Source organism: Schistocerca serialis, unplaced genomic scaffold (assembly GCF_023864345.2).
Source record: "Schistocerca serialis cubense isolate TAMUIC-IGC-003099 unplaced genomic scaffold, iqSchSeri2.2 HiC_scaffold_849, whole genome shotgun sequence".
NCBI lineage: Eukaryota > Metazoa > Arthropoda > Insecta > Orthoptera > Acrididae > Schistocerca > Schistocerca serialis.
In genome coordinates, this window is record NW_026048462.1 from 2,040,758 (window position 1) to 2,184,936 (window position 144,179).

The window sequence follows — 144,179 nt, forward strand, 5'->3', positions numbered from 1 at the left end:
CCTTTTGTATTTAATTCAGGTGCAATTTCTGTGTTACATCGTCAATTTGACGGTCCAAGGGATACAGTAAACGTGCAGTTGTGCATTGGAATCTAAATCTGGTGACAGAGGGAAGGCTCAAAACATGGACACGAAGATAAGTCAGTCTATTTGCACTTAAGTCGGCATTGTGCCTTTTTGTTTTTAATTCCGATTCAATTTCTGTGTTTCATCGACAACGTAAAGGTCCAAAGGATACAGTAAACCAGCAGTTGTGCATTGGCATCTTAAACTGGTGACAGAGGAGAGGATCACAACATAGACACTTAGGAAAGTCAGTCTTTTTGTGCTTTTGTCGGCATTGTGACTTTTGTATTTAATTCCGATATAATATCTGTGTTTCATCGTCAAAGTGAAGGTCCAAGGGATACAGTGAATCTGAAGTGAAGCATCGGAATCTAAAACTAGTCTGACAGGAAACGTTCGAAACATAGACCCTAAGAAAAGTCAGTCTTCTTGTACTTGAGTCGGCATTGTTAGTTTTGTATTTAATTCCGATGTAATTTTTGTGTTTCATCGTCAATGTGAGGGTCCCTGGGATACGGTAGACCAGTAGTTGTGCATCAGAAACCAAACTTTGTAACACAGGAAGGGCACAAATCATAGACTGGACTAAGACTCAGTCTCTCTTGTACGTAGGTCGGCATTGTGCCTTTTGTATTTAATTCATATACAATATCTGTGTTTCATTAACAATGTGTAGATCCAAGGGATACAGTGAACATAGAATTGTGCATCGTAATCTAAAACTGGGGACACAGGAAAGGCCCAAAACGTAGACACTAAGAAAGTCAGTCTTCTTGTACTTCAGTCGGCATTGTGCCTTTTGTATTTAATTCCGATGCTATTTTTGTGTTTCATCGTCAAGGTGATGGTCCAAGGGATACAATAAACCTGAAGTGAAGCATCGGAATCTGAAACTTGTCTCACAGGAGAGGCTCAAAACATTGACTCTAAGAATACTCAGTCCTCTTGTACTTAAGTTCGCATTGTGCTGTTTGTATTTAATTCCGATGCATTTTTTGTGTTTCGTCGTCCAAGTGTAGGTCCAAGGGATACAATAAATCTGAAGTGAAGCATCGGAATCTGAAACTGGTCTCATAGGAAAGGATCAAAGCATGGATGGTTAGAAGACTCAGTCTTCTTCTACTGAAGACGGCATTGTGCATTTTGTATTTAATTCCGAAGCTATTTCTGTGTTTCATCGTCAATGTGAAGGTCTAAGTGATACAGTAAACCTGCAGTTGTGCAGCGGAGACTAAACCTGATGACACAGGAAAGGCTCAAAACATATACGGTATGAAGAATCTATCTACTTGTACTTAAGTCGGCATTGTGCCTTTTGTATTTAATTCATATGAAATATCTGTGTTTCATCGTCAATGTGAAGGTCCAAGGGATACAGTAAACCTACAGTTGTGCATCGTAATCTAAAACTGGGGACACAGGAAAGGCCTAAAACGTAGACACTAAGAAGGTCAGTATTCTTGTACTTAAGTTGGCATTGTGCCTTTTGTATTTAATTCCGATGCATTTTTTGTGTTTCATCGTCAATGTGAAGGTCCAAGGGATACAGTAAACCTGCAGTTGTGCGTCGGAATCTAAAACTGGTGACACAGGAAAGGCTCAAAACATAGACACTAAGAAAAGTCAGTCTTTTTGTAGTTAAGTCGGCATTGTTCCTTTTGTGTTTAATTCCGATGCAATTTTCGTGTTTCGTCGACAAAGTGAAGGTGCAGGGCATACAGTATACCTGACGTGAAGCTAGGGAAGCTTAAACTGGTGCCACAGGATAGGCTCAAATCATAGACACTAATGAAAGTCAGTCTTCTTGTGCTTCAGTCGGCATTGTGCATTTTTTACTTAATTCCGATGCAATTTCTGTGTTTCATCGTCAAAGTGAAGGTCCAAGGAATACAGTAAACCTGAAGTGAAGCAGCGGAATCTAAAACTGGTCTCACAGGAAAGGCTCAAAACATCGACGTTAAGAAGACTCTGTCTTCTTGTGCTTAAGTCTGCATTGCGCCTTTCGTATTTAATTCCGATGCAATTTCGTGTTTCATCGTCAAAGTGATGGTCCAAGAGATACGGTAAACCTGAAGTAAAGCATCGGAAGCTAAAACTGGTCACACAGGAAAGGCTCAAAACATAGACAGTAAGAAGACTCAGTCTTCTTGTACTTAAGTCGGCCTTGTGACTTTTGTATTTAATTCCGATGCAATTTATGTGTTTCATGGTCAATGTGAAGGTCCAAGGGATACAGTAAACCAGCAGTTGTGCGTCGAATCTAAAACTGGTAACACAGGAAAGGCTCAAAACATAGACACTAAGAAAAGTCAGTCTTCTTGTTCCTATGTCGGCATTGCACCTTATGTATTTAATTCCGATGCAATTTCTGTGTTTCATCGTCAATGTAAAGGTCCAAGGAATACAGTAAAACTTAAGTGAGGCATCGGAATCTAAAACTAGTCTGACAGGAAAGGTTCAAAACATAGACCCTAAGAAAATTCAGTCTTCATGTACTTAAGTCGACATTGTGAGTTTTGTATTTAATTCCGATGCATCTTTTGTGTTTCATCGCCAATGGGATACAATATACCTGCAGTTTTGCATCGGAATCTAAAACTGGTGACACAGGAAAGGTTCAAAACATGGACGGTAAGAAGACTCAGTCTTCTTGTACTTAAGTCGGCATTGTGCCTTTTGTATTTAATTCCGATAGAATTTCTGTGTTTCATCGCCAAAGTGAAGATCCAAGGGATTCTGTAAACCTGAGGTGAAGCATCGGAATCTAAAACTGATCTCACAGGAAAGATTCAAAACATAGACACTAAGAAAAGTCAGTCTTTTTGTACTTAAGTCGGCATTGTGCGGTTTGTATTTAATTCCGGTGCAACTTTTGTGTTTCTTCGTCAAAGTGAAGGTCCAAGGGACTAAGTAAATCTGAAGTGAAGCATCGGAATCCAAAACTGGTCTCACAGGAAGGGCTCAAACCATAGAAAGGATAAGGCTCAGCCTCCATCAATTTAAGACGGCATTGTGCATTTTGTATTTAATTCCGATGCAATTTCAGTGTTTCAACGTCAATGAGAAGGTCCAAGTGAAACAGTAAACCTGCAGTTGTGCGTCGGAATCCAAACCTGGTAACACAGGAAATGCACAAATGACAGGCAGTAGGAGGACTCTGTCTTCTTGTACTTAAGTCGGCATTGTGCCTTTTGTATTTAATTCCAATGCAATTTCTGTGCTTGATCGTCAAAGTGAATGTCCAAAGGATACGGTAATCCTGAAGAGTAGCATCGGAATCAAAAGCTGGTCTTACAGGAAAGGCTCAAACATAGACGTTAAGAAGACTCAGTCTTCTTGTACTTATGTCGGCATTGTGCCCTTTGAGTTTAATTCCGAAGCCATTTCTGTGTTTCATCGTCAATGTGAAGGTCCATGTGATGTAGTAAAGCTGGAGTGGGTCATCGGAAACTAAACCAGGTGACACAGGAAAGGCTCAAAACAAAGACGGTAAGAAGACTCTGTCTTCTTGTCCTTAAGTCGGCATTGTGCCGTTTGTGTTTAATTCCGATGAAATATCTGTGTTTCATCGTCAATGTAAAGGTCCAACGGATACAGTAAACCTGAAGTGAAGCATCGGAATCTAAAACTGGGCTCACAAGAAAGACGCGAAACATAGACACTTAGAAGACTCAGTGTTCTTGTACTTTTGTTGCATTGTTCCTTTTGTATTTAATTCAGATGCAATTTCTGTGTTTCATCGTCAATTTGAAGGTCCAAGATATACAGCAAACCTGCAGTTGTGCATTTGAATCTAAATCTGGTGACACAGGAAAAGCTCAAAACACAGACACCAAGAGAAGTCAGTCTTTTTGAACTTAAGGCGGCGTAGTGCCTTATGTATCTATGTCCGATGCAATTTCTGTGTTTCATCGTGAAAGCTAAGGTCTAAGGGATACAGTAAAACTGAAATGAATCATCGGAATCTATAACTGGTCTCACAGGAAGGGGTCTAAACATAGTCGGTAAGAGGACTCAGTCTTCTTGTACTTAAGTCGGCATTGTGCCTTTTGTATTTAATTCCGACGCAATTTTTGTTTTTCATCGTCAACGTGACGGTCCATGGGATACAGTAAACCTGAAGTAAAGCATCGGAAGCTAAAACTGCTCACACAGGAAAGGCTCAAAACATAGACAGTAAGAAGACTCATTCTTCTTGTACTTAAGTCGGCCTTGTGACTTTTGTATTTAATTCCGTTGCAATCTTTGTGTTTCATCGTCAAAGTGAAGGTCCAAGGGATACAGTAAACCTGCAGTTGTGCGTCGAATCTAAAACTGGTGACACAGGAAAGGCTCAAAACATAGACACTAAGACAAGTCAGTCTGCTTGTACTTAAGTCGGCATTGTGAGTTTTGTATTTAATTCCGATGCAACTTCTGTGTGTCATCGCCAATGGGATACAGCAAACCTGCAGTTTTACATCGGAATCTAAAACTGGTGACTCAGGAAAGGCTCAAAACATGGACACGAAGATAAATCAGTCTATTTGCACTTATGTCGACATTGTGCCTTTTGTTTTTAATTCTGATTCAATTTCTGTGTTTCATCGTCAATGTAAAGGTCCAAAGGATACAGTAAACCAGCAGTTGTGCATTGGAATCTTAAACTGGTGACACAGGAGAGGATCACAACATAGACACTTAGGAAAGGCAGTGTTTTTGTGCTTATGTCGGCATTGTGCCTTTTGTATTTAATTCCGATATAATTTCTGTGTTTCATCGTCAAAGTGAAGGTCCAAGGGATACAGTAAATGAGCAGTTCTGAATCGGAATCTAAAACTGGTCTGACAGGATAGGTTCAAAGCATAGACACTAAGAAAAGTCAGTCTTCTTGTACTTAAGTCGGCCTTGTGCCTTTTGTATTTAATTCCGTTGCAATTTCTGTGATTAATCGTCAATTTAAAGGTCCGAAGGATACAGTAAATCAGCAATTGTGCAATGGACTCTAAAACTGGTGACACAGGAAAGGCTAAAAACATAGACACTAAGGAAAGTCAGTCTTCTTGTGCTTGAGTCGGCATTGTGCCTTTTGTATTTAATTCCAATGAAATTTCTGTGTTTCATCGTCAAAGAGAAGGTCCAAGGAATACAGTAAAACTGAAGTGAAGCATTGGAATCTAAAACTAGTCTGCAGGAAAGTTTCGAAACATAGACTCTAAGAAAAGTCAGTCTTCTTCTACTTAAGTCGGCAATGTGGCTTTTGTATTTAATTCCGATGCAATTTTTGTGTTTCATCGTCAATGTGAGGGTCCAAGGGATACGGTATAGCTGCAGTTGTGCATCGGAATCTAAAACTGGTGACACAAGAATAGCTAACAACATATAAGGTAAGAAGACTCAGTCTCCAGCTACTTAAGAAGGCATTGTGAATTTTGTATTTAATTCCGATGCAATTTCTGTGTTTCATCGTCAATGTGAAGGTCCAAGTGATACAGTAAACTAGTAGTTGTGCATCAGAAACCAAACTTTATGACACAGGAAAGGCACAAATCATAGACAGGACTAAGACTCAGTCGTCTTGTACGTAGGTCGGCATTGTGCCTTTTGTATTTAATTCATATACAATATCTGTGTTTCATTATCAATGTGTAGGTCCAAGGGATACAGTAAACCTGAAATGAAGCGTCGGAATCTAAAACTATTCTCACAGTTGAGCTTCAAAACATAGACTCCAAGAATAGTCAGTCATCTTGTACTAAAGTCGGCATTGTCCGTTTTGTATTTACTTTCGATGCAATTTTTGTGTTTCACCGTCAATATGAAGGTCCAAGGGATTAAGTAAACCTGAAGTGAAGCATCGGAATATAAAAATGGGCTTACAGGAAAGGCTCAAAACGTAGACGTTAAGAAGACTCAGTCTACTTGTACATAAGTCGGCATTGTGCCATTTGTAATTAATTCCGATGCAATTTCTGTGTTTCATCATCTATGTAAAGGTCCGAGGGATACAGTAAATCTGCAGTTGTTCATTGGAATCTAAAACTGGTTTAACGGGAAAGGCTCAAAACCTAGACGGTAAGAAGACTCAGTTTCCTTGTACTTAGGTCGACTTTGTGCCATTTAATTCCGAAGCAATTTCTGTGTTTCATCGTCAACGTGAAGGTCCAGGGGATACAGTAAACCTGAAGTGAAGCGTCGGAATCTGAAACTCGTCTCACAGGAAGGCTCAAAACATAAACACTAAGAACACTCAGTCTTCTTGTACTTAAGTGGGCATTGTGGCTTTTGTATTTAATTCTGATGCAATTTTTGTGTTTCATCGTCAAAGTGAAGGTCCAAGGGATACAGTAATCCTGAAGTAAAGCATCGGAAACTAAAACTGGGCTCAAAGTAAAGGCTCGAAACGTAGACACTAAGAAGACTAATTCTTCTTGTACTTAAATCAGCATTGTGCCTTTTGTATTTAATTCAGATGCAATATCTGTGTTTCATTGTGAATGTAAAGGTCCAAGGGATACAGTAAACCTGCAATTGTGCATCGGAATCTAAAACTGTTGACACAGGAAAGGCACAGAAAATAGACACTAAGAAATGTCAGCCTTTTTGTTCTTATGTCGGCATTTTGCCTTTTGTATTTAATTCCGATGAAATTTCTGTGTTTCATCGTCAAAGCTAAGGTCCAAAGGATGCAGTAAACCTGAAGTGAAGCATCGGAATCTAAAACTGATCTCACAGGAAAGTCTCAAAACACAGACACTAAGAAAGTCATTCTTGTTGTGCTTCCGTCGGCATTGTGCCTTTTGTATTTAATTCCGATGCAATTGTTGTGTTTCATCGTCAAAGTGAAGATCCAAGGGACACAGTAAACCTGAAGTGAAGCATCGGAATCTAAAACTGGTTTCACAGGGGAGGCTCAAAGCATAGATGGTAAGAAGAGTCAGTCTACTTCTACTTAAGACGGCATTGTGCATTTTGTATTTAACTCCGAAACTATTTCTATGTTTCATCGTCAATGTGAAGGTCCAAGTGATACACTAAACCTGCAATTGTGCATCGGAAACAAAACCAGGTGATACAGGAAATGCTAAAAACATAGACGGTAAGAAGACCCAGTCTTCTTGTACTTAAGTCGGCAATGTGCCTTTTGTATTTAATTCCGATGCCAATTCTGAGTTTCATCGTCTACGTGAATGTCCAACGGATACAGTAAACCTGCAGTTGTGCATCGTAATCTAAGTCAGGGGACACAGGAAAGGCTCAAAGCTGAGACATGAAGATAAGTCAGTCTTTTTGTACCTAAGTCGGCATTGTGCATTTTGTATTTTTAATTCGATGCAATTTTTGTGATTCATTATAAAAGTAAAGGTCCAAGGTATACAGTAAACCAGAAGTGAAGCATCGGAATCAAAAACAGGTCTCACATGAAGGGCTCAAACCTTAGACAGTAAGAGGACTCAGTCTTCTTGTACTTAAGTGGGCTTTGTAACTTTTGTATTTAATTCCGATGCAATTTTTGTGTTCCATCGTCAAGGTGAAGGTCCATGGGATACAGTAAACCGGAAGTGAAGTATCGGAATCAAAAACTGGTCTCACTGGAAAGGCCCAAAACATAGACGGGAAGAAGCCTCAGTCTTCCTGTACTTAAGCGTGCATTGTGAATTTTGTATCGAATACTGATGCAATTTTTGTGATTCATCGTCAAGGTGAAGGTCCAAGGGATACAGTAAACCTGAAGTGAAGCATCGGAATCTAAAGCTGGACTCACAGGAAAGGCTCAAAACATAGACGGTGAGAAGACTCAGTCTTCTTGTACTTATGTCGGCATTGTGTCTTTTCAATTTAATTCCGATGCAATTTCTGTGTTTCATCGTCAAAGTGAAGATCCAAGGGATTCAGTAAACTTGAGGTGAAGCATCGGAATCTAAAACTGATCTTACAGGAAAGGTTCAATACACAGACACTAAGAAAAGTCAGTCTAGTTGTAGTTAAGTCGGCATTGTGCGGTTTTTATTTAATTCCGGTGCAATTTTTGAGTTTCTTCGTCAAAGTGAAGGTCCAAGGGACTACGTAAACCTGAAGTGAAGCATCGGATTCCAAATCTGGTCTCACAGGAATGGCTCAAACCATAGAAAGGATAAGACGCAGTCTCCTTCAATTTAAGACGGCATTGTGCATTTTGTATTTAATTCCGATGCAATTTCACTGTTTCAACGTCAATGTGAAGGTCCAGGTGAAACACTAAATCTGCAGTTGTGCATCGGAAACCAAACCTGGTAACACAGGAAATGCACAAATCACAGGCTGTAAGAAGACTCTGTCTTCTTGTACTTAAGTCGGCATTGTGCCTTTTGTATTTAATTCCAATGCAATATCTGTGTTTCATCGTCAAAGTGAATGTCCAAGGGATACGGTAAACCTGAAGTGAAGCATCGGAATCTAAAACTAGTCTTACAGAAAAGGCTCAAACATAGACGTTAAGAAGACTCAGTCTTCTTGTACTTAAGTCGGCATTGTGCCCTTTGTATTTAATTCCGAAACTATTTCTGTGTTTCATCGTCAATGTGAAGGTCCATGTGATACAGAAAACCTGCAGCTTTTCATCGGAAACTAAACCAGGTGACACAGAAAAGGCTCAAAACAAAGACAGTAAGATGACTAACTCTACTTGTCCTTAAGTCGGGATTGTGCCCTTTGTATTTATTTCCGTTGCAATATCTGTGTTTCATCGTCAATCTGAAGGACCAACGGATACAGTGAACCAGAAGTGAAGCATCGGAATTTAAAACTGGGCTCACAGGAAAGACTCGAAACATAGACACTAAGAAGACTCAGTGTTCTTGTACTTGAGTAGCATTGTTCCTTTTGTATTTAATTCAGGTGCAATTTCTGTGTTTCATCGTCAATTTGACGGTCCAAGGGATACAGTAAACCTGCAGTCGTGCATCGGAATCTAAAAGTGGTGACACAGGAAAGGCTCAAAACGTAGACACCAAAAAAAGTCAGCTTTTTGCACTTAAGTCGGCGTTGTGCCTGATGTATCTATGTCCGATGCAAATTCTGTGTTTCATCGTCAAAGGTAAGGTCCAAGGGATACAGTAAACCTGAAATGAAGCATCGGAATCTAAATCTGGTCCCACAGGCAGGGGTCAAAATATAGACGGTAAGAGGACTCAGTCTTCTTGTACTTAAGTCAGCATTGGGCCTCTTGTATTTAATTCCGTTGAAACTTCTGTGTTTCATCGTCAATGTGAAGGTCCAAGAGATACAGTAAACCCGCAGTTGTGCATCACAATCTAAGACTGGGGACAAAGGAGAGGCTCAAAACATAGACACTAAGAAAAACCAGTCTTCTTGTACTTAAGTCAGCATTGTGACTTTTGGATTTAATTCCGACGCAATGTTTGTGTTTCTTCGTCAAAGTGATGGTCCAAGGGATACCGTAAACCTGAAGTGAAGCATCGGAAGCTACAACTGGTCACACAGGAAAGGCTCAAAACATAGACAGTAAGAAGACTTAGTCTTCTTGTACTTAAGTCGGCCTTGTGACATTTGTATTTAATTCCGTTGCAATCTTTGTACTTCATTGTCAATGTGAAGGTTCAAGGGATACAGTAAACCAGCAGTTGTGTGTCGAATGTAAAACTGGTGACACAGGAAAGGCTCAAAACATAGACACTGAGAGAAGTCAGTCTTCTTGTTCCTATATCGGCATTGTGCCTTTTGTATTTAATTCATATGCATTTACTGTGTTTCATCTTTAATGTGATGGTTCAAGGGATACAGTAAACCTGCAGTTGTGCATCATTATCTAAAACTGGGGACACAGGAAATTCTCAAAACATAGTCTCTAAGGAAAATCAGTCTTCTTGTGCTTGAGTCGGCATTGTGCCTTTTGTATCTATTTCCGATGCTATTTCTGTGATTCATCGTCAAAGAGAAGGTCCAAGGAATACAGTAAAACAGAAGTGAGGCATCGTAATCTAAAACTGGTCTGACAGGAAAGTTTCAAAACATAGACCCAAAGAAAAGTCAGTCTCCTTCTACTTAAGACTTCATTGTGCATTTTGTATTTAATTCCGATGCTATTCCTGTGTTTCATCGTCAAAGTGAAGGTCCAAGGGATACAGTAAACCGGAAGTGAAGCATCGGAATCTAAAACTGGTCTCACAGGAAAGGCTCAAAGCATAGAGTCTAAGAAGAGTTAGTCTTCTTGTAGTTAAGTCAGCATTGTGAATTTAGTATTTAATTCCGACGCAATTACTGTGCTTGATCGTCAATGTGGGGGTCCAAGTGATACAGTAAACCAGCAGTTGTGCATCGTAATCTAAACCTTTTGTATTGAATTCCAATGCAATTTCTGTGTTTCATCGTCAAAGTGAAGGTCCAGTGTGAAGCACAGTGTGATACAGTAATCCTGCGGTGGCGCATCGGAAACTAAACCTGGTGAAACAGCAAAGGCTCATAACATAGACGGTAAGAGGACTCAGTCTTCTTGTACTTAAGTCGGCATTGTGCCTTTTATATTTAAATCCGATGCTATTTTTGTGTTTGATCGTCTAAGTGAAGGTCCAAGGGATACAGTAAACACGAAGTGAAGAATCGGAATCTGAAACTGGTCTCACAAGAAATGCTCTAAACATAGGCACTAAGAAGAATAAGTCATCTTGTACTTGAGTCGGCTTTGTGCCTATTGTATTTAATTACGATGCAATTTCTGAATTTCATCGTCAATGTGAAGTATAAGGGATACAGTAAAACTGCAGTTGTGCATCGGAATCTAAAACTGGTGACACAGGAAAGGCTCAAAACATAGACACTAATGAAAGTCAGTCTTTTTGTACTTAAGTTGGCATTGTGACTTTTGTATTTAAGTACGATGCAATTTTTGTGTTTCATCGTCAAAGTGAAGGGCCAAGTGATACAGTAAACCTGAAGTGAAGCAACGGAATCTAGATCTGGTTTCACTGGAAAGGCCCAAAACATTGACGGTAAGAAGACTCAGTCTTGTTGTACGTAAGTCGTCATTGTGCCTTTTGTATCTAATTCCGATGCAATTTCTGTGTTCCACCGTCAAATTGAAGGTCCAAGGGATACAGTAAACTTGAAGTGAAGCATCGGAATCTAAAACTGGTCTCACAGGAAAGGTTCAAAACATAGACACTACGAAAAGTCAGTCTTCTTGTCCTTAAGTCGGCATTGTGCCTTTTGCATTTATTTCATATGCGATTTCTGTGTTTCATCGTCAATGTGAAGGTCCAAGGGATATAATAAACCTGCAGTTGTGCATCGTAATCTAAACCTGGTGACACAGGAAAGGCTCAAAACATAGACACTAAGGGAAGTCAGTCTTTTTGTACTTAAGTCGGCATTGTGACTTTTGTATTTAATTCCGATGCAATTTTGGTGTTTCATCGTCAAAGTGAAGGTCCAAGGAATACAGTAAACCTGAACTGAAGCAACGGAATCTAAAGCTAAACTCACAGGATGGGCTCAAAGCAAAGACAGTAAGGAGACTCTGTCTTCCTGCACTTAAGTGGGCATTTTGCCTTTTGTATTGAATTCCGATGCAATTTTTGTGATTCATCGTCAAAGTGAAGGTCCAAGGTATACAGTAAACCTAAAGTGAAGCATCGGAATCTATACTTGTCTCACAGGAAATGCTCTAAACATAGGCACTAAGAAGACTCAGTCATCTTGCACTTGAGTCGGCATTGTGCCTATTGTATTTAATTCCGATGCAACTTCTGCATTTCATCGTCAATGTGAAGTATAAGGGATACAGTGAACCTGCAGTTGTGCATCGGAATCTAAAACTGGTGACACAGGAAAGGCTCAAAACATAGACACTAAGGAAAGTCAGTCTTTTTGTACTTAAGTCGGCATTGTGACTTTTGTATTCAATCCGATGCAATTTTTTTGTTTCATCGTGAATGTAAATGTCCAAGGGATACAGTAAATCTGCATTGTGCATTGGAATCTAAAGTTAGTGACACAGGAATGGCTCAAATCATAGACATTAAGGAAAGTCAGTCTTCTTGTACTTAAGTCGGCACTGTGCTTTTTTTATTTAATTCCGATGCAATATCTGTGTTTCATCGTCGAAGTGAAGGTCCAAGGAATGCAGTAAACATGAAGCCAAGCAACGGAATCTAGATGATGTCTCACTGGAAAGGCTCCAATCATAGACGATAAGAAGACTCAGTCTTCTTGTACTTAAGTCGACATTGTGGATTTTGTATTGAATTCCGATGCAAGTTTTGTCTTCCATCGTCAAAGTGAAGGGCCAAGTGATACAGTAAACCTGAAGTGAAGCTGCGGAATCGAAATCTGGTTTCACTGGAAAGGCCCATAACATAGACAGTAAGAAGACTCAGTCTTCTTGTACTTAAGTCGACATTGTGCCTTTTGTATCTAATTCCGATGCAATTTCTGTGTTTCATCGTCAATGTAAAGGTCCAAGGGATACAGTAAACCTGAAGTGCAGCATCGGAATCTAAAACTGGTCTCACAGGAAAGGTTCAAAACATAGACACTACGAAAAGTCAGTCTTCTTGTCCTTAAGTCGGCATTGTGCCTTTTATATTTAATTCCGATGCAATTTTTGTGTTTCATCGTCAAAGTGAAGGTCCAAGGGATACAGTAAACCTGAAATGAAGCAACGGAATCTAAAACTAATCTCACAGGAAGGGCTCAAAACATAGACAGTAAGGAGACTCAGTCTTGTTGTGCTTAAGTCGGCACGGTGCATTTGTATTATTTTCCGATTCAACTTCTGCGTCTCATCGTCAAAGTGATGGTCCAAGGAATACAGTAAACCTGAATTGAAGCATCGGAATCTAAAACTGGTCTCACTTGCAGTTGTGCATCGGAATCTAAAACTGGTGACACAGGAAAGGCTCAAAACATAGACACTAAGGAAAGTCAGTCTTTTTGTACTTAAGTCGGCATTGTGACTTTTGTATTCAATTCCGATGCAATTTTTTTGTTTCATCGTCAATGTAAAGGTCCAAGGGATACAGTAAATCTGCAGGTGTGCATTGGAATCTAAAGTTAGTGATACAGGAATGGCTCAAATCATAGACACTAAGGAAAGTCAGTCTTCATGTACTCAAGTCGGCACTGTGCCTTTTTTATTTAATTCCTTAGCAATATCTGTGTTTCATAATCAAAGTGAAGGTCCAAGGAATACAGTAAACATGAAGCGAAGCAACGGAATCTAGATCAGGTCTCACTGGAAAGGCTCAAATCATAGACGATAAGAAGACTCAGTCTTCTTGTACTTAAGCCGACATTGTGGATTTTGTATTGAATTCCGATGCAAGTTTTGTCTTCCGTCGTCAAAGTGAAGGGCCAAGTGATACAGTAAACCTGAAGTGAAGCTGCGGAATCTAAATCTGGTTTCACCGGAAAGGCCCATAACATAGACGGTAAGAAGACTCAGTCTTCTTGTACTTAAGTAGACATTGTGCCTTTTGTATCTAATTCCGATGCAATATCTGTGTCTCATCGTCAAAGTAAAGGTCCAAGGGATACAGTACACCTGAAGTGCAGCATCGGAATATAAAACTGGTCTCACAGGAAAGGTTCAAAACATAGACACTACGAAAAGGCAGTCTTCATGTCCTTATGTCGGCATTGTGCCTTTTATATTTAACTCCGATGCAATTTTTGTGTTTCATCGTCAAAGTGAAGGTCCAAGGGATACATTAAACCTGAAATGAAGCAACGGAATGTAAAACTAATCTCACAGGAAGGGCTCAAAACATAGACAGTAAGGAGACTCAATCTTGTTGTGCTTAAGTCGGCACGGTGCATTTGTATTATTTTCCGATGCAACTTCTGCGTTTCATCGTCAAAGTGATGGTCCAAGGAATACAGTAAACTTGAATTGAAGCATCGGAATCTAAAACTGGTCTCATTTGAAAGACTCAAAACATAGACAGTAAGAAGACTCAGTCTTCCTGCTCCTAAGGGGGCATTGTGCCTTTGGTATTTAATTCCGATGCTATTTCTGTGTCTCATTGTCAAAGTGAAGGTCCAAGGGATACTGTAAACCTGAAGTGAAGCATCGGAATCTAAAACTGGTCTCACTGGAAATGCTCAAAGCATAGACGGTAAGAAGACTCAGTTTTCTTCTACTTAAGACGGCATTGTGCATTTTGTAGTTAATTCCGAAGCAATTTCTGTGTTTCATCGTCAATGTGAAGGTCTAAGTGATACAGTAAACCTGGGGTTGCGCATCGGAAAGTAAACCAGGTGATACAGGAAGGGCTCAAAAATAAGACGGTAAGAAGACTCAGTCTTCTTGTACTTAAGTCGGCATTGTGCCTTTTGTACATAATTCCTATGATATTTCTGTGTTTCATCGTCAATGTGAAGGTCCAAGGGATACTGTAAACCTGAAGTGAAGCATCGGAGTCTAAAACTGGTCTCACAGGAAAGGCTCAAAGCGTAGATGGTAAGAAGACTCAGTCTTATTCTACTTAAGACGGCATTGTGTATTTTGTAATTAATTCCGAAGCAATTTCTGTGTTTCATCGTCAATGTGAAGGTCCACGTGATACAGTAAACCTGGCGTTGCGCATCGGAAACTAAACCTGGTGATACAGGAAAGGCTCAAACCATAGACGCTAAGAAGACTCAGTCTTCTTGTACCTAAGTCGGCATTGTTCCATTTGTATTTAATTCAGATGCAATTTTAGTGTTTGATCGTCAAAGTGAAGGTCCAAGGGATACAGTAAACCTCAAGTGAAGCATCGGATTCTAAAACTGGACTCTCACGAAAGGTTCATATAATAGACGGTAAGAAGACCAGTCTTCTTGTACTTAAGGCGGCATCGTGCCATTTGAATTTAATTCATATGCAATTTATGTGTTTCATCGTCAATGCGAAGGTCCAAGGGATACAGTAAACCTGCAGTAGTGCATCGTAATCTAAAACTGTAGACACAGGAATGGCTCAAAGCATAGGCACTAAGAAAAGTCAGTCTTCTTGTACTTAAGTCGGCATTGTGCCTTTTATATTTAATTCCGATGCAATTATTGTGTTTGATCGTCAAAGTGAAGGTCCAAGGGAAACAGTATACCTCGAGTGAAGCATCGGAATCTAAAACTGGTCTCACAGGGAATGCTCTGAACATAGACACTAATAAGAATCAGTCGTCTTGTACTTGAGTTGGCTTTATGCCTTTTGTATTCAATTCCGATTCAATTTCCGTGTTTCATCGTCAATGTGATGTCCATAGGATACAGTAAACCTGCAGTTGTGCATTGGAATCTAAAACAGGTGACACAGGAAAGGCTGAAAACATAGACGCTAGAGGAAGGCAGTCTTCTTGTACTTAGGTCGGCATTGTGTCTTTTGTATTTAATTCCGCTGCAATATCTATGTTTCATCGTCAAAGTGAAAGTCCAAGGAATACAGTAGACCTGAATTGAAGCATCGGAATCTAAAACTGGTCTCACTGGAAAGGCTCAAATTATAGACAATAAGAAGACTCAGTCTTCTTTTACTTAAGTCGACATTGTGAGTTTTTTTTTTAATTTCGATGCAAGTTTTGTGTTTCATCGTCGAAGTGAAGGGCCACGTGATCCAGTAAACCTGAAGTATAGCAACGGAATCTAAATCTGGCCTCACTGGAAAGGCGCAAAACATAGACGGTAAGATGATTCAGTCTTCCTGTACTTAAGTGGGCATTGTGCCTTTTGTATTTAATTCCGATGCAATTTTTGTGATCCATCGTCAAAGTGAAGGTCCAAGGGATCCATTAAACCTAAAGTTAAGCATCGGAATCTAAAACTGGACTCTCAGGAAAGGTTCAAAAGATAGACACTAAGAAAGCACAGTCTTCTTGTACTTAAGTGGGCATTGTGCCTTTTGTATTGAATTCCGATGCCATTTCTGTGTTTCATCGTCAAAGTGAAGGTCCAAATGATACAGTAAACATGCAGTGAAGCATCGGAATCTAAAACTGGTCTCACAGGAAAGGCTCAAAACATAGATGGTAAGAAGACTTAGTCTTCTTCTAATTAAGACGGCATTGTGCATTTTGTAATTAATTCCGAAGCAATAACTGTGTTTCATCGTCAATGTGAAGGTCCAAGTTATACTTTAAACCTGCAGTTGCGCATCGGAAACTAAACCTGGTGATACAGGAAAGGCTCAAAACATAGACAGTAAGAAGACTCAGTCTTCTTGTAATTAAGTCGGCAATATGCCTTTTGTATTTAATTCAAATGCAATTTCTGTGTTTCATCGTCAATGAGATGGTCCAAGGGATACAGTAAACCTGCAGTTGTGCATCGTATTCTAAAACTGGGGACTCAGGAATAGCTCAAATCATAGACACTAAGATTGGTCAGTCTTCTTGTACTTAAGTCGGCATTGTGCCTTTTATATTTAATTCCGATGTAATTTTTGTGTTTGTTTGTCAAATTGAACGTCCAAGGGATACAGTAAACCTAAAGTGAAGCATCGGAATCTATAACTGGTCTCACAGGAAATACTCTATACATAGACACTAAGAAGAATCAGTCACCTTCTTCTTGAGTCGGTTTTGTGACTTTTGTATTTAATACCGATGCACTTTCTGTGTTTCATCGTCAATGTGAATTCCAAGGGAAACAGTAAACCTGCAGTTGTGCATCGGAATCTAAAACTAGTGACTTAGGAAAGCCTCAAAACATAGACACTAAGAGAAGGCAGTCTTCTTGTACTTAAGTCGGCATTGTGCCTTTTGTATTTATTTCCGATGCAATTTCTGTGTTTCATCGTGAAAGTGAAGGACCAAGGAATACAGTAAACCTGAAGTGAAGCAACGGAATCTAAATCTGCTCTCACTGGAAAGGCTCTAATCATAGACTGTAAGAAGACTCAGTCTTCTTGTACTCAAGTCGGCATTGTGCCTTTTGTAATTAATTCCGAAACAATTTCTGTGTTTCATCGTCAATGTGAAGGTCCAAATGATGCAGTAAACCTGCGGTTGTGCATCGGAAACTAAACCTGGTGACACAGGAAAGGCTCAAAACATAGACACTAAGAAAAGTCAGTCTTCTCGTACCTAAGTCGGCATTTTGCCTTTTGTATTTAATTCCGATGCAATTTCTGTATTTAATCGTCAATGTAAAAGTCCAAGGGATACAGTTAATCAGCAGTTGTGCATTGGAATTTAAAACTGCTGACACAGGAAAGGCTCAAATCATAGACAGTAAGGAAAGTCAGCCTGCTTGTACCTAAGTCGGCATTGTGCCTTTTGTATTTCATTCCGATGCATTTTTTGTGTTTCATCGTCAAAGTGTAGGTCAAAGGAAAACAGTAAACCGGAAGTGGAATCTAAAACTGGTCTCATAGGAAATGCATTAAACATAGACACTAAGAAGACTCAGTCATCTTCTACTTGAGTCGGCTTTGTGCCTTTTGTATATATTTTCGGATGCAATTTCTGTGTGACATCGTCAATGTGAAATCCAAGGGATACAGTAAACCTGCAGTTGTGCATCGGAATCTAAAACTGGTGACACAGGAAAGGCTCAAAACATAGAAACTAAGGAAAGTCAGTCTTTCATTACTTATGTCGGCATTGTGACTTTTTTATTATATCCGATGCAAGTTTTGTGTTTCGTCGTCAAAGTGAAGTGCCAAGTGATACAGTACACCTGAAGTGAAGCAACGGAATCTAAATCTGGTCTCACTGGAGAGGGCCAAATCATAGACGGTATGAAGGCTCAGTCCTCTTGTACTTAAGTCGAGATTGTGCCTTTTGTATTTCATTCCGATGCAATATCTGTGTTTCATCGTCAAAGTGAAGGTCCAAGGAATACAGGAAAACTGAAGGGATGCATCGGAATCAAAAACTGGCCGCACAGGAAAGGTTCAAAACATAGACACTAAGAAAAGTCAGTCTACTTGTATTTGAGTCGGCATTGTCCTTTTGTATCTAATTCCGATGCATTTTCTGTGTTTCATCGTCAAAGTGAAGGTCCAAGGGGTACAGTAAACCTGAATTGAAGCACCGGAATCTAAAACTGGTTTCACTGGAAAGAATCAAAACATAGACAGTAAGAAGACTCAGTCTTCCTGTACTTATGTGGGCATTGTGCCTTTTGTATTGAATTCATATGTTTGTGATTCATCGTCAGTATGTAGGTAGGTTCAAGTGATACAGTAAACCTGAATTGAAGCATCGGAATCTATAACTGGTTTAACAGGAAAATTCAAAACATAGAGGGTAAGAAGACTAAGTCCTCTTGTACTTAAATCGGCATTGTGCCTTTTATATTTAATTCCGATGCAATTTCTGTGTTTCATAGACAATGTGAATTCCAATGGATACAATAAACCTGCAGTTGTGCATTGGAATCTGAAACTGGTGACACAGGAAAGGCTCAAAAGATAGACACTAAGGTAAGTCAGTCTTCTTGTACTTATGTCGGCATTGTGACTTTTGTATTTAATTCCGATGCAAGTTTTGTGTTTCATCGTCAAAGTGAAGGTCCAAGAGATACAGTGGACCTGAATCGAAGCGTCGGATTCTAAATCTGGTCTCACAGCAAAGGCTCAAAACATAGACACTAAGAAGAGTCAGGCTTATTGTACTTAAAGTGGCATTGTGGCTTTTGTATTTAATTCCGATGCATTTTTTTGCGTTTCATCGTCAAAGTGAAGGTCCAAGGGATGCAGTAAACCTGATGTGAAGCATCGAAATCTAAAACTGGTCTCACTGGAAAAGCTAAATCCTGGACGGAAAGAAGAATCAGTCTTCTTGTACTTATTTCGGCATTCTGTCTTGTGTACTGAATTCCGATGCAATTTTTGTAATTCATCGTCAGTATGAAGGTCCAAGTGATACTGAGTACCTGAAGTGAAGCATCGGAATCTAAAACTGGTCTCACAGAAAAGGCTCAAAGCTTAGACGGTAAGAAGACTCAGTCTTCTTGTACTTAAGTCGGCATTGTGCCTTTTATATTTAGTTACGATCCAATTTCTGTGTTTCATCGTCAAAGTGAAGGTCCAAGGGATGCAGTGCACCGGAAATTAAGCATCGAAATCTAAAACTGGTCCCACAGGAAAGGCTCAATGCATAGAATTTAAGAAGACTTAGTCTCCTTCTACTTAAGACGGCATTGTGCATTTTGTATTTAATTCCGTTGTAATTTCTGTGTTTCACGTCAATGTCAAGGTCCTAGTGATACAGTTAACCTTCAGTTGTGCATCAGATACCAAACCTGGTGACACAGGAAAGGCACAAATCATAGACAGTAAGAAGACTATGTCTTCTTTTACTTAAGTCGGCATTGTGCCATTTGTATTTAATTCAAAAGCAATTTCTGAGTTTCATCGTCAATGTGAAGGTATTAGTGATACAGTAATCCTTCAGCTGTGCATCGGAAACCAAACCTGGTGACACAGGAATGGCACAAATCATAGACAGTAAGAGGACTATGTCTTCTTTTACTTAAGTCGGCATTGTGCCTTTTGTATTTAATTCATATGCAATTTCTGAGTTTCATCGCCAATGTGAAGGTCCAAGGGATACAGTAAACCTGCAGTTGTGCGTCGGAATCTAAAACTGGAGACACAGTTAAGGCTCAAATCATAGACACTAAGAAAAGTCAGTCATTTTGTGCTTAAGTCGGCATTGTACCTTTTGTATTTAATTCCGATGCAATATCTGTGTTTCATCGACAAAGTGAAGGTCCAAGGGATACATTAAACCTGAAGTGAAGCATCGGATTCTAAAACTAGTCTCACCGGAAGGGCTCAAAGCATGGACGGTAAGAAGACTCAGTCTTCTTCTACCTAGGACGGTATTGTGCATTTTGTATTTGATTCCGGACTAATTTCTGTGTTTAATCGACAATGTGAAGGTCCAAGTGATACAGTAATGCTGCAGTTGTGCGTCGGAAACGAAACCTGGTGACACAGGAATGGCTCAAAACATAGACGGTAGGAAGTCTCAGTCTTCTTGTACTTAAGTCGGCATTGTGGCTTTTGTAGTTAATTCATATGCAATTTCTGTTTTTCATCGTCAATGAGGAGGTCCAAGGGATACAGTAAACCTGATGTGATGTATCGGAATCTAAAACTGGACTCACAGGGAGGGCTCAAAACATAGGCGGTAAGAAGACTGAGTCTTCTTGTACTTAATTCGGCATTGTGCTTTTGTATTTAATTCCCATGCAACTTTTGTGTTTCATCGTCAAAGTGAAAGGCCAAGGGATTACGTAAACCTGATATGAAGCATCGAAATCTAAAACTGGTCTCACAGGAAAGGCTCAATGCCTAGAAGGTAAGAAGACTCCGTCTCCTTCTACTTAAGACGGCGTTGTGCTTTTTTGTATTCCATTCCGATTCAATTTCTGTGTTTCATCGTCAAACTGAAGGTCCTAGTGATACAGTAAACCTTCAGTTGTGCATCCGAAACGAAACCTGGTGACACAGGAAAGGCACAAATCATAGACAGGAAGAAGACTATTTCATCTTGTACTTAAGTGGGCATTGTGCCTTTTGTATTTAATTCATATACAATTTCTGTGCTTCATCGTCAATGTGAAGGTCCAAGGGATACAGTAAACCTGCAGTTGTGCATCGGAATCTATAACCGCTGACACAGGAAAGGCTCAAAACATAGACGGTAGGAAGTCTCAGACTTCTTTTACTTAAGTCGGCATTTTGGCTTTTGTAATTACTTCATATGCAATTTTTGTGTTTCATCGACAACGTGAAGATCCTAGGGATACAGTAATTCAGAAGTGAAGCGTCGGAATCTAAAACTGGTCTCACGGGAAAAGTTCAAAACATAGACACTAAGAAGACTCAGTCTTCTTGTACTTAAGTCTGCATTGTGCCTTTTGTATTTGATTCTGTAGCAATTTCGGTGTTTCATCGTCAAAGTTAAGGTCCCAGGAATAGAGTAAACCTGAAGTGAAGCATCGGAATCTGAAACTGGTCTCACAGGAGAGGCTCAAAACATAGACACTAAGAAGACTCAGGCTTATTGTACTTAATTCGGCATTGTGTCTTTTGTATTGAATTCCGATGCAATTTTTCCGATTCATCGTCAGTATGAAGGTCCAAGTGATACAGAGTACCTGAAGTGAAGCATCGGAATCTAAAACTGGTCTCAAAGGAAAGGCTCAAAGCATAGACAGTAAAAAGACAATCTTCTTGTACTAGAGTCGGCATTGTGCATTTTGCATTTCATTCCGATGCAATTTTTGTGTTTCATCGTCAATGTCACTATCCAATGGATACAGTAATCCTGCAGTTGTGTATCGTAATGTAAAGCTGGGGACACAGGAAAGGCTCAAAACATAGACACTAAGAAATGTCGGTGTTCTTGTACTTAAGTCGGCATTGTGTCTTTTGGATTTATTTCCGTTGCAATTTTTGTGATTCATTGTCAGTATGTAGGTAAAAGTGATACAGTAAACCTGAAGTGAAGCCTCGGAATCTAAAACTGGTCCCACTGGAAAGGCTCAAAACATAGACGCTAAGAAGGCTCCGTCTTCTTGTACTTAAGTCGGCATTGTGCCGTATGTATTTATTTCCGAAGCAATTTCGGTGTTTCATCGTCAACGTGAAGGTCCAAGGGATACAGTCAACCTGAATCGAAGCGTCGGAATCTAAAACTGGTCTCACAGCAAAGGCTCATAACATAGACACTAAGAAGAGTCAGGCTTATTGTACTTAAGTTGGCATTGTGGCTTTTGTATTTAATTCCGATGCATTTTTTGCGTTTCATCGTCAAAGTGATGGTCCAAGGTATGCAGTAAACCTGATGTGCAGCATCGAAATCTAAAACTGGTCCCACTGGAAAAGCTAAATCGTAGATGGAAAGAAGAATCAGTCTTCTTGTACTTAATTCGGCATTTTGTATTGTGTATTGAATTCCGATGCAATTTTTGTGATTCATCGTCAGTATGAAGGTCCAAGTAATACTGAGTACCTGAAGTGAAGCATCGGAATCTAAAACTGGTCTCACAGGAAAGGCCCAAAGCTTAGACGGTGAGAAGACTCAGTCTTCTGGTACTTAAGTCGGCATCGTTCCTTTTATATTTAGTTACGATGCTATTTCTGTGTTTCATCGTGAAAGTGAAGGTCCAATGGATACAGTACACCTGAAATTAAGAATCGAAATCTAAAACTGGTCCCACAGGAAAGGCTCAATGCATTGACGGTAAGAAGACTCAGTCTCCCTCTACGTAAGACGGCATTGTGCATTTTGTATTTATTTCCGATGCAATTTCTGTGTTTCACGACAATCTCAAGGTCCTAGTGATACAGTAAACCTTCAGTTGTGCATCGGAAACCACGCCTGAGGAAACACAGGAAAGGCACAATACATAGACAGTAAGAAGACTATGTCTTCTTTTACTTAAGTCGGCATTGTGCCTTTTGTATTTAATTAATATGCAATTTCTCGTTTCATCGTCAAAGGGAAGGTCCAAGTGATACAGTAAACCTGAAGTGAAGTATCGGAAAATAAAACTGGCCTCACAGGGAAGGTTCAAAACATAGACACTAAGAAAAGTCAGTCTTCTTGTACTTAAGTCTGCATTGTGCCTTTTGTATTTAATTCCGAAGCAATTTCGGTGTTTCATCCTTAGCGTGAAGGTCCAAGGGATACAGTGAACCTGAAGTGAAGCGTCGGAATCTAAAACTGGTCTCACAGCAAAGGCTCAAAACATAGGCACTAATAAGACTGAGTCTTCTTGTACTTAAGTCGGCATTGTGTCTTGTGTATTGAATTCCGATGCAATTTTTGGGATTCATCGTCAGTATGAAGGTACAAGTGATACTGAGTAACTGAAGGGAAGCATCGGAATCTAAAACTGGTCTCACAGGAAATTCTCAAAGCATAGACGGTAAGAAGACTCAGTCTTCTTGTACTTAAGTCGGCATTGTGCCTTTTATTTTTAGTTACGATGCAATTTCTGTGTTACATCGACAAAGTGAAGGTCCAAAGTATACAGTACTCCTGAAATCAAGCATCGAAATCTAAAACTGGTCCCACAGGAAAGGCTCAATGCATAGAAGGTAAGATGACTCAGTCTCCTTCTAGTTAAGACGGCATTGTGCATTTTGTATTTAATTCCGATGGAATTTCTGTGTTTCACGTCAATGTCAAGGTCCTAGTGATACAGTAAACCTTCAGTTGTGCATCGGAAACCAAACCTTATGACACAGGAAAGGCACGAATCATATACAGTAAGAAGACTATGTCTTCTTTTACTTAAGTCGGCATTGTGCCTTTTGTATTTAATTCATATGCAATTTCTGAGTTCCCATCGTCAATGTGAAGGTCCTAGTGATACAGTAAACCTGCAGTTGTGCATCGGAATCTATAACTGCTGACACAGGAAAGGCTCAAAACATAGACGGTAGTAAGTCTCAGTCTTCTTCTACTTAAGTCGGCATTGTGGCTTTTGTAATTAATTCATATGCCATTTTTGTGTTTCATCGACAACGTGAAGGTCTAAGGGATACAGTAATTCAGAAGTGAAGCGTCGGAATCAAAAACTAGTCTCACAGGGAAGTTTCAAAACATAGACACTAAGAAGACTCAGTCTTCTGGTACTTAAGTCGGCATTGTGCCGTTTGTACTTAATTCCGATGCAATTTTTCGTTTCATCGTCAAAGGGAAGGTCCAAGGGAAACAGTTCTCCTGAAGTGATGCATCGGAATCTAATACTGGTCTCACAGGAAAGGCTCAAAACATAGACGGTAAGAAGACTCAGTCTTCTTGTTCTTAAGTCGGCATTGTGCCTCTGTATTTAATTCCGAAGCAATTTCTGTGTTTCATCGTCAATGTGAAGCTCCAAGGGATACATAAACCTGCAGTTGTGCGTCGGAATCTAAAACTGGAGACACAGTTAACCCTCATATCATAGACGCTAAGAAAAGTCAGTCTTTTTGTGCTGAAGTCGGCATTGTACCTTTTGTATTTAATTCCGATGCAATATCTGTGTTTCATCGACAAAGTGAAGGTCCAAGGGATACAGTAAACCTGAAGTGAAGCATCGGATTCTAAAACTAGTCTCACCGGAAAGGCTCAAAGCATGGACGGAAAGAAGACTCAGTCTTCTTCTACTTAAGACGGTATTGTGCATTTTGTATTTGATTCCGAACTAATTTCTGTGTTTAATCGTCAATTTGAAGGTCCAAGTGATACAGTAAACCTGCAGTTGTGCATCGGAAACTAAACCTGGTGACACAGCTAAGGCTTAAACCATAGACGGTAGGAGTCTCAGTCTTCTTGTCCTTAAGTCGGCATTGTGGCTTTTGTAATTAATTCATATGCAATTTCTGTTTTTCATCGTCAATGTGGAGGTTCAAGGGATACAGTAAACCTGACGTGATGTATCGGAATCTAAAACTGGCTCACAGTGAGGGCTCAAAACATAGGTCACAGTCTTCATGTACTTAGGACGACAATGTGCCTTTGGGATAAAACTCCGATGCAAATTTTGTGTTTCATCGTCAATCTGAAGGTCCTAGTGATACAGTGAACCTTCAGTTGTCCATCGGAAACCAAACCTGGTAACACAGGAAAGGCACAAATCATAGGCAGTATGAAGACTATGTCTTCTTGTACTTAAGTAGGCACTGTGCCTTTTGTATTTATTTCATATGCAATTTCTGTGTTTCATCGTCATGTGAAGGTCCAAGGGATACAGTAAACCTGCAGTCGTGCATCAGAATCTATAACTGCTGACACAGGAAAGGCTCAAAACAATTACACTAAGAAATGTCAGTGTTCTTGTACATAAGACGGCATTGCGTCTTTTGGATTTATTTCCGTTGCAATTTTTGTGATTCATCGTCAGTATGTAGGTCCAAGTGATACAGTAAACCTGAAGTGAAGCTTCGGAATCTAAAACTGGTCTCACTGGAAAGGCTCAAAACATAGACGGTAAGAAGACTCACTCTTCTTGTACTTAAGTCGGCATTGTACCTATTGTATTTAATTCCGAAGTAATTTCGGTGTTTCATCGTCAACGTGAAGGTCCAAGGGATACAGTGAACCTGAAGTGAAGCGTCGGAATCTAAAACTGGTCTCACAGCAAAGGCTCAAATCATAGACACTAAGAAGACTCAGTCTTTTTGTATTTAAGTTGGCATTGTGTCGTTTGTATTTAATTCCGGAGCAGTTTATGTGTTTCATCGTCAAAGTTCAGGTCCAAGGAATAGGGTAAACCTGAAGTGAAGCATCGGAATCTGAAACTGGTCTCACAGGAGAGGCTCAAAACATAGACACTAAGAAGAGTCAGTCTTCTTGTACTTAATTCGGCATTGTGTCTTTTGTATTAAATTCCGATGCAATTTTTCTGATTCATCGTCAGTATGAAGGTCCAAGTGATACAAAGCACCTGAAGTGAAGCATCGGAATCTAAAACTGGTCTCACAGGAAAGGCTCAAAGCATAGACGGTAAGAAGACTCAGTCTTCTTGTACTTAAGTCGGCATTGTGCCGTTTGTATTTAATTACGATGCAATTTCTGTGTTTCATCGTCAAAGTGAAGGTCCAAGGGATACAGTAAACCTGAAGTGAAGCATCGGAATCTAAAACTGGCTTCACAGGATAAGTTCATAACATGGACACTAAGAAAAAGTCAGTTTTCTTGTACTTAAGTCGGCATTGTGCCGTTTGTATTTAATAACGATGCAATTTCTGTGTTTCATCGTCAAAGTGAAGGTCCAAGGGATACAGTGAACCTGAATCGAAGCGTCGGAATCTAAAACTGGTCTCACAGCAAAAGCTCATAACATAGACACTAAGAACTGTCAGGTTGATTGTACTTAAGTTGGCATTGTGGCTTTTGTATTTAATGCCGATGCAATTTCTGTGTTTCACGATAATGTCAAAGACCTAGTGATACAGTAAACCTTCAGTTGTGTATCGGAAACCAAACCTGGTGACACAGGAAAGGCACAAATCATAGACAGTAAGAAGACTATGTCTTCTTTTACTTAAGTCGGCATTGTGCCTTTTGTATTTAATTCATATGCAATTTCTGAGTTTCATCGACAATTTGTAGGTCCTAGTGATACAGTAAACCTTCAGTTGTGCATCGGAAACCAAACCTGGTGACACAGGAAAGGCACAAAACATAGGCAGTAAGAAGACTATGTCTTCTTTGACTTAAGTCGGCATTGTGCCTTTTGTACTTAATTCCGATGCAATTTTTCGTTTCATCGTCAAAGGGAAGGTCCAAGGGATACAGTTATCCTGAAGTGAAGCATTGGAATCTAATACTGGTCTCACTGGAAAGGCTCAAAACATAGACGGTAAGAAGACTCAGTCTTCTTGTACTTAAGTCGGCATTGTACCTTTTGTATTCAATTCCGAAGTAATTTAGGTGTTTCATCGTCAACGTGAAGGTCCAAGGGAGACAGTGAACCTGAAGTGAAGCGTCGGAATCTAAAACTGGTCTCACAGCAAAGGCTCAAAACATAGACACTAAGAAGACTCAGTCTTTTTGTATTTAAGTTGGCATTGTGTCGTTTGTATTTAATTCCGGAGCAGTTTATGTGTTTCATCGTCAAAGTTAAGGTCCAAGGAATAGGGTAACCCTGAAGTGAAGCATCGGAATCTGAAACTGGTCTCACAGGAGACGCTCAAAACATAGACACTAAGAAGAGTCAGGCTTATTGTACTTAAGTCGGCATTGTGGCTTTTGTGTGTATTTCCGATGCAATTTTTGCGTTTCATCGTCAAAGTGAACGTCCAAGGGATGCAGTAAACCTGATGAGAAGCATCGGAATCTAAAACTGGTCGCACTGGAAACACTAAATCATAGACGGAAAGAAGAATCAGCCTTCTTGTACTTAATTCGGCAATGTGTATTTGTATTAAATTCCGATGCAATTTTTCTGATTCATCGTCAGTATGCAGGTCCAAGTGATACAGAGTACCTGAAGTGAAGCATCGGAATCTAAAACTGGTCTCACAGGAAAGGCTCAAAGCATAGACGGTAAGAAGACTCAGTCTTCTTGTACTTAAGTTGGCATTGTGCCGTTTGTATTTAATTACGATGAGATTTCTGTGTTTCATCGTAAAAGTGAAGATCCAAGGGATACAGTGAACCTGAAGTGAAGCATCGGAATCTAAAACTGGCTTCACAGGAAAGGTTCATAACATAGACACTAAGAAAAAGTCAGTCTTCTTGTACTTAAGACTGCATTGTGCCTTTTGTATTTAATTCCGAAGCAATTTCTGTGTTACATCGTCAACGTGAAGGTCCAAGGGATACAGTGAACCTGAATCGAAGCGTCGGAATCTAAAACTGGTCTCACAGCAAGGGCTCAAAACATAGACACTAAGAAGGGCCAGGCTTATTGTACTTGTGTTGGCATTGTGGCTTTTGTATTTAATTCCGATGCATCTTTTGCGTTACATCGTCAAAGTGAAGGTCCAAGGGATGCAGTAAACCTGATGTGAAGCATCGAAATCTAAAACTGGTCTCACTGGAAAAGCTAAATCATAGACGGAAAGAAGAATCAGTCTTCTTGTCCTTAATCCGGCATTGTGTCTTGTGTATTGAATTCCGATGCAATTTTTGTGATTCATCGTCAGTATGAAGGTCCAAGTGATACTGAGTACCTGAAGTGAAGCATCGGAATCTAAAACTGGTCTCACAGGAAAGGCTCACAGCTTAGAGGGTAAGAAGACTCAGTCTTCTTGTACTTAAGTCGGCATTGTGCCTTTTATATTTAGTTACGATGCAATTTCTGTGTTTCATCGTCAAAGTGAAGGTCCAAGGGATACAGTACACCTGAAATTAAGCATCGAAATCTAAAACTGGTCTCACAGGAAAGGCTCAATGCATAGAAGGTAAGAAGACTCAGTCTCCTTCTACTTAAGACGGCATTGTGCATTTTGTATTTAATTCCATTGCAATTTCTGTGTTTCACGTCATTATCAAGGTATTAGTGATACAGTAAACCTTCAGTTGTGCATCGGAAACCAATCCTGGTGACACAGGAAAGGAACAAATCATAGACAGTAAGAACACTATGTCTTCTTGTACTTAAGTCGGCACTGTGCCTTTGGTATTTAATTCATATGCAATGTCTGAGTTTCATCGTCAATGTGAAGGTCGAAGGGATACAGTAAACCTGCAGTTGTGCATCGGAATCTATAACTGCTCACACAGGAAAGGCTCAAAACATAGACACTAAGAAATGTCAGTGTTCTTGTACTTAAGTCGGCATTGTGTCTTTGGATTTATTTCCGTTGCAATTTTTGGGATTCATCGTCAGTATGTAGGTCCAAGTGATACAGTAAACCTGAAATGAAGCTTCGGAATCTAAAACTGGTCTCACTGGAAAGGCTCAAAACATAGACGGTAAGAAGACTCAGACTTCTTGTACTTAAGTCGGCATTGTGCCTTTTGTATTTAATTACGATGCAATTTCTGTGTTTCATCGTCAAGGGGAAGGTCCAAGAGATACAGTAAACCTGAAATGAAGCATCGGAATCTAAAACTGGCCCCACAGGAAATGTTCGAATCATAGACACTAAGACAAGTCAGTCTTCTTGTACTTAAGTGTTGCATACTGCCTCTTGTATTTAATTCCGAAGCAATTTCGGTGTTTCATCGTCAACGTGAAGGTCCAAGGGATGCAGTGAACCTGAAGTGAAGCGTCGGAATCTAAAACTGGTCTCACAGCAAAGGCTCAAAACAAGACACTAAGAAATCTCAGTCTTTTTGTATTTAAGTCGGCATTGTGCCGTTTGTATTTTATTCCGAAGCAGTTTTTGTGTTTCATCGTCAAAGTTAAGGTCCAAGGAATACAGTAAACCTGAAGTGAAGCATCGGAATCTAAAACTGGCCCCACAGGAAAGGTTCAAATCATAGACACTAAGACAAGTCAGTCTTCTTGTACTTAAGTGTTGCATTCTGCCTCTTGTATTTAATTCCGAAGCAATTTCGGTGTTTCATCGTCAACGTGAAGGTCCAAGGGATGCAGTGAACCTGAAGTGAAGCGTCGGAATCTAAAACTGGTCTCACAGCAAAGGCTCAAAACAAAGACTCTAAGAAATCTCAGTCTATCTGTACTTAAGTCGGCATTGTGCCGTTTGTACTTAATTCCAATGCTATTTTTCGATTCATCGTCAAAGGGAAGGTCCAAGGGATACAGTAAATCTGAAGTGAAGCATCGGAATCTAAAACTGGTCTCACAGAAAAGGATCAATACATAGACGGTAAGAAGACTCAGTCTTCTTGTACTTAAGGCGGCATTGTGCCTTGTATATTTAGTTACGATGCAATTTCTGTGTTTCATCGTCAAAGTGAAGGTCCAAGGGATACAGTACACCTGAAATTAAGCATCGAAATCTAAAACTGGTCTCACAGGAAAGGCTCAATGCATAGAAGGTAAGAAGACTCAGTCTCCTTCGACTTAAGACGGCATTTTTCATTTTGTATTTAATTCCGATGCAATTTCTGTGTTTCATCATCAAAGTGAAATTCGAAGGCATACAGTAAACCTGAAGTGAACCATCGGAACCTGGAACTAGTCTCACAGGCAAGGCTCAAATCATAGACAGTATGGGGACTCAGTGATCCTGTACTTAAGTCGGCATTGTGCCTTTTACATTTAATTCCAATGCTATTTTTGTGTTTCGTCGTCAAAGTGAAGGTCCAAGGGATACAGTAATCCTGAAGTGAAGCATCGAGTCTAAATCTGGTCTCACAGGAAAGGCTCAAAACATAGACGATAAGGAGAATCAGTCTTCTTGTACTTAAGTCGGCATTGTGCCTTTTGTATTTAATTCCATTGCAATTTCTGTGTTTCATCGTCAAAGTGAAGGTCGAAGGCATACAGTAAACCGTAAGTGAAGCATCGGAATCTATAACTGGTCTCTCAGGAATGGTTCGAAACATAGACACTAAGAAAAGTCAGTCTTCTTGTACTTAGGTCGGCATTGTGAATTTTGCATTTACCTACCATTCAATTTTTGTGTTTCATCGTCAAAGTGAAGTTCCAAGGGATACAGTAATCCTGGAGTTGTGCATCGGAAAGTAAACCTGGTGACACAGGAATGGCTCAAAGCATAGACAGTAAGAATACTCAGTCCTCTTGTCCTTAAGTCGGCATTGTGGCTTTTTATTTAAGTCATATGCAATTTCTCTGTTTAATCGTCGATGTGAAGGTCCAAGGGATATAGTAAACCTGAAACGAAGCATCGGAATCAAACCTTGGTCTCACAGGAAGGGGATAAAAACATAGACGGTAAGAACAGTCTGTCTTCTTGTACTTAAGTCGGCATTGTGCATTTTGTATTTATTTACGATGCAGTTGTTGTCTTTCATCGTCAATGTGATGGTCCATGGAATAGAGTAAACCTGAAGTGAAACATCGGAATCCAAAACTGGTCTTACTGGAAAGGCTCAAACATTAGACGGTATGAACACTCAGTATTCTGGTACTTAAGTCGGTATTGTGCATTTAGTATTGAATTCCGATGCAATTTTTGTGTTTCTTCGTCAAAGTGAAGGTCCAAGTGATACAGTAAACCTGAAGTAAAGCATCGGAATCGAAAAGTGGACTCACAGTAAAGGCTCAAAAAATAGACGGAAAGAAGTCTCTGACTGCTTGTACTTAAGTCGGCATTGTGCCTTTGGTATTTAATTCCGATGTAATTTCTGTGTTTCATCGTCAAAGTGAAGGACGAAGGCATACAGTAAACCTGAAGTGAAACTTCGGAATATAAACCTTATCTCACAGGAATGGTTCAATACATAGACACTAAGAAAGGTCATACTTCTTAAACTTCCGTCGGCATTGTGAATTTTGTATTTACTTCCCATTCAAATTTGGTGTTTCATCGGCAAAGCGAAGGTCCAAGGGATTCAGTAATCCTCCAGTTGTGCATCGGAAACTAAACCTGGTGACACAGGAAGGGCTCAAATCATAGTCTGTAAGAATACTCAGTCCTCTTGTACTTAAGTCGGCATTGTGCCCTTTGTATTTAATTCATATGCAATTTCTGTGTCTCATCGTCAATGTGAAGGTCCAAGGGATACAGTAAACCTGCAGTAGTGGATCGTAATCTGAAACTGGGATACAGGAAAGACTCAAAACATAGACACTAAGAAAAGTCCGTCTTCTTGTCCTTAAGTCGGCATTGTCCCTTTTGTATTTAATTCCTATGCAATATTTGTGTTTCATCGTCAAATTAAAGGTCCAAGGGATACAGTAAACCTGAAGTGAAGCGTCGGAACCTAAAACTGGTCTCACAGGAGAGGCTCAAAGCATAGACACTAAGAAGACTCAGTTTTCTTGTACTTAGGTCGGCATTGTGCCGTTTGTATTTAATTCCGAATCAATTTTTGAGTTGCATCGTCAAAGTGAAGGTCCAAGGGATACAGTACACCTGAAGTGAAGCATCGGAATCTAAAACTGGTCTCACAGGAGAGGCTCAAATCATAGACGGTAAGAAGGCTCAGATTCTTGTACTTAAGTCGGCATTGTGCCGTTTGTATTTAACTCCGAATAAATTTTTGTGTTGATCGTCAAAGTGAAGGTCCAAGGGATACAGTGTACCTGAAGTGATGCATCGGAATCTAAGATTGGTGACCCAGGAAATGCTCAAAACATAGACACTAAGAAAAGTCAGCTTTTTTTACTTAAGTCGGCAATGTTCCTTTAGAATTTAATTCCGATGCAATTTCGGTTTTTCATCGTCAATGTGAAGGTCAAAGGGATACAGTAAACCTGGAGAGAAGCATCGTAATCTAAAACTAGTCTCACTGGGAAGGCTGAAAACATAGATGGCAAAAAGACTCTGTCTTCTTGTACTTAAGTCGGCATTGAGCTTTTTGTATTGAATACCGATGCATTTTTTGTGTTTCATCGTCAGTATGTAGATCCAAGTCATTCAGTAATCCTGAAGTGAAGCATTGGAATCTAAACCTGGTCTCACAGGAGAGGCTCAAAACATAGACCCAAGAAGACTCAGTCTTCTTGTACTTATGTCGGCATTGTGCCTTTTGTATTTCATTCACAGACAATTTCTGGGTTTCATGGTCAATGTGAAGGTCCAAGGGATACAGTAAACCTGCAGTTGTGCATCGGAATCTAAAACTGGTCTCACAGGAAAGGTTCTAATCATAGACACTAAGAAACGTCAGTCTTCTTGTACTAAAGTCGTCATTGTGACTTTTATTTTAAATTCCGATGCAATTTTTGTGTTTCAACGTCAAAGTGAAGGTCCAAGGGTTACAGTAAACCAGTAGTGAAGCATCGGAATCTAAAACCGGTGTCATGGGGAAGGCTCAACTCATAGACAGTAAGATGGCTCAGTATTCTTGTACTTAAGTCGGCATGGTGCATTTGTATTTAATTCCGATCCAACTTCTTGGTTTCATCGTCAATGGGACAAAGTAAACCTGCAGTTTTGCATCGGAATCTAAAACAGGTGACACAGGAAAGGCTCAAAACGTAGACACTAAAAAAAGTCAGTTTTCTTGTACTTAAGTCTTCTTTTTGCCTTTTGTATTTATTCCGAGCAAATATTTGTGTTTCATCATCAAACCGAAGGACCAAGGGATACAGTAAACCTTAAGTGAAGCATTGGAATCTAAAACTGGTCTCACAGAAATGGCCCAAACCGTAGACGGTAAGAGGACTCAGTTTTCTTGTACTGAAGTCGGCATAGCGGCTTGCGTATTTAATTCCGATGCAATTTCTGTGTTTCATCGTCTAAGTGAAGGTCCAAGGGATACAGTAAAGCTGCAGTTGTACATCGGAATCTAAAACTGGTCTCACAGGAAAGGTTCAAAACATAGACACTAAGAAAAGTCAGTCTTCTTGTACTAAAATCGTCACTGTGCCATTTATTTTCAATTCCGATGCAATTTTTGTGTTTCATCGTCAAAAAGAAGGTCGAAGGGATACAGTAAACCTAAAGTGAAGCATCGGAATCCAAAACAGGCCTTACAGGAAAGGCTCAAAACATTGACAGTAAGAAGTCTTAGTCTTCTTGTACTTAAGTCGGCATTGCGCCTTTTGTATTGAATTCCGATGCAATTTTTGTGATCCATCGTCAGAATGTAGGTCCAAGTGATACACAAAACCCGAAGTGAAGCATCGGAATCTCAAACTGCTCTCGCAGGATAGGCTCAAATCATGAATGGTAAGAAGCCTCAGCCTTCTTGTACTAAAGTCGGCATTGTGCCTTTTGTATTTAATTCCGTTAAAATTTCTGTGATTCAACGTCAATGTGAAGGTCCAAGGGATACATTAAACCTGAAGTGATGCATCGGAATCTAAAACTGGTCTCACAGGGAAGGCTCAAAACATAGACAGTAAGAAGACTCAGTCTTCTTGTACTTAAGTAGGCAATGTGCCATTTGTATTTAATTCCGATGCAACTTCTTTGTTTCATCGTCAATGGGACAAAGTAAACCTGCAGTTTTGCATCAGAATCTAAAACAGGTGACACAGGGAAGGCTCAAAACATAAACACTAAGAAGAGTCAGTCTTCTTGTACTTAAGTCGGTATTGTGCCTTTGTATTTAATTCCGATGCAAAATTTGTGTTTCTCGTCAACGTGAAGGACCAAGGGATACAGTACAGCCGAAGTGAAGCATCGGAATCTAAAACCGGTCTCACTGGCAAGGCTGAAAGCATAGACGATAAGAAGACTCAGTTTTCTTGTACTTGCGTTGGCATTGGGCCTTTTGTATTGAATTCCGATGCAAGTTCTGTGATTCATCGTCAGTATGTAGGTCCAAGTGATACAGTAAACCTGAAGTGAAGCATCGGAATCTAAAACTGGTCTCACAGGAAAGGCTCAAAACATAGACGGTAAGAAGGCTCAGTCTGCTTGTACCTATGACGGCATTGTGCCTTTTGTATTTATCTCCGATGCAATTTTTGTGGTTTATCATCAAACTGAAGATCCAAGGGATACAGTAAACCTGAAGTGAAGCACTGGAAACTAAAACTGGTCTCACAGGGAAGGATCAAAACATAGATAGTAAGAAGACATAGTCTTCTTTTACCAAAGCCGCCATTGTGGCTTTTGTATTTAATTCCGAAGCAATTTCTGTGTTTCATCGTCAGTGTGAAGGTCCAAGGGATACAGTAAACCTGAAGTGAAGCATCGGAATCTAAAACTGGTTCCACAGGTAAAGCTCAAATCATAGACACTAAGAAAAGTCTTTCTTCTAGTACTTAAGTCGGCATTGTGGCTTTTGTATTTAATTCCGATGCAGTTTCTGTGGTTCATCGTCAAACTGATGATCTAAGTGTTGTGTCTAGACAAGAAAGCCTAGACACAATGAGAGGAAGGCGAAGGGCACGCTCTAAGTTAAAGGAGGATGGCGTGAGGTCTGAAACAGTATACGTAATGAATGCCATAATGAAAAGTACGTAGCTTCTGGACTACTTAACCTTAATCCATCCTCTTGGTACATCTGAGGATTGTGGCTATACAAGTGAGACTCTCTAGATACATGCAATGTTACTAATGGCGCCTTGCTAGGTCGTAGCCATTGACATAGCTGAAGGCTATTCTAACTATCTGCTCAGCAAATGAGCGATGCCTCGTCCGTGTAGTCGCTAGCAAAGTCGTCCGTACAACTGGGGCGAGTGCTATTCCGTATGTTGAGAAATGCCTTGTGGTGGGGCTCGGTCTGCGATCCCCGACAGTGGCGACACGCGGGTCCGACATGTACTAATGGACCGTGGCCGATTTAAAGCTACCACCTAGCAAGTGTGGTGTCTGGCGGTGACACCACACCAAGAGATACAGTAAACCTGAAGTGAAGCATCGGAATCTAAAACTGGTCTCACAGGAATGGCTCAAAACATAGGTGGTTAGAAGACTCAGTCTTCTTGTACTTAGGTCGGCATTGTACCTTTTGTATTTAATTCCGATGCAATTTCTGCGTTTCATCGTCAATGTGAAGCTGCAACGGATACAGTAATGCCGAAGTGGAGCAACGGAATCTAAAACTGGTCTCACAGGAAAGGCTCAAATCATAGACACTAAGAAAAGTCAGTCTTCTTAAACTTAAGTTTGCATTGTGCCTTTTGTATTTAATTCCGATGCAATTTTTGTGTTTCATCGTCAAAGTGAAGGACCAAGGGATACTGTAAACCTGAAGTGAAGCATCGGAATCTAAAACTGGTCTTACAGGAAGGGCTCAAAACATAGACGGTAAGAGGACTCAGTCTTCTTGTACTTGGATAAGCAGCTGCAACAGCAAGTCGTATAGTCCTAGCTCACTCATTTGTTACATAGTTTAGTTCTTAATTTCTTTGCGTGTTTTTGGTACTTGCTTTGTTTAATTCATAAATTTCGGGCGTATTATAGTATTTGAGAGTGTAGCATCGCGTTTTAGTACCTGAATAGTGTACATTCGCGTAGTCTCCTTCTGCCGCCGAGCAGTGTCAGCAGTGCGCAAGTAGCAGCATTACTGCATTTACTAGGCAATCTTGTATTTTAATAACCGTTTAAATTTTGTCGATTTGTTTGCGCTCTCTGTAGATTAGTTCAGACGTTTTTTGCAAAACAGTTTTTAGCATGGATAGGGACTGCAACTGCTGTGTTCGGATGCAGGCTGAGTTGGCATCCCTTCGCTCCCAGCTTCAGGCAGTGTTGGCTTCGGTCACACAGCTTGAGGCTGTTGCCAATGGGCATCAGTGTGGGGGTCCGGATGGGGGTTTGTCAGGGACGGCCAGCTCGTCCCACGCATCCCCTGATCGGACTACGACTGTGGTTGCCCGGGATACTGCCCGCATTGAGGCTGATCCCTCACCTGTGGTATAGTGGGAGGTCGTCTCAAGGTGTTGCAGAGGGCGAAAGACATTCCGGAGGGCTGAACGGAAAGCCTCTCCAGTTTGTCTGACGAACCGGTTTCAGGCTCTGTCTCAGGCTGATACTGATCTTTGGCCTGACATGGCTGCTTGTCCTGTTCCAGAGGTTGCCCCTCAGTCTGGAAGATCCGGGCAGTCGCAGAGGGTGGGCTTACTGGTAGTTGGGAGCTCCAACGTCAGGCGTGTAATGGGGCCCATTAGGGAAATGGCAGCAAGAGAGGGGAAGAAAACCAATGTGCACTCCGTGTGCATACCGGGGGGAGTCATTCCAGATGTGGAAAGGGTCCTTCCGGATGCCATGAAGGGTACGGGGTGCACCCATCTGCAGGTGGTCGCTCATGTCGGCACCAATGATGTGTGTCGCTAGGGATCGGAGGAAATCCTCTCTGGCTTCCGGCATCTATCTGATTTGGTGAAGACTGCCAGTCTCGCTAGCGGGATGAAAGCAGAGCTCACGATCTGCAGCATCGTCGACAGGACTGAATGTGGACCTTTGGTACAGAGCCGAGTGGAGGGCCTGAATCAGAGGCTGAGACGGTTCTGCGACCGTGTGGGCTGCAGATTCCTCGACTTGCGCCATAGGGTGGTGGGGTTTCGGGTTCCGCTGGATAGGTCAGGAGTCCACTACACGCAACAAGCGGCTACACGGGTAGCAGGGGTTGTGTGGCGTGGGCTGGGCGGTTTTTTAGGTTAGATGGCCTTGGGCAAGTACAGAAAGGGCAACAGCATCAACAGGTGCGGGGCAAAGTCTGGACATGCGGGGACCAAGCAGCAATCGGTATTGTAATTGTCAACTGTCGAAGCTGCGTTGGTAAAGTACCAGAACTTCAAGCGCTGATAGAAAGCACCGAAGCTGAAATCGTTATAGGTACAGGAAGCTGGCTTAAGCCAGAGATAAATTCTGCCGAAATTTTTACAAAGGTACAGACGGTGTTTAGAAAGGATAGATTGCAAGCAACCGGTGGTGGAGTGTTCGTCGCTGTTAGTAGTAGTTTATCCTCTAGTGAAGTAGAAGTGGATAGTTCCTGTGAATTATTATGGGTGGAGGTTACACTCAACAACCGAACTAGGTTAATAATTGGCTCCTTTTACCGACCTCCCGACTCAGCAGCATTAGTGGCAGAACAACTGAGAGAAAATTTGGAATACATTTCATATAAATTTTCTCAGCATGTTATAGTCTTAGGTGGAGATTTCAATTTACCAGATATAGACTGGGACACTCAGATGTTTAGAACGGGTGGTAGGGACAATGCATCGAGTGACATTATACTGAGTGCACTATCCGAAAATTACCTCGAGCAATTAAACAGAGAACCGACTCGTGGAGATAACATCTTGGACCTACTGATAACAAACAGACCCGAACTTTTCGACTCTGTATGTACAGAACAGGGAATCAGTGATCATAAGGCCGTTGCAGCATCCCTGAATATGGAAGTTAATAGGAATATAAAAAAAGGGAGGAAGGTTTATCTGTTTAGCAAGAGTAATAGAAGGCAGATTTCAGACTACCTAACAGATCAAAACGAAAATTTCTGTTCCGACACTGACAATGTTGAGTGTTTATGGAAAAAGTTCAAGGCAACCGTAAAATGCGTTTTAGACAGGTACGTGCCGAGTAAAACTATCAGGGACGGGAAAAACCCACCGTGGTACAACAACAAAGTTAGGAAACTACTGCGAAAGCAAAGAGAGCTCCACTCCAAGTTTAAACGCAGCCAAAACCTCTCAGACAAACAGAAGCTAAACGATGTCAAAGTTAGCCTAAGGAGGGCTATGCGTGAAGCGTTCAGTGAATTCAAAAGTAAAATTCTATGTTCCGACTTGACAGAAAATCCTAGGAAGTTCTGGTCTTACGTTAAATCAGTAAGTAGCTCGAAACAGCATATCCAGACACTACCGGATGATGATGGCATTGAAACAGAGGATGACACGCGTAAAGCTGAAATACTAAACACCTTTTTCCAAAGCTGTTTCACAGAGGAAGACCGCACTGCAGTTCCTTCTCTAAATCCTCACACAAACGAAAAAATGGCTGACATCGAAATAGGTGTCCAAGGCATAGAAAAGCAACTGGAATCACTCAATAGAGGAATGTCCACTGGACCTGACGGGATACCAATTTGATTCTACACAGAGTACGCGAAAGAACTTGCCCCCCTTCCAACAGCCGTGTACCGCAAGTCTCTAGAGGAACGGAGGGTTCCAAATGATTGGAAAAGAGCACAGATAGTCCCAGTCGTCAAGAAGGGTCGTCGAGCAGATGCGCAAGACTATAGACCTATATATCTGACGTCGATCTGTTGTAGAATTTTAGAACATGTTTTTTGCTCGAGTATCATGTCGTTTTGGGAAACTCAGAATCTGTTATGTAGGAATCAACATGGATTCCGGAAACAGTGATCGTGTGAGACCCAACTCGCTTTATTTGTTCATGAGACCCGGAAAATAATAGATACAGGCTCTCAGGTAGATGCTATTTTTCTTGACTTCCGGAAGGCGTTCGATACAGTTCCGCACTGTCACCTGATAAACAAAGTAAGAGCCTACGGAATATCTGACCAGCTGTGTGGCTGGATTGAAGAGTTTTTAGCAAACAGAACACAGCATGTTGTTATCAATGGAGAGACGTCTACAGACGTTAAAGTAACCTCTGGCGTGCCACAGGGGAGTGTTATGGGACCATTGCTTTTCACAATATATATATAAATGACCTGGTAGATAGTGTCGGAAGTTCCATGCGGCTTTTCCCGGATGATGCTGTAGAATACAGAGAAGTTGCAGCATTAGAAAATTGTAGCGAAATGCAGGAAGATCTGCAGCGGATAGGCACTTGGTGCAGGGAGTGGCCACTGTCCCTTAACATAGACAAATGTAATGTATTGCGAATACATAGAAAGAAGGATCCTTTATTGTATGATTATATGATAGCGGAAAAAACACTGGTAGCAGTTACTTCTGTAAAATATCTGGGGGTATGCGTGTGGAACGATTTGAAGTGGAATGATCATATAAAATTAATTGTTGGTAAGGCGGGTTCCAGGTTGAGGTTCATTGGGAGAGTGCTTAGAAAATGTAGTTCATTTACAAAGGAGGTGGCTAACAAAACACTCGTTCGACATATACTTGAGTATTGCTCATGAGTGTGGGATCCATACCAGATCGGTTTGATGGAGGAGATAGAGAAGATCCAAAGAAGAGCGGCGCGATTCGTCACAGGATTATTTGGTAACCGTGATAGCGTTACGGAGACGTTTAATAAACTCAACAGGGTGCGTTTCCGAATGAGGTATCGAATATATTGCTTCCACCTACTTATACCTCCAGAGGAGATCACGAATGTAAAATTAGAGAGATTAGAGCGCGCACGGAGGCTTTCAGACAGTCGTTCTTCCCGCGAACCAAGCGCGACTGGAACAGGAAAGGGAGGTAATGACAGTTGCTCGTAAAGTGCCCTCCGCCACACACCGTTGGGTGGCTTGCGGAGTATAAATGTAGATGTAGATGTAGAAGTAGGCATGGTGCATTTGTATTTAATTCCGATGCAACTTCTTTGTTTCATCATCAATGGGATACAGTAAACCTGCAGTTAGGCATCGGAAACTAAAACTGGTGACACAGCAAAGGCTCAAAACATACACACAAAGAAAAGTCAGTCTTCTCGTACTTAAGTCGGCATTGTGCCTTTTGATTTACATTCCGATGCATTTCTTGTGTTTTAACGGCAAAGTGAAGGTCCAAGGGATACAGTAAAACCTGAAGTGAAGCATCGGAATCTAAAACTGGATTCAGAGGATGGGCTCATAACATAGACGGTAAGAAGACTCAGTCTTCTTGTACGTTAGTCGGCTTGTGCCTTTTGTAAATAGCTCCGAAGCAATTTCTGTGTTTCATCGTCAATGTGAAGGTCGAAGGAATACAGTAAACCTGAGGTGAAGCGTCGGAATCTAAACTGGTTTCACAGGAAAGGCTCAAAGCATACAAGGTAAGAATACTCAGACTTCTTCTAATTAAATGGGCACTGTACCGTTTGTATTTAATTCCGAAGCAATATTTGTGTTTCACCGACAAAGTGAAGGTCCAAGGGATACAGTAAACCTGAAGTGAAGCATCGGAATCTGAAGCTGGTCTCACAGGAAAGGCTCAAAACATAGACGGTAAGAGGACTCAGTCTTCTTGTACTTAAGTCGGCATTGTGTCTTTTGTATTTAATGCCGATGCAATATCTGTGTTTCATCGTCAAAGTGACGGTCCAAGGGACGCAGTAAACCTGAGGTGAAGCATCGGAATCTGAAACTTGTCTCACAGGAAAGGCTCAAAACATAGACACTAAGAAGAGTCAGTCTTCTTCTACTTAAGTCGGCATTGTTTCATTTGCATTTAATTCCAATGCAATTTTTGTGTTTCATCGTCAATGTGAAGAGCCAAGGGATACAGTAAACCTGAAGTGAAGCATCAGAATCTAAAACTGGTCTCACAAGGAAGGCTCAAAACATAGACAGTAAGAAGACTCAGTCTTCCTGTACGTCGGCATCTGGCCTTTGTATTGATTTCCGATGCAATTACTGTGTTTCATCGTCAAAGTGAAGGTCCAAGGGATACAGTAAACCTGAAGTGAAACATCGGAATCTAAAACTGGTCTCACAGAAAAAGCTCAAAACATAGATGGTAAGAAGACTCAGTCTTCTTGGACTTATGTCGGCATCGTGCCTTTTGTATTTAATTCCGATGCAATTTCTGTGCTTCATCGTCAATGTGATAATCCAAGGGATACAGTAAACCTGAAGTGAAGCATCGGAATCTAAAACTGGTCTCACAGGGAAGGCTCAAAACATAGACAGTAAGACGACTTAGTCTTCTTGTACTTAAGTCAGCAGTGTGCCATTAGTATTTAATTCCGATGCAATTTCTGTGTTTCATCGTCAAAGTGACGGTCCAAGGGATACAGTAAACCTGAAGTGAAGCATCGTAATCTAAAACTGGTCTCACAGGAAAGGTTCAAATATAGACCCTCAGAAAAGTCAGCATTCTTGTACTTAAGTCGCTATTGTGCCTTTTGTATTTTATTCCGATGCAATTTTTGTGTATCCCGTCAACGTTAAGGTCCAAGGGATACAGTGAACTCGAAGTGAAGCATCGGAATCTAAAACTAGTCTCACAGGTAAGGCTCAAAACATAGACACAAAGAAGAGTCAGCCTTCTCGTACTTAAGTCGGCATTGTGCCTTTCGTATTTAATTCCGATGCAATTGATGTGTTTCATCGTCAAAGTGAAGGTCCACGGGATGCAGTAAACCTGAAGTGAAGCATCGGAATCTAAAACTGGTCTCACAGGAGAGGCTCAAAACATGGACGGTAAGAAGACTCAGTCTTCTTGTACTTAATTCGGCATTGTGCCTTTTGTATTTAATTCCAATAAAATTTCTGTGTTTCAACGTCAACGTGAAGGTCCAAGGGATAAAGTATAACTGAAGGGAAGCATCGGAATCAAAAACTGGTCTCACAGGGAAGGCTCAAAACATAGACAGTATGAAGACTCAGTGTTCTTGTACTTAAGTCGGCATTGTGCCTTTTGTATTTAATTCCGATGCAATTTTTGTGTTTCATCGTCCAAGTGAAGGTCCAAGTGATACAGTAAACCTGAAGTGAAGCATCAGAATCTAATACTGGTCTCACAAAAACGGCTCAAAACATAGACACTGAGAAGACTCAGTCTTCTTGTACTTAAGCCGGCATAGTGCCTTTTGTATTTGATTCCGATGCAATCTCTGTTTTTCATCGTCAATGTGAAGGTCCAAGGGATACAGTAAACCTGAAGTGAAGCATCGGAAGCTAAAACTGGTATCACAGGAAAGGCTAAAATCATAGACACTATGGAAAGTCAGTCTTCTTGTACTTATATCAGCATTGTGCCTTTTGTATTTAATTCCGACGCAATTTCTGTGTTTAATCGTCAAAGTGAAGGTTTACGGAATGCAGTAAACCTGAAGTGAAGCGGCAGAGTCTAAAAATGGTCTCACAAGAAAGGCTCAAAACATAGACACTAGGAACACTTAGTCTTCTTACACTTAAGTTGGCTTTATGCCGATTGTATTTAATTCCGATAAAATTTTTATGTTTCATCGCAAAGTGAAGGTCCAAGGGATTCAGTAAACCTGAAGTGAAGCATCGGAATCAGAAACTATTCTCACAGGATAGGCTCAAAACGTAGATGGTAAGAAGTCTCAGTCTTCTTCTACATAAGTCGGCATTGTGCCTTTTGTAATTAATTCCGATGCAATTTCTGTGTTTCATCATCAACGTGAAGGTCCAGGGGATACAGTAAACCTGAAGTGAAGCATCGGAATCTAAATCTGGTCTCACAAGGAAAGCTCAAAGGATAGAGAGTAAGAAGATTCAGTCTTCTTGTACTTAAGTCGGCATTGTGCCTTTTGTATTTCATTCCGATGCTATTTCTGTTTTTCATCGCCAATGTGAAGGTCCAAGGGATACAGTAAACCTGAAGTGACGCATCGGAATCTAGAACTGGTCTCACAGGAAAGGCTCAAAACATAGACACTAAGAAAATTCAGTCTTCCTGTACGTAGGTCTGCATTGTGCCTTTTGCATTTAATTCTAATGCAATTACTGTGTTTCATCGTCACTACGAAGGTCCAAGGGATACAGTAAACCAGCAGTTGTGCAACGGAATCTAAAACTGGAGACACAGCAACGGCTCAATACAACGACACTAAGAAATGTCATTCTTCTTGTACTTAAGTCGGCAATGTGCATTCTGTATTTGATTCCGATGCAATTATAGTGTTTCATCGTGAAAGGGAACGTCCAAGGGATACAGTAAACCAGGAAGTGTAGCATCGGAATCTAAAACTGGTGGCACAGGAATGGCTCAAAGCATATGCGCTAAGAAAAGCCAATGTTCTTTTACTTAAGTCGGCATGGTGTCTTTTGTATTTAATTTTGATGCATTTTCAGTGTTACATCGTCATAGTGAAGGTCCAACGGATACAGTAAACCTGAAGTGAAGCATCGGACTCTTAAACTGGTCTAGCAGGAAAGGCTCAAAGCATAGAAGGAAAGAAAACTGAGTGTTCTTGTACTTAAGTCGGCATTGTGCCTTTGTATTTGATTCCGATGCTGCTATAGTGTTTCATCGTGAAAGTGGAGGTCCAAGGGATACAGAAAACCGGAAGTGGAGCATCGGAATCTAAACCTGGTGACACAGGAATGGCTCAAAACATAGACAGTAACAAGAATCAGTCTTCTTGTACTTAAGTGGGCATTGTGCCTTTTGCATTTACTTCCGATGCAATTTCTGTGTTTCATCGACAAAGTGAAGGTCCAAGGAATACAGTATACATGAAGTGAAGCATCAGAATCTAAGACCAGTCTCACAGGAAAGGCTCAAAACATAGACCATAAGAGGACTCAGCCTTCTTGTACCCAAGTCGGCATTGTGCCCTTTGTATTTTATTCCGATGCAATTTCTATATTTCATCGTCAATGTTAAGGTCTAAGGGATATAGTAAATCTGAAGCGAAGCATCAGAATCTAAAAGTGGTCTCACAGGAATGGCTCAATTCGTAGACACTAAGAAAAGTCTGTCTTCCCCGTACTTAAGTCGGCATTGTGCTTTTGTATATAATTCCAATGCAATTAGTGTTTTTCATCGTCAATGTGAAGGTCCAAGGGATACAGTTAATCTGCAGTTGTGCATCGGAATCTAAATCTGGTGACACAGGAAAGGCTCAAAACAACGACAGTAAGAAAAGTCAGTCTTCTGGAACTTAAACCGGCATTGTGCCTTTTGTTTTTAGTTCCGATGCAATTATGGTGTAACATCGTCGAAGCGAAGATCCAAGGGATACAGTAAACCTGAAGTGGAGCATCGGAATCTAAAACTTTTGATACAGGAAAGACCCAAACATAGACACTAAGAAAAGTAAGTCTTCTTGTACTTTAGTCGGCATTGTGCCTTTTGTATTTAATTCCGATTCAAATTCAGTGTTTCATCGTCAATGTGGATGTCCAAGAAATACTGTAAATCTGCAGTTGTTCATCGGAATCTAAAAATGGTGACATAGGAAAGGCTCAAATCACAGATATGAAGAAAAGGCAGTCTTCTTGTACTTAAGTCGGCATTGTGGCTTTTATATTTAATACCGATGGAATTTCTGTGTTTCATCGTCAAAGGTAATGTCCAAGGGATACATAAACCTGAAGGGAAGGATCGGAATCTAAAACTGGTCTCACAGGGAAGGCTGAAATCATAGACGGTTGGAAGACTCAGTCCTCTTGTACTTAAGTCGGAATTTTTCCTTCTGTATTTAATTCCGATGCTATTTCTGTGTTTCATCGCAATGTGAGTGTCCAAGAGATACAGTGAAACTGCAAGTGTGCATCGGAATCTAAAACTGGTGACACAGGAAAGGCTCAAAACATAGACACTAAGAAAAGTCAGTTTTCTTGTACTTAAGTGGCATTGTGCCATTTGTATTTCATAACGATGGAATTTTTGTATTTCATCGTCAAAGTGAAGGTCTAAGGGATACAGTTAACCTGAAGTGAAGCATTGGAATCTAAAACTGGTCTCACAGGAAATGTTCAAAAAATAGTTACTAAGAAGAGTCAGTCTTCTTGTACTTAAGTCGGTATTGTGGGTTTTGTATTTAATGCCGATGCAATTTCTGTGATTCATCGTCAATACGAAGGTCCAAGGGATTCAGTAAATCTGCAGTTGTGCATCGGAATCTACAACTTGTGTCACAGGAAAGGCTCAAAGCAACGACACTAAGAAAGGAGATTCTTCTTTTACTTAAATCGGCATTGTGCTTTTGTAATTAATTCCGATGCAATTTCTCTAATTCATCGTCAATGTGAAAGTCCAAGATATACAGTAAATTGCAGTTGTCATCGGAATCAAAAAATGGCGACACAGGAAAGCTTAAAACACAGACACTAAGAAAAGTCGGTCTTCTTGTACTTAACTCGGCATTGTGCCATTTCTATTTCATAACGATGGAATTTTTGTATTTCATCGTCAAAGTGAAGGTCCAAGGGATACAGTTAACCTGAAGTGAAGCATCGGAATCTAAAACTGGTCTCACAGGAAAGGTTCAAAAAGTAGATACTAAGAAGAGTCAGTCTTCTTGTACTTAAGTCGGTATTGTGGGTTCTATATTTAATTCCGATGCAATTTTAGTGTTTCATTGTCAAAGTGAAGGTCCAAGGGATACAGTATACCTGATGTGAAGCATCGGAATCTAAAACTGATCACTCAGGGAAGGCTCAAATCATAGACAGTTAGAAGACTCAGTCATCTTGTACTTAAGTGGGCATTGTCCCTTTTCTTTTTAATTCCGGTGCAATTTCTGTGTTTCATCGTCAATGTGTAGGACCAAGGGATACAGAAAAACTGCAATTGTGCATCGGAATCTAAAACTGGTGACACCGGAAGGCTCAAATCATAGACAGTATGGAGAATGTGTCTTGTTGTACTTAAGTCGGCATTGTGCCTTTTGTATGTAATTCCGATGCAATTTTGGTGTTACATTGTCAAAGTGCAGGTCCAAGGGTTCCAGTAAACCTGAAGTCAAGTATCGGAATATAAACCTGGTCTCACAGGATGGGCTCAAAACATAGACACTAAGAAAAGTCAGTCTTCTTGTACTTAAGTCGGCATTGTGCTATTGTATTTAATCCCGATGCATTTTCGGTGTTTCATCGTCAATGTGTAGGTCCAAGGGACACAGTAAGCCTGCAGTTCCTCATCGTAACCTAAGTCTGGTCGCACAGGATGGGCTCGAAACATAGACACTAAGAAATGTCAGTCTACTTGTACTTCAGTTGGCATTGTGCCTTTTGTATTTAAATCCGATGCAATTGCTGTGCTTCATCGTCACCGTGAAGGTCCAAGGGATACAATAAACCTGCAGGTGTGCATCGGACTCTAAAACTGGTGACACAGGAGCGGCTGGAAGCAGAGCCACTAAGAAATGTCAGTCTGCTTGTACTTATGTCGGCATTGTGCCTATCGTATTTACTTCCGATTCAATTACTGTGTTGCATCGCCAATGTGAAGGTCCAAAGTATTCAGTAAACCTGAAGTGAAGCATCGGATTCTAAAACTGATCTCACAGGGACGGCTCAAAACATAGACAGTAAGAAGACTAGGTCTTCTTGTACTTAAGTCGGCATTCTGCCTATTGTATTTAACTCCGATGCAATTCCTGTGTTTCATCGTCAATGTGAAGGTCCAAGGGATTCAGTAAACTAGCAGTTGTGCATCTGAATCTAAAACTTGTGACACAGGAAAGGCTCGAAACATAGCCACTAAGAAATATCAGTCTTCTTGTACTTAAGTCGGCATTGCCACTTTTGTATTTAATCCGGATGCAATTTTTGTGGTTCATCGTCAAAATGAAGACCCATGGGATACAGCAAACCTGAAGTGATGCATCTGAATCTAAAACTGGTCGCACCGGAAAGGCTGAAAACATAGACGGTAAGAACACTCTGTCTTCTTGTACTTAATTAGGCATTGTACCTTTTGTATTTAATTCACATGCAATTTCTGTGTTTCATCGACAATGCGAAGGTCCAAGGGATTCAGTAAACTAGAAGTGATGCATCGGAATCTAAAACTGGTCTCACATTTAGGGCTCAAAACATAGACACTTCGGAAAGTCAGTCTTCTCGTACGTAAGTCGGCATTGTGCCTTTTGTATTTAATTCCGATGCAATGATGGTGTTACATCATCAATGTGAATGTCCAAAGGATACAGTAACCCTGAAATGAAGCTTCGGAATCAAAAACTGGTCTCACTGGGTAGGCTCAATACATAGACAGTAAGAAGAGTCAGTCTTCTTCTACTTAAGTCGGAATTGTGTCTTTCGTTTTTAATTCCGATGCAATTTTTGTGTTTCATCGTCAAAGTGAATGTCCATGGGAAACAGTAAACCTGAAGTGAAGCATCGGAATCAAAAACTGATCTCACAGGGAAGGCTCAAAACGTAGACAGTAAGAAGACTCAGTCTTCTTGTACTTAAGTCGGCATTGTGCCTTTTGTATTTAAATCCGATGCAATTTCCGTTCTTCATCGTCAATGTGAAGGTCCAAGGGATACAGTAGACCGGCAGTTGTGCATCCGAATCTAAAACTGGTGACACAGGACAAGTTCGAAACATAGACACTAAGAAAAGTCAGTCTTCTTGTACTTATGTTGGCATTGTGCCATTTGTATTTAATTCCGATGCAATTTCGGTGTTTCATCGTCAATGTGAAGGTCCTAAGGGTACAGTAATTTTCCAGTTATGCATCGGAATCTTAAACTGGTATCGCAGGAAAGGCTCAAAACATAGACAGTAAGAAGACTCAGTCTTCTTGTACTTAAGTCGGCATTGTGACTTTTGTAACTAATTCCAATGCAATTTCTGTATTTCATCGTCAATGTGAAGGTCCAAGGGATAGAGTAAACCTGCAGTTGTGCATCGGAATCTAAAACTGGTGTCACAGGACAGGCTCGTAACATAGACACTAAGAAATGTCAGTATTCTTGTACTTAAGTTGGCATGTGCCTTTTGTATTTAATTCCGATGCAATTTCGGTGTTTCATCATCAATGTGAAGGTCCAAGGGATACAGTAAACCAGCAGTTGTGCATCGGAATCTGAAACTGTTGACACAGAAAAGGCTCAAAGCATAGACACTAAGAAAAGTTAGTCTTCTTTTACTTAAGTCGGCATTGAGAGTTTTGTATTAAATTCCGATGTAATTTTTGTATTTCATCGTCAAAGTGAAGGCCCAAGGGATACAGTAAACCTGAAGTGAAGCATCGGAATCCAAAACTGGTCTCACAGGTACGACTCAAATCATAGACAGTAAGAAGACTAGGTCTTCTAGCACTTAAGTCGGCATTATGCCTATTGTATTTAACTCCGATGCAATTCCTGTTTTTCATCGTCAAGGTGAAGGTCCAACGGATGCAGTAAACCTGCAGTTGTGCATCGGAATCTAAAACTTGTGACACAGGAATGGCTCGAAACATAGACACTAAGAAATGTCAGTCATCTAGTACTTAAGTCGGCATTGTGGCTTTTGTATTTAATTCCCATGGATTTACTGTGTTGCATCGTCAATGTGGAGGTCCAAGGGATACAGTTAACCAGAAGTGAAGCATCGGAATCTGAAACTGGTCTCACAGGAAAGGCTCAAATCATAGACGGTAAGGAGACTCCGTCTTCTTGTACTTAAGTCGACATTGTGCCCTTTGTATTTAATTCCGATGCAATTTCTGTGTTTCATCGTCAATCTGAAGATCCAAGGGATACAGTAAACCTGACGTGAAGCAACGGAATCTAAAACTGGTCACACAGGGAAGGCTCAAAGCATAGACAGCAAGAAAACTAAGACTTATTTTACTTAAGTCGGCATTGTGCCCTTTGTATTTAATTCCGATGCAATTTCTGTATTTCATCGTCAATGTGAAGGTCCAAGGGGTAGAGTAAACCTGAAGCGAAGCATCGTAATCTAAAACTGGTGACACAGGAAAGGCTCATATCATAGATAGTAAAAAGACTCAGAGTTCTTGTACTTAAGTCGGCATTGCGCCTTTAGTATTTAATTCCGATGGAACTTCTGTGTTTCATCGTCAATGCAATGTGAATGTCCAAGGGATACAATAATCCTGAAGCGAAGCATCGCAATGAAAAACTTGTCACACAGGAAACGCTCAAATATGAACAGTAAGAGGACTCAATCTTCGTGTACTTAAGTCGGCATTGTGCCTTTTACATTTAATTCCGATGCTATTTTTGTATTTCATCGTCAAAGGGAGGGTCCAAAGTAAACAGTGAACCTGAAGTGAAGCATCGGAATCCAAAACTGGTCTCACAGGGAAGGTTCAAAACACAGACGCTAAGAAAAGACAGTCGTCTTGTACTTAAGTTGGCATTATGAATTTTGTGTTTAATTCCGATGCAAATTTTGTATTTCATCGTTAATGTAAAGGTCCAAGGGGTATAGTAAACTTGAAATGAAGCATCGGAATCTACAACTGGTCTCACACGTAAGTCTCAAAACATTGACACTAAGAAAAGTCAGTCTACTTGTACTGAAGTCGGCATTGTGCCTTTGTATGTAATTCCGTTGCAATTACTGTGTTTCACCGACAATGTGAATGTCCAAGGGTACAGTAAACCAGCAGTTGTGCTCCGGAATCTAAAACTGTTGACACAGGAAAGAATGAAATCATACACACTAAGAAAAGTCAGTCCTCTTGTCCTTAAGTCGGCATTGTGCATTTTGTATTTAATTCCAATGCAAATTTGTCATTCATCGTCAAAGTGCAGGTACAAGGGATACAGTAAACCTGAAGTGAAGCATCGAAATCTAAATCTGGTCTCACAGAAAAGGCTCAAATCATAGACGGTAAGAACACTCTGTCTTCTTGTACTTAATTCGGCATTGTACCTTTTGTATTTAATTCACATGCAATTCCTGTGTTTCATCGACATTGTGAAGGTCCAAGAGATACAGTAAACCAGAAGTGAAGCATCGGAATCTAAAATTGGTCTCACAGGTAGGCCTCAAAACATTGACACTAAGGAAAAGCCCGTCTTCTTGTCTTTAAGTCGGCATTGTGGGTTTTGTATTTAATTGCGATGCAATTTTAGTGTTTCATCGTCAAAGTGAAGATCCATAGGATACAGTAAACCTGAAGTGAAGCATCCGAATCTAAAACTGGTCTCACAGGAAAGGCTCAAAACATAGACGGTAAGAAGACTCAGTCTTGTTGTACTTTATTCAGCATTGTGGCTTTTGCTTTTAATTCCGATGCAATTTTTGTGTTTCATTGTGAAAGTGAAAGTCCAAGGGATACAGTAAACCTGAAGTTAAGCATCGGAATCCTAACTGGTCTCACAATAAAGGCTCAAAGCATAGACACTAAGGAAAGTCAGTCGTCTGGTACTTGAGTCTGCATTATGACTTTTGTATTTATTTTCGATGCAATTACTGTTGTATCATCGTCAAAGTGAAGGTCCAAGGGATACAGTAAACCTGCAGTCGTTCATTATATTCTAAAACTGGTGACACAGGAAAGGCTCAAACACAGACACAAAGAAAAGTCGGTCTTCTTGTACATAAGGCGGCATTTTGCCTTTTGTATTTATTTCCGATGCAATTTTTGTGTTTCATCGTCCAAGTGAAGGTCCATGGGAAACAGTAAACCTGAAGTGAAGCATCGAAATCTAAAACTGATCTCACAGGTAAAGCTCAAAGCATAGACAGTAAGAAGACTCAGTCTTCTTGTACTTAAGTCGGCATTGTGCCTTTTGTATTTAAATCCGATGGAATTTCCGTTTTTCATCGTCAATGTGAAGGTCCAAGATATACAGTAGACCGGCAGTTGTGCATCCGAATCTAAAACTAGTGACACAGGACAAGCTCGAAACATAGACACTAAGAAAAGTCAGCCCATTTGTACTTATGTCGGCATTGTGCCTTATGTGTTTAATTCCGATGCAATTTGTGTGTTTCATCGTCAATCTGAAGATCCAAGGGATACAGTAAACCTGACGTGAAGCATCGGAATCTAAAACTGGTCTCACAGGGAAGGCTCAAGGCATAGACAGCAAGAAAACTAAGACTTCTTTTACTTATGTCGGCATTGCGCCCTTTGTATTCAATTCCGGTGCAATTTCTGTATTACATCGTCAATGTGAAGGTCCAAGGGATAGAGTAAACCTGCAGTTGTGCATCGGAATCTAATACTGGTGTCACAGGACAGGCTCGAAACATAGACACTAAGAAAAGTCGGTCTTCTATGACTTAGGTCGGCATTTTGCCTTTTGTATTTAATTCCGATGCAATTTTTGTGTTTCATCGTCTAAGTGAAGGTCCAAGGGGTAGAGTAAACCTGAAGCGAAGCATCGTAATCTAAAACTGGTGACCCAGGAAAGGCTCATAACATAGATGGTAAAAAGACTCAGAGTTCTTGTACTTAAGACGGCATTGCGCCTTTTGTATTTAATTCCGATGGAACTTCTGTGTTTCATCGTCAATGCAATGTGGAGGTCCAAGGGATGCAGTAAACCTGAAGTGAAGCATCGGAATCTAAAACTGGTCTCACAGGGATGGCTCAAATCGTAGACAGTAAGAAGACACAGTCTTCTTGTACTTAACTCGGCATTGTGCCTTTCGTATTTAATTCCGATGCAATATTTGTGTTTCATCGGCAAGGTGAAGGTCCAAGGTGTACAGTAATCCTGAAGTGAAGCATCGGAATCTAAAACTGGTGACCTAGGAAAGGCTCAAATCATTGACACTAAGAAAAGTGAGCCCTCTTGTCCTTAAGCCGGCATTGTGCCTTTTGTATTTAATTCCGATGCAATTTCGGTGCTTTATCATCAATGTGTAGGTCCAAGGGATACAGTAAACCTGAAGTGAAGCATCAGAATCTAAAACTGGTCTCACAGGAAAGGCTCAAAACATAGACGGTAAGAAGACTCAATAATCTTGTACTTAAGTCGGCATTGTGCCTTTTGTATTTACTTCCCATGCAATTTCTGTGTCTCATCGTCAATCTGAAGGTCCAAGGGATATGGGAACCCTGAAGTGAAGCATCGGAATCTAAAACTGGTCTCACAGGAAAGGCTCAAAACATAGACGGTAAGGTGACTCCGTCATCTTGTACTTAAGTCGATATTGGGCCTTTTGTATTTAATTCCGATGCAATTTAGATGTTTCATCGTCAATCTGAAGGTCCAAGGGATACAGGAAACTTGAAGTGATGCATCGGAATCCACAACTAGTCTCACACGTATGGCTCAAAACATTGGCACGAAGAAAAGTCAGTTTTCTTGTACTTAAGTGGGCGTTGTGCCTTTTGTATTGAATTCCGGTGCCATTTTTGTGTTTCATCGTCAATGTGAAGGTCCAAGGGATACAGTAAACATGCAGTTGTGCATCGGCAACGAAAACTGGTGACATCGGACTGGCTCGAAACATAGACAGTATGAAAATTCAGTCTTCTTGTACTTAAGTCGGCATTGTGTCTTCTATATTTAATTCCGATGCAATTTCTGTGTTTCACCGTCAATGTGAAGGTCCAAGGAATACAGTTATTCTGCAGTTGTGCATCGGAATCTAAAACTGGGGACACGGGAAAAGCTCAAAACATAGACGGCAAGAACACTCTGTCTCTTTGTACTTAATTCTTCATTGAACGTTTTGTATTTAATTTACGTGCAATATCTGTGTTTCAGCGTTAATGTGAAGCTCCAAGAGATACAGTTAACCTGAAGTCAAGCATCGGAATCTACAACTGGTTTCACACGTAAGGCTCAAAACATTGACACTGAGAAAAGTCAGTCTGCTCCTTCTGAAGTCAGCATTGTGCCTTTGTATGTAATTCCGTTGCAATTACTGTGTTTCATCGACAATGTGAATGTCCAAGTTATACAGTAAACCAGCAGTTGTGCATCGGAATCTAAAACTGGTGTGGCATGAAAGGCTCTAAACATACACACTAAGAAACGAAAGTCTTCTTGTACTTAGGTTGGCATTGTGCCTGTTGTATTTAATTCCGATGCAATTATTGTGTTTCATCGTCGATGTGAAGGTCCAGGGGTACAACAAACCAACAGTTGTGCTCCGGAATCTCAAACTGTTGACACAGGAAAGGATCAAATCATAGACACTAAGAAAAGTCAGTGCTCTTGTCCTTAAGTCGGCATTGTGCATTTTGTATTTAACTCCAATGCAATTTTGTGATTCATCGTCAATGTGAAGGTCAAAGGGATACAGGAAATCTGAAGGTAAGCATCGGAATCTAAAACTGGTCTCACAGGATAGGCTCAAATCATAGACGGTAAGGAGACTCCGTCTTTTTGTACTTAAGTCGACATTGTGCCTTTTGTATTTAATTCCGATGCAATTTTTGCGTTTAATCGTCAATCTGAAGGTCCAAGGAATACAGTAACCCAGCAGTTGTGCATCGGAATCTAAAACAGCTGACACAGGAAAGGCTCAAAGCAAAGACACTAAGAAAAATTAGTCTTATTGTACTTAAGTCGCCATTGTGGCTTTTGTATTTCATTCCGATGCATTTACTGTGTTGCATCGTCAATGTGAAGGTCCAAGGGATACAGTAAACCTGAAGTGAAGCAACGTAATCTAAAACTGGTGACATAGGAAAGGCTCAAATCATAGCCACTAAGAAAAGTCAGTCCCCTTGTACTTTAGTCGGCATTGTGCCTTTCGTATTTAATTCCGATGCAATATTCGTGTTTCATCGGCAAGGTGAAGGTCCAAGGTGTACAGTAATCCTGAAGTGAAGCATCCAAATCTAAAACTGGTGATCTAGGAAAGGCTCAAAACATAGACACTAAGAAAAGTCAGTCTTCTTGTACTTAAGTCGGCATTGTGCTTTTGTATTTAATTTCGATGCTATTTCGGTGCTGCATCGTCAGTGTGAAGGTCCACAAGATACAGTAAACCTGAAGAGAAGCATCGGAATCAAAAACTGGTGACATAGGGAAGGCTCAAAACATAGACACTAAGAAAAGTCAGGCCTCTTGTCCTTATGGCGGCATTGTGATTTTTGTATTTAATTCCGATGCAATGTCGGCGTTTTATCGTCAATGTGTAGGTCCTAGGGATACATTAAACCTGAAGTAAAGCATCAGAATCTAAGACTGCTCTCACAGGAAAGGCTCAAAACCTTGACGGTAAGAAGACACAGTAATCTTGTACTTAAGTCGGCATTGTGCCTTTTGTATTTAATTCCGCTGCAACATCTGTGTCTCATCGTCAATGTGAAGGTCCAAGGGATACAGGAACCCTGAAGTGAAGCATCGGAACCTAAAACTGGTGACCTAGGAAAGGCTCAAAACATAGACACTAAGAAATGTCAACCCTCTTGTCCTTAAGCCGGCATTGTTCCTTTTGTGTTTAATTCCGATGCAATTACTGTGTTTCATTTTCAATGTGAAGGTCCAAGGGATATGGTATACGTGCACTTGTGCATCGGAATCTAAAACTGGTCTCACAGGAAAGGCTTAATACATAGACAGTAAGAAGACTCAGTCTTTTAGTACTTAAGTCGGCATTGTGACTTTTGTAATTAATTCCGATGCAATTTTTGAGTTTCATCGTCAAAGTGAAAGTAAAAGGGAAACAGTTAACCTGAGGTGAAGCATCGGAATCGAAAACTGGTCTCACAGGATAGGCTCAAAACATAGACGGTAAGGAGACTCCGTCTTTTTGTACTTAAGTCGACATTGTGCCTTTTGTATTTAATTCCGATGCAATTTTTGCGTTTAATCGTCAATCTGAAGGTCCAAGGAATACAGTAACCCAGCAGTTGTGCATCGGAAAACAGCTGACACAGGAAAGGCTCAAAGCAAAGACACTAAGAAAAATTAGTCTTATTGTACTTAAGTCGGCATTGTGGCTTTTGTATTTCATTCCGATGCATTTACTGTGTTGCATCGTCAATGTGAAGGTCCAAGGGATACAGTAAACCTGAGGTGAAACATCGTAATCTAAACCTGGTCTCACAGGAAAGGCTCAAAACATAGACACTAAGGTAAGTCAGTATTCCTGTACTTAAGTTGGCATTGTGCATTTAATATTTAATTCCGATGCAATTACTGTGTTTCATCGTCAATGTGAAGGTCCAAGAGATGTAGTAAACCTGAAGTGAAGCGTCGGAATCTAAAAATTGCCTCACAGGGAAGGCTCAAATCGTAGACAGTAAGAAGACACAGTCTTCTTGTACTTAAGTCGGCATTGTGCCTTTCGTATATAATTCCGATGCAATTTTTTTGTTTCATCGGCAATGTAAAGGTCCATGGTGTACAGTAATCCTGAAGTGAAGCATCGGAATCTAAAACTGGTGACCTAGGAAAGGCTCAAAACATAGACACTAAGAAATGTCAGCCCTCTTGTCCTTTAGCCGGCATTGTTCTTTTGTGTTTAATTCCGATGCATTTTCTGTGTTTATCGTGAATGTGAAGGTCCAAGGGATACAGTATAGCTGGACTGAAGCATCGGAATCTAAACCTGGTCTCACAGGAAAGGCTCAAAACATAGACACTAAGGTAAGTCAGTCTTCCTGTACTTAAGTTGGCATTGTGCATTTAATATTTAATTCCGTTGCAATTACTGTGTTTCATCGTCAATATGAAGGTCCAAGGGATACAGTAAACCAGCAGTTATGCATCGGAATATAAAACTGCTGACACAGGAAAGGCTCAAAACACAGACACTCGGAAAAGTCAGTCTTCCTGTACTTAATTCGGCATAGTGCATTTTATAATTAATTTCGATGCAATTTTTGTATCTCATCGTCAAAGTGAAGGTCCAAGGGATACAGTAAACCTGAAGTGAAGCATCGAAATCTATTACTGGTCTCACAGGGAAGGCTCAAATCATAGACAGTAAGAAGACTCAGTCTTCTTGTACTTAAGTCGGCATTGTGCCTTTTGTATTTAATTCTGATGCAATTTCTGTGTTACATCGTTCATATGAAGCTCGAAGGGATACAGTAAACCTGATGTGAAGCATCGGAATCTAAAACTGGTGGCACAGGAAAGGCTCATATCATAGATGTTAAGAACATTCTGTCTTCTTGTACTTAATTCGGCATTGTGCCTATTGTATTTAACTCCGATGCAATTCCTGTTTTTCATCGTCAATGTGAAGGTCCAAGGGATGCGGTAAACCTGCGGTTGTGCATCGGAATCTAAAACATGTGACACAGGAAAGGCTCGATACATAGACACTAAGAAATGTCAGTCTTCTTGTACTTAAGTCAGAATGTGGTTTTTGTATTTAATTCCGATGCATTTACTGTTTTGTATCGTCAATGTGGAGATCCAAGGGATACAGTAAACCTGAAGTGAAGCATCGTTATCTAAAACTGGTGACAAAGGAAAGGCTCAAATCATAGACACTAAGAAAATGCAGGCCTCTTGCACTTAGGTCGGCACTATGCATTTTGTATTTAATTCCGATGCAATTTTTGTATTTCATCGTTAATGTGAAGGTCCAAGGGTTGCAGTAAATCTGAAGTGAAGCATCGGAATCTAAAACTGGTCTCACACTGTAGGCTCAGTTCGTAGACAGTAAGAAGACACAGTCTTCTTGTACTTAAGTCGGCATAGTGCTTTTCGTATATACTTCCGATGCAATTTTTGTGTTTCATCGGCAAGGTGAAGGTCCAAGGTGTTCAGTAATCCTGAAGTGAAGCATCGAATTTAAAACTGGTGACCTAGGAAAGGCTCAAAACATAGACACTAAGATAAGTCAGGCTTCTTGTACTTAAGTCTGCATTGTACTTTTGTATTCAATTCCGATGTAATTTCGGTGTTTCATCGTCAGTGTGTAGGTCCATGGGTTACAGTAAACCTGAAGAGAAGCATCGGAATCTAAAACTGGTGACATAGGTATGGCTCAAAACATAGACATTAAGAAAAGTCAGCCCTCTTTACCTTAAGCCGGCATTGTGCCTTTTGGATTTAATTCCGATGCAATTTCAGTGTTTCATCGTCAATGTGAATGTATAAGGGATACAGTAAACCTGAAGTGAAGCATCAGAATCTAAAACTGCTCTCACAGGAAAGCCGCAAAACCTAGACGTTAAGAAGACCCAGTAATCTTGTACTTAAGTCGGCATTGTGCCTTTTGTATTTAATTCCGAAGCAATTTCTGTGTCTCATCGTCAATGTGAAGGCTCAAGGGATACAGGAACCCAGAAGTGAAGCATCGCAATCGAAAACTGGTCCCACAGCAAGGGCTCAAAGTATAGACTCTAAGAAAAGTCAGTCTTCTTGTTCTTAAGTCAGCATTGTGCCTTTTGTATTAAATTCCGATGCAATTACTGTGTTTTATTTTCAATGTGAAGGTCCAAGGGATACAGTATACCTGCACTTGTGCATCGGAATCTAAAACTGGTCTCACAGCAAAGGCTCAAAGCATAGAGAGTAAGAAGACTCAATCTTCTTGTACTTAAGTCGGCATTGTGACATTTGTAATTAATTCCGATGCAATTTCTGTGTTTCATCGTCAATCTGAAGGTCCAAGGAATACAGTAAACCTGAAGTGATGCATCGGAATCCACAACTAGTCTCACACGTATGGCTCAAACATTGACACCAAGAAAAGTCAGTCTTCTTGTACTTAAGGCGGCATTGTGCATTTTTGTATTTAATTCCATTGCAATTACTGTGGTTCATCGACAATGTGAATGTCCAAGGGATACAGTAAACCAGCAGTAGTGCATCGGAATTTAAAACTGGTGTGACAGGAAAGGCTCTAAACATAGACATTAAGAAACGTCAGTCTTCTTATACTTAAGTCGGCATTGTAGCTTTTGTTTTTAATTCCGATGCATTTACTGTGTTGCATCGTCAATGTGAAGGTCCTAGAGATACAGTAAACCTGAAGTGAAGCATCGAAATCTAAAACTGGTCTCACAGGGGGAGGCTCCAAACATAGACAGTAAGTTGACTCAGTCTTCTTGTACATAAGTCGGCATTGTGCATTTTGTATTTAATTCCGATGCAATTACTGTGTTTCATCGTTAACTGAAAGTCCAAAGGATACAGTAAACCTGAAGAGAAGCATCGGAATATAAAACTGGTGACCTAGGAAAGGCTCAAAACATAGACACTAAGCAAAGTCAGTCTTCTTGTCCTTAAGTCGGCATTGTGCCCTTTGTATTTAATTGCGTTGCAATTTCGGTGTTTCATCGTCAATGTGAAGGTCCAAGGGATAGAGTAAACCAGCAGTTGGGCATCGGAAACTAAAACTGCTGACACAGGAAAGGCTCAAAACACAGACACTAGGAAAAGTCAGTCATCTTGTACTTAAATCGGCATTTTCCCTTTTATAATTAATTCCGATGCAATTTTTGTGTTTCATCGTCAAAGTGAAGGTCCAAGGGATACAGTAAACCTGAAGTGAAGCATCGGAATCTAAAACTGGTCTCACAGGAAAGGCTCAAAGCATAGACGGTAAGTACTCTTTGTCTTCTTGTACTTAATTCGGCATTGTGCCTTTTGTATTTAATTCCGTTGCAATTTCTGTGTTTCATCGGCAAAGTGAAGGTCCACGACATACAGTAAACCTGAAGTGAAGCATCCGAATGTAAAACTGGTCTCACAGGAAAGGCTCAAAACAGAGACGGTAGGAAGACTGAATCTTCTTGTACTTAAGTCGGCATTGTGCCTTTGTATTTAATTCCGATGCAATTTCTGTGTTTCATCGTCAAAGTGAAGGTCCATGGTAAACAATAAACCTGAAGTGAAGCATCAGAACCTAAAACTGGTCTCACAGGAATGGCTCTAAACATAGACACTAAGAAAAGACAGTCTTATTGTACTTGAGTCGGCATTATGCATTTTGTATTTAATTCTGATGCAATTTTTGTGTTTCATCGCCAATGTGAAGATCCAAGGGATACTGTAAACCTGAAATGAAGCATCGGAATCTAAAACTGGTCTCCAGGAATGGTTCAAAACTTAGACAGTATGTAGACTCAGTCTTCTTGTAGGTAAGTCGTCATTGTGCCTTTTGTATTCAATTCAGATGCAATTACTGTGTTTCATCGTCAAGTGAAAGTCCAAAGGATACAGTAAACCTGAAGAGATGCATCGGAATATAAAACTGGTGACCTAGGAAAGGCTCAAAACACAGACACTGAGCAGAGTCAGTCTTCTTGTTCTTAAGTCGTCATTGTGCACTTTGTATTTAATTGCGTTGCAATTTCGGTGTTTTATCGTCAATGTGAAGTTCCAAGGGATACAGTAAACCCGAAGAGAAGCATCGGAATCTAAAACTGGTGACATAGGAAAGGCTCAAACCATAGACACTAAGAAAGGTCAGTCTTCTTGTACTTAAGTCGGCATTGTGCCTTTTGTATTTAATTCCGTTGGAATTTCGGTGTTTTGATCGTCAATGTTAAGGTCCAAGGGATACAGTAAACCTTAAGTGAAGCATCGGAATTGTAACATTATGTGATAGCCTTATCATTTTAAATCATTCACTAATCGAGCAGTCGCTCGGCAACAGCAACAGTTAGCAAATAATGTTGCGAGAATGTAGAAGGTGAACGACCTGTGACGTAACTTGTTTATTGTCGAAGCGCCGTCATAGATGATGGGAGTTATTGACTTAGAAAACCGCGGCGCGAAAAACGGACAGAAGAAGAAAACTTTTTTACACTTTTTTTTCTTTTTTTGATGTACGAGATATTCCCGATGAACAGCTACTCATTCTTCTCTTGTCTCCTGTAACGTGTGTCGGACGCGCATGTCTTGCCGCCGTATTATTATTGTTAAAATAATATTGCTCTAGTGTAAAGTAAATGTGTAATACTAAACGTGCCCAGCAGTAGATTTATTGTGCGACGTGTATGTGAAAACGTCAAAGGAATTGTTTTCATTACGAGAAGTGCCAGTCAAAACGGCATCCATGTTAAATCCTTCGTTGCAGTGTAAGTTCGTTTATTAATTGCCATAAATTCAGACTTAAATGGAACTGGTGTATGAACTATTTATTTAATATAGAATCTATGTCTCACTCCTTCATGAAGTTATTTAATTTTCTTTATGTTTCTTCCAAATAGAGAGTTCACAGTCACGAATTCTTTCGTCGAAATCGGACCTAAGTTGTATGCGGCGAAGTATTTTCTCCGCGCCATGTTCTATTGGTAAATGCATGATAAACTATGGTCCCTAAGAAAATTGATGTTGAGCTATCCAAAAATAAATATATTTTGAATAGGCATTTAGTCTCTTCCGCAATGCAACTTCCGACTGATCAGACGATCCAACAAGAAACAGCCGCACACGGTCGACGTTCGCAAATATGTTTCCACCGCTGATTATAGCTATATGTTACAGCACAAAAGTAAACATATTGTTATAATTAGCGGCTACGAACGGGGACATTTATAACTGTATGTTTATGTATACACATTACGTAAACATATCGTTATAATTGGCGCCCGAACAGGGACCCGAATTAAAAATAAAAAAAACTTAAAGGAATAAAAATTTATGTAAGGTAGGCATTGTGGAAATATTCATAAATAATTGTAGCTAATCTTGTGCTTTTTATCTGTTACATGACATCAAACGCCATCCAATAAAATTTCCATTCAGCGAAAGAAACGAGATATTCAGGGAAAATTACGGAAGAGATATTTTTTTTTGGAACAGAATTTGTGCGAAAATCTAGTTGCAACGCCCAAGGCAATCATCAACAACGTAAGTTAAAATTTCGTTAGCCATAGCCAAGCTTCCTTAATTTCGTCCGACATTAATCAATTTGTGACGATCTTTAGTAGTTGCAGTAAAAATTTGCTTTGAATTCAGTAGATTGCATTTGGTAGAGTAGAAATTTCTTCAAGTATTGTTTAAATTACATTGTTTTGTATTGCATATCAATTGTTTTTAAATGTCCGCTGCCTGTTCACGGAGCTGATCAGCCTTAGTTTTCATTTAATTTGACAAGTGTGCAGTCATACTTTTTTTACGGTCCAGAATAGTCTCTTGTTCTCGTGACGTGCAACTCCCGACATTCCGAACTTGGACGTAGCAGTGACAACCGACTCGCAACCGATAAATTACATCTCTGTCGACTGCTGACGGCCGTAGCTCAAACGAACTTCATTGACTTACTGTTTATAAATAAGTGAGCTATGGCAGACGATAAAATGTCATCACTAGATTCAAATGAACAGAATGAAACGAGTGAAGTGTCGCGTCGCTTACGGTCCCGCACAATAATTAGTAGGGCTGAGACACCAACCGAAACAATTGTAGAAAGTGAAGTGGGAAATCTTACGGACTTTGATGCCTCACACCATAATGTTACTGGTACTGAACTAGACAATGCCAGCATAGTTTCTGCCACTAGTAGTCGTAGCCATATACCGGTTACAAGGGAGGCAGGTGAAAGCAATTCAGGGGTAGTGACAGACGATGTATTCAAACAGCTACTGAGTCAAATAAGTCAAATGATGCAGGATGGAAATCGCCCAATGTTAGCCTCGCTTGAAGATAAACTGTCTACAGTAAGCGAAGAAATTAAAACTGTTAAAGAAAACGTAGCCAAAGAAGTAGCAAAGCAAGTTAAGGATGCTGTTTCTCAAATGCGAAGTGGAATAATTATCGAACTGAATGACACTTTAGCTACCATGCAAAGCGAGACAGCTGACATCCGAAACGCAACCAAGAATCTTGATTCCACCGTAACCGCGGTTAATCACAGATTAGACAGAGTAACTACGCAGGTAGAAAAATTAACCGAGGGAATGGCAAACTTGACTCTGGAAACGGAAACGAATGTAAAGGAGAGGCTAGATAGTCATGAGAGAGAATTTAGAGAAAAGTATGAGAACTGGATTGCTGGAAAAGACAAATTTGTCGAAGATAAAATTAACAAAGACCTAGTAGAGACTGTGAAAGCAACTACTCTTGGTATCTTGTCAACTCCTGGAAGCTCCGGAGATACCGTAATGTCTGAACTCGGTAGCATTAAGCGTACCCTTCAGCAAGAATTACTAAATTGGAAACAAGAGGTAACGGAACAGCTAAATAACCTGAAGGCACAAGTGAGTAGTAGTTCCCGAATACAGAGGCCGAATTTTCCTAACTCTTTAGCCTCAGAGGAAGAAGATGAATTATTTCGTCAATTCCGAATACCTGTTGTATCTAATGAACACACTTCACCACCACATATTCCAGTTAGTCACCGAAACCAAGAATCTGACTCAGTAGTAAAAATGATGAAGGAAGAAAGCATGATAAAGCATCGAGTTTTTCAAACCTTTAATCCGGAAAAACGAAATATCCACCCAATTGTTTTTCTTCGAGGATTCTCTGGCATTTTTCCCAATTCGTGGACTGATAGACAGCGTATCCAACTTGTTACCGGATATATAGGTAGCGAATCGGCAATATGGGGAACAGAAATGGTTGATAAGTGTCGAACATATAAGGAGTTTGAGCACTGTTTCCTCAGAAAATTTTGGAGCGAAGGTGTTCAGAAGCGCCTTCGTAATGAAGTCTATAATGCAGAACAATTTGACCGCAGGAATAGTAGCCTGAGAAAGTACTTCGAAAAATATCTTGGCAAAATTAGGTATTGGGATAACCCTATCAATAGTAAAGATGTAATTATGATTCTCAAGTCTAAGTTACCCATTTCGATTCGTGACAAGCTGATAGCCATACCAGATGATGATCCACATACCTTTCTGTCGATATTAGATTCCCTAGACCTGATCTATGACGACACGAGAGCTAACAAACCACGGAATACTCCGCACAACTCTTGGCCACAACATTACGACAGTAACGGCTATGAAAAGCCAGGGAACGATTCAAAAAATAGTAACGATTGGCAAAACGGAAATAAAGGCAATGGGTATCCGCACAAAAGGAATAGACATAATCAACAAAACCGATTCAATCCCGTGTATAACACGGCTGGTAACCAGTACGGCAATCAATCGTACAAGCAGAAGTTGGGAAACGGTTTCAGTCAAAAAGGTTGGCAACAGCAGAGCGGATCGCAATGGAATGCACCGTACTCGCGCAGCCAACACTCAGATTACGGGCAGCATCAAACAGCTGATAACGCCCACTCATGCCAATACAACTCCGCACCTAGTAAAAATCAAGCGCAGGGAATGTACAGAAACACACAGTTTAACGGCAAACCACAGTGTGAAGGTGGATTTCACAGTAACAATTCCGGAAATCATAATAGTAATAAAAATCATCAGCCCCCGCGAAGGCATTACAATCCCCCTGTATTTTTCGCAAACGCGGAAGACAGTAACACGTATTGGACACCAGAACAAACGCAGCAACATTTTGACACGAGGTTTGTGCATAACAGTAATTTTGTTCCTCAGTGTTGTCACAATGTCAGATTGGTCGAACTTTCTAATGATGAAGGCCAATCAAAACCACACAAGCAGGAAAACTAAGTTCAGCATCTGAAAGCTCCCTAAGTGATGCTGTGAGACAGAATGGGGGCGACCACTTCGACGGAGAGACTTACCATGACGTACATGTACTGAGATATGGTGATAACTTATAAAGTAGGCGAAAAGGTCTTGCTAAAACACACACTTTAAACCATCGTTGCTCTTACACAAAAATCGAAAATGGCAAAGTCTTTTTGAGGGACCTTACGAGATCCTTCGTATACCGCATACAGGTTGTTATCTGATTTCTGATCCCGCAAATGGAAAAATAAAAGCGTTATATCGTCACTGTGATCTTAAAAATTATCGTGCTACAGAATAAGTCAAAAGGAAAGCTTTATAATGACAAGAGAAGGTTAGCCGCTAGTGACTAAGTGACAACTGATTTGACTTCGTTAAAAAAAATGCTTAGAATATATTACACGACAGTGAGTCTATCTTGCTATACAGCAGACAATTTAAAATATGTTATCTTGAGCCATAATTTAAGTACAGACAAGCTGATTAATAAAAAAAATTCTTGTTTAACAAAGAAAGTGATCAACTCCAAGAACCTTAGTTTTAAGATTTAGTTTTAAGGAGATAATATTTAAGAGAGAAAAATGAAATATAAAGCGAAGGATGTGCCTAACAAGCCGGCTTCTGCGATATGAAATGCTAAAGAAGTGAAAATAAAACATAGTATGTGAGAATATTTTTTTTTAAGTTCAAGGAGCAATGATCCAGAAACGAAATTTATTTTCGTCAAGGACAAGGGTCGCTTGACAATTATTGGTTCCTGATCCAATTAAAAAGGAAAACAAGTAACTAGTTTCTAAGTCATCTGTGTCTAGATTAAGTTACAATGTACATAGAAATCTGGAACAGGTTCATCTCTGCATTAAAATAACGTACTGTTTACGAAGCATGTGAGTTACTTGTAAGTACCACCATCACCACGAAAGCGCTATCCTTCAGCTAGATAAACAAAGTAGCATTAATTGTAATTGCAATACGCAGGACAGATACATTCAAAGCCATAACTGAAATAAATACCAAGTATAAGAGCGTAAGTGGCAAGGACAAAGCAATATGACTTAAGGTCATATATAGAGGTCAATGCAGTGTAGCGCAAGCAGGCGTCAAGGCGAGAATAAAATGACAATGAAACTGTGGTGTCACCGCCAGACACCACACTTGCTAGGTGGTAGCTTAAATCGGCCGCGGTCCACTTAGTACATGTCGGACAGGCGAGTCGCCACTGTGTGATTGCAGACCGTGCGCCACCACAAGGCAGGTCTCGAGATACGATATAGCACTCGACCCCAGTTGTATGACGGCTTTGCTAGCGACTACACTGACGAAGCCTTTCTCTCATTTGCCGAGAGATAGATAGAATAGCCTTCAGCTAAGTCCATGGCTACGACCTAGCAAGGCGCCATTAGCCTTACATAGTTTGTTAGTTATCGTATGAAATGTCTCATCAAGAACGATGTATACAACAAGGACAATTAAAAGTTAAGTATTAAAACAGCTACGTACTTTTCTTGTTACCACTTATTATGTATCCTGTTTCAGACCTCTATCTAGCCTAAGTGAGATTACGCGTGCCTTTCGGCTGCTTCAGTGTGGCGTAGCTGCCTTGTTACGTCACAACAGTTGGCGACGAGGCAACGGAAAAGGTCTTGTTCTTTCTCATTGCTTACATTTACTTGTGTCATGGCTTCGCCAGATGTACTGTCCGAATTTTATCGCTTGCAGAATCAGCAGACGCAGGCGTTATTGGATACCCTTGGACAACTCGTCCAGGGTCAGCGTGCACTGCACACCGATGCGGCCGCCGCCGCTTCACCGCTACCGCAGCCACAACATGCAGTTGCACCGCCGTTTCGCAATTTTGATGCGGCGCAAGAATCCTGGACGGAATGGTCACGCCAGTTTGGATTTCATCTCGCCGCCTACAGAATTCAAGGTAACGAGCGGCAGCCTCATTTATTGGCGTGTGTAGGTGTGCAAACGTACCGTGTGACAGTGAAATTGTTTCCCCGACGCGACGTAGCAACTCTGTCCTACGAAGAAATTTTGTCGGCATTGGACGCCTATTTCAAAGAAAGAGTTAATGTAGTTGCAAAAAGGTATACTTTCTTTCATACAAAACGTACGGCCGGTCAAACTAATAGGGAGTGGGTTGCAACATTGCAAGGCCTTACAAGGGATTGCGCTTTTGAGTGTGAATGTGGACTCCCTTAGTCAGATACAATGGTATGTGATGCAATTGCACAGAACTTTGCTGATGTTCGTATATGGGAGCAAATTTTGAAACTAGTTAATCCCTCCCTTCAACAAGTGATAGACATATTGGATAGACAGGACACGCTTGACTTTGCTCAGGACTCATTTGCATCTTCGTCAGCCGTGTGTAACATTAACCATCCCGCTGGGCGCGCTGCATGGCCCGGTACTCTGCCCTCGCGCTCGTCCGCGCAGATGCCGCCACGCTCTAAACCAGGTGTGCCGCGCCAGCATACAAATGCAGTGAAATCATGCCCGCGGTGTGCTAATAGACATTCGCGTGAAAATTGCCCGTCACGCCAAGCTATTAGCTTTTTCTGTAATAAGAAAGGACATGTTCAAAGTGTTTGCCAGAAAAAGCTCAGATCAGACAATCACAACCATTCCAGGCCCTTTGCTTTGCGCCGGAATCGAACCAAGAACACTCAGGCTCGTGAACCTTCGCCCATGGACATTCGTGTAGTTAATTCCACTTCGTCCAGTGCCACTGACTCTAACAGTGACTGTGTTCGACCCACAAAAAGTGTGCGTCGACGTCGCGGGAAATCACGTCAATTAGCAAGTGATGCTGTGCCTGTATCAGTTCAAATTGCACGAGACAGTCGCTCTTGTCGTCAGCAGGACAATAAACTTTTAGTAGATTTGGACTTTAATGGCAAGGTCATACCATTCCAGCTCGATACCGGAGCTGCAGTTTCACTCCTCAATCACGACACGTACAAACAACGGGGCAAACCTCCGTTGCGTGCTGCAAATGTTCAGTTAAAAAGTTATTCAGGACAGCAGATCCCTGTGTTAGGACAGTGCACTCTTCTTGCAACATACAAGGGACAAACAAAACTTGTGTCATTTTACGTTCTTCATTCTTCTACTGCTGCGAACTATCTGGACGATATTGTGATCTCCAGAAAGACAGCCGACGAGCATTTAGCGCCCCTACGAACGTTATTTCAAGTCTTGCGACAAAATGGTCTTCGCTTGCGGAAGGACAAATGTAAGTTTTTTGCTCGTGACTTACCATACCTGGGGCATGTCATCAATGCCCAAGGCATACATCCGAGTCCAGAGCACCACCGTGCCATACAAGAATTGCCTTCGCCACAGAATGTGAAGCAGCTACAGAGTGTGTTGGGTAAAATTAACCATTATCATCGCTTTCTGCGCAATGCCTCTTCCATTTCAGCTCCGCTTCATAGCTTACGCCGTAAGGGCGTTCCGTTCGTCTGGACGACGGAATGCGAACGCGCCTTTCGCCAGTTGATATCGGCGTTGCTTTCAAATACTTGCCTTACGCCATTCGATCCCCAGAAACACCTTTTGTTGATGGTAGATGCATCAGGTTTCGGGATCGGTGCTGTGCTTGCGCACAAAGATGGATCGCGTGATCGCCCTATTGCCATTGCGTCCAAATTGCTCTCGTCTGCGCAAAGAAATTATTCACAGATAGAGGAAGAAGCTTTTGCTCTCGTGTATGGTGTTACTAAGTTCCATGATTTCTTGTATGGCCGTCACTTTCCCATCATCACAGACCACAAACCTTTGACATCGCTTTTTCATCCGCACAAGCCTGTACCTCCGCGTACAGCGCAGAAATTCATTCGCTGGTCTATTTTCCTCTCGCAGTACCGCTACGATACCTTGTATCGGTCCACTGCTAAGCACGGAAACGCCGATGCGTTGTCCCGTTCGCCTGGTGCTGAGTATAAAGCATTCGACTCTTCCGAACTTGCTTGCATGTTCATTGATTCGGAAACCGATGAAGTGGTCGAATTGTTTCCGATTGATTTTCATCGTGTAGCTACAGCCACAGCTGCTGACCCTGTCCTTGCTACCGTTTTGCGTTTTGTTGCTACGCAATGGCCTTTGTCAAAGTCTCGGATCGAGCATCCGTTTGTTCGCCGATTTTTTGCTCACAAGGAGAGACTTTTTGTTCGACGTGGTGTTTTGTTGTTACGTTCTGATAATGATCAGTCCAGAGTCGTGGTCCCACGTTCGTTACAGTTCTTTGTCTTACGGCTTCTTCACCAAGGACATTGGGGTATAGTGCGAACGAAACAACTTGCTCGTCAGCACTGTACTTGGTTCGGAATCGATGCTTCGGTTACGAATATGTGTTCTTCTTGCATGGCGTGTGCCGAACAACAATCCACACCGCCGCGGAAAGTCTTTGCATGGCCAAAAGCCACATCCCCTTGGCATCGCTTGCACAACGATTTTGCTGGTCCATTCTGGAATGCTAGATGGTTGGTTCTGGTAGATGCCTTCAGTAATTTTTCTTTTGTTGCCCGGATGTCTTCCACGACGTCAACTGCCACCATCCTAGCGTTGTCTGCTATCTTTTGGATTGAAGGTCTTCCGCAGACTATTGTTTCCGACAATGGCCCACAATTCATGTCCGCAGAATTTCAGTCATTCTGCCAGGCCAATGGTATTCAACATCTGACATCCGCGCCGTTTTCGCCTCAGTCAAACGGTGCCGCTGAACGATTGGTCCGGACTTTCAAGTCACAGATGTTGAAGTTGAAAGAGTCGCATTCTCGGGAGGACACGTTGTTGCTCTTTTTGTCATCGTTTCGCTCTCAGCCCCGAGATGGTCGCTCGCCGGCTGAGTTGCTCCACGGTCGTCCTCATCGAATCTTGATGTCTTTGCTGCACCCGCCGCATCAGGTTCCTGTGCAGCGGCAGAGTTATGCTTTTGCTCCAGGCGACGTTGTATTCTATCGCAACTATCGAGGTTCACGGCGTTGGCTCGCAGGGCGCATTCTTCGCTGCCTCGGCTGCGCGATGTATGTGGTTTTGGGGGCCTCTGGTGAGGTGCGTCGGCATCTCAATCAGCTGCGCCTCTGTCGTCGCACGGGTTCTGCCGCTCCCCGTCTGCTTTCTGCGACGGTGCCTTCCGGTCGGCGCCCTGGGGACCCATCAACTGGCTCGCCTCATCCCCAGGTGTTACCGACGATGCCTTCCATTTTGCCCCATGGCGCCGCGCCGCCGCCGCCTCCAGCCGGCGCCGCCCGCAGTGGACGCTTCGCTGCAGCCGCCAAGCGCCTCCCTGGATCACGCGCCGCCGATCGCTTCCCGTGACCAGCTGTCCTCCGCTATGGAACTCTTGCCCGCTCCGGACCACATGACGTCATCGCGCGTCGGGTACCCCGACGCAATGGAGGTCGACCCTTCGGCCCCTCCTGTCTCTTTACGGGCGCATACACCGCATGTTGACGTGCACCCTGGACTAGGTTTTCAGGCGTTTCCTAGCTCCCCTCGGACCAAATGGCCGGGTGCGGGTGGCACAGCCTCGCCTGTTGTTAGGCTCCCCACCTCATCGCATAAGTCAACATGGGGTCCTCCCCACGGCGGGCGGAAGTCTTATAACATGACCGTTCGCCGATTTGCGGGGGAGGAATGTGGTGTCACCGCCAGACACCACACTTGCTAGGTGGTAGCTTACATCGGCCGCGGTCCATTTAGTACATGTCGGACCCGCGTGTCGCCACTGTGTGATCGCAGACCGAGCGCCACCACAAGGCAGGTCTCGAGATACGATATAGCACTGGACCCCAGTTGTATGACGACTTTGCTAGAGACTACACTGACGAAGCCTTTCTCTCATTTGCCGAGAGATAGCTAGAATAGCCTTCAGCTAAGTCCATGGCTACGACCTAGCAAGGCGCCATTAGCCTTACATAGTTTGATAGTTATCGTATGAAATGTCTCATCAAGAACGATGTATACAACAAGGACGATTAAAAGTTAAGTATTAAAACAGCTACGTACTTTCCTTGTTACCACTTATTACGTATCCTGTTTCAGACCTCTATCTAGCCTAAGTGAGATTACGCGTGCCTATCGGCTGCTTCGGTGTGGCGTAGCTGTTTTGTTACGTCACAACAGAAACAGCCGGCAAAACAAACCAACTAGTTCTTAATTGGAGCGCGTACGCAGACGTACGGCGCAAAGGGAAATTAATTTCTAAGTCATAAGGAACAAGGAGTTGTTTGCTAGATTTCTTCTTCTATGTACTATTATATCTATGTCTTTCTTCTGAATTTGTGTAAATACCCTAACCCGCCTAAACCCGTCCCGTAGACTTGACGTCACAGATTGAGAAATGCGGTTGACGTGGAAGGCAGGTTTGGCATACGATTTTCAAAAGGAAACGCGTGAACGAAATCGGGAAAAGCTAGTTTTGAAATGTATTTAATTTTCCTTTTAAAGTCAATCCGAGACGGAAACCGAGATCGCGATAAGGAATTTGAATATTTTCTTGAATGGTGTTCTGTTCTCATGTGAGAGGGCGATCAAATGTGACTGATTGATCCTCACATCTAGTATAATGAGAATTTTTGTTGAAATGACAGTGACAACTTTAATGAATCTAATAAATAGAAAGAACGGTTGAAATGAATTAAAATAATAATAATTGCTAACAGATCGGAGAAACTAACGTATTGTGACTGTGAACTAAAAGCATAATTAGTCTTAGAGAAAGATGATGAACAATGTAAAGCGAAATGTTAAAGATAGTTACCAACAAAGTAACAGAAATTGAAATGAACATGATAATCGAAGCTCTTTAATTAGCAAGCTTCAAAGTGAGACAAACTATTTGATTATAAACTGTAAAAAAATTGTGTATATAGTAGTGTATAAGTGAAGGCTTAAAATGGTGTGGAAGTCTGCCACAGACACGACGAAGATAAAAAGTGTTAAACGTGCAGATAGGCCGCCGGACAATGATAGTCCGGTTGTGTAACCGAAGGCGGTGATTTGATTACGTGCAGTGCATCGGAAACTAAGTGTGTTACCTGCTTTGCAAAGTGCGAGCGCTAGCCTACCTTAAAATCTTCAAAATCGGCTGGAAAATGTGGAGACAGGGATGGTTTCAATGGAGTCTCTGTCCCTGGTAATCCTCGTCCCTCCGCACCAGCTCAGCAAACCACAACACCATCGACGCAACGTGTTCACTGAACCGTGCGCGGAAAAGCTGAAGTACCGAGTGGATGCTGGTGAGCGCCTCGAGTTGCGATTCAGCTCTAACAATCAGCCTGTGTCAACGTCCATCGACGCAACAAACGCGTTAAATTTAAAGTGATGTACTTGCACAGCACTCCCGCTGCAGTTCGACGAAACGGACTTTCCATGAAAGCCGCTCCCAAAATAAAAGACTCTTATATGAATTCACAACATATCACATACTATGCTAATGTTATATCCCGTGGATGAAATGCGAACAGCGAAACCACACGCGAATAGTGACACAGTCAAATTCCTATGATGCCCAAGTCCTAAAATTAGTTTTAAGCTTAGTTCTCAGACTAATGGGTATTTATATTTTTTGTTAAATGTAACGTGTGTACATAACGTGCGAGTGAGACTCGCCCGCCAGAGCTGATGAAAAGTTTTCTACTCGGAGACCGCAAAGTAGCTATCCAAATTCACAAGGCATAAGCTTCACCTGGAGAAGAATCAAATTTTAACTTTCCTGTCAATACACAAACAATGAAAGCGTAAAAATTATAACAACTAGTGAGCAATGGAAAATGGACACGTGTGAGAAATTCCATGTGTGAGAAGTATATGTGTATAAAAACGGACAAGTGTGAGAAATTCCATGTGTGAGAATTATGTGTATATAAAAAGATGAATCGTATGTGTTTTCTTTCAGGAGCAAAGAGCCTATGAGCTCTGGACAATAACTTGAGGCCACAAAGATGGTCGGTATGAACTCTGTAAAAAAAGGACTGTAATGAGTACAATGTATAATGTCCATTGTGAACTTCGTAGATTTACTGTCTCAGTTTTTAAATTTTTTTGTGTATCTTTACCTTAAGAACTGACTTTGTCTATGAATGAGAGATCACCATATCAGTGTAATCCTAATAATCAAATGACAGGAATACTGTGTTTCTTAAATGTAAATCTGTAAAGTACTCAATCCCATAATGTTAACGGCGACAAGTGAATCTTGGTAATCTCCATGATTTCCAAGATTCCCACGGAAGGCAATGTAACATAATGTCATTGCCTTACCATTTTAAATCATTCACTAATCGAGCAGTCGCTCGGCAACGGCTACAGTTAGCAAATAATGTTGCGAGAATGTAAAAGGTGAACGACCAGTGACGTAACTTGTTTATTGTCGAAGCGCCGTCAGAGATGCTGGGAGTTATTGACTTTGAAAACCGCGGAGCGAAAAACGGACAGAAGAAGAACACTTTTTTGCACATTTTTTTATTTTTATGTACGATATATTCTCGATGAACAGCCACTCATTCTTCTCATGTCTCCTGTAACGTGTGTCGGACGCGCATGTCTTGCCGCCGTATTATTATTGTTAAAAATAATATTGTTCTACTTAAAGTAAATGTGTAAGACTAAAGGTGCCTAGCAGTAGATTTATTGTGCGACGTGCATGTGAAAACGTCAAAGGAATTGTTTTCAAAACGAGAAGTGCCAGTCAAAACGGCATCCATGTTAAATCCATCGTTGCAGTGTAAGTTCGTCTATTAATTGCCATAAATTCAGACTTAAATAGAACTGGTGTATGAACCATTTATTTAATATAGAATCTATGTCTCACTCCTTCATGAAGTTATTTAATTTTCTTTATGTTTCTTCCAAATAGAGAGTTCACAGTCACGAATTCTTTCGTCGAAATCGGACGGAAGTTGTATGCGGCGAAATATTTTTTCCGCGCCATGTTCTATTGGTGAATGCATGATAAACTACGGTCCCTTAGGAAATTCATGTTGAGCTATCCAAAAATAATTATATTTTGAATAGGCATTTACTCTCTTCCGCAATGCAACTTCCGACTGATCAGACGATTCAACAAAAAACAACCGCACACGGTAGGCGTTCGCAAATATGTTTCCACCGCTGATTATAGCTATATGTTACAGCACAAAAGTAAACATATTGTTATAATTAGCGGCCACGAATGGGGACATTTATAACTGTATGTGTATGTATACACATTACGTAAACATATCGTTATAGAATCTAAAACTGGTTTCACAGGAGAGAATCAAAACTGAGACGGTACGAAGACTCAGTCCTCTTGTACTTAAGTCGGCATTGTGCCTTTTGTAATTAATTCCGATGCAATTTCTGTGTTTCATCGTCAACGTGAAGGTCCAAGGGATACAGTAAACCTGAAGTGAAGCATCGGAATCTAAAACTGGTCTCACAGAAAAGGCTCAAATCATAGACACTAAGATAATTCAGTCTTCTTGTTCTTAAGTGAGCATTGTGAAATTTGTATTAAATTCCGATGCAGTTACTGTGTTTCAATTTCAATGTGAAGGTCCAAGGGATACAGTATTCCTGCAGTTGTGCATCGGAATCTAAAATTGGTCTCACAGGAAAGGCTCAAAACATAGACAGTAAGATGACTCAGTCTTCCTGTACTTAAGTCGGCATTGTGACTTTTGTATTTAATTCCGAACCAATTTTTGTGTTTCATCGTCAAAGTGAAAGTCCAAGGGCTACAGTTAGCCTGAAGTGAAGCATCGGAACCTAAAACTGGTCTCACAGGAAAGGCTCAAATCATAGACGGTAAGGAGGCTCAGCCATCTTGTACTTAAGTCGACATTGTGCCTTTTGTATTTAATTCCGATGCAATTTCTGTGTATCATCGTCAATGTGAAGTCCAAGGGATACAGCAAACCTGAAGTGAAGCATCGGAATCTACAACTAATCTCACAGCTAAGGCACATAGCATTGACACTAGGAAAAGTCAGTCTCCTTGTACTGAAGTCGGCATTGAGCCATTGGTATTAAATTCCGATGTCATTTTTGTGTTTCATCGTCAAAGTGAAGGTCCAAGGTTTACAGTAAACCTGAAGTGAAGCATTGCAATCTAAAACTGGTATCACAGGGAAGGCTCAAAACATAGACAGTAAGAAGACTAGGTCTTCTAGAAATTAAGTCGGCATTGTGAATTTTGCATTTAATTCCGATGCAATTCCTGTGTTTCATCGTCAATGTGAAGGTCCAAGGGATTCAGTAAACCTGCATTTGTGTATCGGAATCTAAAACTGGTGACACAGGAAAGGCTCGACCCATAGACACTAAGAAAAGTCAGTCTTTTTGTACCTAAGTCGGCATTGTGGCTTTGTATTTAATTCCGATGCATTTACTGTGTTGCTTCGTGAATGTGAAGGTCCAAGGGATGCAGTATACCTGAAGTGAAGAATCGGAATCTATAACTGGTCTCACAGGGAAGGCTCAAATCATAGTCAGTGAGAAGTCACAGTCTTCTAGTACTTATAACGGCATTGTGCCTTTTGTATTTCATTCCGATGCAATTTCTGTGTTTCATCGTCAAAGTGTAGGTCCAAGGGATACAGTGAATCACCAGTTGTGCATCGGAATCTAAAACTTCTGACACAGGAAAGGCTCAAAGCACAGACACTAGGAAAAGTCAGTCTTCTTGTACTTAAGTCGGCATTGAGACTTTGGTATTAAGTTCCGATGCAATTTTTGTGTTTCATCGTCAAAGCGAAGGTCCAAAGGATACAGTAAACCTGAAGTGAAGCATCGCAATCTAAAACTGGCCTCACGGGGAAGGCTCAACCCATAGACAGTAAGAAGACTAGGACTTCTAGTAATTAAGTCGGCATTATGCCTTTTGTATTTAATTCCGATGCAATTCCTGTGTTTCATCGTCAATGTGAAGGTCCAAGGGATGCAGTAAACCTGCAGTTGTCCATCGGAATCTAAAACTGGTGACACAGGAGAGTTTCGAAACATAGACATCAAGAAAAGCCAGTCATCTTGTCTTTAAGTCGGCATTGTGGCTTTTGTATTTAATTTCGATGCATTTACTGTGTTGCATCGTCAATTTGAAGGTCCAAGGGATACAGTAAACCTGAAGTGAAGCATCGGAATCTAAAACCGGACTTACAGGGAAGGATCAAATCATAGACAGTGAGAAGACACAGTCTTCTAGTACTTATGACGGCATTGTGCCTTTTGTATTTAATTCCGATGCAATTTCTGTGTTTCATCGTCAAAGTGAAGGTCCAAGGAATTCAGTAAACCTGAAGCGAGGCATCGAAATATAAACCTGGTCTCACAGGAAAGACTCAATTCATAGACACTAAGAAAAGTCAGTCTTCTTGTACCTAAGTTGGCATTGTGCCTTTAATTTTTAATTCCGATGCAATTACTGTGTTTGATCGTCAATGAGAAGGTCCAAGGGATACACTAAACCAGCAGTTAGGCATCGGAATCAAAAACTGCTGAAACAGGGAGGGCTCGAAGCACAGACACTAGGAAAAGTCAGTCATCTAGTACATAATTCGGCATTGTGCCTTTTGTATTTAATTCCGAGGCAATTTCTGTGTTTCATCGTCAATGTGCATGTCCAAGGGATACAGTAAACCTGAAGTGTAGCATCGTAATCTAAAACTGGTCTCACAGGAAACGATAAAAAACATAGACAGCAAGAAGACACAGTCTTCTTGTACTTAAGTCGGCATTGTGCCTTTTCTATTTAATTCCGATGCTATTTCTGTGTTTCATCGTCAATGTGAAGGTCCAGGGGATACAGTAAACCAGCATTTGTGCATCGGGATCTAAAACTGGTGTGATATGAAAGGCTCTAAACATAGACACTAAGAAAAGTCAGTCTTCTTGTACTTATGTTGGCATTGTGCATTTCGTATTTAATTCCGATGCAATTACTGAGTTTCATCGTCAATGTGAAGGTCCAAGGGACACGGTACACCAGCAGTTGTGCATCAGAATCTAAAACTGTTGACACAGGAAAGGCTCAAAACATAGACACTAAGAAAAGTCAGTCTTCTTGTACTTAAGTCGGCATTGAGGCTCTTGTTGAAATTCCAATGCAATTTTTGTGTTTCATCGTCAAAGTGAACGTCCAAGGGATACAGTAAACCTGAAGTGAAGCATCGCAAACCAAAACTGGTCTCACTGGGAAGGCTACAATCATAGACAGTAAGAAGACTAGGTCTTCTAGTACTTATGTCGTCATTGTGCCTTTTGTATTTAATTCCGAAGCAATTCCTGTGTTTCATCGTCAATGTGAAGGTCCAAGGGATGCAATAAACCTGCAGTTGTGCAGCGAAATCTAAAACTGGTGACACAGGAAAGGCTCGAAACATAGGCACTAAGTTAAATCAGTATTCTTGTACTTAAGTCGGCATTTTGTCTTTTGTATTTAATTGCGACGCATTTACTGTGTTTCATCGTCAATGTGAAGGTCCAAGGGATACAGTAAACCTGAAGTGAAGCATCGGAATCTTAACCTGGTCTCGCAGGAAAGGCTCAAAGCATAGACACTAAGAAAAGTCAGTCTTCTTGTACTTAAGTTGGCATTGTGCCTTTAATATTTAATTCCGAAGTAATTACTGTGTTTGATCGTCAATAGAATGGTCCAAGGGAAACAGTAAACTAGCAGTTGGCATCGGAATCTACAACTGCTGACACAGGAAAGGCTCAAAGCACAGACACTAGGAAAAGTAAGTCTTCTTGTACTTAAGTCGGCATTGTGCCTTTTATATTTAATTCCGACGCAATTTTTGTGTTTCATCGTCAATGTGAAGGTCTAAGGGATACAGTAAACCTGAAGGGAAGCATTTGAATCTAAAACTGGTCTCACAGGAAAGACTGAAATCATAGACGGTAAGAAGTGTTTGACTTCTTGCACTTAATTCGGCAGTGTGCCTTTTGTATATAATCCCCATGCAATTTCTGTGTTTCATCGTCAATGTAAAGGGCCAAGGGATACAGTAAACCTGCAGGTGTGCATCGGAATCTAAAACTGGAGATATTGGACAGGCTCGAAACATAGACACTATTAAAAGTCACTCTACTTGTACTTAATTCGGCATTGTGTTTTTTGTATTTAATTCCGATGCATTACTGTGTTTCATCGTCATAGTGAATGTCCAAGGGATACAGTACAACTGAAGTGAAACATCGGAATCTAAAACTGGTCTCACAGGAAAGTCTCAAAACTTAGACGTTACGAAGACTCAGTCTTCTTGTAGTTCAGACGGCATTGTGCCTTTTGTATTTAATTCCAATGCAATTACTGTTTTTCATCGTCAAGTGGAAGTCCAAGGGATACAGTAAACCAGAAGAGAAGCATCGTAATCTAAAACTGGTGGCCTAGGAAATGCTCAAAATACAGACACTAAGTAAAGTCAGTCTTCTGGTACTTAAGTCAAAATTGTGCCCTTTGTATTTAATTCCGATGCAATTTCGGTGTTTTATCGTCAATGTGAAGGTCCCAGGGATGCAGTAAACCTGTAGATAAGCATCGGAATCTAAAACTAGTGACATAGGAGAGGCTCAAAACTTAGACACTAAGAAATGTCAGTCTTCTTGTACTTAAGTCGACATTGTGCCTTTTGTATTTAATTCCGGTGCGATAACTGTGTTTCATTGTCAAGTGAAGGACCAAGGGAAACAGTAAACCTGAAGAGAAGCAACCGAATCTAAAACTGGTGACCTAGGAAAGGCTTAAAACATAGAAACCAAGAAAAGTCAGTCTTCTTGTTCTTAAGTAGGCATTGTGCCCTTTGTGTTTAATTCCGATGCAATATCAGTGTTTCACTGTCAATGTGAAGGTCCAAGGGAAACAATAAACCTGAAGTGAAGCATCGTAACCTAATACTGGTCTCACAGCAAAGGCTCAAATCATAGACACTAAGATGAGTCAGTCTTCATGTTATTAGTGAGCATTGTGCCTTTTTGTATTAGATTCCGATGCAATATCTGTGTTTCATCGTCAATGTGAAGGTCCAAGGGATACAGTAAACCTGAAGTGAAGCATCGGAATCTACAACTGGTCTCACAGGTAAGGCTCAAAGCATTGTCACTAGGAAAGGTCAGTCCTCTTGTACTTAATTTGGCATTATGCATTTTGTATTTACTTCCGATGCAGTTACTGTGTTTCATCGTCTATGTGAACGTCCAGTTGATACAGTAAACCAGCATTTGTGCATCGGAATCTAAAACTGGTGTGACATGAAAGGCTCTAAACTTCTCTCACCTAAGTTGGCATTGTGCATTTTGTATTTAATTCCGATGCAATTACTGTGTTTCATCGTCAATAACAAGGTACAGGTGTTGTGTCGGTAGCTGGGCCGACACCGTGAAGTAGAGATGGCTGAAAATGAACTCTAGACTAACGCTGTAGCCGATAGTGCACGCACGGCTAAAGCAAACGGGCGTGAAGTCTGGAACATGAGAACTTATAAATGAATAAGAAGAAAAGTATGTAGATGCTTATTACTTATCTTTTTATTAGTCCTTGGAATACATCTCTCTTGAATACTCGTAAGCTATAGGCACTGATACAAATGGCGCCTTGCTAGTTCGTAGCCATTAACTTAGCTGATGGCTATTCTGTCTCTCGGCTAATGAGAGCGAAAGGCTTCGTACAACTGGGCGGTAGCTAGGTTCTCGTATCACGAGACCTGCCTTGGTGGTGGCGCTAGGTCTGCGATCACAGTGACGACACGCGGGTCCGACATGTACTACCTGGACCGCGGCCGATTTAAGCTACCACCTAGCAAGTGTGGTGTCTGGCGGTGACACCACAACAGGGGATACGATAAACCGGCAGTTGTGCATCGGAATCCAAAACTGTTGACACAGGAAAGGCTCAAAACATAGACACTAAGAAAAGTCAGTCTTCTTGTACTTAAGTCGGCATTGAGACTTTGGTATTAAACTCCGGTGCAATTTTTGTGTTTCATCGTCAAAATGAACGTCCAAAGGATACAGTAAACCTGAAGTGTAGCATCTCAATCTAAAACTAGTCTCACAGGAAAGGCACAAACCTTTGACAGTAAGAAGACAGGGTCTTCTAGTACTTATGTCGGCATTGTGTCTTTTGTATTTAATTCCGATGCAATTCCTGTGTTTCATCGTCAATGGGAAGGTCTAAGGGATGCAGTAAACCTGCAGTTGTGCATCGGAATCTAATACTGGTGACACAGGAAAGGCTCGAAACATAGACACTAAGAAAAGTCAGTCTTCTTGTACTTAAGTCGGCATTGTGTCTTTTGTATTTAATTCCGATGCATTTACTGTGTTGCATCGTCAATGTGAAGGATCAAGGGATACAGTAAACCTGTAGTGAAGCATCGGAATCTAAAACTGGTGTCACAGGGATGGCTCAAAACATAGACAGTGAGTTGACACCATCTTCTAGTACTTATCACGGCATTGGGCCTTTTGTATTTGATTCCGATGCTATTTCTGTGTTTCATCGTCAAAGTGAAGGTCCAAGGTATACAGAAAACCTGAAGTGAAGCATCGGAATCTAAACCTGGTCTCGCAGGAAAGGCTCCAAACATAGACACTAAGAAATGTCAGTCCTCTTGTACTTAAGTCGGCATTGTGCCTTTTATAATTTATTCCGATGCAATTTTTGTGTTTGATCGTCATTGTGAAGGTCCAAGGGATACAGAAAACCTGAAGGGAAGCATCGTAATCTAAAACTGATCTCACAGGAAAGGCTCAAAACATAGACGGTAAGAACTCTTTGTCGTCTTGTACTTAATTTTGTATTTAATTCCGATGCAATTTCTTTGTTTCATCGTCAATGTGAAGGGGCATGGGATACAGTAAAACCGAAGGGAAGCATCTGAATGTAAAGCTGGTGACACAGGGAAGGCTCAAAGCATAAACAGTAAGAATACTCAGTCTTCTTGTAGTTAAGTCGGCGTTGTACCCGTTGTATTTACTTCAGATGCAATTTCTGTCATTCATCGTCAATGTGAAGGTCCAAGGGATACAGTAAACCTGAAGTGAAGCATCGGAATCTAAAACTGGTCTCACAGGAAGGGCTCAAATCATAGACACTAAGGAAAGTCAGTCGTCTAGTACTTATGTCGGCCTCGTGCCTTTTTCATTTAAGTCCGATGCAATTTCTGTATTTCATCGTCAATGTGAAGGTCCCAGGGATGCAGTGAGTCTGCAGTTGTGCATCAGAATCTAAAACTGGATAGGTGCAATTCATGTACACTAAGGAAAGACAGTCTTCTAGTACTTACGTCGGCATTGTGCCTTTTGTATTTAATTCCGATGGAATTGTTGTGTTTCTTCGTCAAAGTGAAGGTAAATGGGATACAGTTAAACTGAAGTGAAGCATCGGAATCTAAAACTGGTCACACAGGAAAGGATAAAAACCATAGACAGCAAGAACACTCAGTCTTCTTGTACATAAGTCGGCATTGTGCCTTTTGTATTTAATTCCGATGCTATTTCTGAGTTTCATCGGCAAAGTGAAAGTCTAAGAGATACAGTGAACCTGAAGTGAAACATCGGAATCTAAAACTCGTCTCACAGGAAAGGCTCAAAACATTGACGGTAGGCAGACTGAATCTTCTTGTACTTAAGTCGGCATTGTGCCTTTGTATTTAATTCCGATGCAGTTTCTGTGTTTCATCGTCAAAGTGAAGGTCCAAAGTAAACAATAAACCAGAGGAGAAGCATCGGAACCGAAAACTGGTCTCACAGGAATAGCTCAAACATAGACATTAAGAAAAGACAGTCTTCTTGTACTTCAGTCGGCATTATTCATTTTGTATTTAATCCCGATGCAATCTTTGTGTTTCATCGCCAAAGTGAAGATCCTAGGGATACTGTAAACCTGAAGAGAAGCATCGGAAGCTAAAACTGGTGACCTAGGAAAGGCTTAAAACATAGACACTTGGTGTTCTTAAATCGGCATTGTGCCATTTCTCTTTAATTCCGTTGCAATTTCGGTGTTTCATCGTCAATGTGAAGGTCCAAGGGATACAGTAAACCAGAAGTGGAGCATCTGAATCTAAAACAGGTCTCGCAGCAAAGGCTAAAATCATAGACACTAAGATAAGTCAGTCTTCTTGTTCTTAAAAGAGCATTGTGACTTTTGTATTAAATTCCGATGGAGTTACTGTGTTTCATTTTCAATGTGAAGGTCCAAGTGATACGGTATACCTGCAGTGGTGCATCAGAATCGAAAACAGGTGTGACATGAAAGGCTCTAAACATAGACACTACGAAAAGTCAGTCTTCTTGTACTTAAGTCGGCATTGTGGCTTTTGTATTTAATTCCGATGCGTTAACTGTGTTGCAACGTCAATATGAAGGTCCAAGGGATACAGTAAATCTGATGTGAAGCATCGGAATCTAAATCTGGTCTGACAGAAAAGGTTCAAAACCGTGACGGTAGGAAGACTCTGTCCTCTTGTACTTACGTCGGCATAGTGCCTTTTGTATTTAATTCCGTTGCAATTACTGATTTTCATCGACAATGTGAATGTCCAAGAGATACAGTAAACCAGAAGTTGTGCATCGGAATCTAAAACGGGTGACACATGAAAGGCTCAAAACATAGACGGTAAGAAGACTGTGTCTTCTTCTACTTAATTCGGCATTGTGCCTTTTGTATTTAACTCTAACGGAAATTCTGTGTTTCATCGTCAATAAGCAGGTCCAAGGGATACAGTAAACCTGAAGCACGGAATCTAAAACTTCACTCACAGGAGAGGTTCAAATCATAGAAAGATAAAATGTCAGTCCTCTTGTACTTAAGTCGGCATTGTGCCTTTTGTATTAAATTCGGATGCAATTTCTGTGTTTCATCATCAATAAGAATGTCCAAGGTATACAGTAAACCTGCAGTGAAGCATCGGATTCTAAAACTGGACTCACAGGATAGGTTCAAATCATAGAAAGTTAGAGTGTCAGTCCTCTTGTACTTAAGTGGGCATTGTGCCTTTTGTATTAAATTCGGATGCAATATCTGTGTTTCATCGTCAATGAGAAGGTCCAAGGTATACAGTAAACCTAAAGTGTAGCATCGGAATCTAAAACTGGACTCACAGGAGAGGTTCAAATCATAGAAAGATAGGGTGTCAGTCCTCTTGTACTTAAGTCGGCATTGTGCCTTTTATATTAAATTCGGATGCAATTTCTGTGTTTCATCGTTAATAAGAAGGTCCAAGGGATACAGTAAACCTGAAGTGAAACATCGGAATCTAAAACTGGACTCACAGGAGAGGTTCAAATAATAGAAAGTGAGAGTGTCATTCCTCTTGTACTTAAGTCGGCATTGAGCCTTTTGTATTAAATTCGGATGCAATTTCTGTGTTTCATCGTCAATAAGAAGGTCCAAGGTATACAGGAAACCTGAAGTGAAGCATCGGAATCTAAAACTGGACTCTTTAGTATGATAAAAAGAAATTATTACTATTACTAAATATATCTCAATTCTATCTATTTAAATCTGTATTTCATACTAGAATGCCGTGTTCCCAGTTTGGCACAGCTTTGCCACAGGACACACGAAAGCGGTCGAAGACGTCCGTCTTGTGGTCAGCTCCTGATCGATGTCAGAAGGAGGCTAGTTTTTGATTACGCAAAGACTTATATTACTTGGAAAACAACAACCCGGATTGCTTTACGTAATCAGTATGAATTCTATAATTACCTAAGGGACCTTTACCAATGAATAGTGAAAAATAAATGCATTTGCAAATGAAATCATTCATAAATGGGGCTGCTCTGAGTTGTATAGAAGATAAGGAGCGGCCTTCTGTCTACCACCAGGATGCCGCAGTATTCTCTGCTGCAGTAAAGGCTGTTTGACATTTATAAAAATAATATGGCACGGAGGATAAAAAAGTATAAAGGAAAAGAACAGAATAAGAAGTCTGGTAAACACTAAATACATTCAAACAATTCTCAGTAGCAAAATTAGGGCTTATATATAAACAATACAACTTACATAATTACTTTTCTAACACTATGGTGCGATCAGATTTCAGCCTGTCCTGTGCTGTCTCCTTGGCCCACGTTTTTTTTTTCCACAAATTATAATCACTACTTTTCTCCTTTCGCTGAAGACAATTCTTGCACTGTTCAACACCTCTGATAACAATAACTTGCTGATTTACAGTTACAAACATGAATTACTTTAATTTTAATAATTAATTTTGTTGCCTGCACGCGAGCAAGACCGCTCACTTTTTTAACTTAAAGTCGACATCCTTTACGTTTTCACATAACAAGCAGAAGCACATTAAAATCTGAAGATCTACAAAAGTTTTCTACCGTCATCTTTTATTTAGATCGAAGCGGAACGACAGTTCAGCTTCTGTTAAAATGTTTCTTTGACTGCGCAATCGATGTATTAGCGTCCGCGCTAGATGCGCATCTTTACAGTTATGTAAATTATACAAAACAAATGTCTTTCAAAGGGTAATCAAAGCTTCCGTAGGACGGAAATACCAATAATATTACAACTCACCGGAGAGGTTCAAATCATAGAAAGTTAGAGTGACAGTCCTCTTGTACTTAAGTCGGCATTGTGCCTTTTGAATTTAATTCCGATGCAATTTCTGTGCTTCATCGTCAAGAAGATGGTCCAAGGGTTACAGTAAACCTGAAGTGAAGCATCGGAATCTAAAACTGGACTCACAGGAGAGGTTAAATTCATAGAAAGTTAGAGTGTCAGTCCTCTTGTACTTAAGTGGCATTGTGCCTTTTGTATTAAATTCGGATGCAATTTCTGTGTTTCATCATCTATAAGAAGGTCCAAGGTATACAGGAAACCTGAGGTGGAGCATCCGAATCTAAAACTGGACTCACAGGAGAGGTTTAATTCATAGAAAGTTAGAGTGTCAGTCCTCTTGTACTTAAGTCGGCATTGCGCCTTTTGTATTTAATTCCGATGCTATCTCTGAGTTTCATCGGCAAAGTGAAAGTCTAAGAGATACAGTGAACCTGAAGTGAAGCATCGGATTCTAAAACTGGACCCACAGGAGAGGTTCAAATCATAGAATGTAAGAGTGACAGTCCTCTTGTACTTAATTCGGCATTGTGCCTTTTGTATTAAATTCGGATGCAATTTCTGTGTTTCATCATCAATAAGAAGGTCCAAGATATACAGGAAACCTGAAGTGAAGCATCGGAATCTAAAACTGGACTCACAGGTGACGTTCAAATTATAGAAAGTTAAGGTGTCCGTCCTCTTGTACTTAAGTCGGCATTGTGCCTTTTGTATTAAATCCGGATGCAATTTCTGTGTTTCATCGTCAATTCGAAGGTCCAAGGGATACAGTAAACCTGAAGTAAAGCATCGGAATCTAAAACTAGACTCACAGTAGAGGTTCAAATCATAGAAAGTAAGAGTGTCAGTCCTCTTGTACTAAAGTAGGCATTCTGCATTTTGTATTAAATTCGGATGCAATTTCTGTGTTTCTTCGTCAATAAGAAGGTCCAAGGTATACAGGAAACCTGAAGTGAAGCATCGGAATCTAAAACTGGACTCACAGGTGACGTTCAAATTATAGAAAGTTAAGGTGTCCGTCCTCTTGTACATAAGTCGGCATTGTGCCTTTTGTATTAAATCCGGATGCAATTTCTGTGTTTCATCGTCAATTTGAAGGTCCAAGGGATACAGTAAACCTGAAGTAAAGCATCGGAATCTAAAACTAGACTCACAGGAGAGGTTCAAATCATAGAAAGTAAGAGTGTCAGTCCTCTTGTACTAAAGTCGGCATTCTGCATTTTGTATTAAATTCGGATGCAATTTCTGTGTTTCTTCGTCAATAAGAAGGTCCAAGGTATACAGGAAACCTGAAGTGAAGCATCGGAATCTAAAACTGGACTCTTAGAACAGGCTCAAATCATAGAAAGTTAGAGTGACAGTCCTCTTGTACTTAAGTCGGCATTGTGCCTTTTGAATTTAATTCCGATGCAATTTCTGTGCTTCATCGTCAAGAAGATGGTCCAAGGGTTACAGTAAACCTGAAGTGAAGCATCGGAATCTAAAACTGGGCTCACAGGAGAGGTTAAATTCATAGATATTTAGAGTGTCAGTCCTCTTGTACTTAAGTGGCATTGTGCCTTTTGTATTAAATTCGGATGCAATTTCTGTGTTTCATCATCTATAAGAAGGTCCAAGGTATACAGGAAACCTGAGGTGGAGCATCCGAATCTAAAACTGGACTCACAGGAGAGGTTTAATTCATAGAAAGTTAGAGTGTCAGTCCTCTTGTACTTAAGTCGGCATTGCGCCTTTTGTATTTAATTCCGATGCTATCTCTGAGTTTCATCGGCAAAGTGAAAGTCTAAGAGATACAGTGAACCTGAAGTGAAGCATCGGATTCTAAAACTGGACCCACAGGAGAGGTTCAAATCATAGAATGTAAGAGTGACAGTCCTCTTGTACTTAATTCGGCATTGTGCCTTTTGTATTAAATTCGGATGCAATTTCTGTGTTTCATCATCAATAAGAAGGTCCAAGATATACAGGAAACCTGAAGTGAAGCATCGGAATCTAAAACTGGACTCACAGGTGACGTTCAAATTATAGAAAGTTAAGGTGTCCGTCCTCTTGTACTTAAGTCGGCATTGTGCCTTTTGTATAAAATCCGGATGCAATTTCTGTGTTTCATCGTCAATTCGAAGGTCCAAGGGATACAGTAAACCTGAAGTAAAGCATCGGAATCTAAAACTAGACTCACAGGAGAGGTTCAAATCATAGAAAGTAAGAGTGTCAGTCCTCTTGTACTAAAGTCGGCATTCTGCATTTTGTATTAAATTCGGATGCAATTTCTGTGTTTCTTCGTCAATAAGAAGGTCCAAGGTATACAGGAAACCTGAAGTGAAGCATCAGAATCTAAAACTGGACTCTTAGAAGAGGCTCAAATCATAGAAAGTTAGAGTGACAGTCCTCTTGTACTTAAGTCGGCATTGTGCCTTTTGAATTTAATTCCGATGCAATTTCTGTGCTTCATCGTCAAGAAGATGGTCCAAGGGTTACAGTAAACCTGAAGTGAAGCATCGGAATCTAAAACTGGACTCACAGGAGAGGTTAAATTCATAGAAATTTAGAGTGTCAGTCCTCTTGTACTTAAGTGGCATTGTGCCTTTTGTATTAAATTCGGATGCAATTTCTGTGTTTCATCATCTATAAGAAGGTCCAAGGTATACAGGAAACCTGAGGTGGAGCATCCGAATCTAAAACTGGACTCACAGGAGAGGTTTAATTCATAGAAAGTTAGAGTGTCAGTCCTCTTGTACTTAAGTCGGCATTGCGCCTTTTGTATTTAATTCCGATGCTATCTCTGAGTTTCATCGGCAAAGTGAAAGTCTAAGAGATACAGTGAACCTGAAGTGAAGCATCGGATTCTAAAACTGGACCCACAGGAGAGGTTCAAATCATAGAATGTAAGAGTGACAGTCCTCTTGTACTTAATTCGGCATTGTGCCTTTTGTATTAAATTCGGATGCAATTTCTGTGTTTCATCATCAATAAGAAGGTCCAAGATATACAGGAAACCTGAAGTGAAGCATCGGAATCTAAAACTGGACTCACAGGTGACGTTCAAATTATAGAAAGTTAAGGTGTCCGTCCTCTTGTACTTAAGTCGGCATTGTGCCTTTTGTATTAAATCCGGATGCAATTTCTGTGTTTCATCGTCAATTCGAAGGTCCAAGGGATACAGTAAACCTGAAGTAAAGCATCGGAATCTAAAACTAGACTCACAGGAGAGGTTCAAATCATAGAAAGTAAGAGTGTCAGTCCTCTTGTACTAAAGTCGGCATTCTGCATTTTGTATTAAATTCGGATGCAATTTCTGTGTTTCTTCGTCAATAAGAAGGTCCAAGGTATACAGGAAACCTGAAGTGAAGCATCGGAATCTAAAACTGGACTCTTAGAAGAGGCTCAAATCATAGGAAGTTAGAGTGTCAGTCCTCTTGTACTTAAGTCGGCATTGTGCCTTTTGTATTAAATTCGGATGCAATTTCAGTGTTTCATCGTCAATAAGAAGTTCCAAGGTATACAGGAAGCCTAAAGTGAAGCATCGGAATCTAAAACTGGACTCACAGGAGAGGTTCCAATCATAGAAAGAGTGTCAGTCCTCTTGTACTTAAGTCGGCATTGTGCCTTTTCTATTAAATTTGGATGCAATTTCTGTGTTTCATCGTCAATAAGAAGGTCCAAGGTATACAGTAAACCTGAAGTGAAGCATCGGAATCTAAAACTGGACTCACAGGAAAGGTTCAAGTAATAGAAAGCTGGAGTGTCAGTCCTCTTGTACTTAAGTCGGCATTGTGGCTTTTGAATTTAATTCCGATGCAATTTCTGTGTTTCATCGTCAATAACAAGGTCCAAGGGATACAGTAAACCTGAAGTGAAGCATCGGAATCTAAAACTGGACTCACTGGAGAGGTTCAAATCATAGAAAGTTAGAGTGTCAGTCCTCTTGTACTTAAGTCGGCATTGTGGCTTTTGTATTAAATTCGGATGCAATTTCTGTGTTTCAGTGTCAATAAGAAGGTCCAAGGGATACTGTAAACCTGAAGTGAAGCATCGGAATTTAAAACTGGACTCACAGGAGAGGTTCAAATCATAGAAAGTTAGAGTGTCAGTGCTCTTGTACTTCATTCGGAATTGTGCCTTTTGAATTTAATTCCGATGCAAAATCTGTGTTTCATCGTCAATAACAAGCTCCAAGGGATACAGCAAACCTCAAGTGAAGCATCGGAATCTAAAACTGGACTCAGAGGAGAGGTTCAAATCATAGAAAGTTAGAGTGTCAGTCCTTTTGTACTTAATTCGGAATTGTGCCTTTTGAATTTAATTCCGATGCATTTTCTGTGCTTCATCGCCAATAAGAAGTGCCATGGTATACAGTAAACCAGAAGTGTAGCACCGGAATCTAAAACTGGACTCACAGGAGAGGTTCAAATCATAGAAAGTTAGAGTGTCCGTTTTCATGTACTTAAGTCGGCAGTGTGCTTTTTGAATCTAATACCGATGCAATTTCTGTGTTTCATCGTCAAAAAGAAGGTCCAAGATATACAGTAAACCTGAAGTGAAGCATCGGAAACTAAAACTGGACCCACAGGAGAGGTTCAAATAATAGAAAGTTAGAGTGTCAGTCCTCTTGTACTCAACTCGGCATGTGCCTTTTTAATTTAATTCCGATGCAATTTCTGAGTTTCATCGTCAATAAGAAGGTCACAGGTGTACAGTAAACCTGATGTGAAGCTTCGGAATCTAAAACTGGACTCACAGGAGAGGTTCAAATCATAGAAAGTTAGTGTCCGTGCTCTTGTACTTAAGTCGGCATTGTGCCTTGTGAATTTAATTCCGATGCAATATCTGTGTTTCATCGTCAATAACAATCTCCAAGGGATACAGTAAACCTGAAGTGAAGCATCGGAATCTAAAACTGGACTCACAGGAGTGGTTCAAATCATAGAAAGTTAGAGTGTCAGTCCTTTTGTACTTAAGTCGGCATTGTGCCATTTGAATTTAATTCCGATGCAATTTCTGTGTTCCATCGTCAATAACAAGCTCCAAGGGATACAGTAAACCTGAAGTGAAGCATCGGAATCTAAACCTCGACTCACAGGAGAGGTTCAAATCATAGAAAGTTAGAGTGTCAGTCCTCTTGTACTTAAGTCGGCATTGTGCCTTTTGTATTAAATTCGGATGCAATTTCTGTGTTTCATCGTCAATACGAAGGTCCAAGGGATACAGTAAACCTTAAGTGAAGCATCGGAATCTAAAACTTGAGTCACAGGAGTGGTTCAAATCATAGAAAGTAAGAGTGTCAGTCTTCTTGTACTAAAGTCGGCATTCTGCATTTTGTATTAAATTCGGATGCAATTTCTGTGTTTCTTCGTCAATAAGAAGGTCCATGGTATACAGGAAACCTGAAGTGAAGCATAGGAATCTAAAACTGGACTCACAGGAGAGGTTCAAATCATAGAGACTCAGGGTGTCAGTCCTCTTGTACTTAAGTCGGCTTTGTGCCTTTTGTATTAAATTCGGATGCCATTTCTGTACTTCATCGTCAATACGAAGGTCCAAGGGATACTGCAAACCTGAAGTGAGGCATTGGAATTTAAAACTGCACTCACAGGAGAGGTTCAAATCATAGAAAGAGTGTCAGTCCTCTTGTACTTAAGTCGGCATTGTGCCTTTAGTATTAAATTTGGAAGCAATTTCTGTGTTTCATCGTCAGTAAGATGGTCAAAGGTATACAGTAAACGTGAAGTGAAGCATAGGAATCTAAAACTGGACTGACAGGAGTGGTTCAAGTAATAGAAAGCTGGAGTGTCAGTCCTCTTGTACTTAAGTCGGCATTGTGCCTTTTGAATTTAAATCCGATGCAGTTTCTGTGTTTCATCGTCAAAAACAAGGTCCAAGGGATACAGTAAACCTGAAGTGAAGCATCGGAATCTAAAACTGGACTCACTGGAGAGGTTCAAATCATAGAAAGTTAGAGTGTCAGTGCTCTTGTACTTAAGTCGGCATTGTGCCTTTTGTATTAAATTCGGATGCAATTTCTGTGTTTCAGTGTCAATAAGAAGGTCCAAGGGATACTGTAAACCTGAAGTGAAGCATCGGAATTTAAAACAAGACTCACAGGAGAGGTTCAAATCATAGAAAGTTAGAGTGTCAGTGCTCTTGTACTTAATTCGGTATTGTGTCTTTTGAATTTAATTCCGATGCAAAATCTGTGTTTCATCGTCAATAACAAGCTCCAAGGGTTACAGTAAACTTGAAGTGAAGCATCGGAATCTAAAACTGGACTCACAGGAGAGGTTCAAATCATCTAAAGTTAGAGTGTCAGTCATTTTGTACTTAATTCGGAATTGTGCCATTTGAATTTAATTCCGATGCATTTTCTGTGCTTCATTGCCAATAAGAAGGGCCATGGTATACAGTAAACCTGAAGTGTAGCATCGGAATCTAAAACTGGACTCACAGGAGAGGTTCAAATCATAGAAAGTTATAGTGTCCGTTTTCTTGTACTTAAGTCGGCATTGTGCTTTTTGAATATAATACCGACGCAATTTCTGTGTTTCATCGTCAATAAGAAGGTCCAAGATAAACAGTAAACCTGAAGTCAAGCATCGGAAACTAAAACTGGACCCACAGGAGAGGTTCAAATCATAGAAAGTTAGAGTGTCGGTCCTCTTGTACTTAACTCCGCATTGTGCTTTTTTAATTTAATTCCGATGCAATTTCTGTGTTTCATCGTCAATAAGAAGGTCACAGGTGTACAGTAAACCTGATGTGAAGCTTCGGAATCTAAAACTGGACTCACAGGAGAGGTTCAAATCATAGAAAGTTAGTGTCCGTGCTCTTGTACTTAAGTCGGCATTGTGCCTTGTGAATTTAATTCCGAAGCAAATTCTGTGTTTCATCGTCACTAACAAGCTCCAAGGGATACAGTAAACCTGAAGTGAAGCATCGGAATCTAAACCTGGACTCACAGGAGAGGTTCAAATCATAGAAAGAGTGTCAGTCCTCTTGTACTTAAGTCGGCATTGTGCCTTTTGTATTAAATTTGGATGCAATTTCTGTGTTTCATCGTCAATAAGAAGGTCCAAGGTATACAGTAAACCTGAAGTGAAGCATCGAAATCTAAAACTGGACTCACAGGAGAGGTTCAAGTAATAGAAAGCTGGAGTGTCAGTCCTCTTGTACTTAAGTGGGCATTGTGCCTTTTGAATTTAATTCCGATGCAATTTCTGTGTTTCATCGTCAATAACAAGGTCCAAGGGATACAGTAAACCTGAAGTGAAACATCGGAATCTAAAACTGGACTCACTGGAGAGGTTCAAATCATAGAAAGTTAGAGTGTCAGTCCTCTTGTACTTAAGTCGGCATTGTGCCTTTTGTATTAAATTCGGATGCAATTTCTGTGTTTCAGTGTCAATAAGAAGGTCCAAGGGATACTGTAAACCTGAAGTGAAGCATCGGAATTTAAAACTGGACTCACAGGAGAGGTTCAAATCATAGAAAGTTAGAGTGTCAGTGCTCTTGTACTTAATTCGGAAATGTGCCTTTTGAATTTAATTCCGATGCAATATCTGTGTTTCATCGTCAATAACAATCTCCAAGGGATACAGTAAACCTGAAGTGAAGCATCGGAATCTAAAACTGGACTCACAGGAGTGGTTCAAATCATAGAAAATTAGAGTGTCAGTCCTTTTGTACTTAATTCGGAATTGTGCCTTTTGAATTCAATTCCGATGCATTTTCTGTGCTTCATTGCCAATAAGAAGGGCCATGGTATACAGTAAACCTGAAGTGTAGCATCGGAATCTAAAACTGGACTCACGGGAGAGGTTCAAATCATAGAGAGTTAGAGTGTCTGTTTTCTTGTACTTAAGTCGGCATTGTGCTTGTTGAATATAATACCGATGCAATTTTTGTGTTTCATCGTCAATAAGAAGGTCCAAGATATACAATAAACCTGAAGTGAAGCATCGGAAACTAAAACTGGACCCACAGGAGAGGTTCAAATCATAGAAAGTTAGAGTGTGAGTCCTCTTGTACTTAAGTCGGCATTGTGCCTTTTTAATTTAATTCCGATGCAAATTCTGTGTTTCATCATCAATAACAAGCTCCAAGGGATACAGTAAACCAGAAGTGAAGCATCAGAATCTAAAACTGGACTCACATGAGAGCTTCAAATCATAGAAACTTAGTGTGTCAGTCCTTTTGTACTTAAGTCGGCATTGTGCCATTTGAATTTAATTCCGATGCAATTTCTGTGTTTCATCGTCAATAACAAGCTCCAAGGGATACAGTAAACCTGAAGTGAAGCATCGGAATCTAAACCTGGACTCACAGGAGAGGTTTGAATCATAGAAAGTTAGAGCGTCAGTCCTCTTGTACTTAAGTCGGCATAGTGCCTTTTGTATTATATTCGGATGCAATTACTGTGTTTCATCGTCAATAAGAAGGTCTAAGTGATACTGTAAACCTGAAGTGAGGCATTTGAATTTAAAACAGCACTCACAGGAGATGTTCAAATCATAGAAAGTTAGAGTGTCAGTCCGCTTGTACTTAATTCGGAATTGTGCCTTTTGAATTTAATTCCGATGCATTTTCTGTGCATCATCGTCAATAAGAAGGTCCATGGTATACAGAAAACCTGAAGTGTAGCATCGGAATCTAAATCTGGACTCACAGGAGAGGTTCAAATCACAGAAAGTTAGAGTGTCCGTCCTCTTGTACTTTAGTCGGCATTGTGCTTTATGAATTCAAATCCGATGCAATTTCTGTGTTTCATCGTCAATAAGAAGGTCCAAGATATACAGTAAACCTGAAGTGAAGCATCGGAACCTAAAACTGGACCCACAAGAGAGGTTCAAATCATAGAAAGTTAGAATGTCAGTCCTCTTGTACTTAACTCGGCATTGTGCCTTTTTAATTTAATTCTGATGCAATTTCTGTGTTTCATCGACAATAAGAAGGTCCCAGGTATACAATAAACCTGATGTGAAGCTTCGGAAGATAAAACTGGACTCACAGGAGGGGCACAAATCATAGAAAGTTAGTGTGTCAGTCCTCTTGTACTTAACTCGGCATTGTGCCTTTTTAATTTAATTCCGATGCAATTTCTGTGTTTCATCGTCAATAAGTAGGTCACAGGTGTACAATAAACCTGATGTGAAGCTTCGGAATCTAAAACTGGACACACAGGAGAGGTTCAAATCATAGAAAGTTAGTGTCCGTGCTCTCGTACTGAAGTCGGCATTGTGCCATTTGAATTTAATTCCGATGCAAAATCTGTGTTTCATCGTCAATAACAAGCTCCAAGGGATACAGTAAACCTGAAGTGAAGCATCGGAATCTAAAACTGGACTCACAGGATAGGTTCAAATCATAGAAAGTTAGAGTGTCCGTTTTCTTGTACTTAAGTCGGCATTGTGCTTTTTGAATATAATACCGATGCAGTTTCTATGTTTCATCGTCAATAAGAAGGTCCAAGACATACAGTAAACCTGAAGTGAAGCATCGGAAACTAAAACTGGACCCACAGGAGGGGCACAAATCATAGAAAGTTAGAGTGTCAGTCCTCTTGTACTTAACTCGGCATTGTGCCTTTTTAATTTAATTCCGATGCAATTTCTGTGTTTCATCGTCAATAAGAAGGTCACAGGTGTACAATAAACCTGATGTGAAGCTTCGGAATCTAAAACTGGACACACAGGAGAGGTTCAAATCATAGAAAGTTAGTGTCCGTGCTCTTGTACTGAAGTCGGCATTGTGCCTTGTGAATTTAATTCCGATGCAAATTCTGTGTTTCATCATCAATAACAAGCTCCAAGGGATACAGCAAACCAGAAGTGAAGCATCGCAATCTAAAACTGGAATCACAAGAGAGCTTCAAATCATAGAAAGTTAGAGTGTCAGTCCTGTTGTACTTAAGTCGGCATTGTGCCATTTGAATTTAATTCCGATGCAATTTCTGTGTTTCATCGTCAATAACAAGCTCCAAGGTATACAGTAAACCTGAAGTGTAGCATCGGAATCTAAAACTGGACTCACAGAAGAGATTCAAATCATAGAAAGTAAGAGTGTCCGTTTTCTTGTTCTTAAGTCGGCATTGAGCTTTTTGAATATAATTCCGATGCAATTTCTGTGTTTCATCGTCAATAAGAAGGTCCAAGATATACAGTAAACCTAAAGTGAAGCATCGGAATCTAAAACTGGACACACAGGAGAGGTTCAAATCATAGAAAGTTAGTGTGTCAGTCCTCTTGTACTTAACTCGGTATTGTGCCTTCTGAATTTAATTCCGATGCAATTTCTGTGCTTCATCGTCAATAAGAATTTCCAAGGTACACAGTAAACCTGAAGTGTGAAGTGAAGCATTGGAATCTAAAACTGGACTCACAGGAGAGATTCAAATCATAGATAGTTAGAGTGTCAGTCCTCTTGTACCTAAGTCGCCATTGTGCCTTTTGAAATTAATTCCAATGCACTTTTTGTGTTTCATCGTCAATAAGAGGGTACAAGGGACACAGTAAACCTGATGTGAAGCTTCGGAATCTATAACTGGACTAACAGGAGAGTTTCAAATCATAAAAATTAGAGTGTCAGTCCTCTTGTACTTAAGTCGGCATTGTGCCTTTTGTATTAAATTCGAATGGAATTTCTGTGTTTCATCGTCAATAAGAAGGTCCAAGGTATAAAGGAAACCTGAAGTGAAGCATCGGAATCTAAAACTGGACTCACAGGTGAGGTTCAAATCATAGAATGAGTGTCAGTCCTCTTGTACTTAAGTCGGCATTGTGCCTTTTGTATTATATTCAGAAGCAATTTCTGTATTTCATCGTCAATAAGAGGGTCCAAGGGATACAGTAAACCTGAAGTGAAGCATCGGAATCTAAAACTGGACTCAGATGAGAGGTTCAAATCATAGAAAGTGAGAGAGTCAGTCCTCTTGTACTTCAGTCGGCGTTGTGCCTCTTGTATTAAATTCGGATGCAATTTCTGTGATTCATTGTCAATACAAAGGTCCAAGGTATACAGTAAACCTGAAGTGAAGCATCGGAATCTAAAACTGGACTCACAGGAGAGGATCAAATCATAGAAAATGAGATTGTCAATCCTCTCGTACTTAAGTCAGCATTGTGACTTTTTGTTTTTATTCCGATGCAATTTCTGTGGTTCATCGTCAATAAGAAGGTCCAAAGTATACAGTAAACCTGAAGTGAAGCATCGGAATCTAAAACTGGAATCACAGGAGAGGTTCAAATCATAGAAAGTTAGAGTGTCAGTCCTTTTGTACTTAATTCGGAATTGTGCCTTTTGAATTTAATTCCGATGCATTTTCTGTGCTTCATCGCCAATAAGAAGGGCCATGATGTACAGTAAACCTGAAGTGTAGCATCGAAATCTAAAGCTGGACTCACAGGAGAGGTTCAAATCATAGGTAGTTAGAGTGTCCGTTTTCTTGTACTTAAGTCGGCATTGTGCTTTTTGAATATAATACAGATGCAATATCTGTGTTTCATCGTCAATAAGAAGGTCCAAGATATACAGTATTCCTGAAGTGAAGCATCGGAAACTAAAACTGGACCCACAGCAGAGGTTCAAATCATAGAAAGTTAGAGTGTCAGTCCTCTTGTACTTAACTCGGCATTGTGCCTTTTTAATTTTATTCCGATGCAATTTCTGTGTTTCATCGTCAATAAGAAGGTCACAGGTGTACAGTAAACCTGATGTGAAGCTTCGGAATCTAAATCTGGACTCACAGGAGAGGTTCAAATCATAGAAAATTATTGTCCGTGCTCTTGTACTTAAGTCGGCATTGTGCCTTGTGAATTTAATTCCGATGCAAATTCTGTGTTTCATCGTCAATAACAAGCTCCAAAGGATACGGTAAACCAGAAGTGAAGTATCGGAATCTAAAACTGGACTCACAAGAGAGCTTCAAATCATAGAAAGTAAGAGTGTCAGTCCTTTTGTACTTAAGTCGGCATTGTGCCATTTGAATTTAATTCCGATGCAATTTCTGTGTTTCATCGTCAATAACAAGCTCCAAGGGATACAGTAAACCTGAAGTGAAGCACAGGAATCTAAACCTGGACTCACAGGAGAGGTTCAAATCATAGAAAGTTAGAGCGTCAGTCCTCTTGTACTTAAGTCGGCATAGTGCCTTTTGTATTAATTTCGGATGCAATTACTGTGTTTCATCGTCAATAAGAAAGTCCAAGTGATACTGTAAACCTGAAGTGAGGCATTGGAATTTAATACTGCACTCACAGGAGATGTCAAATCATAGAAAATTAGAGTGTCCGTCCGCTTGTACTTAATTCGGATTTGTGCCTTTTGAATTTAATTCCAAAGCATTTTCTGTGCTTCATCGCCAATAAGAAGGTCCAAGGTATACAGTAAACCTTAAGTGTAGCATCGGAATCTAAAACTGGACTCACAGGAGAGGTTCAAATCATAGAAAGAGTGTCAGTCCTCTTGTACTTAAGTCGGCATTGTGCCTTTTGTATTAAATTCGGATGCATTTTCTGTCTTTCATCGTCAATAAGAAGGTCCAAGGGATACGGTAATACTGAAGTGAAGCATCGGAAACTAAAACTGGACTCACAGGAGAGGTTCAAATCATAGAAAGGAGTGTGTCAGGCCTCCTGTACTTAATTCGTAATTGTGCCTTTTGAATTTAATTCCGATGCATTTTGTGTGCTTCATCGTCAATACGAAGGTCCATGGTATACAGTAAAACTGAAGTGTAGCATCGGAATCTAAAACTGGACTCACAGAAGAGGTTCAAATCATAGAGAGTTAGAGTGTCCGTGCTCTTGTACTTAAGTCGGCATTGTGCTTTATGAATTTAATTCCGTGGCAATTTCTGTGTTTCATCGTCAATAAGAAGGTCCAAGATATACAGTAAACCTTAAGTGAAGCAGCGGAATCTATAACTGGGCCCACAAGGGAGGTTCAAATCATAGAAATTTAGTGTGTCAGTCCTCTTGTACTTATCTCGGCATTGTGCCTTTTGAATTTAATTCCGATGCAATTTCTGTGCTTCATCGTCAATAAGAAGGTCCAAGGTACACAGTAAACCTGAAGTGAAGCATCGGAATCTAAAACTGGACTCACAGGAGAGGTTCAAATCATAGAAAGTTTGAGTGTCAGTCCTCTTGTACCTAAGTCGGATTGTGCCATTTGAATTTAATTCCGATGCAATTTCTTGTGTTTCTTCATCAATAAGAAGGTCCAAGGTTTACAGTAAACCTGATGTGAAGCTTCGGAATCTAAAACTGGACTCACAGGAGAAGTTCAAATAATAAACAATTAGAGTGTCAGTCCTCTTGTACTTAAGTCGGCATTGTGCCTTTTGAATTTAATTCCGATGCAATTTCTGTGTTTCATCGTCAATAAGAAGGTCCCAGGTATACAGTAAACCTGATGTGAAGCTTCGGAATCTAAAACTGGACTCACAGGAGAGATTCATATCATCAAAAGTTAAATTGTCAGTTCTCCTGTACTTAAGTCGGCATTGTGCCATTTGAATTAAATCCGATGCAATTTCTGTGTTTCATCGTCAATAACAAGCTCCAAGGGATACAGTAAACCTGAAGTGAAGCATCGGAATCTAAACCTGGACTAACAGGAGAGGTTCAAATCATAGAAAGTTAGAGCATCAGTCCTCTTGTACTTAATTCGTAATTGTGCCTTTTGAATTTAATTCCGATGCAATTTCTGTGTTTCATCGTCAATAAGAAGGTCCAAGATATACAGTAAACCTAAAGTGAAGCAGCGGAATCTATAACTGGGCCCACAAGGGAGGTTCGAATCATAGAAATTTAGTGTGTCAGTCCTCTTGTACTTATCTCGGCATTGTGCCTTTTGAATTTAATTCCGATGCAATATCTGTGCTTCATCGTCAATACGAAGGTCCAAGGTACACAGTAAACCTGAAGTGAAGCATCGGAATCTAAAACTGGACTCACAGGAGAGGTTCAAATCATAGAAAGTTAGAGTGTCAGTCCTCTTGTACCTAAGTCGCCATTGTGCCTTTTGAATTTAATTCCGATGCAATTTTTTGTGTTTCTTCATCAATAAGAAGGTCCAAGGTTTACAGTAAACCTGATGTGAAGCTTCGGAATCTAAAACTGGACTCACAGGAGAAGTTCAAATAATAAACAATTAGAGTGTCAGTCCTCTTGTACTTAAGTTGGCATTGTACCTTGTGAATTTAATTCCGATGCAAATTCTGTGTTTCATCGTCAATAACAAGCTCCAAGGGATACAGTAAACCAGAAGTGATGTATCGGAATCTAAAACTGGACTCACAAGAGAGCTTCAAATCATAGAAAGTTAGAGTGTCAGTCCTTTTGTACTTAAGTCGGCATTGTGCCATTTGAATTTAATTCCGATGCAATTTCTGTGTTTCATCGTCAATAACAAGCTCCAAGGGATACAGTAAACCTGTAGTGAAGCATCGGAATCTAAACCTGGACTCACAGGAGAGGTTCAAATCATAGAAAGTTAGAGCATCAGTCCTCTTGTACTTAAGTCGGCATAGTGCCTTTTGTATTAAATTCGGATGCAATTACTGTGTTTCATCGTCAATAAGAAGGTCCAAGTGATACTGTAAACCTGAAGTGAGGCATTGGAATTTAAAACTGCACTCACAGGAGATGTTCAAATCATAGAAAATTAGAGTGTCAGTCCGCTTGTACTTAATTCGGATTTGTGCCTTTTGAATTTAGTTCCAAAGCATTTTCTGTGCTTCATCAGCAATAAGAAGGTCCAAGGTATACAGTAAACCTGAAGTGTAGCATCGGAATCTAAAACTGGACTCACAGGAGAGGTTCAAATCAAAGAAAGAGTGTCAGTCCTCTTGTACTTAAGTCGGCATTGTGCCTTTTGTATTAAATTCGGATGCATTTTCTGTCTTTCATCGTCAATAAGAATGTCCAAGGGATACAGTAATCCTGAAGTGAAGCATCGGAAACAGAAACAGAACTCACAGGAGAGGTTCAAATCATAGAAAGTGAGTGTGTCAGTCCTCTTGTACTTAATTCGTAATTTTGCCTTTTGAATTCAATTCCGATGCATTTTCTGTGCTTCATCGTCAATACGAAGGTCCATGGTATACAGTAAAACTGAAGTGTAGCATCGGAATCGAAACTGGACTCACAGAAGAGGTTCAAATCATAGAAAGTTAGAGTGTCAGTCCTCTTGTGCCTAAGTCGCCATTGTGCCTTTTCAATTTAATTCCGATTCAATTTTTTGTGTTTCTTCATCAATAAGAAGGTCCAAGGTTTACAGTAAACCTGAAGTGAAGCTTCGGAATCTAAAACTGGACTCACAGGAGAGGTTCAAATAATAAACAATTAGAGTGTCAGTCCTCTTGTACTTAAGTCGGCATTGTGACTATTGTATTAAATTCGGATGGAATTCCTGTGTTTCATCGTCAATAAGAAGGTCCAAGGTATACAGGAAACCTGAAGTGAAGCATCGGAATCTAGAACTGGACTCACAGGAGAGGTTCAAATCATTGAAAGAGAGTCAGTCCTCTTGTACTTAAGTCGGCATTGTGCTTTTTGTATTAAATTCGGATGCATTTTCTGTCTTTTTCGTCAATAAGAAGGTCCAAGGTATACAGTAAACGTGAAGTGAAGCATCGGAATCTAAATCTGGACACACAAGACATGTTCAAATCATAGAAAGTGAGAGTGTCAGTCCTCTTGTACTTAAGTCGGCGTTGTGCCACTTGTATTAAATTCGGATGCAATTTCAGTGATTCATTGTCAATACAAAGTTCCAAGGTATACAGTAAACCTGAAGTGAAGCATCAGAATCTAAAACTGGACTCACAGGAGAGGTTCAAATTATAGAAAATGAGAGTGTCAGTCCCCTTGTACTTAAATCAGCATTGTGCCTTTTGATTTTAATTCCGATTCTATTTCTGTGTTTCATCGTCAATAAGAAGGTCCAAGGTATACAGTAAACCTGACGTGAAGCATCGGAATCTAAAACTGGACCCACAAGAGACGTTCAAATAATAGAAAGTGAGACTGTCAGTCCTCTTGTAGTTAAGTCGGCATTGTGCCTCTTGTATTAAATTCGGATGCAATTTCTGTGTTTCATCGTCAATAACAAGGTCCAAGGGATACAGTAAACCTGAAGAGAATCATCGGAATCTAAAACTGGACTCACAGGAGAGGTTCAAATCATAGAAAGTTAGAGTGTAAGTCCTCTTGTACCTAAGTCGCCATTGTGCCTTTTGAAATTAATTCTGATGCTATTTTTTGTGTTTCATCGTCAATAAGAAAGTCCAAGGGATGCAGTAAACCTGATGTAAAGCTTCGGAATCTAAAACTGGACTCACAGGAGAGGTTCAAATCATAAAAAGTTAGAGTGTCACTCCTCTTGTACTTGGGTCAGCATTGTGCCTTTTGTATTAAATTCGGATGCAATTTCTGTGTTTCTTCGTCAATAAGAAGGTCCAAGGTGTACAGTAAACCTGAAGTGAAGCATGGGAAACTAAAACTTTACTCACAGGAGGGGTTCAAATCATAGAAAGTTAGAGTGTCAGTCCTATTTTACTTAAGTCGGCATTGTGCCTTTTGAATTTAATTCCGATGCAATTTCTGTGTTTCATCCTCAATAAGAAGGTCCAAGGTATACAGTAAACCTGATGTGAAGCTTCGGAATCTAGCACTGGACTCACCGGAGAGGTTCATATCATAAAAAGTTAGAGTGTCAGTCCTCTTGTACTTAAGTCGGCATTGTGTCTTTTGTATTAAATTCGGATGCAATTTCTGTGTTTCATCGTCAATATGAAGGTCCAAGGCGTACCGTAAAACTGAAGTGAAGCATCGGAATTTAAAACTAGGCTCACAGGAGAGGTTCAAATCATAGAAAGTTAGAGTGTCAATCTTCTTGTATTTAATTCGGAATTGTGCCTTTAGAATTTAATTCCGATGCATTTTCTGTGCTTCATCGTCAATAAGAGGGTCCTTGGTATACAGTAATCCTGAAGTGTAGCATCGGAATCTAAAACTGGACTCACAGAAGAGGTTCAAATTATAGAAAGTTAGAGTGTCCGTGCTCTTGTACTTAAGTCGGCATTGTGCTTTTTGAATTTAATTCCGATGCAATTTCTGTGGTTCATCGTCCATAAGAAGGTCCAAGTTATACAGTAAACCTGAAGTGAAGCATCGGAATCTGAAACTGGACCCACAGGAGAGGTTCAAATCATAGAAAGTTAGAGTGTCAGTCCTGTTGTACTTAAGTCGCGCAATGTGCCTTTTGTATTAAATTCGGATGCAATTTCTGTGTTTCATCGTCAATAAGAAGGTCCAAGGTATACAGTAACCCTGAAGTGATGCATGGGAATCTAAAACTGGACCCACAGGAGAGGTTCAAATCATACAAAGTTAGAGTGTCAGTCCACTTGTACTTAAGTCGGCATTGTGCCATTTGTATTAAATTCGGATGCAATTTCTGTGTTTCATCGTCAATACGAATGTCCAATGGATACTATAAACCCGAAGTGAAGCATCGGAATTTGAAACTGGACTCACTGGGGAGGTTCAAATCATAGAAAGTTAGAGTGTCACTCCTCTTGTACTTAAGTCGGCATTGTGCTATTATGAATTTAATTCCGATGCAAATTCTGTGTTTCATCGTCAATAAGAAGGCCCAAGATATACAGTAAACCTGAAGTGAAGCATCGGAATCTAAAACTGGACTCACAGGAGAGGTTCAAATCATAGAAAGTGAGAGTGTCAGTCCTCTTGTACTTAAGTCGGCATTGTGCCTTTTGTATTAAATTCGGATGCAATTTCTGTGTATCATCGTCATTAAGAAGGTCCCAGGGATACAGTGAACTTGAAGTGAGGCATCGAAATCTGAAACTTGACTCACAGGAGAGGTTCAAACCATAGAAAGTGAGAGTGTCACTCCTTTGGTACTTAAGTCGGCATTGTGTCTTTTGTGTTAAATTCGGATGCAATTTCTGTGTTTCATCGTCAATACGAAGGTCCTAGGGATACAGTAAACCTGAAGTGAAGCATCGGAATCTAAAACTAGACTCACAGGAGAGGTTCAAATCATAGAAAGTTTCAGTGTCAGTCCTACTGTACTTAAGTCGGCATTGTGCCTTTTGTATTAAATTCGGTTGCCGTTTCTGTGTTTCATCGTCAATAAGAAGGTCCAAGGGATACAGTAAACCTCAAGTGAAGCATCGGAATCTAAAACTGGACTCACAGACGAGGTTCAAACCATAGAAAGTTAGAGTGTCACTCCTCTTGTACTTAAGTCGGCATTTTCCCCTTTGAATTTAATTCCGATGCAATTTCTGTGTTTCATCGTCAATAAGCAGGTCCAAGGTATACAGCAAACCTGAAATGTAGCGTCGGAATCTGAAACTGGACTCACAGGAGAGGATCAAATCATGGAAAGTAAGAGTGTCCGTCTTCTTGTACTTAAATCGGCATTGGGCTATTTTGAATTTAATTCTGATGCAATTTCTGTGTTCCATCGGCAATAAGAAGATCCAAGGTATACACTAAACCAGAAGTGATGCATCGGAATCTAAAACTGGTCTCACTTTAGAGGTTCGAATCATAGAATGTTAGAGTGTCAGTCCTTTTGTACCTAAGTCGGCATTGTGCCTTTTGTATTAAATTCGGATGCAATTTCTGTGTTTCATCGTCAATAAGAAGGTCCAAGGGATACAGTAAACCTGAAGTGAAGCATCGGAATCTAAAGCTGGACTCACAGGGGAGCTCAAATCAAAGGAAGTTAGAGTGTCAGTGCTCTTGTACTTAACTCGGCATTGTGCCTTTTGAATTTAATTCCGATGCAATCTCTGTGTTTCATCGTCAATACGAAGGTCCAAAGTATACAGTAAACCTGAAGTTAAGCATCGGAATCTAAAACTGGACTCACAGGAGAGGTTAAAATCATAGAAAGTTAGACTGACAGTCCTCCTGCACTTAAGTCGGAAATGTGACTTTTGTATTAAATTCGGATGCAATTTCTGTGATTCATTGTCAATAAGATGGTCCAACAGATACAGTAATCCTGAAGTGAAGCTTCGCAATCTAAAGCTAGACTCACAGGAAGGGTTCAAATCATAGAAAGTTAGAGTGTCTGTCCTCTTGTACTTAAGTCGGCATTGCGCCTTTTGTATTAAATTCTGATACAATTTCTGTGTTTTATCGTCAATACGAAGGTCCGAGGGATACAGTAAACCAGAAGTGAAGCATCTGAATCTAAAACTGGACTCACAAGAAAGGTTCAAATCATAGAAAGTTAGAGTGTCAGTCCTCCTGTACTTAAGTCGGCATTGTGCCTTTTGTATTAAATTCGTATGTAATTTCTGTGTTTCATCGTCAATAAGAAGGTCCAAGGGATACAGTAAAACTTAAGTGAAGCATCGGAATCTAAAACTGGACTCACAGAAGAGGTTCAAATCATAGAATGTCAGAGTGTCCGTCCTCTTGCACTTAAGTCGGCATTGTGCTATTTTGAATTTAATTCCGATGCAATTTCTGTGTTTCGTCGTCAATAAGAAGGTCCAAGGTATACAGTAAACCTGAAGTGAAGCATCGTAATCTAAAACTGGACTCACAGGAGAGGTTCAAATCATAGAAAGTTAGAATGTCATTCCTCTTATACTTAAGTCGGCATTGTGCCTTTTGAATTTAATTCCGATGCAATTTTGGTGCTTCATCGTCAAAAAGAAGGTCCAAGGGATACAGTAAACCTGAAGTGAAGCATCGGAATCTGAAACTGGACTCACATTAGAGGTTCAAATCATTGAAAGTTAGAGTGTCAGTCCTCTTGTACTTAAGTCGGCATTGTGCCTTTTGTATTAAGTTTGGATTCAGATTCTGTGTTTCATCGTCAATAAGAAGGTCCACGGGATACAGTAACCCTGAAGTGAAGCATCCGAATCTAAAGCTGGACTCACAGGAGAGGTTCAAACCATAGAATGTTAGAGCGTCTGTCCTCTTGTACTTAACTCGGCATTGTGCCTTTTGAATTTAATTCCGATGCAATTTCTGTGTTTCATCGTCAATACGAAGGTCCAAGGATTACAGTATACCTGAAGTGAAGCTTCGGAATCTAAACCTGGACTCACAGGAGAGGTTCAAATCATAGTAAGTTAGAGTGTCAGTTCTCTTGTACTTAAGTCGGCATTGTGCCTTTTATATTAAATTCGGATAAAATTTCTGTGTTTCATCGTCAATAAGAAGGTCCAACGGATACAGTAAACCTGAAGTGAAGAATCGGAATCTAAAACTAGACTCACAGGAGAGGTTCAAATCATAGAAAGTTAGAGTGTCAGTCCTACTGTTCTTAAGTTGGCATTGTGCCTTTTGTATTAAATTCGGAAGCCATTTCTGTGTTTCATCGTCAATAAGAAGGTCCAAGGGACACAGTAAACCTCAAGTGAAGGATCGGAATCTAAAACTGGACTCACAGAAGAGTTTCAAATCATGGAAAGTTAGAGTGTCAGTCCTCTTGTACTTAAGTCCGCATTGTGCCTTTTGAATTTAATTCCGATGCAATTTCTGTGTTTCATCGTCAATAAGAACGTCCAAGGTATACAGTAAACCTGAAGTGTAACATCGGCACCTAAACCTGGACTCACAGGAGAGGTTCAAATCATGGAAAGTTAGAGTGTCACTCCCCTTGTACTTAAGTCGGCATTGTGGCTTTTGAATGTATTTCCGATGCAATACCTGTGTTTCATCGTCAATAAGTTGGTCAAAGGTACACAGTAATCCAGAAGTGAAGCATCGGAATCTAAAACTCGACTCACAGGAGAGGTTCAAATCATAGAAAGTTAGAGTGTCAGTCCTCTTGTACTGAAGTCTTCATTGAGCCTTTTGTATTACATTCGGATGAAATTTCTTTGTTTCATCGTCAATAAGAAGGTCCCCGGGACACAGTAAACCAGAAGTGAAGTATCGGAATCTAAAACTGGACTCACAGGAGAGGTTCAAATCATAGAAAGTTAGAGTGTCAGTCCTCTTGTACTTAAGTCGGCATTTTGCCTTTCGAATTTGATTCCGATGCAATTTCTGTGCTTCTTCGTCAAAAATAAGGTCCAAGGCATACAGTAAACCAGACGTTAAGCATCGGAATCTAAAACTGGACTCACAGGAGAGGTTAAAATCATAGAAAGTTAGAGTGTGAGTCCTCTTGTACTTAGGACGGCATTGTGAATTTTGTATTAAATTCGTATGCAATTTCTGCGTTTCATCGACAATAAGAAGGTCCAAGGGATACAGTAAACCTGAAGTTAAGCATCCGAATCTAAAACTGGACTCACAGGAGAGGTTCAAATCATAGAAAGTTAGAGTGTCAGTCCTCTTGTACTTAAGTCGGCATTGTGCCTTTTGAATTTATTTCCGATGCATTTTCTGTGCTTCATCGTCAATAGGAAGATCCATGGTATACAGTAAACCTGAAGTGTAGCATCGGAATCCAAAACTGGACTCAGCGGAGAGGTTCAAATCATAGAAAGTGAGTGTCATTCCTCTTGTACTTAAGTCGGCATTGTGCTTTTTGATTTTAATTCCGATGCAATTTCTGTGCTTCATCGTCAATAAGAAGGTCCAAGGTACACAGTTAACCTGAAGTGAAGCATCGGAATCTTAAACTGGACTCACAAGAGAGGTTCAATTCATAGAAGGTTAGAGTGTTAGTCTTCTTGTACTTAAGTCGCCATTGTGCCGTTTGAATTTAATTCCGATGCAACTTCTGTGCTTCATCGTCAATAAGAAGGTCCATGGTATACAGTAAACCTGAAGTAATGCATCGGAATCTAAAACTGGTCTCACTTTAGAGGTTCAAATCATAGAATGTTAGAGTGTCAGTCCTCTTGTACTTAAGTCGGCATTGTGCCTTTTGTATTAAATTCGGATGCAATTTCTGTGTTTCATCGTCAATAAGAAGGTCCAAGGGATACAGTCAACCTGAAGTGAAGCATCGGAATCTAAAGCTGGACTCACAGGGGAGCTCAAATCAAAGAAAGTTAGAGTGTCAGTGCTCTTGTACTTAACTCGGCATTGTGCCTTTTGAATTTAATTCCGATGCAGTTTCTGTGCATCATCGTATATAAGAAGGTACAAGGTACACAGTAAACCTGAAGTGAAGCATCGGAATCTTAAACTGGACTCACAGGAGAGGTTCAAATCATAGAAAGTTAGAGTGGTAGTCCTCTTGTACTTAAGTCGCCATTGTGCCTTTTGAATTTAATTCCGATGCAATCTCTGTGTTTCATCGTCAATACGAAGGTCCAAGGTATACAGTAAACCTGAAGTTAAGCATCGGAATCTAAAACTGGACTCACAGGAGAGGTTAAAATCATAGAAGGTTAGACTGTCAGTCCTCTTGCACTTAAGTCGGAAATGTGACTTTTGTATTAAATTCGGATGCAATTTCTGTGTTTCATTGTCAATAAGATGGTCCAACGGATACAGTAATCCTGAAGTGAAGCTTCGCAATCTAATGCTGGACTCACAGGAAGGGTTCAAATCATAGAAAGTTGTAGTGTCTGTCCTCTTGTACTTAAGTCGGCATTGCGCGTTTTGTATTAAATTCTGATACAATTTCTGTGTTTCATCGTCAATACGAAGGTCCGAGGGATACAGTAAACCAGAAGTGAAGCATCTGAATCTAAAACTGGACTCACAAGAGAGGTTCAAATCATAGAAAGTTAGAGTGTCAGTCCGCCTGTACTTAAGTCGGCATTGTGCATTTTGTATTAAATTCGTATGCAATTTCTGTGTTTCATTGTCAATAAGAAGGTCCAAGGGATACAGTAAAACTTAAGTGAAGCGTCGGAATCTAAAACTGGACTCACAGGAGTAGTTCAAATCATAGAAAGTCAGAGTGTCCGTCCTCTTGTACTTAAGTCGGCATTGTGCTATTTTGAATTTAAATCCGATGCAATTTCTATGTTTCATCGTCAATAAGAAGGTCCAAGGTATACAGTTAACCTGAAGTGAAGCATCGTAATCTAAAACTGGACTCACAGGAGAGGTTCAAATCATAGAAAGTTAGAGTGTCAGTCATACTGTTCTTAAGTCGGCATTGTGCCTTTTGTATTAAATTCGGATGCAATTTCTGTGTTTCATCGTCAATAAGAAGGTCCAAGGGATACAGTAAACCTCAAGTGAAGGATCGGAATCTAAAACTGGACTCACAGAAGAGGTTCAAATCATGGAAAGTTAAAGTGTCAGTCCTCTTGTACTTACGTCGGCATTGTGCCTTTGGAATTTAATTCCGACGCAATTTCTGTGTTTCATCGTCAATAAGAACGTCCAAGGTATACAGTAAACCTGAAGTGTAACATCGGCACCTAAACCTGGACTCACAGGAGAGGTTCAAATCATAGAAAGTTAGAGTGTCACTCCTCTTGTACCTAAGTCGGCATTGTGGACTTTTGAATGTATTTCCGATGCAATTCCTGTGTTTCATCGTCAATAAGTTGGTCAAAGGTACACAGTAATCCAGAAGTGAAGCATCGGAATCTAAAACTCGACTCACAGGAGAGGTTAAAATCATAGAAAGTTAGAGTGTCAGTCCTCTTGTACTTAAGTCGGCATTGTGACTTTTGAATTAAATCCGGATGTAATATCTGTGTTTCATCGTCAATAAGAAGGTCCAAGAGATACAGTAAACCTGAAGTGAAGCTTCAGAATCTAAAACTGGACTCACAGGAGAGGTTCAAATCATAGAAAGTTAGAGTGTCAGTTCTCTTGTACTTATGTCGGCATTGTGCCTTTTGTATTAAATTCAGATGCAATTTCTGTGTTTCATCGTCAATAAGAAGGTCCAAGGGATACAGTAAACGTGAAGTGAATCATCGGAATTTCAAACTGGAATCACAGGACAGGTTCAAATCATAAAAAGTTAGACTGTCAGTCCTCTTGTACTTAGGACGGCATTGTGCATTTTGTATTAAATTCGTATTCAATTTCTGCGTTTCATCGACAATAAGAAGGTCCAAGGGATACAGTAAACCTGAAGTTAAGCATCCGAATCTAAAACTGGTCTCACTATAGAGGTTCGAATCATAGAATGTTAGAGTGTCAGTCCTCTTGTACTTAAGTCGGCATTGTGACTTTTGTATTAAATTCGGATGCAATTTCTGTGTTTCATCGTCAATAAGAAGGTCCAAGGGATACAGTAAACCTGAAGTGAAGATTCGCAATCTAAAACTGAACTCACAGGAGAGGTTCAAATCATAGAAAGTTAGAGTGTAAGTCCTCTTGTACCTAAGTCGGCATTGTGCCTTTTGTATTAAATTCGGATACAATTTCTGTGTTTCATCGTCAACACGAAGATCCAAGGGATACAGTAAACCAGAAGTGAAGCATCGGAATTTAAAACTGGACTCACAAGAGAGGTTCAAATCATAGAACGTTAGAGTGTCAGTCCTCCTGTACTTAAGTCGGCATTGTGCCTTTTGTATTAAATTCGGATGCAATTTCTGTGCCTCATCGTCAATAAGAATGTCCAAGGGATACAGTAAACCTGAAGTGTAGCATCGGAATTTAAAACTGGACTTAGCGGAGAGGTTCAAATCATAGAAAGTGAGTGTCATTCCTCTTGTACTTAAGTCGGCATTGTGCTTTTTGAATTTAATTCCGATGCAATTTCTGTGCTTCATCGTCAATAAAATGGTCCAAGGTACACAGTTAACCTGAAGTGAAGCATCGGAATCTTAAACTGGACTCACAAGAGAGGTTCAATTCATAGAAGGTTAGAGTGTTAGTCCTCTTGTACTTAAGTCGCCATTGTGCCGTTTGAATTTAATTCCGATGCAATTTCTGTGTTTCATCGTCAATACGAAGGTCCAAGGAATACAGTAAACCTGAAGTTAAGCATCGGAATCTAAAACTGGACTCACAGGAGAGGTTCAAATCATAGAAAAGTTAGAGTGTCAGTCCTCATGTACTTAAGTCGGCATTGTCACATTTGTATTAAATTCGGATGCAATTTCTGTGTTTCAACGTCAATAAGAAGGTCCAAGGGATACAGTAAACCTGAAGAGAAGCTTCGCAATCTAAAACTGGACTCACAGGAGAGGTTCAAATCATAGAAAGTTAGAGTGTCAGTCCTCTTGTACTTAAGTCGGCATTGTGCCTTTTGTATTAAATTCGGATACAATTTCTGTGTTTCATCGTCAACACGAAGGTCCATGTGATACAGTAAACCAGAAGTGAAGCATCGGAATCTAAAACTGGACTCACAGGAGAGGTTCAAATAATAGAAAGTCAGAGTGTCAGTCCTCTTGTACTTAAGTCGACATTGTGCCTTTAGAATTTACTTCCGATGCATTTTCTGTGCTTCATCGTCAATAAGAAGGACCATGGTATACAGTAAACCTGAAGTCTAGCATCGGAATCCAAAACAGGACTCACAGGAGAGGTTCAAATCATAGAAAGTCAGAGTGTCCGTCCTCTTGTACTTAAGTCGGCATTGTGCTATTTTGAGTTTAATACCGATGCAATTTCTGTGTTTCATCGTCAATAAGAAGGTCCGAGGTATCCAGTAAACCTGAAGTGAAGCATTGTAATCTAAAACTGGACTCACAGGAGACGTTCAAATCATAGAAAGTTAGAGTCACAGTGATCTTGTACTTAAGTCGGCATTGTGCCTTTTGAATAAAATTTGGATGCAATTTCTGTTTTTCGTCGTCAATAAGAAGGTGCTAGGTATACAGTATACCTGAAGTGAAGCTTCGGAATCTAAATCTGGACTCAGAGGAGAGGTTCAAATCATAGAAAATTAGAGTGTCAGTCCTCTTGTACTTAAGACGGCATTGTGCCTTTTGTACTTAATTCCGATGCAGTTTCTGTGTTTCATCGTCAGTACGATGGTCCATGGTAGACAGTAAACCAGAAGTTAAGCATCGGAATCTAAATCTGGACTCACAGAAGAGGTTCAAATCATAGAAAGTTAGAGTGTCAGTCCTCTTGTACTTTAGTCGGCTTTGTGACTTTTGTATTAAATTCGGATGTAATTTCTGTGTTTCATCGTCAATAAGAAGGTCTAAGGGATACTGTAAACCTGAAGTGAAGCTTCGGAATCTAAAACTGGACTCACAGGAGAGGTTCAAATCATAGAAAGTTAGAGTGTCAGTTCTCTTGTACTTATGTCGGCATTGTGCCTTTTGTATTAAATTCGGATACAATTTCTGTGTTTCATCGTCAATAAGAAGGTCCAAGGGATACAGCAAACCTGAAGTGAAGCATCGGAATCTCAAACTGGAATCACAGGAGAGGTTCAAATCATAAAAAGTTAGAGTGTCAGTCCTCTTATACTTAGGACGGCATTGTGCATTTTGTATTAAATTCGTATGCAATATCTGCGTTTCATCGTCAATAAGAACGTCCAAGGGATACAGTAAACCTGAAGTTAAGCATCGGAATCTAAAACTGGACTCACAGGAGAGGTTCAAATCATAGAAAGTTAGAGAGTCAGTCCTCTTGTACTTAAGTCGGCATTGTGACTTTTGTATTAAATTCGGATGCAATTTCTGTGTTTCATCGTCAATAAGATGGTCCAAGGGATACAGAAAACCTGAAGTGAAGCTTCGCAATCTAAAACTGGACTCACAGGAGAGGTTCAAATCATTGAAAGTTAGAGTGTCAGTCCTCTTGTACCTAAGTCGGCATTGTGCCTTTTGTATTAAATTCGGATACAATTTCTGTGTTTCATCGTCAACACGAAGGTCCACGGGATACAGTAAACCAGAAGGGAAGCATCGGACTCTAAAACTGGACTCACAAGAGAGTTTCAAATCATAGAACGTTAGAGTGTCAGTCCTCCTGTACTTAAGTCGGCATTGTGCCTTTTGTATTAAATTCGGATGCAATTTCTGTGTCTCATCGTCAATAAGAATGTCCAAGGGATACAGTAAACCTGAAGTGAAGCATCGGAATCTAAAACTGGACTCACACGAGAGGTTCAAATCATAAAAAGTTAGAGTGTCAGTCCTCTTGTACTTAAATCGGCATTGTGCCTTTTGAATTTATTTCCGATGCATTTTCTGTGCTTCATCGTCAATAGGAAGATCCATGGTATACAGTAAATTGAAGTGTAGCATCGGAATCCAAAACTGGTCTCAGCGGAGATGTTCAAATCATAGAAAGTTAGAGTGTCATTCCTCTTGTACTTAAGTCGGCATTGTGCCTTTTGAATTTAATTCCGATGCAATTTCTGTGTTTCACCGTCAATACGAAGGTCCAAGGTATACAGTAAACCTGAAGTTAAGCTTTGGAATCTAAAACTGGATTCACAGGAGAGGTTCAAATCATAAAAAGTTAGAGTGTCAGTCCTCATGTACTTAAGTCGGCATTGTGACTTTTGTATTAAATTCGGATGCAATTTCTGTGTTTCATCGTCAATAAGAAATTCCAAGGGATACAGTAAACCTGAAGAGAAGCTTCGCAATGTAAAACTGGACTCACAGGAGAGGTTCAAATCATACAAAGTTAGAGTGTCAGTCCTCTTGTACTTAAGTCGGCATTGTGCCTTTTGTATTAAATTCGGATACAATTTCTGTGTTTCATCGTCAACACGAAGGTCCAAGTGATACAGTAAACCAGAAGTGAAGCATCGGAATCTAAAACTGGACTCACAAGAGAGGTTCAAATCATAGAAAGTTAGAGTGTCAGTCCTCCTGTACGTAAGTCGGCATTGTGCCTTTTGTATTAAATTCGGATGCAATTTCTGTGTTTCATCGTCAATAAGAAGGTACAAGGGATACAGTAAACCTCAAGTGAAGGATCGGAATCTAAAACTGGACTCACAGAAGAGGTTCAAATCATGGAAAGTTAGAGTGTCAGTCCTCTTGTACTTAAGTCGGCATTGTGCCTTTCGAATTTAATTCCGATGCAATTTCTGTGTTTCATCGTCAATAAGAAGGTCCCAGGGATACAGTAAACCAGAAATGAAGCATCGGAATCTAAAACTGGACTCACAGGACAGGTTCAAATCATAGGAAGTTAGAGTGTCAGTCCACTTGTACTTAAGTCGGCATTGTGGCTTTTGAATGTAATTCCGATGCAATTCCTGTGTTTCATCGTCAATAAGTTGGTCAAAGGTATACAGTAATCCGGAAGTGAAGCATCGGAACCTAAAACTCGACCCACAGCAGAGGTTCAAATCATAGAAAGTTAGAGTGTCAGCCCTCTTGTGCTTAAGTCGGCATTGTGCCTTTTGTATTACATTCGGATGCAATTTCTTTGTTTCATCGTCAATAGGAAGGTCCAAGGGATACAGTAAACCAGAAGTGAAGCATCGGAATCTAAAACTGGACTCGCAGGAGAGGTTCAAATCATAGAAAGTTAGAGTGTCAGTCCTCTTGTACTTAAGTCGGCATTGTGCCTTTAGAATTTACTTCCGATGCATTTTCTGTGCTTCATCGTCAATAAGAAGGTCCATGGTATACAGTAAACCTGAGGTCTAGCATCGGAATCCAAAACTGGACTCACAGGAGAGGATCAAATCATAGAATGTCAGAGTGTCCGTCCTCTTGTACTTAAGTCGGCATTGTGCTATTTTGAATTTAATACCGATGCAATTTCTGTGTTTCATCGTCAATAAGAAGATCCGAGGTATACAGTAAACCTGAAGTGAAGCATCGTAATCTAAAACTGGACTCAGAGGAGAGGTTCAAATCATAGAAAGGTAGAGTGTCAGTCCTCTTGTACTTAAGTCGGCATTGTGCCTTTTGTAGTTAATTCCGATGCAATTTCTGTGTTTCATCGTCAATACGAAGGTCCATGGTAGACAGTAAACCAGAAGTTAAGCATCGGAATCTAAAACTGGACTCACAGAAGAGGTTCAAATCATAGAAAGTTAGAGTGTCAGTCCTCTTGTACTTTAGTCGGCATTGTGACTATTGTATTAAATTCGGATGTAATTTCTGTGTTTCATCGTCAATAAGAAGGTCTAAGGGATACAGTAAACCAGAAGTGAAGCTTCGGAATCTAAAACTGGACTCAGAGGAGAGGTTCAAATCATAGAAAGTTAGAGTGTCAGTTCTCTTCTACTTATGTCGGCATTGTGCCTTTTGTATTAATTTCGGATACAATTTCTGTGTTTCATCGTCAATAAGAAGGTCGAAGGGATACAGTAAACCTGAAGTGAAGCATCGGAATCTCAAACTGGAATCAGAGGAGAGGTTCAAATCATAAAAAGTTAGAGTGTCAGTCCTCTTGTACTTAGGACGGCATATTGCATTTTGTATTAAATTCGTATGCAGTATCTGCGTTTCATCGTCAATAAGAAGGTCCAAGGGATACAGTAAACCTGAAGTTAAGCATCGGAATCTAAAACTGGACCCACAGGAGAGGTTCTAATCATAGAAAGTTAGAGAGTCAGTTCTCTTGTACTTATGTCGGCATTGTGCCTTTTGTAATAAATTCGGATAGAATTTCCGTGTTTCATCGTCAATAAGAAGGTCCAAGGGATACAGTAAACCTGAAGTGAAGCATCGGAATCTCAAACTGGAATCACTGGAGAGGTTCAAATCATAAAAAGTTAGAGTGTCAGTCCTCTTGTACTTAGGACGGCATATTGCATTTTGTATTAAATTCGTATGCAATTTCTGCGTTTCATCGTCAATAAGAAGGTCCAAGGGATACAGTAAACCTGAAGTTAAGCATCGGAATCTAAAACTGGACTCACATTAGAGGTTCAAATCATAGAAAGTTAGAGTGTCAGTCCTCTTGTACTTAAGTCGGCATTGTGCATTTTGAATTTATTTCCGATGCAATTTCTGTGCTTCATCGTCAATAGGAAGATTCATGGTATACAGTAAACCTGAAGTGAAGCATCGGAATCCAAAACTGGACTCAGCGGAGAGGTTCAAATCATAGAAAGTTAGAGTGTCATTCCTCTTATACTTAAGTCGGCATTGTGCCTTTTGAATTTAATTCCGATGCAATCTCTGTGCTTCATCGTCAATAAGAAAGTCCAAGGTACACAGTTAACATGAAGTGAAGCATCGGAATCTTAAACTGGACTCACAAGAGAGGTTGAATTCATAGAAAGTTAGAGTGTTAGTCCTCTTGTACTTAAGTCGCCATTGTGCCTTTTGAATTTAATTCCGATGCAATTTCTGTGTTTCATCGTCAATACGAAGGTCCAAGGTATACAGTAAACCTGAAGTTAAGCATCGGAATCTAAAACTGGACTCACAGGAGAGGTTCAAATCATAGAAAGTTAGAGAGTCAGTCCTCATGTACTTAAGTCGGCATTGTGATTTTTGTATTAAATTCAGATGCAATTTCTGTGTTTCATCGTCAATAAGAAGGTCCAAGAGATACAGTATACCTGAAGAGAAGCTTCGCAATCTTAAATTGGACTCACAGGAGAGGTTCAAATAATAGAAAGTTAGAGTGTCAGTCCTCTTGTACTTAAGTCGGCATTGTGCCTTTTGTATTTAATTCGGATGCAATTTCTGTGTTTCATCGTCAATAAGAAGGTCCAAGAGATACAGTATACCTGAAGAAAAGCTTCGCAATCTTAAATTGGACTCACAGGAGAGGTTCAAATCATAGAAAGTTAGAGTGTCAGTCCTCTTGTACTTAAGTCGGCATTGTGCCTTTTGTATAAAATTCGGATGCGATTTCTGTGTTTCATCGTCAATGAGAAGGTCCAAGGGATACAGTAATCCCCAAGTGAAGCGTCGGAATCAAAAGCTGGACTCACAGGAGAGATTCAAATCATTGAAAGTTTGAGTGTCAGTCGTCTTGTATTAACTCGGCAGTGTGCCCATTGAATATAATTCCGATGCAATTTCTGTGTTTCATCGTCAATACGAAGGTCCAAGGTATACAGTACACCTGAAGATAAGCATCGGAATCTAAAACTGGAACCACTGGAGAGGTTCAAATCATAAAAAGTTAGAGTGTCAGTCCTCTTGTACTTAAGCCGGCATTGTGCCTTTTGAATTTAATTCCGATGCAATTTCTGTGTTTCATCGTCAATAAGAAGGTCCAAGGTATACAGTAAACCTGAAGTCTAGCATCGGAATCCAAAACAGGACTCACAGGAGAGGTTCAAATCATAGAAAGTCAGAGTGTCCGTCCTCTTGTACTTAAGTCGGCATTGTGCTATTTTGAGTTCAATACCGATGCAATTTCTGTGTTTCATCGTCAATAAGAAGGTCCGAGGTATCCAGTAAACCTGAAGTGAAGCATTGTAATCTAAAACTGGACTCACAGGAGACGTTCAAATCATAGAAAGTTAGAGTCACAGTGATCTTGTACTTAAGTCGGCATTGTGCCTTTTGAATAAAATTTGGATGCAATTTCTGTTTTTCGTCGTCAATAAGAAGGTGCTAGGTATACAGTAAACCTGAAGTGAAGCTTCGGAATCTAAATCTGGACTCAGAGGAGAGGTTCAAATCATAGAAAGTTAGAGTGTCAGTCCTCTTGTACTTAAGACGGCATTGTGCCTTTTGTACTTAATTCCGATGCAGTTTCTGTGTTTCATCGTCAGTACGATGGTCCATGGTAGACAGTAAACCAGAAGTTAAGCATCGGAATCTAAATCTGGACTCACAGAAGAGGTTCAAATCATAGAAAGTTAGAGTGTCAGTCCTCTTGTACTTTCGTCGGCTTTGTGACTTTTGTATTAAATTCGGATGTAATTTCTGTGTTTCATCGTCAATAAGAAGGTCTAAGGGATACTGTAAACCTGAAGTGAAGCTTCGGAATCTAAAACTGGACTCACAGGAGAGGTTCAAATCATAGAAAGTTAGAGTGTCAGTTCTCTTGTACTTATGTCGGCATTGTGCCTTTTGTATTAAATTCGGATACAATTTCTGTGTTTCATCGTCAATAAGAAGGTCCAAGGGATACAGCAAACCTGAAGTGAAGCATCGGAATCTCAAACTGGAATCACAGGAGAGGTTCAAATCATAAAAAGTTAGAGTGTCAGTCCTCTTATACTTAGGACGGCATTGTGCATTTTGTATTAAATTCGTATGCAATATCTGCGTTTCATCGTCAATAAGAACGTCCAAGGGATACAGTAAACCTGAAGTTAAGCATCGGAATCTAAAACTGGACTCACAGGAGAGGTTCAAATCATAGAAAGTTAGAGAGTCAGTCCTCTTGTACTTAAGTCGGCATTGTGACTTTTGTATTAAATTCGGATGCAATTTCTGTGTTTCATGGTCAATAAGATGGTCCAAGGGATACAGAAAACCTGAAGTGAAGCTTCGCAATCTAAAACTGGACTCACAGGAGAGGTTCAAATCATTGAAAGTTAGAGTGTCAGTCCTCTTGTACCTAAGTCGGCATTGTGCCTTTTGTATTAAATTCGGATACAATTTCTGTGTTTCATCGTCAACACGAAGGTCCACGGGATACAGTAAACCAGAAGGGAAGCATCGGAATCTAAAACTGGACTCACAAGAGAGTTTCAAATCATAGAACGTTAGAGTGTCAGTCCTCCTGTACTTAAGTCGGCATTGTGCCTTTTGTATTAAATTCGGATGCAATTTCTGTGTCTCATCGTCAATAAGAATGTCCAAGGGATACAGTAAACCTGAAGTGAAGCATCGGAATCTAAAACTGGACTCACACGAGAGGTTCAAATCATAAAAAGTTAGAGTGTCAGTCCTCTTGTACTTAAATCGGCATTGTGCCTTTTGAATTTATTTCCGATGCATTTTCTGTGCTTCATCGTCAATAGGAAGATCCATGGTATACAGTAAATTGAAGTGTAGCATCGGAATCCAAAACTGGTCTCAGCGGAGATGTTCAAATCATAGAAAGTTAGAGTGTCATTCCTCTTGTACTTAAGTCGGCATTGTGCCTTTTGAATTTAATTCCGATGCAATTTCTGTGTTTCACCGTCAATACGAAGGTCCAAGGTATACAGTAAACCTGAAGTTAAGCTTTGGAATCTAAAACTGGATTCACAGGAGAGGTTCAAATCATAAAAAGTTAGAGTGTCAGTCCTCATGTACTTAAGTCGGCATTGTGACTTTTGTATTAAATTCGGATGCAATTTCTGTGTTTCATCGTCAATAAGAAGGTCCAAGGGATACAGTAAACCTGAAGAGAAGCTTCGCAATGTAAAACTGGACTCACAGGAGAGGTTCAAATCATACAAAGTTAGAGTGTCAGTCCTCTTGTACTTAAGTCGGCATTGTGCCTTTTGTATTAAATTCGGATACAATTTCTGTGTTCCATCGTCAACACGAAGGTCCAAGTGATACAGTAAACCAGAAGTGAAGCATCGGAATCTAAAACTGGACTCACAAGAGAGGTTCAAATCATAGAAAGTTAGAGTGTCAGTCCTCCTGTACGTAAGTCGGCATTGTGCCTTTTGTATTAAATTCGGATGCAATTTCTGTGTTTCATCGTCAATAAGAAGGTACAAGGGATACAGTAAACCTCAAGTGAAGGATCGGAATCTAAAACTGGACTCACAGAAGAGGTTCAAATCATGGAAAGTTAGAGTGTCAGTCCTCTTGTACTTAAGTCGGCATTGTGCCTTTCGAATTTAATTCCGATGCAATTTCTGTGTTTCATCGTCAATAAGAAGGTCCCAGGGATACAGTAAACCAGAAATGAAGCATCGGAATCTAAAACTGGACTCACAGGACAGGTTCAAATCATAGGAAGTTAGAGTGTCAGTCCACTTGTACTTAAGTCGGCATTGTGGCTTTTGAATGTAATTCCGATGCAATTCCTGTGTTTCATCGTCAATAAGTTGGTCAAAGGTATACAGTAATCCGGAAGTGAAGCATCGGAACCTTAAACTCGACCCACAGCAGAGGTTCAAATCATAGAAAGTTAGAGTGTCAGCCCTCTTGTGCTTAAGTCGGCATTGTGCCTTTTGTATTACATTCGGATGCAATTTCTTTGTTTCATCGTCAATAGGAAGGTCCAAGGGATACAGTAAACCAGAAGTGAAGCATCGGAATCTAAAACTGGACTCGCAGGAGAGGTTCAAATCATAGAAAGTTAGAGTGTCAGTCCTCTTGTACTTAAGTCGGCATTGTGCCTTTAGAATTTACTTCCGATGCATTTTCTGTGCTTCATCGTCAATAAGAAGGTCCATGGTATACAGTAAACCTGAGGTCTAGCATCGGAATCCAAAACTGGACTCACAGGAGAGGATCAAATCATAGAATGTCAGAGTGTCCGTCCTCTTGTACTTAAGTCGGCATTGTGCTATTTTGAATTTAATACCGATGCAATTTCTGTGTTTCATCGTCAATAAGAAGATCCGAGGTATACAGTAAACCTGAAGTGAAGCATCGTAATCTAAAACTGGACTCAGAGGAGAGGTTCAAATCATAGAAAGGTAGAGTGTCAGTCCTCTTGTACTTAAGTCGGCATTGTGCCTTTTGTAGTTAATTCCGATGCAATTTCTGTGTTTCATCGTCAATACGAAGGTCCATGGTAGACAGTAAACCAGAAGTTAAGCATCGGAATCTAAAACTGGACTCACAGAAGAGGTTCAAATCATAGAAAGTTAGAGTGTCAGTCCTCTTGTACTTTAGTCGGCATTGTGACTATTGTATTAAATTCGGATGTAATTTCTGTGTTTCATCGTCAATAAGAAGGTCTAAGGGATACAGTAAACCTGAAGTGAAGCTTCGGAATCTAAAACTGGACTCAGAGGAGAGGTTCAAATCATAGAAAGTTAGAGTGTCAGTTCTCTTCTACTTATGTCGGCATTGTGCCTTTTGTATTAATTTCGGATACAATTTCTGTGTTTCATCGTCAATAAGAAGGTCGAAGGGATACAGTAAACCTGAAGTGAAGCATCGGAATCTCAAACTGGAATCAGAGGAGAGGTTCAAATCATAAAAAGTTAGAGTGTCAGTCCTCTTGTACTTAGGACGGCATATTGCATTTTGTATTAAATTCGTATGCAGTATCTGCGTTTCATCGTCAATAAGAAGGTCCAAGGGATACAGTAAACCTGAAGTTAAGCATCGGAATCTAAAACTGGACCCACAGGAGAGGTTCTAATCATAGAAAGTTAGAGAGTCAGTTCTCTTGTACTTATGTCGGCATTGTGCCTTTTGTAATAAATTCGGATAGAATTTCCGTGTTTCATCGTCAATAAGAAGGTCCAAGGGATACAGTAAACCTGAAGTGAAGCATCGGAATCTCAAACTGGAATCACTGGAGAGGTTCAAATCATAAAAAGTTAGAGTGTCAGTCCTCTTGTACTTAGGACGGCATATTGCATTTTGTATTAAATTCGTATGCAATTTCTGCGTTTCATCGTCAATAAGAAGGTCCAAGGGATACAGTAAACCTGACGTTAAGCATCGGAATCTAAAACTGGACTCACATTAGAGGTTCAAATCATAGAAAGTTAGAGTGTCAGTCCTCTTGTACTTAAGTCGGCATTGTGCATTTTGAATTTATTTCCGATGCAATTTCTGTGCTTCATCGTCAATAGGAAGATTCATGGTATACAGTAAACCTGAAGTGAAGCATCAGAATCCAAAACTGGACTCAGCGGAGAGGTTCAAATCATAGAAAGTTAGAGTGTCATTCCTCTTATACTTAAGTCGGCATTGTGCCTTTTGAATTTAATTCCGATGCAATCTCTGTGCTTCATCGTCAATAAGAAAGTCCAAGGTACACAGTTAACATGAAGTGAAGCATCGGAATCTTAAACTGGACTCACAAGAGAGGTTGAATTCATAGAAAGTTAGAGTGTTAGTCCTCTTGTACTTAAGTCGCCATTGTGCCTTTTGAATTTAATTCCGATGCAATTTCTGTGTTTCATCGTCAATACGAAGGTCCAAGGTATACAGTAAACCTGAAGTTAAGCATCGGAATCTAAAACTGGACTCACAGGAGAGGTTCAAATCATAGAAAGTTAGAGAGTCAGTCCTCATGTACTTAAGTCGGCATTGTGATTTTTGTATTAAATTCAGATGCAATTTCTGTGTTTCATCGTCAATAAGAAGGTCCAAGAGATACAGTATACCTGAAGAGAAGCTTCGCAATCTTAAATTGGACTCACAGGAGAGGTTCAAATCATAGAAAGTTAGAGTGTCAGTCCTCTTGTACTTAAGTCGGCATTGTGCCTTTTGTATTTAATTCGGATGCAATTTCTGTGTTTCATCGTCAATAAGAAGGTCCAAGAGATACAGTATACCTGAAGAAAAGCTTCGCAATCTTAAATTGGACTCACAGGAGAGGTTCAAATCATAGAAAGTTAGAGTGTCAGTCCTCTTGTACTTAAGTCGGCATTGTGCCTTTTGTATAAAATTCGGATGCGATTTCTGTGTTTCATCGTCAATGAGAAGGTCCAAGGGATACAGTAATCCCCAAGTGAAGCGTCGGAATCAAAAGCTGGACTCACAGGAGAGATTCAAATCATTGAAAGTTTGAGTGTCAGTCGTCTTGTATTAACTCGGCAGTGTGCCCATTGAATATAATTCCGATGCAATTTCTGTGTTTCATCGTCAATACGAAGGTCCAAGGTATACAGTACACCTGAAGATAAGCATCGGAATCTAAAACTGGAACCACTGGAGAGGTTCAAATCATAAAAAGTTAGAGTGTCAGTCCTCTTGTACTTAAGCCGGCATAGTGCCTTTTGAATTTAATTCCGATGCAATTTCTGTGTTTCATCGTCAATAAGAAGGTCCAAGGTATACAGTACACCTGAAGTGAAGCATCGGAATCTAAAACTGGACTCACAGGAGAGGTTCAAATCATAGAAAGTTAGAGTCTCAGTGCTCTTGTACTTAAGTCGGCATTGTGCCTTTTGTATAAAATTCGGATGCAATTGCTGTTTTTCGTCGTCAATAAGAAGGTGCTGGGTATACAGTAAACCTGAAGTGAAGCTTCGGAATCTAAAACTGGACTCACAGGAGAGGTTTAAATCATAGAAAGTGAGAGTGTCAGTCCTCTTGTACTTAAGTAGGCATTATTCCTTTTGTATTAAATTCGGATGCAATTTCTGTGTTTCATCGTCAATAAGAAGGTCCAAGGGACACAGTAAACGTGAACTGAAGCATCGGAATCTAAAACTGGACTCACAGGAGAGGTTCAAATCATAGAACGTGAGAGTGTCAGTCCTTTTGTACCTTAGTCGGCTTTGTGCCTTTTGTATTAAATTCGGATGCAATTTCTGTGTTTCATCGTCATAAAGAAGGTCCAAGGGATACAGTGAACCTGAAGTGAAGCAACGGAATCGGAAACTGGACTCACAGGAGAGGTTCAAATCATAGAAAGTGAGAGTGTCAGACCTTTTTTGCTTAAGTCGGCATTGTGCCTTTTGTATTAAATTCGGATGCAATTTCTGTGTTTCATCGTCAATAGGAAGGTCCAAGGGATACAGTAATCCTGAAGTGAAGTATCGGAATCTAAAACTAGACTCACAGGAGAGGGTCAAATCATAGAAAGTTAGAGTGTCAGTCCTACTGTACTTAAGACGGCATTGTGCCTTTTGGATTTAGCTCCGATGCAATTTCTGTGTTTCATCGTCAATAAGCAGGTCCAAGGTACACAGTAAAACTGAAGTGTAGCATCGGAATCTAAAACTGGAATCACAGGAGAGGTTCAAATCATAGAAAGTTAGAGTGTCCGTCCTCTTGTTTAAGTCGACATTGTGCTATTTTGAATTTAATTCCGATGCAATTTCTGTGTTTCATCGTCAATAAGAAGGTCAAAGGGATACAGTAAACCTTAAGTGTAACATCGGAACCTAAAAATGGACTCACAGGAGAGGTTCAACTCATAGAAAGTTAGAGTGTCACTCCCCTTGTACTTAAGTAGGCATTGTGGCTTTAGAATGTAATTCCGATGCAATTCCTGTGTTTCATCGTCAATAAGAAGGTCCAAAGTATACAGTTATCCTGAAGTGAAGCATCGGAATCTAAAACTAGACTCACAGGAGAGGTTCAAATCATAGTAAGATAGAGTGTCAGTCCTCTTGCACTTAAGTCGTCATTGTGCTTTTGGATTAAATTCAGATGCAATTTCTGTGCTTCATCGTCAATAAGAAGGTCCATGGTACACAGTTAACCTGAAGTGAAGCATCGGAATCTTAAACTGGACTCACAAGAGAGGTTCAATTCTAAGAAAGTTAGAGTGTTGGTCCTCTTGTACTTATGTCGCCATTGTGCCTTTTGAATTTAATTCCGATGCAATTTCTGTGTTTCATCGTCAACACGAAGGTCCAAGTGATACAGTAAACCAGAAGTGAAGCATCGGAATCTAAAACTGGACTCACAAGAGAGGTTAAAATCATAGAAAGTTAGAGTCACAATGCTCTTGTACTTAAGTCGGCATTGTGCCTTTTGTATAAAATTCGGATGCAATTTCTGTTTTTCGTCGTCAATAAGAAGGTGCTAGGTATACAGTAAACCTGAAGTGAAGCTTCGGAATCTAGCACTGGACTCACAGGAGAGGTTCAAATCATAGATAGTTAGAGTGTCAGTCCTCTTGTACTTAAGTCGGCATTGTGCGTTTTGATTTTAATTCCGATGCAATATCTGTGCTTCATCGTCAATAAGAAGGTCCAAGGTGTACAGTAAACCTGAAGTGAAGCATCGGCATCTGAAACTGGACTCACAGGAGAGGTTCAAATCATAGAAAGTGAGAGTGTCAGTCCTCTTGTACTTAAGTAGGCATTGTGCCTTTTGTATTAAATTCGGATGCAATTTCTGTGTTTCATCGTCAATAAGGAGGTCCAAGGTATACAGTAAACGTGAACTGAAGCATCGGAATCTAAAACTGGACTCACAGGAGAGGTTCAAATCATAGAAAGTGATAGTGTCAGTCCTTTTGTACTTATGTCGGCATTGTGCCTTTTGTATTAAATTCGGATGCAATTTCTGTGTTTCATCGTCATAAAGAAGGTCCAAGGGATACAGTGAACCTGAAGTGAAGCAACGGAATCGGAAACTGGACTCACAGGAGAGGTTCAAATCATAGAAGGTGAGAGTGTCAGTCTTTTTTACTTAAGTCGGCATTGTGCCTTTTGTATTAAATTCGGATGCAATTTCTGTGTTTCATCGTCAATGAGAGGGTACAAGGGATACAGTAAACCTGAAGTGAAGCGTCGGAATCAAAAGCTGGACTCACAGGAGAGATTCAAATCATAGAAAGTTTGAGTGTCTGTCCTCTCTTATTAACTCGGCATTGTGCCCTTTGAATATAATTCCGATGCAATTTCTGTGTTTCATCGTCAATACGAAGGTCCAAAGTATACAGTTATCCTGAAGTGAAGCATCGGAATCTAAAACTAGACTCACCGGAGAGGTTCAAATCATAGAAAGGTAGAGTGTCAGTCCTCTTGCACTTAAGTCGGCATTGTGCTTTTGGATTAAATTCAGATGCAATTTCTGTGCTTCTTCGTCAATAAGAAGGACCAAGGTACACAGTTAACCTGAAGTGAAGCATCGGAATCTTAAACTGGACTCACAAGAGAGGTTCAATTCATAGAAAGTTAGAGTGTTAGTCCTCTTGTACTTAAGTCGCCATTGTGCCTTTTGAATTTAATTCCGATGCAATTTCTGTGTTTCATCGTGAATACGAAGGTCCAAGATATACAGTAAATCTGAAGTTAAGCATCGGAATCTAAAACTGGACTCACAGGAGAGGGTCAAATCATAGAAAGTTAGAGTGTCAGTCCTCTTGTACTTAAGTCGGCATTGTGCCTTTTGTATTAAATTCGGATACAATTTCTGTGTTTCATCGTCAATAAGAAGGTCCAAGGGATACAGTAAACCTGAAGTGAAGCATCGGAATCTAAAACTGGACTCACAGGAGAGGTTCAAATCATAGAAAGTTAGAGTCACAGTGCTCTTGTACTTAAGTCGGCATTGTGCCTTTTGTATAAAATTCAGATACAATTTCTGTTTTTCGTCGTCAATAAGAAGGTGCTAGGTATACAGTAAACCTGAAGTGAAACTTCGGAATCTAGCACTGGACTCACAGGAGAGGTTCAAATCATAGATAGTTAGAGTGTCAGTCCTCTTGTACTTAAGTCGGCATTGTGCGTTTTGAATTTAATTCCGATGCAATATCTGTGCTTCATCGTCAATAAGAAGGTCCAAGGTGTACAGTAAACCTGAAGTGAAGCATCGGAATCTGAAACTGGACTCACAGGAGAGGTTCAAATCATAGAAAGTGAGAGTGTCAGTCTTTTTTACTTAAGTCGGCATTGTGCCTTTTGTATTAAATTCGGATGCAATTTCTGTGTTTCATCGTCAATGAGAAGGTACAAGGGATACAGTAAACCCGAAGTGAAGCGTCGGAATCAAAAGCTGGACTCACAGGAGAGATTCAAATCATAGAAAGTTTGAGTGTCAGTCCTCTCTTATTAACTGGGCATTGTGCCCTTTGAATATAATTCCGATGCAATTTCTGTGTTTCATCGTCAATACGAAGGTCCAAGGTATACAGTACACCTGAAGATAAGCATCGGAATCTAAAACTGGGCCCACTGGAGAGGTTCAAATCATAAAAAGTTAGAATGTCAGTCCTCTTGTACTTAAGTCGGCATTGTGCCTTTTGAATTTAATTCCGATGCAATTTCTGTGTTTCATCGTCAATAAGATGGTCCAAGGTATACAGTACACCTGAAGTGAAGCATCGGAATCTAAAACTGGACTCACACGAGAAGTTCAAATCATAGAAAGTTAGAGTCTCAGTGCTCTTGTACTTAAGTCGGCATTGTGCCTTTTGTATAAAATTCGGATGCTATTTCTGTTTTTCGTCGTCAATAAGAAGGTGCTGGGTATACAGTAAAACTGAAGTGAAGCTTCGGAATCTAAAACGGGACTCACCGGAGAGTTTCAAATCATAGAAAGTTATAGTCACAGTGCTCTTGTACTTAAGTCGACATTGTGCTTTTGTATAAAATTCGGATGCAATTTTTGTTTTTCGTAGTCAATAAGATGGTGCTGGGTATACAGTAAACCTGAAGTGAAACTTCGGAATCTAAAACTGGACTCACAGGAGAGGTTCAAATCATAGAAAGTGAGAGTGTCAGTCCTCTTGTACTTAAGTAGGCATTGTGCCTTTTGTATTAAATTCGGGTGCAATTTCTGTGTTTCATCGTCAATAAGAAGGTCCAAGGTATACAGTAAACGTGAACTGAAGCATCGGAATCTAAAACTGGACTCACAGGAGAGGTTAAAATCATAGAAAGTGATAGTGTCAGTCCTTTTGTACTTAAGTCGGCATTATGCCTTTTGTATTAAATTCGGATGCAATTTCTGTGTTTCATCGTCATAAAGAAGGTCCAAGGGATACAGTAATCCTGAAGTGAAGCATCGGAATCTAAAACTAGACAACACAGGAGAGTGTCAAATCATAGAAAGTTAGAGTGTCAGTCCTACTGTACTTAAGACGGCATTGTGCCTTTTGAATTCAGCTCTGATGCAATTTCTGTGTTTCATCGTCAATAAGCAGGTCCAAGGTACACAGTAAAACTGAAGTGTAGCATCGGAATCTAAAACTGGACTCACAGGAGAGGTTCAAATCATAGAAAGTTAGAGTGTCCGTCCTCTTGTACTTAAGTCGCCATTGTGCTATTTTGAATTTAATTCCGATGCAATTTCTGTGTTTCATCGTCAATAAGAAGGTCCAAGGGATACAGTAAACCTTAAGTGTAACATCGGAAACTAAAAATGGACTCACAGGAGAGGTTCAACTCATAGAAAGTTAGAGTGTCACTCCCCTTGTACTTAAGTAGGCATTGTGGCTTTAGAATGTAATTCCGATGCAATTCCTGTGTTTCATCGTCAATAAGGAGGTCCTAAGTATACAGTTATCCTGAAGTGAAGCATCGGAATCTAAAACTAGACTCACAGGAGAGGTTCAAATCATAGAAAGATAGAGTGTCAGTCCTCTTGCACTTAAGTCGGCATTGTGCTTTTGGATTAAATTCAGATGCAATTTCTGTGTTTCATCGTCAATAAGAAGGTCCAAGGGATACAGTTATCCTGAAGTGAAATATCGGAATCTATAACTGGACCCACTGGAGAGGTTCAAATCATAGAAAGTTAGAGTGTCAGTCCTGTTGTACTTAAGTCGGCATTGTGCCTTTTGAATTTAATTCCGATGCAATTTCTGAGCTTCATCGTCAAAAAGAAGGTCCAAGGCAGACAGTAAACCTGAAGTGAAGCATCGGAATCTAAAACTGGACTCACATTAGAGGTTCAAATCATAGAAAGTTAGATTGTCAGTCATCTTGTACTTAAGTCGGCATTGTGCCTTTTGTATAAAATTCGGATGCAATTTCTGTGTTTCGTCGTCAATAAGAAGGTGCAAGGTATACAGTAAACCTGAAGTGAAGCATCGGAATCTAAAACTGGACTCACAGGAGAGGTTCAAATCATTGAAAGTTAGATTGTCAGTCCTCTTATACTTAAGTCGGCATTATGCTTTTGTATTAAATTCGGATGCAATTTCAGTGTTTCATCGTCAACAAGAAGGTCCTAGGGATACAGTAAACCCAAAGGGGAGCATCGGAATCAAAAGCTCGACTCACAGGAGAGATTCAAATCATAGAAATTTTGAGTGTCAGTCCTCTTGTATTAACTCGGCATTGTGCCCTTTGAGTTTAATTCCGATGCTATTTCTGTGTTTCATCGTCAATACGAAGGTCCAAGGTATACTGTAAACCTGAAGTGAAGCATCGGAATCTAAAACTGGACTCACAGGAGAGGTTCAAGTCATAGAAAGTTAGAGTGTCAGTCCTTTTGTACTTAAGTCGGCATTGCGCCTTTTGTGTTTAATTCCGATGCAATTTCTGTGTTTCATCGTCAATAAGAAGGTGCAAGGTATACAGTAAACCTGAAGTGAAGCATCGGAAACTAAAACTGGACTCACAGGAGAGGTTCAAATCATAGAAAGTTAGAGTGTCACTCCTCTTGTACTTAAGTCGGCATTGTGGCTTTTGAATGTAATTCCGATGCAATTCCTGTGTTTCATCGTCAATAAGAAGGTCAAAGGAATACACTAATCCTGAAGTGAAGCATCGGAATCTAAAACTCGACTTACAGGAGAGGTTCAAATCATAGAAACTTAGGGTGTCAGTCCTCTTGTACTTCAATCGGCATTGCGACATTTGTATTAAATTTGGATGCAATATCTGTGTTTCATCGTCAATAACAAGGTCCAAGGGATACAGTAAACCTGAAGTGAAGCTTCGGAATCTAAAACTGGACTCACATTAGAGGTTCAAATCATAGAAATTAGAGTGTCAGTCTTCTTGTACTTAAGTCGGCATTGTGCCTTTTGAATTTAATTGCGATGCAATTTCTGTGTTTCATCGTCAATACGAAGGTCCAAGGTGTACAGTAAACCTGAAGTTAAGCATCGGAATCTAAAACTGGACTCACAGGAGAGGTTCTAATCATAGAAAGTTAGAGTCTCATTCCTCTTGTACTTAAGTCGGCATCGTGCCTTTTGAATTTAATTCCGATGCAACCGTTGTGCTTCATCGTCAATAAGAAGGTCCATGGTATACAGTAAACCTGAACTGTAACATCGGCACCTAAAACTGGACTCACAGGAGAGGTTCAAATCATAGAAAGTTAGAGTGTCTGTTCTCTTGTACTTATGTCGGCATTGTGACTTTTGTATTAAATTCGGATACACTTTCTGTGTTTCATCGTCAATAAGAAGGTCCAAGGGATACAGTAAACCTGAAGTGAAGCATCGGAATCTCAAACTGGACTCACAGGAGAGGTTCAAATCATAAAAAGTTAGTGTGTCAGTCCTCTTGAACTTTAGTCGGCATTGTGCATTTTGTATTAAATTCGGATGCAATTTCTGCGTTTCAGCGTCAATAGGAAGGTCCAAGGGATACAGTAAACCTGAAGTGAAGCATCGGAATCTAAAACTGGACTCACAGGAGAGGTTCAAATAATAGACAGTGAGAGTGACAGTCCTCTTGTACTTAAGGCGGCATTGTGCCTTTTGTATAAATTCGGATGCAATTTCTATGTTTCATCGTCAGTATGAAGGTCCAAGGGATACAGTAAACCTGAAGTAAAGCATCGGAATCTAAAACTGGGCTCACAGGAGAGGTTCAAATCATAGAATGTTAGAGTGTCAGTCCTCCTGTACTTAAGTCGGCATGGTCGCTTTTGAATATAATTCGGATGCACTTTCTGTGTTTCGTCGTCAATAGGAAGGTGCAAGGTATACAGTAAACCTGAAGTGAAGCATCGGAATCTAAAACTGGACTCACAGTAGAGGTTCAAATCATTGAAAGTGAGAGTGTCAGTCCACTTGTACTTAAGTCGGCATTGTGCCTTTTGAATTTAATTCTGATGCAATTTCTGTGCTTCATCGTCAAAAAGAAGGTCCAAGGCATACGGTAAACCTGAAGTGAAGATTCGGAATCTAAAACTGGACTCACAGGAGAGGCTCAAATTATAGAAAGTTAGAGAGTCAGTCCTCTTGTACTTAAGTCGGCATTGTGACTTTTGTATTAAATTCGGATGCAATTTCTGTGTTTCATCGTCAATAAGAGGGTCCAAGGGATACAGTAAACCTAATGTGAAGCATCGGAATCTAAAGCTGGACTCGCAGGAAAGGTTCAAATTATAGAAAGTTAGAGTGTCAGTCCTCTTGTACTTAAGTCGGCATTGTGCCTTTTGAATTTAATTCCGATGCAATTTCTGTGTTTCATCGTCAATACGAAGGTCCAATGTATACAGTAAACCTTAAGTTAAGCTTCGGAATATAAACTGGACTCACAGGAGAGGTTCAAATCATAAAAAGTTAGAGTGTCAGTTCTCTTGTACATATGTCAGCATTGTGCCTTTTGTATTAAATTCGGATACAATTTCTGTGTTTCATCGTAAATAAGAAGGTCCAAGGGATACAGTAAACATGAAGTGAAACATCGGAATCTCAAACTGGACTCACAGGAGAGGTTCAAATCAAAAAAAGTTAGAGTGTCAGTCCTCTTGTACTTAAGTCGGCATTGTGCATTTTGTATTAAATGCGGATGCAATTTTGTGTTTCATCGTCTATAAGAAGGTCCAAGGGATAGAGTAAACCTGAAGTGAAGCATCGGAATCTAAAAAAGGTCTCACGTTAGAGGTTCAAATCATAGAAAGTAAGAGTGTCAGACTACTTGTACTTAAGTCGGCATTGTGCCTTTTGTATTAAATTCGGATGCAATTTCTGCGTTTCATCGTCAATAAGAAGGTCCAAGGGATACAGTAAACCTGAAGTGAAGCATCGGAATCTAATGCTGGACTCACAGGGGAGGTTCAAATCAAAGAAAGATAGAGTGTCAGTCGTCTTGTACTTAACTCGGCATTGTGCCTTTTGAATTTAATTCCGATGCAATTTCTGTGCTTCATCGTGAATAAGAAGGTCCAAGGTACACAGTAAACATGAAGTGAAGCATCGGAATCTTAAACTGGACTCACAGGAGAGGTTCAAATCATAGTAAGTTAGAGTGTTGGTCCTCTTGTACTTAAGTCGCCATTGTGCTTTTTCAATTTAATTCCGATGCAATTTCTGTGTTTCATCGTCAATACGAAGGTCCAATGTATACAGTAAACCTGAAGTTAAGCATCGGAATCTAAAACTCGACTCACAGGAGAGGTTCAAATCATAGAAAGTTAGAGTGTCAGTCCTCTTGTACTTAAGTCATCATTGAGACTTCTGTATTAAACTCGGATGCTATTTCTGTGTTTCATCGTCAATAAGAAGGTCCAAGGGATACAGTAAACCTGAAGTGAAGCATCGGAATCTAAAACTGGACTCACAGGAGAGGTTCAAATCATAGAAAGTGAGAGTGTCAGTCCTCTTGTACTTAAGTCGACATTGAGCCTTTTGAGTTTAATTCCGATGCATTTTCTGTGCTTCATCGTCAATAAGAAGGTCCATTGTATACAGTAAACCTGAAGTGTAGCATCGGAATCCAAAAGTTGACTCAGAGGAGCGGTTCAAATCATAGAAAGTCAGAGTGTCCGTCCTCTTGTCCTTAAGTCGACATGGTGCTATTTTGAATTTAATTCCGATGCAATTTTTTTGTTTCATCCTCAATAAGAAGGTCCAAGGTATACAGTAAACCTGAAGTGAAGCATCGTAATCTAAAATTGGACTCACAGGAGAGGTTCAAATCATAGAAGGTTAGAGTGTCATTCCTCTTGTACTTAAGTCGGCATTGTTCCTTTTGTGTTAAGTTCGGATTCAATTTCTGTGTTTCATCGTCAATAAGAAGGTCCAAATGAAACAGTAACCCTGAAGTGAAGCATCGGAATCTAAAGCTGGACTCACAGGAGAGGTTCAAATCATAGAAAGTTAGAGTGTCAGTCCTCTTGTACTTAACTCGGCATTGTGCTTTTTGAATTTAATTCCAATGCAATTTCTGTGTTTCATCGTCAACATGAAGGTCCAAGGTATACAGTATACCTGAAATGAAGCTTCGGGATCTAAACCTGGACTCACAGGAGTGGTTCAAATCATAGAAAATTAGAGTGTCAGTCCTCTTGTACTTAAGTCGGCAATGTGCCTTTTGAATTTAATTCCGATGCAATTTCTGTGTTTCATCGTCAATAAGAAGGTCCAAGGGATACAGTAAACCTGAAGTGAAGCATCGGAATCTAAAAGTGGACTCCCAGGAGAGTTTCAAATCATAGAAAATGAGAGTCTCAGTCCTGTTGTACTTAAGTCGGCATTGTCGCTTTTGAATTTAATTCCGATGCAATTCCTGTGTTTGATCGTCAATAAGAATGTCCAAGGGATAGAGTAAACCTGAAGTGAAGCATCGGAATCTAAAAAAGGTCTCACATTAAAGGTTCAAATCATAGAAAGTTAGAGTAACAGTCCTCTTGTACTTAAGTCGGCATTGTGCCTTTTGTATTAAATTCGGATGCAATTTCTGTGTTTCATCGTCAATAAGAAGGTCCAAGGGATACAGTAACTTGAAGTGAAAGATCGGAACCTAAAGCTGGACTCACAGGGGAGGTTCAAATCAAAGAAAGATATAGTGTCAGTCCACTTGTACTTAACTCGGCATTGTGCAATTTTGATATTAATTCCGATGCAATTTCTGTACTTCATCTTCAATAAGAAGGTCCAAGGTACACACTAAACCTGAAGTTAAGCATCGGAATTTAAAACTGGACTCACAGGAGTGGTTCAAATCATAGGAAGTTAAAGTGTCAGTCCTCTTGTACTTAAGTCGGCATTGTGACTTTTGTATTAAATTCGGATGCAATTTCTGTGTTTCATCGTCAATAAGAAGGTCCAAGGGATACAGTAAACCTGAAGTGAAGCTCCGCAATCTAAAATGGACTCACAGGAGACGTTCAAATCATAGAAAGTTAGTGTGTCAGTCCTCTTGTTCTTAAGTCGGCATTGTGCCTTTTGTATTGAATTTGGATACAATTTCTGTGTTTCATCGTCAATAAGAAGGTCCAAGGGATACAGTAAACCAGAAGTGAAGCATCGGAATCTAAAACTGGACTCACAAGAGAGGTTCAAATCATAGAAAGTTAGAGTGTCAGTCCTTCTGTACTTAAATCGGCATTGTGCCTTTTGTATTAAATTCGGATGCAATTTCTGTGTTTCATCGTCAATAAGAAGGTCCAAGGGATACAGTAAACCTGAAGTGAAGCATCGGAATCTAAAACTAGACTCACAGGAGAGGTTCAAACCATAGAAAGTGACAGTGTCAGTCCTCTTGTACTTATGTCGACATTGAGCCTTTTGAGTTTAATTCCGATGCAATTTCTGTGCTTCATCGTCAATAAGAAGGTCCATTGTATGCAGTAAACCTGAAGTGTAGCATCGGAATCCAAAAGTTGACTCAGAGGAGTGGTTCAAATCATAGAAAGTCAGAGTGTCCGTCCTCTTGTCCTTAAGTCGACATGGTGCTATTTTGAATTTAATTCCGATGCAATTTCTGTGTTTCATCGTCAATAAGAAGGTCCAAGGTATACAGTTAACCTGAAGTGAAGCATCGTAATCTAAAATTGGACTCACAGGAGAGGTTCAAATCATAGAAGGTTAGAGTGTCATTCCACTTGTACTTAAGTCGGCATTGTGCCTTTTGTATTAAATTCGGATGCAATTTCTGTGTTTCATCGTCAATAAGAAGGTCCAAGGCAAACAGTAACCCTGAAGTCAAGCATCGGAATCTAAAGCTGGACTCACAGGAGAGGTTCAAATCATAGAAAGTTAGAGTGTCAGTCCTCCTGTACTTAACCCGGCATTGTGCTTTTTGAATTTAATTCCGATGCAATTTCTGTGTTTCATCGTCAACATGAAGGTCCAAGGTATACAGTATACCTGAAATGAAGCTTCGGAATCTAAACCTGGACTCACAGGATAGGTTCAAATCATAGAAAGTGAGAGTGTCAGTCCTCTTGTACTTAAGTCGACATTGAGCCTTTTGAGTTTAATTCCGATGCATTTTCTGTGCTTCATCGTCAATAAGAAGGTCCATTGTATACAGTAAACCTGAAGTGTAGCATCGGAATCCAAAAGTTGACTCAGAGGAGCGGTTCAAATCATAGAAAGTCAGAGTGTCCGTCCTCTTGTCCTTAAGTCGACATGGTGCTATTTTGAATTTAATTCCGATGCAATTTCTGTGTTTCATCGTCAATAAGAAGGTCCATTGTATACAGTAAACCTGAAGTGTAGCATCGGAATCCAAAAGTTGACTCAGAGGAGCGGTTCAAATCATAGAAAGTCAGAGTGCCCGTCCTCTTGTCCTTAAGTCGACATGGTGCTATTTTGAATTTAATTCCGATGCAATTTCTGTGTCTCATCGTCAATAAGAAGGTCCAAGGTATACAGTAAACCTGAAGTGAAGCATCGTAATCTAAAATTGGACTCACAGGAGAGGTTCAAATCATAGAAGGTTAGAGTGTCATTCCTGTTGTACTTAACTCGGCATTGTGCCTTTTGAATTTAATTCCGCTGCAATTTCTGTGCTTCATCGTCAATAAGAAGGTCCAAGGTACACAGTAATCCTGAAGTGAAGCATCGGAAACTTAAACTGGACTCACAGGAGAGGTTCAAATCATAGAAAGTTAGAGTGTTAGTCCTCTTGTACTTAAGTCGCCATTGTGCCTTTTCAATTTAATTCCGATGCAATTTCTGTGTTTCATCGTCAATACGAAGGTCCAAGGTATATAGTAAACCTGAAGTTAAGCATCGTAATCTAAACCTAGACTCACAGGAGTGGTTCAAATCATAGAAAGTTAGAGTGTCAGTCCTCTTGTACTTATGTCGGCAATGTGCCTTTTGAATTTAATTCCGATGCAATTTCTGTGTTTCATCGTCAATAAGAAGGTCCAAGGTATACAGTAAACCTGAAGTGTAGCATCAGAATCTAAAACTGGACTCACAGGAGAGATCCAAATCATAGAAAGTTAGAGTCTCAGTCCTCTTGTACTTAAGTCGGCATTGTGCCTTTTGTATAAAATTCGGATGCAATTTCTGTTTTTCGTCGTCAATAAGAAGGTGCTAGGTATACAGTAAACCTGAAGTGAAGCTTCGGAATCTAAAACTGGACTCACAGGAGAGGTTCAAATCATAGAAAGTTAGAGTGTCAGTCCTCTTGTACTTAAGTAGGCATTGTGCCTTTTGTATTAAATTCGGATGCAATTTCTGTGTTTCATCGTCAATAAGAAGGTCCAAGGGATACAGTAAACCTGAAGTGAAGCATCGGAATCTAAAACTGGACTCACAGGAGAGGTTCAAATCATAGAAAGTGAGAGTCTCAGTCCTCTTGTGCTTAAGTCGGCATTGTGCATTTTGTATTAAATTCGGATGCAATTTCTGTGTTTCATCGTCAATAGGAAGGTCCAAGGGATACAGTAAAGCTGAAGTGAAGCATCGGAATATAAAACTGGACTCACAGGATAGGTTCAAATAATAGAAAGTGAGAGTGACAGTCCTCTTGTACTTAAGGCGGCATTGTACCTTTTGTATAAAATTCGGATGCTATTTCTATATTTCATCGTCAATAAGAAGGTCCAAGGGATACAGTAAACCTGAAGTAAAGCATCGGAATCTAAAACGTGGCTCACAGGAAAGGTTCAAATCATAGATAGTTAGAGTGTCAGTCCTCCTGTACTTAAGTCGCCATTGTCGCTTTTGAATTTAATTCCGATGCAATGACTGTGTTTGATCGTCAATAAGAAGGTCCAAGGGATAGAGTAAACCTGAAGTGAAGCATCCTAATCTAAAAAAGGTCTCACATTAAAGGTTCAAATCATAGAAAGTTAGAGTGTCAGTCCTCTTGTACTTAAGTCGGCATTGTGCCTTTTGTATTAAATTCGGATGCAATTTCTGTGTTTCATCGTCAATAAGAAGGTCCAAGGGATACAGTAACCTGAAGTGAAGGATCGGAATCTAAAGCTGGACTCACAGGGGAGGTTCAAATCAAAGAAAGATAGAGTGTCAGTCCTCTTGTACTTAAGTCGACATTGAGCCTTTTGAGTTTAATTCCGATGCATTTTCTGTGCTTCATCGTCAATAAGAAGGTCCATTGTATACAGTAAACCTGAAGTGTAGCATCGGAATCCAAAAGTTGACTCTGAGGAGCGGTTCAAATCATAGAAAGTCAGAGTGTCCGTCCACTTGTCCTTAAGTCGACATGGTGCTATTTTGAATTTAATTCCGATGCAATTTCTGTGTTTCATCGTCAATAAGAAGGTCCATTGTATACAGTAAACCTGAAGTGTAGCATCGGAATCCAAAAGTTGACTCAGAGGAGCGGTTCAAATCATAGAAAGTCAGAGTGTCCGTCCTCTTGTCCTTAAGTCGACATGGTGCTATTTTGAATTTAATTCCGATGCAATTTCTGTGTCTCATCGTCAATAAGAAGGTCCAAGGTATACAGTAAACCTGAAGTGAAGCATCGTAATCTAAAATTGGACTCACAGGAGAGGTTCAAATCATAGAAGGTTAGAGTGTCATTCCTGTTGTACTTAACTCGGCATTGTGCCTTTTGAATTTAATTCCGCTGCAATTTCTGTGCTTCATCGTCAATAAGAAGGTCCAAGGTACACAGTAAACCTGAAGTGAAGCATCGGAAACTTAAACTGGACTCACAGGAGAGGTTCAAATCATAGAAAGTTAGAGTGTTAGTCCTCTTGTACTTAAGTCGCCATTGTGCCCTTTCAATTTAATTCCGATGCAATTTCTGTGTTTCATCGTCAATACGAAGGTCCAAGGTATACAGTAAACCTGAAGTTAAGCATCGTAATCTAAACCTGGACTCACAGGAGTGGTTCAAATCATAGAAAGTTAGAGTGTCAGTCCTCTTGTACTTAAGTCGGCAATGTGCCTTTTGAATTTAATTCCGATGCAATTTCTGTGTTTCATCGTCAATAAGAAGGTCCAAGGTATACAGTAAACCTGAAGTGAAGCATCAGAATCTAAAACTGGACTCACAGGAGAGATCCAAATCATAGAAAGTTAGAGTCTCAGTCCTCTTGTACTTAAGTCGGCATTGTGCCTTTTGTATAAAATTCGGATGCAATTTCTGTTTTTCGTCGTCAATAAGAAGGTGCTAGGTATACAGTAAACCTGAAGTGAAGCTTCGGAATCTAAAACTGGACTCACAGGAGAGGTTCAAATCATAGAAAGTTAGAGTGTCAGTCCTCTTGTACTTAAGTAGGCATTGTGCCTTTTGTATTAAATTCGGATGCAATTTCTGTGTTTCATCGTCAATAAGAAGGTCCAAGGGATACAGTAAACCTGAAGTGAAGCATCGGAATCTAAAACTGGACTCACAGGAGAGGTTCAAATCATAGAAAGTGAGAGTCTCAGTCCTCTTGTGCTTAAGTCGGCATTGTGCCTTTTGTATTAAATTCGGATGCAATTTCTGTGTTTCATCGTCAATAGGAAGGTCCAAGGGATACAGTAAAGCTGAAGTGAAGCATCGGAATATAAAACTGGACTCACAGGATAGGTTCAAATAATAGAAAGTGAGAGTGACAGTCCTCTTGTACTTAAGGCGGCATTGTACCTTTTGTATAAAATTCGGATGCTATTTCTATGTTTCATCGTCAATAAGAAGGTCCAAGGGATACAGTAAACCTGAAGTAAAGCATCGGAATCTAAAACGTGGCTCACAGGAAAGGTTCAAATCATAGATAGTTAGAGTGTCAGTCCTCCTGTACTTAAGTCGCCATTGTCGCTTTTGAATTTAATTCCGATGCAATGACTGTGTTTGATCGTCAATAAGAAGGTCCAAGGGATAGAGTAAACCTGAAGTGAAGCATCGGAATCTAAAAAAGGTCTCACATTAAAGGTTCAAATCATAGAAAGTTAGAGTGTCAGTCCTCTTGTACTTAACTCGGCATTGTGCCTTTTGAATTTAATTCCGATGCAATTTCTGTGCTTCATCGTCAATAAGAAGGTCCAAGGTACACAGTAAACCTGAAGTGAAGCATCGGAACCTTAAACTGGAGTTTCAAATCATAGAAAGTTAGAGTGTTAGTCCTCTTGTACTTAAGTCGCCATTGTGCCTTTTGAATTTAATTGCGATGCAATTTCTGTGCTTCATCGTCAATAAGAAGGTCCAAGGTACACAGTAAACCTGATGTGAAGCATCGGAATCTTAAATTGGACTCACAGGAGAGGTTCAAATCATAGAAAGTTAGAGTGTTAGTCCTCTTGTACTTAAGTCGGCATTGTGCCTTTTGTATTAAATTCAGATGCAATTTCTGTGTTTCATCGTCAATAAAAAGGTCCAAGAGATACAGTAAACCTGAAATGAAGCATCGGAATCTAAAGCTGGACTCACAGGAGAAGTTCATATCATAGAATGTTAGATTGTCAGTCCTCTTGTACTTAAGACGGCATTGTGCCTTTTGAATTAATTTCGATGCAATTTCTGTGTTTCATCGTCAATACGAAGGTCCAAGGTATACAGTAAACCTGAAGTTAAGTATCGGAATCTAAAACTGGACTCACAGGAGAGGTTCAAATCATAGAATGTTAGAGTGTCAGTCCTCTTGTACTTAAATCGGCATTGTGCCTTTTGTATTAAGTTCGGATGTAATTTCTGTGTTTCATCGTCAATAAGAAGGTCCAAAGGATACAGAAACCTGAAGTGAAGCTTTGGAATCTAAAACTGGACTCACAGGAGAGGTTCAAATCATAGAAAGTTAGAGTGTCAGTTCTCTTGTACTTATGTCGGCATTGTGCCTTTTGTATTAAATTCGGATACAATTTCTGTGTTTCATCGTCAATAAGAAGGTCCAAGGGATACAGTAAACCTGAATTGAAGCATCGGAATCTCAAACTGGTCTCACAGGAGAGGTTCAAATAATAGAAAGTGAGAGTGACAGTCCTCTTGTACTTAAGGCGACATTGTGCGTATTGTATAAAATTCGGATACAATTTCTATGTTTCATCGTCAATAAGAAGGTCCAAGGGATACAGTAAAGCTGAAGTGAAGCATCGGTATCTAAAACTGGACTCACAGGAGAGGTTCAAATCATAGACAGTTAGAGTGTTAGTCCACTTGTACTTACGTCAGCATTGTGCCTTTTGAATTTAATTCCGATGCAATTTCTGTACTTCATAGTCAAAAAGAAGGTCCAAGGCATACAGTAAACCTGAAGTGAAGCAACGGAATCTCAAACTGGTCTCACAGGAGAGGTTCAAATCATAAATAGTTAGAGTGTCAGTCCTCTTGTACTTAAGTGGGCATTGTGCATTTTGTATTAAATTCGAATGCAATGTCTGCGTTTCATCGTCAATAAGAAGGTCCAAGGGATACAGTAAACCTGAAGTGAAGCATCGGAATCTTAAACTGGACTCACAGGAGAGGTTCAAATAATAGAAAGTGAGAGTGACAGTCCTCTTGTACTTAAGGCGGCATTGTGCATTTTGTAAAAAATTCGTATGCAATTTCTATGTTTCATCGTCAATAAGAAGGTCCAAGGGATACAGTAAACCAGAAGTGAAGCATCGGAATCTAAAACTGGACTCACAAGAGAGGTTCAAATCATAGAAACTTAGAGAGTCAGTCCTCCTGTACTTAAGTCGGCATTGTGAATTTTGTATTAAATTCGGATGAAATTTCAGTGTTTCATCGTCAATAAGAAGGTCCAAGGAATACAGTAAACCTGAAGTGAAGCATCGGAATCTAAAACTGGACTCACAGGAGAGGTTCAAATCATAGAAAGTGAGAGTGTCAGTATTCTTGTACTTAAGTCGACATTGAGCCTTTTGAGTTTAATTCCGATTTATTTTCTGTGCTTCATCGTCAATAAGAAGGTCCATTGTATACAGTAAACCTGAAGTGTAGCATCGGAATCCAAAAGTGGACTCAGAGGAGCGGTTCAAATCATAGAAAGTCAGAGTGTCCGTCCTCTTGTACTTAAGTCGGCATTGTGCTATTTTGAATTTAATTCCGATGCAATTTCTGTGTTTCATCGTCAATAAGAAGGTCCAAGGTATACAGTAAACCTGAAGTGAAGCATCGTAATCTAAAATTGGACTCACAGGAGAGGTTCAAATCATAGAAGGTTAGAGTGTCATTCCTCTTGTACTTAAGTCGGCATTGTGCCATTTGTATTAAATTCGGATGCAATCTCTGTGTTTCATCGTCAATAAGAAGGTCCAAGGGAAACAGTAACCCTGAAGTGAAGCATCGGAATCTAAAGCTGGACTCACAGGAGAGATTCAAATCATAGAAAGTTCGAGGGTCTGTCCTCTTTTACTTAACTCGGCATTGTGCATTTTGAATTTAATTCCGATGCAATTTCTGTGTTTCATCGTCAACATGAAGGTCCAAGGTCTACAGTATACCTGAAGTAAAGCTTTGGAAACTAAACCTGGACTCACAGGAGTGGTTCAAATCATAGAAAGTAAGAGTGTCAGTCCTCTTGTACTTAAGTCGGCATTGTGCCTTTTGTATTAAATTCAGATGCAATTTCTGTGTTTCATCGTCAATAAGAAGGTCCAAGGGATACTGTAAACCTGAAGTGAAGCATCGGAATCTAAAACTGGACTCACAGGAGAGGTTCAAATAATAGAAAGTTAGAGCCTCAGTCCTCTTGTACTTAAGTCGGCATCTTGCCTTTTGTATTTAATTCCGATGCAATTTCCGTGCTTCATCGTCAATAAGAAGGTCCAAGGTACACAGTAAACCTGATGTGAAGCATCGGAATCTTAAACTGGACTCACAGGAGAGGTTCAAATCATAGAAAGCTAGAGCGTTAGTCCTCTTGTCCTTAAGTCGCCATTGTGCCTTTTGAATTTAATTCCGATGCAATATCTGGGTTTCATCGTCAATACGAAGGTCCAAGGTATACAGTAAACCTGAAGTTAAGCATCGGAATTTAAAACTTGACTCACAGGAGTGGTTCAAATCATAGGAAGTTAGAGTGTCAGTCCTCTTGTACTTAAGTCGGCATTGTGACTTTTGTATTAAATTCGGATGCAATTTCTGTGTTTCATCGTCAATAAGAAGGTCCAAGGCATACAGTAAACCTGAAGTGAAGCTCCGCAATCTAAAATGGACTCACAGGAGAGGTTCAAATCATAGAACGTTAGTGTGTCAGTCCTCATGTTCTTAAGTCGGCATTGTGCCTTTTGTATTAAATTCGGATACAATTTCTGTGTTTTATCGTCAATAAGAAGGTCCAAGGGATACAGTAAACCAGAAGTGAAGCATCGGAATCTAAAACTGGACTCACAAGTGGGGTTCAAATCATAGAAAGTTAGAGAGTCAGTCCTCCTGTACTTAAGTCGGCATTGTGAATTTTGTATTAAATTCGGATGCAACTTCAGTGTTTCATCGTCAATAACAAGGTCCAAGGGATACAGTAAACCTGAAGTGAAGCATCGGAATCTGAAGCTGGACTCACAGGAGAGGTTCATATCATAGAAAGTGAGAGTGTCAGTATTCTTGTACTTAAGTCCACATTGAGCCTTTTGAGTTTAATTCCGATGCATTTTCTGTGCTTCATCGTCAATAAGAAGGTCCATTGTATACAGTAAACCTGAAGTGTAGCATCGGAATCCAAAAGTGGACTCAGAGGAGCGGTTCAAATCATAGAAAGTCAGAGTGTCCGTTGTCTTGTACTTAAGTCGGCATTGTGCTATTTTGAATTTAATTCCGATGCAATTTCTGTGTTTCATCGTCAATAAGAAGGTCCAAGGTATACAGTAAACCTGAAGTGAAGCATCGTAATCAAAAATTGGACTCACAGGAGAGGTTCAAATCATAGAAGATAAGAGTGTCATTCCTCTTGTACTTAAGTCGGCATTGTGCCTTTTGTATTAAATTCGGATGCAATCTCTGTGTTCCATCGTCAATAAGAAGGTCCAAGGGAAACAGTAACCCTGAGGTGAAGCATCGGAATCTAAAGCTGGACTCACAGGAGAGATTCAAATCATAGAAAGTTCGAGTCTCAGTCCTCTTGTACTTAAGTCAGCAATGTGCCTTTTCAATTTAATTCCGATGCAATTTCTGTGTTTCATCGTCAATAAGAAGGTCCAAGGTATACAGTACACCTGAAGTGAAGCATCGGAATCTAATACTGGACTCACAGGAGAGGTTCAAATCATAGAAAGTTAGCGTCTCCGTCCTCTTGTACTTAAGTCGGCATTGTGTCTTTTGTATAAAATTCGGATGAAATTTCTGTTTTTCGTTGTCAATGAGAAGGTGCTAGGTATACAGTAAACCTGAAGTGAAGCTTCGGAATCTAAAACTGGACTCACAGGAGAGTTTCAAATCATAGAAAGTGAGAGTGTCAGTCCTCTTGTACTTAAGTAGGCATTGTGCCTTTTGTATTAAATTCTGAAGCAATTTCTGTGTTTCATCGTCAATAAGAAGGTCCAAGGGATACAGTAAACCTGAAGTGAAGCATCGGAATCTAAAACTGGGCTCACAGGAGAGGTTCAAATCATTGAATGTGAGAGTCTCAGTCCTCTTGTGCTTATTTCGGCATTGTGCCTTTTGTATTAATTTCGGATTCAGTTTCTGTGTTTCATCGTCAATATAAAGGTCCAAGGGATACAGTAAACCCGAAGTGAAGCATCGGAATCTAAAGCTGGACTCACAAAGGAGGTTCAAATCACAGAAAAATGGAGTGTCAGTCCTCTTACACTTAACTCGGCATTGTGCCTTTTGAATTTAATTTCGATGCAATTTCGGTGTTTCATCGTCAATAAGAAGGCGTTAGGTATACAGTAAACCTGAAGTGAAGCATCGGAATCTAAAAGTGGACCCACAGGAGAGGTTCAAATCATAGAAAATTAGAGTGTCAGTCCTCTTGTAATTAAGTCGGCATTGTGCCTTTTGTATAAAATTCGGATGATATTACTGTGTTACATCGTCAATAAGAAGGTCCAAGGGATAAAGTAAACCAGAAGTGAAGCATCGGATTCTAAAACTGGACTCACAGGAGAGGGTCATATCATAGAAAGTTAGTGTGTCAGTCCTACTGTACTTAAGTCGACATAGAGCCTTTTGTATTAAATTCGGATGCAATTTCTGAGTTTCATCGTAAATAAGAAGGTCCAAGGGATACAGTAAAGCTCAAGTGAAGCATCGGAATCTAAAACTGGACTCACAGAAGAGGTTCAAATCATAGAGAGTTAGAGTGTCAGTCCTCTTGTAGTTAAGTCGGCATTGTGCCGTTTGAATTTAATTCCGGTGCAATTTCTGTGTTTCATCGTCAATAAGCACGTCCAAGGTATACAGTAAACCTGAAGTGTAGCATCGGAATCTAAAACTGTACTCACACGAGAGGTTCAGCCTAGAAAGTTAGAGTGTCCGTCCTCATGTGCTTAAGTCAGCATTTTGCTATTTTGAATTTAATTCCGATGCAATCTCTGTGTTTCATCGTCAATAAGAAGGTCCAAGGTATACAGTAAACCTGAAGTGAAGAATCGGAATCTAAAACTGGACTCACAGGAGAGGTCCAAATCATAGAAAGTTAGAGTGTCACTCCTCTAGTACTTAATTCGGCATTGTGGCTTTTGAATGTAAATCCAATCCAATTCCTGTGTTTCATCGTAATTAAGAAGGTCCAAGGTATACAGTAATCCTGAAGTGAATCATCGGAATCTAAAACTCGACTCACAGGAGAGGTTCAAATCATTGAAGGTTAGAGTGTCAGTCCTCTCTTATTTAAGTTGGCATTGTGCCTTTTGAATTTCATTCCTATGCAATTTCTGTGCTTCATCGTCAAAAAGAAAGTCCAAGGCATACAGTAAACCTGATGTGAAAAATCGGAATCTAAAACTGGACTCACATTAAAGGTTCAAATCATAGAAAGTTAGATTGTCAGTCCTCTTGTACTTAAGTCGGCATTGTGCCTTTTGTGTTAAATTCGGATGCAATTTCTGTGTTTCATTGTCAATAAGAAGGTCCAAGGGATACAGTAAACCCGAAGTGAAGCATTGGAATCTAAAGCTGGACACACAAAGGAGGTTCAAATCGTAGAAAGATGGAGTGTCAGTCCTCTTGTACTTAACTCGGCATTGTGCCTTTTGAATTTAATTCCGATTCAATTTCTATGTTTCATCGTCAATACGAAGGTCCAAGGTATACAGCAAACCTGAAGTTAAGCATCGGAATCTAAAACTGGACTCACAGGAGAGGTTCAAATCATAGAAATTTAGAGTGTCAGTCCTCTTGTACTTAAGTCGCCATTGTGTCTTTTGTATTAAATTCGGATGCAATTTTGTGTTTCATCGTCAATAAGAAGGTCCAAGGGATACAGTAAACATAAAGTCAAGCTTCGGAATCTAAAACTGGACTCACAGGAGAGGATCAAATCATTGAAAGTTAGAGTGTCATTCCTCTTGTACTTAAGTCGGCATTGTGCCTTTTGTATTAAATTCGGATGCAATCTCTGTGTTTCATCGTTTATAAGAAGGTCCAAGGGAAGCAGTAACCCTGAAGTGAAGCATTGGAATCTAAAGCTGGACTCACAGGAGAGATTCAAATCATAGAAAGTTCGAGTGTCAGTCATCTTGTACTTAACTCGGCATTGTGCCTTTTGAATTGAATTCCGATGCAATTTCTGTGTTTCATCGCCAACATGAAGGTCCAAGGTATACAGTATACCTGAAGTGAAGCTTTGGAATCTAAACCTGGACTCACAGGAGTGGTTCAAATCATAGAAAGTTAGAGTGTCAGTTCACTTGTACTTAAGTCGGCAATGTGCCTTTTGAATTTAACTCCGAAGCAATTTCTGTGATTCATCGTCAATACGAAGGTCCAAGTTATACAGTAAACCTGAAGTGAAGCATCAGAATCTAAAACTGGACTCACAGGAGAGATCCAAATCATAGAAAGTTAGAGTCTCAGTCCCCTTGTACTTAAGTCGGCATTGTGCCTTTTGTATAAAATTCGGATGCAATTTCTGTTTTTCGTTGTCAATATGAAGGTGCTAGGTATACAGTAAACCTGAAGTGAAGCTTCGGAATCTAAAACTGGACTCACAGGAGAGGTTCAAATCATAGATAGTGAGAGTGTCAGTCCTCTTGTACCTAAGTAGGCATTGTGCCTTTTGTATTAAATTCGGATGCAATTTCTGTGTTTCATCGTCAATAAGAAGGTCCAAGGGATACAGTAAACCTGAAGTGAGGCTTCGGAATGTAAAACTGGACTCACAGGAGAGGTTAAAATCATTGAAAGTGAGAGTCTCAGTCCTCTTGTACTTAAGTCGGCATTGTGCCTTTTGTATTAATTTCGGATGCAGTTTCTGTGTTTCATCGTCATTAAGAAGGTCCAAGGGATACAGTAAACCTGAAGTGAGGCATCGGAATCTAAAACTGGACTCACAGGAGAGGTTCAAATAATAGAAAGTGAGAGTGACAGTTCTCTTGTACTTAAGGCGACATTGTGCGTATTGTATAAAATTCGGATACAATTTCTATGTTTCATCGTCAATAAGAAGGTCCAAGGGATACAGTAAAGCTGAAGTGAAGCATCGGAATCTAAAACTGGACTCACAGGAGAGGTTCAAATCATAGAAAGTTAGAGTGTTAGTCCACTTGTACTTACGTCAGCATTGTGCCTTTTGAATTTAATTCCGATGCAATTTCTGTACTTCATAGTCAAAAAGAAGGTCCAAGGCATACAGTAAACCTGAAGTGAAGCAACGGAATCTCAAACTGGTCTCACAGGAGAGGTTCAAATCATAAATAGTTAGAGTGTCAGTCCTCTTGTACTTAAGTCGGCATTGTGCATTTTGTATTAAATTCGAATGCAATTTCTGCGTTTCATCGTCAATAAGAAGGTCCAAGGGATTCAGTAAACCTGAAGTGAAGCATCGGAATCTAAAACTGGACTCACAGGAGAGGTTCAAATAATAGAAAGTGAGAGTGACAGTCCTCTTGTACTTAAGGCGGCATTGTGCATTTTGTATAAAATTCGGATGCAATTTTTATGTTTCATCGTCAATAAGAAGTTCCAAGGGATACAGTAAACCAGAAGTGAAGCATCGGAATCTAAAACTGGACTCACAAGAGAGGTTCAAATCATAGAAAGCTAGAGAGTCAGTCCTCCTGTACTTAAGTCGGCATTGTGAATTTTGTATTAAATTCGGATGAAATTTCAGTGTTTCATCGTCAATAAGAAGGTCCAAGGAATACAGTAAACCTGAAGTGAAGCATCGGAATCTAAAACTGGACTCACAGGAGAGGTTCAAATCATAGAAAGTGAGAGTGTCAGTATTCTTGTACTTAAGTCGACATTGAGCCTTTTGAGTTTAATTCCGATTTATTTTCTGGGCTTCATCGTCAATAAGAAGGTCCATTGTATACAGTAAACCTGAAGTGTAGCATCCGAATCCAATAGTGGACTCAGAGGAGCGGTTCAAATCATAGAAAGTCAGAGTGTCCGTCCTCTTGTACTTAAGTCGGCATTGTGCTATTTTGAATTTAATTCCGATGCCATTTCTGTGTTTCATCGGCTATAAGAAGGTCCAAGGTATACAGTAAACCTGAAGTGAAGCATCGTAATCTAAAATTGGACTCACAGGAGAGGTTCAAATCATAGAAGGTTAGAGTGTCATTCCTCTTGTACTTAAGTCGGCATTGTGCCTTTTGTATTAAATTCGGATGCAATCTCTGTGTTTCATCGTCAATAAGAAGGTCCAAGGGAACAGTAACCCTGATGTGAAGCATCGGAGTCAAAAGCTGGACTCACAGGAGAGATTCAAATCATAGAAAGTTCGAGTGTCTGTCCTCTTTTACTTAACTCGGCATTGTGCCTTTTGAATTTAATTCCGATGCAATTTCTGTGTTTCATCGTCAACATGAAGGTCCAAGGTATACAGTATACCTGAAGTGAAGCTTTGGAATCTAAACCAGGACTCACAGGAGTGGTTCAAATCATAGAAAGTTAGAGTGTCAGTCCTCTTGTACTTAAGTCGGCATTGTGCCTTTTGTATTAAATTCGGATGCAATTTCTGTGTTTCATCGTCAATAAGAAGGTCCAAGGGATACAGTAAACCTGAAGTGAAGCATCGGAATCTAAAACTGGACTCACAGGAGAGGTTCAAATAATAGAAAGTTAGAGTCTCAGTCCTCTTGTACTTAAGTCGGCATCCTGCCTTTTGTATTTAATTCCGATGCAATTTCTGTGCTTCATCGTCAATAAGAAGGTCCAAGGTACACAGTAAACCTGATGTGAAGCATCGGAATCTTAAACTGGACTCACAGGAGAGGTTCAAATCATAGAAAGCTAGAGCGTTAGTCCTCTTGTTCTTAAGTCGCCATTGTGCCTTTTGAAT